The sequence below is a fragment of the Mauremys mutica genome, chromosome 1 (genome assembly GCF_020497125.1).
Source record: "Mauremys mutica isolate MM-2020 ecotype Southern chromosome 1, ASM2049712v1, whole genome shotgun sequence".
Lineage (NCBI taxonomy): Eukaryota > Metazoa > Chordata > Testudines > Geoemydidae > Mauremys > Mauremys mutica.
Window position 1 is genome coordinate 374,891,476 of NC_059072.1, and position 138,336 is coordinate 375,029,811.

General features: G+C 58.3%; 4 protein-coding genes and 1 pseudogene across 15 annotated transcripts in view; 2 read left to right on the top strand and 3 right to left on the bottom strand.

Moving 5' to 3' along the window:
* Positions 1-1,400: 1,400 nt before the first annotated feature.
* LOC123375187 (paired box protein Pax-8-like) lies at positions 1,401-43,619 on the top strand. 10 transcript variants are annotated; one of them, XM_045025915.1, is made up of 12 exons: positions 1,401-1,511; positions 1,808-1,980; positions 29,974-30,181; positions 31,401-31,601; positions 32,140-32,228; positions 33,554-33,679; positions 34,275-34,450; positions 35,494-35,614; positions 36,442-36,618; positions 40,112-40,213; positions 42,241-42,330; positions 42,806-43,619. In XM_045025915.1, exons 2-12 carry the CDS (start codon positions 1,956-1,958, stop codon positions 42,874-42,876), a joined length of 1,386 nt encoding a protein of 461 aa, XP_044881850.1. In that variant the 5' UTR covers positions 1,401-1,511; positions 1,808-1,955; the 3' UTR covers positions 42,877-43,619. The 10 variants fall into 10 exon arrangements, with proteins under 10 accessions (XP_044881850.1, XP_044881884.1, XP_044881868.1 ...); XM_045025949.1 differs by having other exon boundaries at positions 42,241-42,294; XM_045025933.1 differs by having other exon boundaries at positions 42,244-42,330.
* Positions 43,620-55,196: 11,577 nt separating this feature from the next.
* Positions 55,197-82,739, bottom strand: LOC123375261 (PH and SEC7 domain-containing protein 4-like). Of its 3 annotated transcripts, none has more exons than XM_045025978.1 (16): positions 82,277-82,739; positions 70,113-71,308; positions 66,319-66,397; positions 65,428-65,881; positions 64,114-64,293; positions 63,616-63,696; positions 63,011-63,123; positions 62,241-62,299; positions 60,454-60,543; positions 59,741-59,784; positions 59,010-59,176; positions 58,583-58,653; positions 58,043-58,188; positions 57,375-57,519; positions 56,763-56,906; positions 55,197-55,900 (listed from the first exon to the last, which is right to left on the bottom strand). In XM_045025978.1, the coding sequence occupies exons 2-16, from the start codon at positions 71,148-71,150 to the stop codon at positions 55,649-55,651; spliced, it is 3,063 nt and encodes a 1,020-aa protein (XP_044881913.1). In that variant the 5' UTR covers positions 71,151-71,308; positions 82,277-82,739; the 3' UTR covers positions 55,197-55,648. The 3 variants fall into 3 exon arrangements, with proteins under 3 accessions (XP_044881913.1, XP_044881925.1, XP_044881921.1); XM_045025990.1 differs by lacking the exon at positions 82,277-82,739 and adding an exon at positions 78,683-78,753; XM_045025986.1 differs by lacking the exon at positions 82,277-82,739 and adding an exon at positions 74,991-75,093.
* A 10,367-nt stretch (positions 82,740-93,106) lies between these two features.
* On the bottom strand, positions 93,107-96,427 carry LOC123363406 (interleukin-36 receptor antagonist protein-like). The gene is made up of 4 exons (XM_045004339.1): positions 96,358-96,427; positions 95,522-95,713; positions 93,906-94,030; positions 93,107-93,449 (listed from the first exon to the last, which is right to left on the bottom strand). Exons 1-4 carry the CDS (start codon positions 96,425-96,427, stop codon positions 93,240-93,242), a joined length of 597 nt encoding a protein of 198 aa, XP_044860274.1. The 3' UTR covers positions 93,107-93,239.
* A 5,725-nt stretch (positions 96,428-102,152) lies between these two features.
* Positions 102,153-106,112, bottom strand: LOC123351724 (annotated as a pseudogene).
* A 29,632-nt stretch (positions 106,113-135,744) lies between these two features.
* Positions 135,745-138,336, top strand: part of LOC123375276 (transmembrane emp24 domain-containing protein 4-like) — a 3,872-nt gene continuing 1,280 nt past the window's right edge. The window contains exons 1-5 of the mRNA XM_045026005.1: positions 135,745-135,989; positions 136,392-136,492; positions 136,792-136,917; positions 137,362-137,508; positions 138,230-138,336. The exon at positions 138,230-138,336 is cut by the window's right edge and continues 1,280 nt beyond it. Coding sequence (XP_044881940.1) covers positions 135,785-135,989; positions 136,392-136,492; positions 136,792-136,917; positions 137,362-137,508; positions 138,230-138,336 — 686 coding nt within the window. The 5' untranslated portion in view covers positions 135,745-135,784. The remainder of the gene's footprint in view (positions 135,990-136,391; positions 136,493-136,791; positions 136,918-137,361; positions 137,509-138,229) is intronic.

Sequence of the window (138,336 nt, forward strand, 5' to 3'; positions counted from 1 at the left end):
AAACACCAAGACAAAAGCCAGGAGGGAAACTGAACCATATCTCCGACTGGAGGCAGAGTGTCCTAGCGGGCAGAGCGCCAGGCTGGGAATTGGAACTGTTGAGTTTTGTGCCTGGCTGTGGCCCTGGGTGACTTTGGGCAAGTCCCTTCCCTGCTTTGTGAGCGTCGACTTCCCAGCAACTGAGACTCAGTGTAGGTGTATTGAAAACAGTATTAATGTTGTGATGTCTCACTTTAAATTCTCAGGTGTTTTCCTGGTCCTTCTTGCAGGTAGGGGGCTTTGCAGGGCAAGGTGAGATCAGAATCAATCCGCAGCGAGCCAGCTTGCTAGATCAAGGTGGGGTGTACTGCCTTTGGGAGCAGCCTGTTTTGTCTCTTTCTGTTTTATGGTTCTTGCATGTGCTTGATTGTAAGTGACAAAGTTATGTGTCATTGAGAGGATTTCTATTTTATAAAGCTGCTCTCTGGGGTGTGTGCCAGGAACATAACATAGAGGGGACACAGGCAGGGCAAGGAGCATGTGGAAAGAGTGGTGAAATGTTATCAATAATGACACTGTGCCCTTTTCTAGATCATCACCTCCACCCATCCTACCCTCACCATATATGTGTGCATGCTCCCACACTCATCCATACATGTGCATTTCCACACACTCATCATACATGTGCCCGCCCACCCACTCATCATGCATGTGTGTGCACACACACACATACACACACTCACAGATGTCTCAGGGCAAGTGATTCAAGGTCAAGCGGTTTGATCCTGATTCCTCACTCCCTGGTCAGGCAAAGCTGGCAGTTTGGAAAGCAGCCTGCATCTCCCGGAGGCTGTCGCTTTCCCACCATCACTGCACCTGAACACTGCTGGCATGACAGGAGAGCCCAATCCCGCACACACCTGCTCACCCAGGGCTGGTCTTGGCCTTTGCTCGCTGGGGCCAGGCCTGCCAGCTGGTTGCACCCTCCTGTGGGCTCTCCTCGGGCCCCACCTGCAGGGACTGGCACCTGGCACTGAGTGAAAGTGATTCTGGGCTTGGAACCTTTGCCGGGTCAGGAGCCTGCAAGGGGAACAGATCCCTGGGCTTGAGGGAAGGATGTGCTTGCACTAGACAATCTGGAGCTAACCACTCCAGATCTGCCCAGACCCGTGGCCCTAAGCCCTGGCCCAGGCGAGGGGGGGACAGTGTGAGGGGCTCCCCCCCCCCCAGTCCTCCCTAGTCTACAAACCCCGGCTCCTGTGTCTTTCTTTTTAACTCTTCAAGCCACTCAGCCATGACCCCCCTCCCCCTCCAAAACCCCAGCCAGCCAATCCCGCGCCTCTCCGCTCTGCCGGGCCGCTCTCGGGGGGACCCCGTGGGATAAAACCGGCTGGAAATGACTCTGATTGGAAAAAACTTCCCAAGCAATCAAAAGTCAAACGGAGATTTCTGGTGGTGCTGCCCCCGCCCCTCCCCCCGCCGAGCGGGTACTCGGAGACAGGCAGCTGGAGGCGGGTGCTGCAGCCGAACAGGTAACAGCAACACCGCCCCCCCTCATGAGTGCTCGGATTTCTGCTCCCCAGGGGCGGGGGGAGCCCAGATTTCGGGGTGTGTGTGTAAAATCGCTCTTCCAAGTGAAGGGGGCGACCCTTAGCGGAGGGGGGTTGGGCTGTGACCCCCATCTCCCAGAACTGGTTGGATTTTCACCCCTAAGCATCCCACAGCTGAGGCTGCCTCGGACTCCTGGGTCCCTCCTGGCTGCAGAAGGGGGCTGCCTGGGTTTCCTGGCCATTTCCAGCGTCTCATTTTCCCCTTCTCTCCTTTCCAGGCCTGCAAGACATTTGTGTGGGGGGTTGAGATCCAAAGGTGACCCCCCCTGCAGCGCCCAGCGCCTGCTTGGGAAGAAGAGATCTGCCGCCAGGAGCAGCTGCCCGCCTTCCTTCTGAGGGGCGATCTCCCCCGCCCCCTAACCAGCCATGCCCCATAACACCATCCGATCAGGTAAGATCTGCCCCGCCTGGGCCTCCTCCGTCCTCCAGCCGATCCCCGCGCTGGGCTGGATCGGAGCCTTCGCTGAGACCCCACTTGGCGATGGAAGACTCGGGGCTCGGGGGGTGTGAGAAATGCTGGCTCCAATGGGGGGGGATTCCGCCCGAGATGCGCCCCTCCAGCAGCTCACCTCCCGTCTCCTGTGGATGGGCCATTTCTTCCCCTGCCCGAGAGCCGGGCCAGCCCGATACTGGGTGTGTCTGTGGGTCGCTCTCCCCCCGGGCTCGTTTGCTTTGCGGTGACGCTACCTGGTACCTTCTATGGCTGATGGATCGCGGGTCCCTCGCTTTGGGAAATCGCCCAAAGGGGAGCGAGACCCCGGAGCAGAAGGAAATCTCCCCTTCGGGCGGCCAGGCTGAAACGGGCATTTTCAGTTGAAAATCGAATTGGAATAAAGTTTAAAGTCAAATTTGCCCCCTTCTGAGTGCTGAGCTTCCAGTCACTTCACCAAGGGTCTGGAGTGAACCCAGCCTCCATCCCGAGCGAACCCCCTTAGCAGGACGGAGGCTGCTATCGCGGGGCCTAGTACAGTTTATTTGAATGGGAGAGAATTGTGGGACTTTTTTCCTAAAGAAGGAGAAAAAACTCTCCGAGATTTAACTACCCCGCAGTTAATCCCGGGGTAATTGTGTCATTAAAATCTCCCCATTCAAATATAGACATGAACCCAGCCGGGCGCCCCGAAAGCAGGGGAACCACGGGCGTAGATCCTGCCATGTGGACGAGTCACTTGATTTGTGCAGAGCGCTGCAGGAGGCGGCCCGGGCTGAATATTGACTGGACAGTTGGCGGGGCGAATACATGCGGGGTTGGGGCAGCGGGGATCCGAGTGTGCCGGGAAATCGCCGCTCCCTCGCCCGGTGTGGGAATAAACACGAGCCGCCCGCGGGAAGCAGGGGGCTCTGGGCAGGGGCTGGCACGGATGGAGAAAAGCCCTTGGCAAACAAAAGCAACCCCCGCACGGGCTGCCAAAAGCCACGCCGGGCTCTGGTGGCCGGGCCGGGGACAAGGGGGGCTGAGCTGGGGAAGCGGGGAGTTTGCAGAACTTTTCCTTCGCTTCGGCCGGCTCCGCTTCGGGTCCTGCTGGCCCACGGAGGTGACAGGGAACGGGATGGAAGCCGGCTGCTTTGGGGACACGCGGCGGGGCCAGGGGGCTTCGGCTTGACACCTTTTCCGCGGCGGGGGGGGGGGGGATCCACGTGGTTATTTGCCCCACAAGCTCCTGTGTCTGTCCGAAGCTACTAGCCCAGGGAGGGGTGTGTGCGAGGCAGGCAGGGAGACAAACGGGGATTTACAGGGAGCGCTTCGCGTCTATTGATCCCGGAGATACAATCGATAGTTCCCATTAATTCCGGGCGAAGATAAAGTCCAGCCCCGTAAAGGACGCGTGAGATGTAATAGCGCGGGGTCGGAGCGGGGCACTGAGGGATCGGTGTATCTCTCTATTCAGGTTGTTGTGTAACACACGCCGGTGTCCCTCCGGTTCTTGTGTAAAGCCGGCGGGTCCAGGTAACTGGTGAGAATGTCAGTGGCTGAGCTGCCGCCCCGAGCAGTGTGTTTCCATGAAGCGGGGGCTCGTTGATCCGGATCGGGGCATGTTTTAGTTGTGTGGTTTCAGTAGCGAAGGGACTCGGATCTGCTCTGCCCCTTGGCACATCAGACCTGAGCCCGGCTTTGTGCTGATCGCGGGGCTCAGCTCGGGACCCGCTTTTTCTGCCAGCAGCCCCTGGCTGGGGGGGGGTCCAGGTTATTTTCTTTTCGTTAAAAATAAATGCACCGAACGTGTTTCTTCCCCCTCCACATTAAATCCCACATTTCTCTTCGCGACCTCGCTTCCCTTTTCCTTCTCCTGCCCTCCCGCCGGCCCGGTGTAAACCGGTACATAGCGGGGGCTGCACTGTGGAGCCTCAATTCGGACTCACGAGGCCGAATTGAGTTTAAACAAATCAGACCGATCCAGGGACTTTGCCATGGAACAAAGAAAAGCCGAGAGGAACTAAATCTATTTCTCCCACGCGAAATCGGTCCCTAAACTCCGAGCGGTCAATGGGGGGAGGGAGCGCTCAGTGGTCTGAGCGTTGGCCTGCTAAAGCCAGGGTTGTGAATTTAGGGATCTGGGGCAAAATTGTCTGGGCATCGGTCCTGCTTTGAGCAGGGGGTTGGACTAGATACCTCCTGAGCTCCCTTCCAACCCTGATAGTCTAGAATTCGTTTCTGCTTCGGGAGCTTCCTTGTTTAGAGAGAAACGAATCTCTCCGCAGGTCACCGCAATGCCATGTCCGCTGGCCTGGCCTGCGCCGGGGGGGAAAGCCAGACACGTTGTAAAACAACGAAGCCCCTTAACGACCCAGCCGCGCTGCCCTCTGCCACCCCCAGGTCCGTTTCCATCCCCAGCGCTATTCCAACCCAAGCGGCAGCAAACCCCGGGATCCTACAAAGCGCGGCCGGATTGTGGGAAGTGTCATTTTCTTAAAAAGAAAAATTGATTCCAGGCGATTCTGCGCCCAGCGTCTCCGGCACAAGTTGTCCGTGGTTCGGGGGGTTTGGCCAGTGCATTTTCCCCCTCGCCAGCTCCTTCACTCCCCGGCTAGCGGCTTTGGGGGTTAGTGTGACCGCCCCCGGCCCCGCTTCAGACATCGGACTGTGCTCGGACCTGTAATTCCCCGAGCGGCTGGTGCTTCTTTTCCGGCTGACTCCGCTGGGACAGGGGCAATGGAAATCCCAACTAAACAATGGACACTGGCACCAAAAGCCCTTTTCCAGGCAGGTTCGTGTTTTATGCAGGGCCAAAAATAGGGCGCAAGAATCTGAAAAAGGAAAGGAGAAGAAATCTGAGCTACAATACACGGGGCTTCCCCAGGCCCCGGCTTAGTTCAGCGGGGAGACACGGGGAATTGGGGGGCTGGTGTTAGACTGAAAAGACACCCGTGTAATCCGAGGCCCCCAGAGGCACAATCCCCGGCCATCCAGAGAGGGGGAGGTTCTAAGACCCAGCCTGATATTTTTATTTTTATTTATTTTTAGACGGTTCTCGTCCTCTTCCGCCCCCCCCCCCCCCAGCCCCGCAAGAAAAAGTCCTCAATGAAAGTTAATTAGGAGATAATTTAGCTACCCCCTGAATTAGTTTCAAGATAAGTATCTTTTCAGGCTTTGTCACTTTAATTGTCCCAATGATGGATGGGGAGTAATTGTTTTTGACTGACACTTTTTTTGAAGTCACATTCAGGAATTTATTCTGTTTTTCTTAGTTTACCCAGGGTTTTTCATTAGCTTGTCATAAATCTAGGGTTACGTTCGGGGGGAAAGGAGGGGGAAGGTTAATTAATTTTAAAGGGTCACCTTGCCACACGTCCGTCTGATTTTATTTTTTTAAATATGGCCTGAGACAATGGGGCAAAGAGGCTGCAAATGCATCCAAAGGAGTGTGTGTGATTGCCGAGGGAAGGGGTTAAATATGAAAAGGCATCCTGTGATCGCAGGACAGAGCGCGGTGGGTCCTTCATGTCTGGGCGCAGGGACAGCGACACCAGACAAACAAGTAAATACATCAAAGAAATGACCTGGGTGCTGCATAGCTGTGATTTCTTATCACTGGGTATTTCTCTATCTAGACACAAACATATGCACACCTGCCTAGATAGCGAGGTAGATGTGTGTTACTGTGTCTACATTAGAGCTCTGCTGTGTATGTTTTATGTCTAGAGGCCTACCAGTATCTATGCCAGGGGTAGGCAACCTATGGCACACGTGCCGAAGGCAGCACGCAAGCTGATTTTCAGTGGCACTCACACTGCCTGGGTCCTGGCCACCGGTCTGGGGGGCTCTGCATTTTAATTTAATGTTAAATGAAGCTTCTTAAACATTTTAAAAACCTTATTTACTTTACATACAACAATAGTTTAGTTCTATATTATAGACTTGTAGAAAGAGACCTTCTAAAAACATTAACATGTATTACCGGCACATGAAACCTTAAATTAGAGTGAATAAATGAAGATTCGGCACACCACTTCTGACAGGTTGCTGATCCCTGATCTATGCTATAGAGACCGGTGTAAGTGAGTTGGGATTCTCTTGTGTATCTGTGGGGTGTGTGTCTGTGTATTGCAAGCTATCTTGTGTTCTCCTGTGTTTGTAACTGTGTACATTTTATATGGAGCTGTGTAGCAAGCTGCAGTCTAGCAGTGGGTGTGTACCGCACACTAACACAAGGGCCTACATCTGAGCAGGAATAAGGAAGGACACCCAGATAGATCATGTAGCCACAAACCATGGATTGCAGAACGCTCACCCAGCTCTATGACATGGGCATAGCCAGGAGGTAGCTGCTCACTCTCGTATCTCCATCCCGGGTCTCAATCGCACACACGTGTACCGCGCCGCACGACTCGCATGTGAATCCCGTCCCAAGCGACTCCATTAAAAGACAAGAGAGGCCTTGTCTGCGGGGGGAGCGTAGCCAGCAGAGTTGTACCGACCTGGCTATGGCAGCCAATCCTCTCCTGGGGCTGGGACAGATCCCCAAGGCAAACAAGTGCGACCAGTATCACCAGCTGAGGCTGTTGCTGGCACAGCTCTGAGGCAGGGGTGCTGGAACTTGGGGGGCAGGGTTAGTTTGATCCAGTGGCTCTCAGCCCCCCCCCCTCCACTGTACAAACTGTTCCAATGCCCCGGGCCTGATCCTTCTCTCCCTTGTCATTTACATCAACCCAAGCAGCCCCCCTGCCTTTGAAGGAGCTGGGGAGCAGGGACAAGAACCAGGCCTCTTGTCCATGGGCCCGATCCTGTGGTGGCTGCGGTGAGCGTAGGTTTGGTTCTGGTGCCATGGGAGCAGGACTCGGCAGCCCGCCCTCGCCTTGCTGTAATTATTAATGGGTGCTGGTATGCAGGTGCAGGGGGAGCATAAGCCCAGGCCCAGGGTTTAATCATTCACGGCCCAGAGCCGGGGGTTGGGCACAGAGAAATGAGGGAGTTGTTTTTTAAAAGGCATAAAATGCTTTAAAAACCCAGTCTGAGCCCAGGGGAACAGGGAGCCATGGGGCCCAACTGGGGAAGGTAAGGCCACCCCCCACTGTGTTCCCCCAACCCGTGTGTCACACATGAAACACTGCACCGCCCCAGCCACCCCCATGCACCACTGTGACCTCCACCCCTCCACTGCACTCCCCATTGCACCCCCACCCTCATCAGTGCACCCCCACCCAGCCAACCCCATGTACCACTGCACCTCCCCACCCAGCCACCCCATGCACCACTGTGCCCCCCACCACTGTGCCCCCCCACCCAGACACTCCCACTGTGCCCCCACCCCCCTATTGCACCCCCCACCCAGCCACCTCCATGCACCACTCCCCCCCACCCCTCCCCACTTCCCCACTGCACGCCCCCAGTTGCTCACCCCATGGCCCATGCATGCACCACTGTGTCAACACGCCAACACATCCACACACACACACTCACTCCAGGATACTGACATGCATCATCACGCCAGTGTACAGGATACACTTGTCAACACACCAACAGTCACGGATCCTCATACTAAAGAATGCAATTGTACAGACACATTCATAGACTGGAACAGACAGACACAAAGCCATAGACATACACCGCCAACCTACACCCACCATCCATCCAGACAGACATGGACAAACCGACACAGCATCCACAACCCACTATGTGCACAGCCAACATACAGACAGCTGCAGCATCCACAGACCCCCATAATTCTGTATGAACGCCTTCCCACCCCCAGTGTGTCTAGATACACACAGTCAAATATACAGATATGCACCAACTCACAACATACACTCAGTCTAACATACACAAACACAGCCAACATCATGAACACACCCATATGTATAGATATCCCTATACTCCCCACCCCTCTGGGGAGAGAGAGTGGACACACAGCACGGTAATAAATAGGTTTCAGACCCGAAAATATATTTGAAAAATGCTGCACGTATTTTTGCCAGCTGGAGCAATGTGAGGGGGCGAGACGCCCAGCTGGTGCAAACTTGCGCACCGCTGGCTCCAGCAGATGCCCAGTGACTGACACCAGCTGAGGATCTGGCCCTGGTCTCTGGAACATCACTGTAGCATGTTTTCTCTGAGACAAGGCAGGAATTGGAACGAATCGAGGGAGAAATACATCTGCGTAAATCACCTTGTGGTGCAGCCGGTATCGTACAAAACAGACAGACGGGGCTTCAGCAGGCAGTGATGGAGCAATTGGGTGGCTGTAATGCATTGTCACTTATTATCTGGCTGTAATAATAGCGCCGAATATGGGGCAGATTTTCAGAGAGGAGCACAGGCCTGGGGGAAGTCAAAGGGCTCCATGCATCTCACCCCACCCTTGTGCTTTTTGAAAATCACCCCCCTATTTTTGAAATCCCGGGTGCAGTCAGGGAGAGTTGCTGATTTAAAGATCTGGCCCTCTAATCACAACGCCACACAAATCCCCCCCTCCTCCTCCCTGCCACGTTCAAAGGGAAGAGGGGAATGGAGATACCTGGGCCACCCCTGAAACACCCACCCCTGGGTGATCTGCAGCCTCTGGAGCCAGTGCCCTGTGGGGAGCAGCTGGGCTGGGCTGGGGCAGCTTTCTGCCATAAGGGGGTGCCCCTGGGATGCTGTGAGGTAATCTCCAGCCGAAAGTAGAGTAGAGGAGTGAACCCTGCAGCCCTTACTCCCCCAGGTAAGGATCAGGCAAGGAGCTGCGGAGTTGGTGTGATTCAGCAAGACTCCGCTCATTGCAGCGAGGGCCCGAGCCTGCCCAGGGTGATCCTACTGGCGTCAGGGGATGGAGCAGAGTCCCTCCCATGCACAAGTGTCAGAAGGCTCGGCCCTGGGGCTGGGGCTTCCCTGAGGTGGGGCCCACGTGTACGCAGGCTCTGGCACAGACCTGCAACAATCATTAGGCCTCAGACTAGGACGTGGCCCAAGGGGATGCTGGGATGACACATGGCCCATGCAGCGACGCGCTGCCACATGCTGTCCCGGGACGGGGTCATGTTGCACCACGGGGCCGTGATTGTGTGGCACGAAAACCCCCAGGACCAAGAGCAACGGACCAGGGAACTGCCTCACGTAGGTGCCTGGCGAGGCTAGCGGGCGGCTCTGCATCCACGCAGTGAAATGGAGCCAAGCGGGGTCGTGCGCCGGGGCGATGTCTAGGGCTGGGGTTCTCAGTCTGGGCTCCGCAGATCCCTGCGGGCTTAGGCTGAAAACTCACTGAACAGACTCTTAACGACAGCTGCAGACCAGAGCTTTCCAAAGGGGTCTGTGCCTCCCTTCGGAATTTGTTAGGGGTCCACAAATGAAAAAAGGTCGTGAACCACTGCTCTAGGGGCGGTCTGGGGAGCCTGTGGCCAGGGGGCATTGGGCGATGTACCACAGGGCTCTCGGGGGTTGTTCCTGAGTCCCTTTGACTGGCGTTAAATGTTCTCTGGGAAGGGAAAAGCCAGGCTCCTTCACGGCTGCTGGGCCCGAGAGCTGAGCTCATCAGTGTTAATGGTCCCCGGAGACCCGCTGGGGCCGATGCGCGCCGGCCGAGCGTCGAACGGGGCTGTGCAGCGCAACGCTCGTCGCTCCGGGGCTGTGGAGTCGCAGGCCGGATTCTGCTTCTAGGGACAGCACTGATTTCTATGGGGCTTCGCCTGATTTGCACCAGGGCATTGCCAGGGCTTTGCCTGGGGTTGTGGGGCAGCTGCCGTCTCGGGTAGGGGCGACAGGGTTTGTTCAAAACAGCCCAGAGCTCTGCTGGGACCCAATGGAATCTCCCTCCCCTGCCCATCCCCCATGGTACAGGTGGGGGAAACTGAGACACGGGGCGGGGGGGGGGGGCCTGACCCAGCTGGTCTGTGACAGAGCTGGGAGTGGGACACAAGTTTTGGCCTTGCTCTTGCTCCCCTTATTCAGCCAAGTCCAACTGGAGTTTCCAGATCGGATTCTTAGGGGCAAAGCTCCCTGCTCCCCCAGCTGGAGCTGTGCCCCCCGGGCCTCTGCTCCCTGCCCAGGGCAGCGCCACTCTGAGGGCCAGGTGTACGGCTGGGGGAAGGCAAAGGAGCTGGCAGGCACTGGAGCTGGGTCTGGGGCGAGTGGGGCAGCTTGGCCAGTGCTGGAGGTTGTCGCTGGGAATGGTGGGGGCTGGTGGATGCCGGGGCTGGGGTCAGTATTTGGGGTGGCGGGGCTGAGTGTGAGGTTGGGGTGGCCGCTGGCTGCGGACGGGGGGAGCCAGGCATCACAGCGGGGTCTGGGACGTTCAGCTATGGGGCTGGAGGAAAGCTTCAGCTTTTCATGTTAAAGGCATTTGAATGGCGCATGACGTCTTGCCTTCCCACTGGGAAGGGGGCCACACGCCTCTCTCCATCCGCCCCAGAGCAGACCCCTCCGCTGCTCCCTGTACTATGGAGGCCTCTCTAGCAGGGATAGGCCCTGCCAGGTGACCATGGGCAAGCCCCAGTCCCTCTCCCGTGCCTCGGTTTCCCCTCCCAGCCCTCATCAGTTCAGACTGCGAGCTGTTTGAAGCAGCCTCTCCCTATGTGTCTGGGCAGCACCTGGCACAGTGGGAACCCTGATCTCAGTGGAGGCCCATGCCCCCTGCTAAGGCCACGTCCTCCTGGCCATGCCAGCCTGCTGTGGCCTGCCCCCGACGCCACCACGCAGAGGTTCTGTGCCACTCTTGTCACAGCCAGCTCCTGGCTAGCAGCACGTCCTTACCTCTGGCAGCTATTGGCTCTGACCCAGCTCCGCTCCGGGCCCGGATGGCTTGGCCACCCCCCTGACATTTGGGCAGCACTAGACCTTACCAGCGGCTGCACCAGCCATGCTACTGCATTTGCCGAGGCAACAGTGGAAGCAGGGCTGGAGGTCCATGTGTCACCTCCGCAGTGCCTGATCCACAGCCCACCGAGCTCAGTGGATGGACTTGCAGTCCATGGGCTTGGATCAGGTCCTGCAGGGCAGAAAGCAAGACCCCTGAATTGTCCCCTGTAGCTTGACCTCCGCCCCTCCCTCCCCCCAGGGCTATCCCTGACCCCAACTGGCCCCCAACATAGACTGCGGATGAACCCACCCGCCAGCGACCTCCACTCCCCGTTTGAATGGGGTCACTTAGTGTCATGGAAGCAAAGTGCCGTGGAGTGTTTGGTTGGAGCAAAGCTGGGACAGAGCTCTTGGCGTCTCAGAGGCCGATGTGACAAGATAGCTGGATCTGTCCAACAGACTGCACTCTACAGCCAAGATGGCTCATGGCCTGGAAGGATGTCCGGGAATCCCCGAGCCCTGTCCTCTGAAAATCAGCCTTTTGCAATGTCTGTTGTCTCAGCTGGAGGGCTGAGAGGGAGAGGTGTTCTCTTACTGTGTGTCCCTGCAGCAGACTTTTCAATAAATATTTCTGTTGTGTATTTGGAAAAGAGCTGGATGAAGTATTCATATCATAAGATGATGAAATACTCTCCTCTCCAACAGTGGCTCAGGTGGATGTCAAACAGCAACTACTAAAGTCAAACCTCTTTAAATCAGCAGGGGCAGAGGACTTGCACCCAAGAGTTTCCAAAGAGCTGGCCAAGGCACTTCCTGGCCAATTGGTGCTGATTTTTGTTGTTAAGTCATGGAGCACTGGGGAAGTTCCAGAAGGCTGGAAGAAGGCTAATGTTGTGCCAATATTTAAAAAGGGGACAACTTAGGGAGTTACAGGCCTGTCAGCCTGACATCAGCAAAATAGTGTGGTGGCCAATCTGGTACTCCTTTAATAAAGATTAAAGGAAGGTAATGTAATTAATGCCAATCAGTGTGGGTTTATGGAAAACAGATCCTGTCAAATACACTTTGTATATTTAAAAAATGAAAATACAAGATCGAATGGTAACGTGAATAGTGGTGTTGTAATATACTTATACTCCTCTAAGACGTGTGACCTCGTGCTGACATTTTGATCAAGAATCTGGAACAATATAAAATCGAGGGGGCTCAGATTAAATGGCTTGATAAGTGGCTGACTGATACATGTTCAGACCAAATTGTAAAAAGGAAGAAGGAGGATCTGGGGAACTAGACCGCTCAGCCTCACCTCAGTCCCTGGAAAAATCATGGAGCAGGTCCTCAAGGAATCAATTCTGAAACACTTAAAGGAGAGGAAAGTGATCAGGAGCAGTCAGCATGGATTCACCAAGGGCAAGTCATGCCTGACCAACCTGATTGCCTTCTATGGTGAGATAACTGGGTCTGTGGATGAGGGGAAAGCAGTGGACGTTATATATCTTGACTTTAGCAAAGCTTTTGTTACGGTCTCCCACAGTATTCTTGCCAGGAAGTTAAAGGAGTATGGGCTGGATGAATCGACTATAAGGTGGATAGAAAGCTGGCTAGATCGTCGGGGTCAATGGGTAGTGATCAATGGCTCCATGTCTAGTTGGCAGTGGGTATCAAGCGGAGTGCCCCAAGGGTCGGTCCTGGGGCCGGTTTTGTTCAACATCTTCATTAATGATCTGGATCATGGGATGGACTGCACCCTCAGCAAGTACGCAGATGACACTAAGCTGAGGGGGAGATAGAAACATTGGAGGGTAGGGATAGGGTCCAGAGTGACCTAGCCAAATTGGAGGATTGGGCCAAAAGAAACCTGATGAGGTTCAACAAGGACAAGTGCAGAGTTTTGCACTTAGGATGGAAGAATGAATCCCTTGCACCCCGACTGGTTGGGGACCGACTGGCTATGCAGTAGTTCTGCAGAAAAGGACCTGGGAATTACAGTGGAAGAGAAGCTGGATATGAGTCAGCAGTGTGCCCTTGTTGCCAAGAAGGCTAGTGGCACATTGGGCTGCATTAGTAGGAGCATTGCCAGCAGATCGAGGATGTGGACAAATTGGAGAGAGTCCAGTGGAGGGCAACAAAAATGATCAGGGGGCTGGAGCACATAACTTATGAGGAGAGGCTGAGGGAACTGGGCTTATTTAGTCTGCAGAAGAGAAGGGTGAGGTGGAATTTGATAGCAGCCTTCAACTACCTGAAGGGGGGTTCCAAAGAGGATGGAGCTCAGCTGTTTTCAGTAGTAGCAGATGACAGAACAAGGAATAATGGTCTCAAGTTGCAGTGGGGGAGGTTTAGGCTGGGATTAGGAAACACTATTTCACTAGGAGGGTGGTGAAGCACTGGGATGGGTTACCTAGGGAGCTGGTGGAATCTCCTTCCTTAGAGGTTTTTATGGCCTGGCTTGACAAAGCCCTGGCTGGGACGATTTAGTTGGGGTTGGTCCTGCTTTGAGCAGGGGGTTGGACTAGATACCTCCTGAGGTCCCTTCCAACTCTGATGTTGTATGATTCTATTATGATGATGGCTGGACAGATGGGTAGATAGCCCTGTTGGTGTGATCATCAGGGGGAGCAATGAGGGTCCCCGTTGCTGGTCCCGGCTCTGTAGGGCGCAGCACCCCTTCCAGTGAGTGAGGGGAGCTGGCACCTCACAGGATCAGGCCCTAACAGACCCCCCCCTTCAGGGACAGATTCTGACAGGCCTTTTTGCCTTATGCCCACAGTGCTGTGGAGTGCCCCCTGCTCTGGGGCCACCCCGTATGGGGTCTCTGGGCCAGCCCAGGAGTTGGGTGGGGAATCATTGCAAGATATGGGCTCAGCTAAAAGATAGTGCAGTGCAGCGGCCAGCCGGGCAGTGCGCCTCCACCCTGCGCCCCGCACAGAGCCACCGGCCGGGCAGTGCACCCCAGCCCTGCGCCATTGCGTGGTGCCCTCCTCTCCATGCACACCCACTGCCTGGCCGCCAGCTGCCCCCCTCTTTCTCTTCCCCGCCCCGCTCTGCATCTCGCCTCCCCTGCATAATCGTTCTTGCCCGCATGAGTGCTCCAGCTCCGCAGCCTGGTGCCCCTCTGAGGCATTCTCCCCTCTCCTGTTATTCTTGTATTAGTGCCGAGCCCATTACAGCTAATTTGCTCACCCTAATCTCCATTTATTTCTCCCTCGTTGATATTAGATTTTACTTCTCTATTGCTCCGGCCTGATTTCCTCTTTGTCTCTCTAATGCGCCCCCCCCCCCCGTTTCTCTATTAATATGGTTTCCTCTCACCATTCGCCCCCCTCTCACCCCCACCACCCATCCCAAACTGAGTCCCCTTTAAATTAACTCCTGGCTGCCCTGGGGCTGGCGGGGTGGGAAAACAGTCTGGCTTTGCAGAGGAACAGGCCCCTGCTCAGAGCCTCCCCATGTGTTGGCTCTCACGCTGCACGGAACCCCCAGAAACAGGCTACATCCTCCCAGGCGCCCCCCTGAGTGCTGAGATCCCAGCTCCCCCACCCACCAGGGGCCTGCCCTACATCCTGACCCCCCCCAACACCATGGGGAGCCCTCCCTGACCCAGCCAGGCTCATCCTGCACAAGCCCAGCAGCCTCTGGGGGTTTGCCCCCCCTCTCTTTGGGGTGTTTCGTAAAGCCCCAGCTCCCGGAGCCAGGGGAGTCTCTGCTCCAGCGTGCCTGTTTGCAGAGGGCAGCTAGAATGTGGCCCCAGCCCCCGCCCCAAAAGCAAAGACAAAAGGACCCCCACCTTTGGCATTGCAAAAACCCTTGTGGTTTCTCATTTTGGGGAGTCTGGTTCATGGGTTTGACCACTAGGGGCTGGCCAGATGGAAAAAACTCTGCTCTGGAGAGTTAATGGCACTTCTCTGTACCACCCCCTCCATGGCTGGTATTCAAGCTCCCCTTCCCCACCCCTGTGTCCCCCATTCCCTGTATTCCATCCCTCGCTCCCCACCCCTGGACACCCTCCCAGAACCCCCCAGGCTCTGTCTCCCAATTCCACTTCCCCTCCCCAACCCCCTTCCCCACCTCCCTTCCCAAGCACTGTACCCCAACCTCCCCAGCCTCTGTGATCATCTCAGCCAGCCCCTGTATGTCACCCCCTTTCACGTCCCTCACTGAACACCTCTAAGCATTACTGGTGCCTCCAGCTCCCTACTCCCACCCAGCTGACCTTATGTTACTTGGAGCGGGGCTGGGGGGTGGTATATCGAGTCGGAGACTGTTAGGCCAGACAGAGCTATGGAACCAGCTAGTCCAACCGCCCGATCCCCGAGCTGATCCCTCTTTGAACTGGCGCAGAGCTGTTAGCAAAGGAGGGTGCTGGAGAACACGCCAGGCCCTTGGGATGTCGCTCCAATGGCTAGTGACCCTCACTGGTCACAATTTGCACTTTATTTCTAGTCTCAATGTGTCGAGCTTTGACCTGCAGCCAGCGGATCGTGTCAGGCCTTAGACTGAAGACCCCTCTGGTACCAATTTCTGTAGATACTGACAGATTGGGATCCAGGTCCCCCTTGACGGTCTCTTTGAGAAGCTCAATAGATGGAGCTCCTGGGGTCGATGGCAGGTTGTCCAAGCTTTTAACCATTCTTCTGGCTCTGCTGAAAACCCTCCCCCATTATCAACATCCTGCTTAAATTGTGGGCACCAGAACTGGGCAACGGATCCCAGCAGCGGTCGCACCAGTGCCAAACCCGGAGGCAAAATCACCGCTCTGCTCCTACTTGAGATTCCCTTGTTTACACATCCCAGGGTCACATCAGTCCTTTTGGCCCCAGCATCGCCCAGGGAGCTTGTGTTCAGCAGATTCTCCACCATGACACCCACATTTGTTTCAGAGTCCCTGCTTCCAGGATAGAGCCCCCCAGCCTGTCAGTATGACCCGCAATCTTTGTTCCTGGATGGACCACCTTGCATTTAGTTGTAGTGTTTGCTAGTGTCCAGCTTACCAGTGCCCCAGCTCGCTCTGTATCAGTGACCCCTCCTCGTCAGTATCTCCCACTCCCCCAAGCTTGGCGTCATCTGCAAACTTTCTGAGTGAGCATTTTATGTTGTCTTCTACGGCAACGGCAAACAAATTATGTGGAGAGCCACCAACCTATCCCTGTGGAACCCCCCTCGAAACACAACTGTTCATTGATGATTCCTGCCCCCCCCCATCACACTGGGCATGGCTCTTGGGTTCCAGGGAGACTTAGATTTTCCCTGCTCAACATGGCAGCTGCTTGGGACATGATCCCCCTCCCCCAAGAAAAATTTCACTGAAAAACCTTTTCTTTGACTTTTCCTGGGTTTTTTGGGCAGGGTCATTTGATTTTTTTTTTCCAATCCCCTGTTGTTGTTTAAACCAAACCATCTGCATTTAAACCATTTCGTTCAATCCCAAAAAACGCTGGTCTTTGGTTGACTTTTGGGGTTTGCTGAATGAACAAATTTTTTTTTTTGCCCCAAATGGGATTATTTGGGCAGATCACCCTTTTCCTGGGTCAGAAGGCCATTTTCAGATGTGTGTGTGTGTGTGTGTGTTGGGGGGGGAATGTAGGCAGAACAGTTGTGACCAGCTCTAAATCAGCACCCGCAGCTTTTCCAACGCTCCATGCCCAAGGTGCTGAGGTCATTGGAACAACCGGCCACTGGCTACTTGGGCCTGAGTTCTTGTGTCCCTACCACATGGATTCCCCCCCCACCCCCCATGTGTGTATGTACCACAGAAATCTGTCTACCAATGCTGCACCACGGCCAGGCTTCCCGCAGGAGTCTGACAAAATCCTTGCAATGATCTTCAAACCTTACGCTGGTGCTTATGCAGCGACTCAGGCCTCAGCCCGGCGGTGCCTAGAGGAACATAAGAACGTAAGAGCAGCCAGACCAAAGGTCCATCCAGCCCAGTGACCTGTCTGCAAACAGTGGCCAGTGCCAGGTGCCCCAGAGGGAATGAACAGAACAGGGAATCATCAAGTGATCCACCCCCTGTCGCCCATTCCCAGCTTCTGGCAAACCAGGACAATGGAGCGAACTTCCAGTTTTAAACCGTATAAAGGAAAAACCCAGAAATTTGGTGGAACAAGAACAGAAAATAAATAACATCTAGTGTCACCGAATGCTAGGTTAGGAAAATAAACTGTAAATTTACTCTGCATGTCTTGAAAGCTGGGCTCTCTCCCCGCCAGGAGCTGGGCCAATAGAAGATCTTTCTCCACCCACCTTGTCTCATGGCAGTACAAGACGTTTGTCAGCACTGCAACCCATCGCCCCAAGGGGACTCCACCCTCCCCCTGGCTGCAAAGTCCGGCTTTGCCTCACCTCTCTCTGGCGTGCGTCGCTCCTTTGCTTCCACACCCCCTTCCAACAGCTCCCCCTCCGGATGGCCACGCCTGGTCCCCAGGCGCCCGAACGGTACCCCTCTGTCAGGGTCCCAGGGATCAACCTCACCCGTCGTACGCTCCGTACTCCTCACCACCTGGCTCCTTGCGGGCAGCTTCCTCTCCCAGGGCCACATTCTCTGCTGCCGCATCACAGCTGCCCGCCCTAGCCTTACCCTCTCGGTTGAAAGTGCAGCTGGTGCCGGGGCCAGGATTACTACACTTCTCTGCCTAGCCATGCAAACCTACGCTGCACCCTATAGCTGCCCGTACATTGGCCTGTAACGACGCCAAGCCAAATATGGGCCTTCCCGCCCATTTCCTGGGCATCAGATGATATTTACGCCCATTTGCCTTTAGCATATTAAACTGGCCAAGGCAAGCCGGACAGTCCTGGAGAGAAGGGAGTGGGCACATGGTGGGAGCAGGCAGGGAGCACTGCTGGCAACTATCGGAGTGTATAGGGGCTGTGAGGGACAACGGCTGGGGGGCCAGGTGTGTGCGTGTAGGGCTGGATGTCTGTGTCGGGGGATGCAGAGATACGAGTGTGTAGCTCCCTGCTGTGCATGTAGGGGTGGGCAGGCATGTACATTCGGGTGCATACGTGCAGGTCTGGGTGCCTGCACATAGATCTGTGTGCATGTAGATCTGTGTATGCATGCAGGCCTGCATGCATGTAGAGCTGTGTGCGTGTCGCTCTGTGTGCAGATCCGTGTGCATGTAGGTCTGGGGGTCACTCACTCAGGGAGAATGCTGCCACATTGTACACAAACAGTCACAGCCCAGGGTCAGAGCATGGAGCTGGGAACCAGGAACTGCTGAGCTCCTCCCAGCTCTACCCTTGATTCGCTGCATGAAGTTGCACAAGTCCCTCCCCCCTCTGTGCCGCAGTTTCCCCATTTGCAAAATGGCAATCATCAGACTTATCATCCTGGCTAGGTACTCGCATTTTCCTCTCCAAACCAGAGTGGTATCTGGGCACCTCAAAGCTCTTAAAGAATTTACCCCACAACAACCCTGCAGGTTTCAGATGGAGAAACTGAGGTCCAGGGATAGGAAGGGACTTGCCTCAGGTTGCCCAGTGAGTCAGTGGCAGAGCTGGTATGTGTACCCAGGGCTCCTGGCTGTTAGTCCCATGCATTAACCACAGCCCCAATCTTCGCCTAGTGCACGAGGCCAACCCACTAGATCAGGGGTTGGCAGCCTTTCAGAAGTGCTGTGCCGAGTCTTCATTTATTTACTCTAATGTAAGGTTTCGCATGCCAGTAATACATTTGAATGCTTTTAGAAGGCCTCTTTCTTTAAGTCTATATTATAGAACTAAACTATTGTTGTATATAAAGTAAATAAGGTTTTAAAAATGTTTAAGAAGCTTCATTTAAAATTAAATTAAAATGCAGAGCCCCCCAGACCGGTGGCCAGGACCAGGTAGTGCGAGTGCCACTGAAAATCAGCTCGCGTGCCGCCTTCGGCACCTGTGCCATAGGTTGCTTACCCCTGCACTAGAGCATAAAGTTCTTTCCAAATGAACAGCCTGATTCTGATTTATCTCACGTTCCTGCGAACCCAGGGTAGCCCCTGTGACTTCACTGGGGTAAAACTGGCCTAGAGGAGATCTGAGTCTGCACAGACACATGCTGCTGAAGGAGCATGGGCTGCAGAATTGTTCCACTCCGCTCCATACGGGCGTGTAATGTATTTGGCATGGAAACGAGCGACTGACGCTTTCCTTGCTAGGCTCCGTGTCACTGTTAACTGCATGTGAGGTTGGCTACAGCCCAGTCTGGCCTGGGGGCAGCTTGGTCCAAGCTGTGATGGCTTCCCTATCGCGCAGGGCATCACACGTGCCAGCTCCTCCACCTCCCTCCCGCTCCAAGCAGCTGGCCAATCGCTGGCACCAGATGGCAGGAACAAAGAGATGCCCAAGCCCAAAGACCCGCAGACGTTATGTCCTCATGACAGAGTCACCTCCTCTGGAGCTAGCCTAGCTCAGGTGACAGCGACAGAGCAGGCTGTGTGGGCAGCGGGGGCTGGGGAGTTAAAAGCACCTCCATGCTCCAGGGACAGGGTTCTGTGTGTGGACAGGCAGGGCCAAAGCCACAGCTGCAGCTCAGTTAGTGCTGCGGTGAGCCCAAGCTGCCAGGCAGCACCGAGGAGCCCGTATGTAGCTGAAGGGGCACTGCTGAGTACAAAGGACGTGAGGAAAACGCAGGCAGCGAGCCTGGGCAGCCGTGTGCTTATGGCCCTGCAGCGCTCAGCTGGGGGGTTCAGCTCAACACCTTCCACCCGGCTCCCCCTGCATGGCGCCAAGTGGGAAACTGGCTGCAGAAGGAGACAGGGCAGGTGGGAAGAGGCTCTCCTGGAGGTTTTAAGGGTACGTCTACAGAGCAAAACCAACCCCACGGCAGCGAGTCTCCGAGCCCAGGTCAACTGACTGGGCTCATGGGGATCACCCAGTGCAGCTAAAAACTGCAGTGGAGACATCTGGGCTCGGGCTGGCTCCTGGCTCTGAGACCTGGTGAGGTAGAGGCCCTCAGGCTCCAGGTTCCAGCCCGAGTGGGTGCATCTACATGGCTATTTTTAGCCCCTAGCTCCATGGGGGCAGATGAAGCTTCCTCTGGGGGAGGATAGCTCCCTGTCCCACCTCGTCCGTCTGTGGCCCTGCCCACACGCCACCCCCGCTCTGCCCCAGGCCCCTCCCCCTCCCCCACATGGCCCCCTGCTCACACTGCCCCCCCGGCCACGTCCTTCCTCTCCTCCACCCTCATTGCAGGGGGGTCTCGCAGGGGACGGGGTGAAGGAGAGGAAGGACAGGCTCACCAAGCGGCGGTGGGGGCCTCGGGGAAGGGGCAGAGCAGGGAGGGGAAGAGGCAGGGCCACCATGGCCTAGGTGTCCGGCAACGGGGCTTAGCCTCCCCTGGCCTCTTACACCCACAGCCCATGCCCAGCACGATCCCCGCGATCCTCAGTCAGTTGTTCAGGCCCTGGACTTGCTGTCGCGGGGGTTTTGCTGCGTAGATGAACCCTGACTCGAGTGGGAAGCCAGGTTGCCGTGTCTTCATTGCTGTGTTAAGCCAGCCTAGCTGACCCATGCTCAGAATGCAGCATCGCCAGCGCCCGGGAGAGCACAAGTGTCCTCTGGCCAAGGCGCGTGGAAAGAAGCGGGCAGGGGACTGGCACCACCGTGGGATTGGAAGAGCCTGGCCTGGAGTTTGTGCTGACCAGCCCCCCGGCTGGTGTGCAGGGCCGCAGCCCCGCTATCTCCACTGTCGTTGCTGGAGCTTTCCCCGTCTACACCAGCGGCGGAGCTGGCCCATCGCGCGGACAGGATCGAACGTTAGCGGTGCTGATCGTCCTCCCACCTCCACTTGGGGTAGCCCTACGGACTGCCCTGGAGTCGCCATGGAAGAGCCAGGCCCACTGTCGCTCCTGGCGGGCTTAGCCGGTGGAACTGACTGCTACTGGCTATTGTGGAGGCCACGGACTAAGCGAGATTCGAAGAGAGACTGGACACGTCTACCAAGCAGATGCGGAGTTCTATGGATAACAGATCCGCGCCGGAGTTCTGACAAAGGAAGTGCTGGAATGCAGGGCAGTGGGAAGCCAGGAGGGAGCAGAGGGGGGAAGGGAAATTTGGGGTGTGTGTGTGGGGAGTGGGAGGAAATTAGGGCAGTGAGGGAGCTAGAGGAGGGGGAGCAGGGGTGATTCCACACAGAGCCCGTCCCATCCCTGCTTCCCCTCTGTTTGTGCTCCCCGTAGGGGGCTCCAATGTTGGGGTGTCCTTGCTGCTTAGCTCCTGGCATCTCCCGGCTCTGGCGCCCCAGGCTAGTCCGGGCTGCAGTGATTCAAACCACTGGGCGGAGAGCAGGGATCCTGCAAACCATCAATTTTAATCCACTTTTCTGATTGTTCTCATTGGCACTATAACCATTAAAACACAGGCTTTACCGTCACATGGAGCCTTGACAATAGGTTTGGCACCTGGCAGGGTCCCCGCTAACTACATACATTTATTTACGCAATTATATCTGGTAATATGCTCCGATTCTTATCAATTGTACATTTTTAGTCTGTTTGAAAATGGTGTCTGATCTGTTGCTTATTTCCTAGATAATTAACTTTTTGTTCGTGGTTTGTGTCAAGCAGCATTAGGATGGTAACTGGGAATTTAATTAAACACCCAAAACAGCATCTACAATTTATTTTTATTAAAGAAAACAACCTTAGATGTTTTGGATACATCAGCTTCGCTTATCAAACCGTATTTCACAGTTCCAGCTAAATGATTTGTTAAAGGAACAGAGGGATTAACTGTAGTTAGTGAATTAATCAGATTATTTCAGGTCAGCCTGGGAAAAATTTCAAGTCTACCTAAGTGAAAGTGACTGAAGCATAAGTTCCTACTCGCCTAACTGACGAAGTGGGAATTTTCGATAATATTTTTATGCAGCCTTGGTGTGCCTCAGTTTCCCTTTGCATGTTGCATTGCTACCCAGTGGATACATAAGGTTTAACACTGGAGTAGCGCAGGAGCAGGGCAGGGGGTTGTTACTTTGCTATCTGGGACAATTAAAGAGACGCCCCAAGGACAGAACAACTCCGGACGTGGAAGGGAGCTGGAGAACAAGGGGTCAGATGGCTGGAAGAAGGGACCTTTTGGAGGGGTGCAGGAGCCTGGACTGGGGGATCCAAGAGGGGGAGCCAGAGGTGGAGTCCATCACTGCTTGGCTGGCTCATCACGGCACTGGTTGGACCGGGGTGGACTATGGCGGAACCCTGCCCCTCTGTGCTGACCAAAGGATGTCCAGATTCTGTAGCCAGGTGACTAATCAATGGTGACCTTGTTTGGGAAAGGCTGCCTGTGTCACTGTGAATATCCCCTGAGAGCATCACACCCTGAGGGGCCTGGTCGGCTTGGCTGGATTCACTGCAGGGAGTGTTGGAGCGGTGGAGGCCACGGGCCTGCCCTGGTGGAACTGTGTGGGTCCTTGGGGCCCACTTCAGCGAAGGGGTCGTTCCCAGAAGACTAGGGACAGGCTGGGCAGAAACTAGACACTAGGACTCTGTGATGCTTGTCTCTTGAAATGAGACAACAGCCTCCTAAGTGACTTAGGCTGTCCTTCAAACTAGGAGATCTCATCTTTCCCTCCTCACGACACGTGCTCCGGCTTTTTCAACTCCCAGTCAACTTCTCAACCATGAATGAATTCGTCCGAATAAAGAACATGTTCTCTCTGCGCCTGCAGAAGAGGCGACTGCTGCAAAAACTGACTGCTGCAAAAACTGGTTCCAGGGGCTTCACCAGTGACTTCCACCCGTTCAGTGGTGGGTCTTTCCTTTAAAACACCAGCAGCCAATACGTGCTGCTTGCAGGGTTCATCTCCAGCCCGGAATTTTATGATGGTTGGCATAATTGATGGGTGATTCTTAGGCGCCACGTCAGAGCAGCATCTTCTTCTGCAGTTACGCATCTCCCCGGGTACGTTGGTTGAGAATATTGGCAAGAGCATGAATCGGAGTAAGTGCTTGATCCAGCCGCTTCTTTCCTGTCTGCAATTTACCTCTGTCAGTGGCTATTTCTTTCTTCAGCGTCTCTTGAAGTTCTTTCCATATTTCCACCCCAGCAGCAATGCAGCAGCATCCTGCTGCGGTTTGTCCGAGGCAGGTTTCAGGATATCCAGCATCTCTTCTCCATTTCTCTTGGCTACTTTGGCTGGGAGAGCTCCAGCTATTGTGTCACAATTTTCCTCACAAATGGCCATCAGAACAGGCCAGTTCTTAATAAACAGCTTCAAACAGTCAGCTGCTGAAAGCCCATTGTACACCTAGGGGGAGACTTCGTTTGGATCCTCCTGCTCTCTTCAGTGACGCTGAAGCAGAGTGGTTGTTCTGGAAATATTGTGCAATTTCAACATTTTCCTTGATTCCTGGAGTTGAACTTAAGTCTTTGGCTAAAAGATGCATCACATGCGCCCTGCATCCACAGGTTATAAGTGTCAGGTTCCCTTCGTTATCTTCTAGATGTCTTCTCATCTTTGCTCCTTTGGCAGCACTGTCTGGGACAAAGCTACACACCTGACACTTGATTTTTTGTTCATGGTTTGTTATCGCTCTTCCTGCTACTTCTTTTAAGTACTTTTCTGTATGGGCATTTCCTGATGTATCAGTTGTTTCTATAAGACAGCCAACCCCATCTTCTGTTGTCACATAATACCTATTATTGGATGATTGTGTACATCGCTTCACCCATCAAGACTCAGATTAACAAACTTCCCATCAATGGTTTTTGCGAACTGTTCAATTCCCTTCTCATGCACTGCAGCCAGCAACTGCTCTAGGTTTTTTGCCGCCCCAAGCAAAACATTTTTTGGCTGCCCCCACCCCAGTCCTGGTCTCCCCCACCCGCACTCTCCTGCTGCCCCAGCCCTGGGCTCTCCCCGCAACCTGCACCCACCTGCTGTCCCAGACCTGGGTCACTGGTAACTCGCTCCCAGGGCAGGTCATTCAGCAGGAATTTTGGATGTGCACAGAACACAGACAGGATTGGTTCCCATATGGTCACAGAACTGCAGTAAAGTGGAACAATTTTCAGCTTGTGTGATTGGAGGATATCAGGATGCATATGATAAGACTGACCTCCATAAATGAGGAAAAGTTGAGGTGCCTTTATTATTCTTTTGTTCCACTCTTTCTTTCTATGGGGAATTTGCCAATGCAATATCACTGTCTTCCTTTTAAACAAATACAACTAAAAAAAAAAAGCAAAAAAAAAAAGCAATGGCTGTTGAAAATAGCAATTCCAGTCCTAAAAACCACTGGGAAGCATTTCTTGCTTCTTCATTTCTTATCCTACGTTTTCTACAGCAAGTTACAGTGGATCAGTATATTTGATTTGGAAGAAATGAAGTAACAGCTGCCCGAATTGAGCTTGAGCACTCCTGAATTTTGAGGGTGTTTAAATCTGGAAGGCAGGTGCTAGATTCCCTTTCTGAATATTACCTAAATCTGGAAAGGAAAAGTCAATTTCTGCTTCCATGGCTCAGACATGGAAATCCTCCTACGTGCCTGTATCTAAAACTGCCGAAGTCCCCTAGCAGAGACTCCCCTCCCTTACTTTTCATTTTAAATTCTAGTGGGATCCACGTACCTCCCTTGCCAGGCTTCAGATAGAGAGGGGCACTGTCCATTTAGTCCACCCAATTCCTTCTTTGTGGGCTGCAAGGTGAGGTCACACCAGTATCCCTAATGCAGTCTGGGGAAGTCTTCTGAAGGGGACATCTGGGACAAAGTCTTCTACTCCTTTGGCACACTTGTTCCCCATTCACAGTGCCACCCCTTTAGACTCGCAGCATGGCCCAGCTACCTCACTCCCTACCCCTCCCTTTCCTGTTGATTGCGGCCAAGGGATTGCTGGGAAATGTAGTTCTTTCCCTGCTCCAGGGCTGGCTCTATAGGCAGGGAGCTAGGCAAGGAACTACAGCTCCCAGGGTCCCGTGGGTTCTCAGCTCCCATGCTGGATCCCCAGCTGCTCAGTGGCTCCGCTTCTGCAGGGTTGTGAGAGGGGAGGAAGTGAGTTAAAAAAAAAAAAAAAGGATGGCCAAAATGATGCCCCCTGGAAATGTGCCGCCCCAAGCACCTGCTTGTTTTGCTGGTGCCTAGAGCCGGCCCTGGGTGGAGTGCAGCCTGCTCAGATGATTGAACCATGTCAATCAAATGTTTGTCCTGAACAAGACGAAAGGGAGAATTTGTTGCACAAATGAACCGAGCAATCTTTGCATCTATGGAGTCTTGGTGGAATTTTCTGCTCCTGATTACAACTCATCCATAGCTTTACTGGACAATGAAGGAAAGTTTGGTTTGTTGGTTTTTTTAATCCAAGTAATTTACTGCCTGATGTACGTTTACTTGCAGCACTGCTGGTGGCACCAGCAGATGACTCTAAAGTTGTAGACATTGCAGATGATGGACGTTCACAACCATGTATGTCTACGCTGGACCCTGAAACAAAGCGGTAACAAAGTCACTCTCGCTCACAGAGTATTGCGCCTTGCACTGCTTTATAAAAAATGAGATTGCATGATAGATTCCTCCTCCCGCAGCTGTTTGTACCACTGTTTAAATGATATTTATTCCAAATCCAGTTTTATAGGGAAAATAATAAATCATAAGGAATATCTCAATCTATTTAAACCCTTATCTCTAGCAACACACCAAACAGCTTGGGAAAAAAATGTTAACATTCCTAGATGCCAAACAAACCTTTACTTTTAAATGGGAAATCGTCCCCCAGGATGTTTGATTATATTGAGCTATAAAAAAAATAAACCTCAGAAGTCCCGCAGTAATTGATAAATCCTCTCACACCAAACTAACATGCCAGTTCTATTCTGAACACCACATTTTGAAATTCCTAGGTAAGTAATGCCCTCAAAACACGGCTGTCTGACAATAATCCAAGGTGTCCCTTGCGAGCACAGTAAGGCATGGTAGCTAGTCTTTGAGAATGGTGCAAACGTAAGTTTACTAACCAATTGATCCAGACCAGACATGTTCACAAAGTTGTTCCCTTCTGAGGAGCATTTTTCATGGTGGTTCATTCTGCCAAGCAGACCTTGCATCTCTTTGTGGCATTGTTCACATTTGTTGCATCTTCCCCTTTTTACAGGGATTTCTTGAAAATATCCCCAAACAGGGGCTCTTTGACAACCTGCCGCCACTGCAGGTGTTTTTCTCCAGCTCCCAGGTGTTGGAATCGACCCTTCCTTGACAGCAGCGTGGCAGGTCCTGCTTCTTCTCCCTTGCTACCTAACCCCTCCCGCTCCTCCACCCCTGCCCCCAGAAACGCAAAAGAACGAACGTCACTCCAAGGCTCCTGCTGGTGTGACCCACGTGCCAGTGGCGCTGCAGTATCTGGAGTCAGAGAGGGAGACTGGCACGGAAATGAATGGATTTTGGTGTGTTTGCGTCTCTGTCTGTGTACGCTCACAAGGAGACGGAGCAAGGCTCTTTACGCAAAGGGCCCAGATCCACCCAGAAGCAAGAGCTGGCAGTTAGAGGTAGATCCGTGTTTTTCCATGAGCTGGAGAGCGCGTTTCCATGGTTGTCATAATGTGAGAACGGAGCTAGTCCAACCAGAATCTATAAACCAGGAGTTCGCCCAGGTAGGCTCAGAGGATGATCCCAATGACACCTGATGGTGGTCTGCTGGAGTCAGAGGCCAGGTCTCAACACCTGTGATGACTTTGCCAGTCTCTTGTGCCCACTCGCACAGTCCCAGGTCACCTTAATACTGCACAGGACCTAGTGTGCCACATTTACAAAGCTTGGCCTCCAAACGTAGGTGTCTCGCCCCTGATTCTTTTTTTCTACAGACAAGCAGCTGTTGGCACAGAGGTTTTGCTGGAGGCTCATGGATTCAGCCAGTTTATTTGTATTGAAATGTTTGAAGAGATTATAACGAGCGTTAGCCCTGAACATATTTCGTATGACATTTAGATTGCCTTTGAAACAGGTGTATTTTTAAAAAGAAAAACTTATTGTCATTTCAATAAAATCCAAAAATGTATTTAAATAAAAAAATCCGGCCCTCCCCCATCATCAATTTTCCCCACTCTGCCCAGCTGCGGTGTCCCCAGCTCCGTCTGCATTGACCCACCACTGAGCGCCCTGCCTGGGTGCCTGCTGGCTCAGAGGATGCTCTGTAGCTGGGGGTGGGGGGAAGGATCTTCCTGGCCCAGGCCCTGCAAAGGTACCGAAATGTCCCCCAGCTCCTAAAAAAGTGTCAGAACGGTGTTCTGGAGCATTCCAACGCTGTAACAAACGCTGGAGGGAGATTAAACCTCCCGCGTCAGGCTTAGGACAGCCTGGCTCTCAGTCCCCCATGCTGGGGAGGGCAGGCGGGCTTCCCCGTTGCTATTTTTAGCACACTGGTCTGGGCCCTGCTGGTCTGTCTACCTGTGCTTGAGGCTCACTCCCAGCTGCAGGGGAGCCAGGCCCAGAGGGGTGGTCTGTGCCAAAGCCCAGCCTCCGTGCAGAGCTGAGTGAGCGTGGTCAGCTGCGTCAGACACAAACTCCCGGAACACGGGGAAGGCAAACGAGGGTTCGCTGGGAGAGCGGCAGCACCAGGCACTTCAGAGAAAGGGCTAACTCCCCGGCAGTAGCAGCTGGGGGTAGCTGCCCCCAGGCAGGTCTTTTCCGGGCCTCAATGGGGACGTCTACACTGCAAAAATACACCCGTGGCAGTGAGCCTCAGACTCGGGCTCACGAGGCTTGTGCTACGGCGTTAAAAATCCCCTGCGATTAGTCCCCAAAGGGTGATTTATATCCTGCTTTATGCACCCTGGCTGAGCTGTCGCTCCTGTTAGCGCCAGCGTTGTTTCTTTCTTACAGCATTCAACATTGCTGCAACTCATACTCTCCCTTGCACCTGCCTGGATAGTGAATTAGTGAGGCCAGTGGGCTGCTGCAGCCGAGTGCGGAGTCTCATTCTGGTTGTGCACACGGCTCGCGCTGAGCTCGCCTGCATGTTTAACACACTGTAGTGCACAGTGGTGTAGCTGTGTCGGTCCCAGGATATTAGAGACAAGGTGGGTGAGGTCAGAGCTTTTAACGCCGTTACCTCCCCCACTTGTCTCCCTAATACCTTGTCTGCATTGTGTTACGGAAACCCAAACAGGTGCACGGGGGCATCGGGCAGCTTGATGACTCCAGGTGTAGGAGCCCTGGCTTAGAGAGCCGCAGATGAAGGATGCTAGATCCATAGGAAGAACTGTAATACAGTCCATGGAATCACCTGGCTTCCTGGAGTCCTGGTCCACCTATTCATCACTGGCTGTGGACTAGGGCACCTAAGCAAAGCAGATTTTTCGAAGACTGGCTCATGAGCCAGAGCTGAATGCAGGTTGCATGGGCAGCCTTCAAGCTGGCATCTCCTAACACTTGAGTGTTTTGACTTTGCAGCCTGAACATTCTGCTAATGTTAGATGTTGACAGGGTAATTTCTGTTGGTTTTTAAAACTGTAGCAACACCCAGCAGTTCATCCTGTGGAACTATATTGTCTCCCTACATGGGCCACCAGCAGGCCTGGGGTCATTATATCTACAGACCTCTGCCACCTGAGCTAACTGAGTAACTGGCAGGAGTAGTAGGCTGTTATCTTCTATGCGGGCTTGTCACTAGAGAGGGATAAGACATACACACTTTGCCGGGGGGCTTCATGGCTATTTCCTAGACAGCAGAGGAATGGGGAGACTCAGGACTCCTGGGTTCCATTCCAGGCTCTGCTGGGAAGTGTCTCTAGTGGGGACAGACTCTTCTGCTCCATCCAGCTCTAACCTCTCCTTGTCCTCTTCCTCTGCTGTCCTGCCCCATCCTACATCTCCTGTTCACCCTCCCCCATTCCTCCCCTTCGGCATTGTGGCCTGCAGGGGGAATTGCTGATTGCATGGGACAGACAGTCTCCCTGATCCCAGCACCAGAGCAGCCGCAGCCTCTAGGAGTTCTGCTCAGCCCCTGCAACCCTGGGATGGAGCATGCTCATTCGCACAGTGGGGATGGAGCAAGCAACATCTGGTCACATGTGAGGGAATGGAGCGCGCTCAGTGCAGATGGAATCTTTGGAGAATTTAGCTGCCAAACTCTAACGAGTCTCCATTGAGCATGTGCGAACTGAGATTTTAGGGGCTCATCAAATGGCCAACTTTAGGTGAATTTTCATGGGGATGGCAAATGGCACCTCACTGATCCTAGGGCAACCTCCCCCCTGCCAAATTTCAAGTTCTTCCTCCAAAGCATGGAGGTGTTAGAGCTTCTCAACAAAAGGGCTACAAGATATTTTTAACACATGCAAAGCCATGTATTTTCCCCCAGCCTCGGTCTTGGAAACAGAGGAACCATTTTAGCTGAAACTTTCCAAATCAGTTCAGCCTGTGGCAGACCCTGGCCTGGAAAATTTCATCCCTGAAAGTTTAAGTTTGCAAAGCTATATATAACTGAAAACAGGGGTTCATAATGGGAAGTATCAGACCACCTTAATAATAGGTATCGCTGCTTGTTCCACCTAAAAAAGCTCCAGTGGGAATTCCTACACATCACCCATTTTACACAAACCCTTGTCCCTTAGATCTGCTCTGTCCAAAAATCTCAGATAAAATCTATGTTTTATTTGCCTGTGCAGCACCTAGTCTTGGACCAGGGCTCCTAGGTGCTACCAGAATATATCTTTGGGTGAGGCTGGTGCGGGGAAAGCCAGTGCCTGTGCCATCCCTGGGGACAGAGGCTGTTAGCAGTGCCACCAATACCAAGGGAGCACAAATCCCGAGCCAGGCTAAACAAATCATGACATTTTTTTTATTTGCTTTCTGGGGTTTGAGCCATTGGGGTCATGTTGGGGGTCACATTATCTCCCCAACCACAAGAGACAGAAACTTATTTACTTTTCAATAAAATGCCAGCAGAGATCCTCTTGTCATCCCGCGACTCTGGGAGCTGGGGCTTGTAGGAAAACAGCCAATATCGCGAGCCCTGTGATGGAATCACAGGCATCGGTGACCCTAGTTTGGGCTCCAGGAATCTCACTTGTTAGCAGCCCAAAGTTTGCTAAAAATCTCATTGATCCCTGGAGTCTAAGGCCTGGAGATGGTGCGATGCGTCTGGTGCCTGCAGGACCCTGGCCAGAGAACATCCCCCGGGGGTCCTGCACACAGCCCGATCTCTCGGGGCTGAGCCAGTGCGTGTAACCAGCTGTGGTACATGGCCCCTAAGTAATACCAGGCCTCCCCTGGCCTGCCCGGGGCTGGCTTTGTCTCTCGGCAGGGCACGGCGGGTTGAACCAGCTGGGCGGGGCCTTCGTGAATGGCCGCCCGCTGCCGGAAGTGGTCAGGCAGCGCATTGTGGACCTGGCCCACCAGGGCGTGCGGCCCTGCGACATCTCCCGCCAGCTGCGAGTCAGCCACGGCTGCGTCAGCAAAATCCTGGGCAGGTAAGCGCAGAAGCGGGAGCCCTTTGCTGGCTGGCGGTGGAGCCGGGACGGGGCCTCACAGTCTCCCGGCCAGCCACAGCTGCCTTCCCAGCAGACCCCAGCGGAGCTCCCCCAGCTTGCCCTCCATGGGAGGAGCCAGGCCAGGAGCTGTTAAAGGCTGGCACAGCTTGCCGTCCAGTCTGGGAACGGTCCCCCTGCAGAGACCCCAGCCAGTCTGGGCAGAGCTAAGGGGACGGAAAGGCTGGTCTAGTGGCTAGCGCACTGTCTGGCACTCAAGAGCCTGGGGTTCAATTCCAGATCTTCTGTGACCTTGGGCCTCCCCCTGTATTTCTCCATGCCTCAGTTTCCCATCTGTTAATGAAGACAATGATCTCGGGCCCTGCGCTTGGCTGGGGTCCTCTCGGGCAGGCAGCTGTCAGCATGGCGGGACAGGACTCTCTGCTCAAATAGCTGCAGAAACTACAGTCCCTGGTGAATCTCCCTGGCAGCTCGGTGCCATCCCCACACCTGGCTCCCAGCAAGGCTAGTTGGCTGGTGCAGAGTGGCAGGGAAACCCTCACCCCACGCGGGAGCCAGCGGTTCCTGCTGCCAGTGGTGGGCTCTGGGTGGACGGTGCCAGGAGTTTGGTAGTATGGGTTCTTCACTCCAATATTCAGTGCATCCCCTGCCACTGGTTAGTCTCTGAAGTGCACGTGAGTTACTGTGCAGCATGCCCTAGGCTGGGGACAGTCCTGCAGGGCTTGGGAGAGGCTGTATGGGGAGGGTTATTTATCTGCAATAAGTAATTTGACCAGCCCAGGGTCCCAGAGTAGCACCAGACACCACTGTGACGGGCACAGTAGGAACGGATGGCTGGAGGAAGCGGGACATGCCTGACCAGGTAACAGCTTGATATAGTTCCCTGAGGCTGGACACCCCCTGACTATTTACAAAGACCCCATCTGAGACTGGGGTGATGCCCCGTTCCCCCTCTGTGCCTCGGTTTCCCCATCTGGGGCTAAAGTACTTTGCGATGCCCCACAGGCAACTCAGTGAGCTGGGAGGAATTAGCTGTTTATTTCACTCCGAGCGATCGCGGTGCTGTGCTGAAAGACGAGCCCCTGGCTCATGCCATAGGGAGGGTATCGCAGCATAGCCTCCCAAGCACTCATACCCCGGCTGTGCCCGCCATCCGCTTCCCTCGGTTTACCCGGTAACCCTCTTGCTTTCTCTATTGGAGTAGGTACTACGAGACCGGCAGCATCCGGCCCGGCGTGATTGGCGGCTCCAAGCCCAAGGTGGCCACCCCCAAGGTGGTGGAGAAGATCGGGGACTACAAGCGGCAGAACCCCACCATGTTCGCGTGGGAGATCCGTGACCGCCTGCTGGCCGAGGGCGTCTGCGACAACGACACCGTGCCCAGCGTCAGCTCCATTAACAGGTCGGAGCCGGGGGACCCCATCTCCCCTAGATGTAGCCAGTCCTGTCCCCTCCCATCTCCCAGGAACCCCTCCTGTCCATTGGGGATCCCCCACTCTCATTTAGCTGGGACCCTCATCCATTGGGAAGGGAAGGGAGGTGCCCAACATGGGTCTGGTGGGGTTATTAGGCCTTGGTACCACTTAAATCCCACAAGGCCTGGACACCATTTCAGTCCTGGTTCCTGTGAGATTCGGGGGACTCCCTTTCCCCTCTCTGTACCTCAGTTTCCCCATCTGGAACATGGGGCTAAAGTACTTTGCGATGCCCCTCAGGCAAAGCGGGACTGAAGTGGTACCTAGGACTTTGCCCAGGGATGAATCTCCCTTCAATCTGTACTAGAAACCACTCCCTGAAGTCCAGGGGACCTGCTTCCAGCTTCCTCCCAGACAGGAGTTGGTCCAGCCAGTCGGTGCTGGAGCAGCCCCGATTCTCACACTGAACACGCCCACGCCCAGGGCCTGCCACTTAATTTCTCTGATGCCCTTTCTCCCCGTCAGAATCATCCGGACCAAAGTCCAGCAGCCATTCAACCTCCCGATGGACAACTGCGTGGCCTCCAAAGCTCTGAGCCCTGGGCACAGCCTGAGTGAGTTCTGGGGCAGGGTCTCGTATAGGGGCTGGGTGTTATAGTGGCTAATTCCCGGGGCCGCACAAGGTCTGTCTCTAGAGCATTGTCCCTCACTCCAGTGGGGCGGGAACGGAGCCCACAGATCTCAAAAGCACCCGCCGCTCAGTCGGCCCCTCTGTTGGCTTCCAGGCAGTAACAGAGCTGGGCAAAGAGTGGAGTTTGTCAAAAATCTCTGGCCATTTGGAAAAGTTCAAAGAACCCGTCTGGGGTTTAACGAAACGTTTCGGTTTTGAGCCATTTTGAAGCAAAATGTCAGTTCAACCCCCACCTCCCCCCAAAACGGCTCTCCCCCCCCCAAATCTTGTTATTGCCCCCCCTCCAACAACCATTTCAATGGCAAAATGTTTCGGTGGCCCGGAATCTGCATTTGTCCTCCCCCCCCCCCCCCCAAAAGTGTTGTCCAAAATATTTCTCCCAGCTCTATTCATGTGCTCTGTGTGGCCCAGTCCCTAGATCAGCACAGCCGGCCGTGCTGGGTGGGCTACAGAAATATGGAACTAGCCCTCGTGCCCAGGCCTGGTGGGAAATTTTCCACCTAAACAATGGAAACTTGAGTTTTCAACAAAATGGAATTTTTTATGAAAAGTGTCAGTTTCCTGCAGAAAAATCTTGATTTTTTTTCCCCATAAAAAACCCCAAATGCTCCCAAACTGAAATGTTTCAACTCAGAAATGTTGCCATTGTGCCTCATGGGAATTGTAGTTCATTGCCCCATATCACTGTTCTCCTCTATGGACTGGGCTTCTTGGCTGGGGACATCTTCCATGATGCCCCATAGCCAGGGTCTCCCAGCAGCCACTCTTCCGTGGTGCATCATGGGAGATGTAGTCTCACTAGGGATCCTGGCCTATGTGTGGTGTGACACAAGGCACCCAAACTACAACTCTCAGAAGGCACTGCAGCGGCATTGCCAAATAGAAAATGTTCTTTTTCCTGAAATTTTTCAGTATTTAAATTTCCGCCAAAAAAATTGAAAATTTCTGTGGAAAACGCCCTCTATTTTTAACCACCCTATACCATTGCCCCAGGCAGGGAACCGGGCACAGAGAAGGGATGGGTCGCACAGCCAGCTGGCATCAGGCTTGGAGCTCCCAGAGTCCCCGGTGCGCCAGGGACATCCGCAAGGGATGATTCCTCTGGGTCGCCTGGGACACCAGCCTTGTCCCGTCCTCGGGGCGGGTGGCACGACCCAGCGCCATGGGCGAGGTGCCCCGGCGTCGCGCCCGCCCTGTCTCCTGGCGCTCGCTCCAAGGCTTGTTGACCGGGGGGGGGGGTGTTTTCAGTCCCCAGCTCGGCCGTGACCCCCCCAGAGTCACCCCAGTCGGACTCGCTGGGCTCCACCTATTCCATCAGCGGGCTCCTAGGCATCGCCCAGGCCAGCAGCGACAGCAAGAGGAAGATGGACGACAGTGAGTGGGGGTGGGACAGTGCCGGGGGCAGGGTTCTCTGGGACCGGCCTCCGATGCCAGGGGGGTGGGTGCGAACGCCCCGTGATGGCAATAGAGACCTAGCCCGGGGGAGGCGGCGCTGAGACTGGCTGGGCCCAGGGCGGCTCCCATGTGGCTCCAGAGCGGCTGCCTCAGTCCCACAGAGGCTGGTGTCACTGTCCCGTGCCCGGCCCAGGGGCCCAGCAGGCAGCAATGCCCTCTGCAGTGCCATCATGCTGCCGTATGGGGCCCGGGCATACCTGGGGCAGCTGGACCAGGCCTGGAAGAGCTATGGGCTGGCAGTGAAGGGCCGGTCAGGGATTGGGCTGTGCCCGTGGCTGGGGGTGTTGGTTGGGGATCGGGCCGTGCCCGTGACTGGTTGTGGGATTGGGCCATGCCCGTGGCTGGGGGGTCAGTTGGGGATCGGGCCATGCCAGTGGCCAGGAGGCTGGTCGGGGATTGGGCCATGCCCATGGCTGGGGGGTTGGTCGGGGATCGGGTCATGCCTGTGGCTGGTTGTGGGATCGGGCCATGCCCGTGCCTTGGATGGGGGTCTCATGGCTGCTCTGCCTGGCAGGCGACCCGGAGAGCTGCCGGCTCAGGATGGACACCCAGAGCAGCGCCAGCGCCGCCCGCAAGCACCTGCGCTCCGAAGCCTTTGGCCAGCCCCCCCTGGAGCCACTGGAGTGCCCCTTCGAGCGGCAGCACTACCCTGAGGCCTACACCTCCCCCAGCCATGCCAAGGGCGAGCAGGTCTGGGCCATGCCCACCGCTCTGGGGATGAGCAGTATTGGGAGGTCCCAGCAGGGTGGTGAGCAGTATTGGGGGCCCCCTGGGGTGAGCAGTACTGGGGGTTTTCCAGTGGGGGGGAGCAGTATTGGGGGTCCCAGTGGGGGGATGAGCAGTATTAGGGATCCCGGAGGGGGTGAGCAGTATTGGGGGCTTTCCCATTGGGGCTGAGCATATTGGGGGTATCCCAGCAAGGGGGGTGAGCAGTATTGGGGGCTTTCTCAGCAGGGGGGAGCAGTATTGGGGGTCCCAGTGTGGTGTGAGCGGTATTGGGGGTCCCAGCAAGGGGAGTGAGCAGTATTGGGGGCTTTCCCGGGGGAGGGAGCAGTATTGTGGGTCCCAGTGGGATGTGAGAAGTATTGGGAGGGTCCCAACGGGGGCGGGGTTGAGCAGTGTTGGGGGTCCCAGCGGAGGGCTGAGCAGTGTTGGGGGCTTTCCCATTGGGGGGAGCAGTATTGGGGGGTCCCAGTGGGGTGTGAGCAGTATTGGGGTCCCAGTGGGCGGCTGAGCAGTATTGAGGGTCCCAGTGGGGGGTGAGAATATTGGGGGTCCCCGTGGGTTGTGAGAAGTATTAGGAGGGTCCCAGCAGGGGGGGTGAGCAGCATTGGGGGGGTTCCCAGTGAGGGGGAGCGGTATGGGGGGTTTCAGCAGGGGGGTGATCAGTATTGGGGGGCCTCCTGGGGTCAGCAGTACTGGGGATCCCAGCAGGGGTGAGCAGTACTGGGGGGTCCCCTCAGGGGGTGAGTAGAACTGGGGGGTCCCAGTGGTGGGTGAGCAGTACTGGAGAGGTTTCCCAGCAGGGGGCTGAATAGTACTGGAGGTCCCAGTGGGGAGGTGAGAAGTATTGGGAGTTCTCATGGGGGCTGAGCAGTACTGGGAGTCCCAGCAGGGGGGATGACCAGTATTGGGGGGTCCCCTGGGGGGTGAGCAGTATGAGGGTCTTAGGAGAACTCAGGGGGCTGAGCCTTACCAGGGGTCACTGACCTTTCTGTTGCCCCCTCGCCCAGGGTCTCTACCCGCTGCCTCTGCTGAGCAGTTCGCTGGACGACGGCAAAGTCGCGCTGACCGCTTCCAACACGCCACTCGGCCGCGGCCTGGCCGCCCCCCAGCCGTATGCGGCCGTGACAGGTAAGGGCTGACCCTCAAGTCTTGCCCCCAACAGCCGGGGGAGTCTAGGGCCGACTGGGGCTGGCGTGGGCGTGAGGAGATGCCAGAGGGTCAGGGCCAGGGGCCACAGGGCCAGCACCTGCCAGGACCCTGCTGTCTGGGGGAGCCTGCAGGAGGTTTTCCCAACTCAGCCCCTCCCTACAGAGCCAGCCCCCAGCCCAGCACCTGCCAGGGAAATGAACCTCTGGGGAAGACAAATAGGAAGATGGAATTTCTGTTGGGACCCTACTCCTGCTCCCGACAGCACAACCCTGCCCCCACTGCACACACACGGTGACCCTCACTGCACAGCCCATCCCCACATTGCACAGCCCTGCCCCCACTGCACACACATGGTGACCCTCACTGCACAGCCCATCCCCCCACTGCACAGCTCTGCCCCCACTGCACAGCCCTGCCCCCCACTGCACAGCCCTGTGCACCCACCCGCCACTACATAGCACTGACACCTCCTCCTGCCCCAGCCCCAGTACAGCTCCCCCAGTGCCAGTACATGGCCACTGTGCAGCACTGCCAGCCCCAGTTCCCCTTCGCCTCCACTCCCTTTAACCAGCCCTCTGCTGCCCAGCCCCTCCTGCCCTGCCCCCGCGCTGCCAGCTGCCCCTGCCCCACCAGTGGGCTGGGGTTGGGTGGGGAGTGTGGGGAAGGGCAGGGGATCCAGTGCCCCCTTTGTGATCCCACCCCCTGGCTCCAGATCCCCAGACTGGGCGTCGGCGCCTACCCTGTGATCATTTCAGCCCATTTTCATTTCATCTCCTGTCTCTTTTTTTTTCCACCATCCCCCCCAGACCCCCACTCCCCCTTCCTTGTAAAGCAGGAGACCCCCGAGGCCTCCAGCCCGAGCGCCACCCCTTCCTCTTTATCTAGTGCCGCCTTTTCGGACCTGCAGCCCGGGCCGCCTTTCAGAGCCTTCCCCCACTGCTCCGCCATCTACGGCCAGTTCCCCGGCCAGGGCCTCGTCCCAGGTACGGCTCCGGTGCAGCGGGGGCTGTTGGCAGCGGCTGGCATCTAGCAATGCAGGGACAATCCCCGGGGTTCTAGACTGACAGCCCTCCCTCTGACCTGAGCTGCAAGACCATGGTCAAGACTCACTCTAGAGCCCAGCTGGCAAATCAGGTTCTGGAACCCCCCTCCAGACCCCAGTTTATAGGAGGACATTTCCTTCCAGCCGTTGGTTGGAGATTTGGGTTCCAGGCTCCTCCTTGCAGCTGTCTGTGGGCACAGGTTCTAGACTCACTTGGGGGTCAAGCGGGAGTTTGGGTCTGTGGGCTCCCCTTGGAGAAGGCAGCTCAAGTGGAGTGTTCTAGACCTGGGCAGAATTAATGCAATGCCAGGTTCTAGCCTCCCTCCAGAACCCAGCAGGCCAGTGTGTTCTGGGTTCCCTGGAGAGCCCAGGCAGGGGCAGGTTCTGGAGTCTGGCTCGCGCTGGGGTCTGGACCCAGGGATGACCAGGTTCTGGGCTCCCTGCAGGAGCCAGGCGGCAGCAGTTCTGGACCAGTGCCCCCCACAGAACCACTGAGGTTCTGCCTTAGCCCAGCCCACGGGCGTCCTGTTCACAGCCCAGGAACCCCTTAGCTGCCAGATCTGAACATGGGCGGGCCCTTCCTCCCTCCACCTTGGCTTGAGATCAAAGGCGCATTTCCCCTCCCTGCCCTCCTCAATTGTCCTTTTGTTGGGCTGCGGGCTCTGGCTGTGGGCCAGCTGGGCTGGAGTTCAAACACTGCAGCCGTGCCCTCCCCAGCCAGACCCTGGGGGAACCCTGCCCGGGCTCTCAGACCTCTCCCCACAATCTGTCCTCCCACAGCTTGTCTTTATCCCCCCGGCTAGCTAACAGGGCTCGCCGCTCAGCTGTGTGTCCCTGGCCCCGCACTGCTCTTGAAGAATGGGGATTCTCCAGCGACAGGGATTTGAGTGACCCAGCCGTCTGGCCCCAGGGTTAGAACGCCAGGTTCTGAGGCCTCCCAAGATTTGGGGCAGCTTGGGCCATTAGCTGGGAGCAGGGGCTGTGGCACCGGAGCAGAACCGGACCCACCCTCCTGTGGTTTTGTCTCGCATGAGGCCAGTCCCAGCTGCTCCAGAGGAAAGTGCCAGAGCGCCCCCGCAAAGTGGGCTGTTCAGGAATCACCTGACGGTGATGTTTCTCTCTGACACTGCCAGGGGCAGGAGGGGTTATAGGCCAGCTAATGAAGGTGGGCCTGTGCCCATTTATCCATCAGTGTCTCCTCTGCTTTGGACCCCTCCTGGCCCCAGTGCTCCCCAGTGGCAAGGAGTTCCACAGGCTAACTTCATTTGCCACATGCAGCTTTCAGGCTATGGATGGGATTGTGATACACCCCTTCTTCCCCCCTCCCACCGTGGGGGCTTGGTTCTGGGGTTCTGATCCAGTCCTCAGGGCGGAGGGTCGGGTCGGCGCAGGCCCCTGGAGAGCAGGGGGACCTGCAGAACCGGCTCCGGCCCAGGAGGCCTCCCGCCTTGTCCACAGGAGAGGAAATTGCTGGGTCTCAGCTCGCTGGAGGGTGACGTGAAGGAGGCCACCTGCCAGCTGTGCTGATACTGGGGTGGGGGGGCATTACGAGCAGGGGGGCACCCCAGGGATCCAGGAATTGGGGTGGGGGGAGGGTTACAGGGCTTGGCTAGCGACAGAGCAACAAACTGAGGACTGGATCCCCTGGCCTTCCCATGGCAGCTATGTCGCCATCTCAGAGCCAGCCCCCTCCTCGCGCCCTCCTGCCCCAACCACCCCGCCCCCTCGGCAGCCTGGTCCCAGAGGGCAGCAACACCATTGCCAGTGGGGCCACTGCCTGGTGGAGGCCAGGGCAGGTCGGGCACCCAAACCCTTAGGCCCTCTGTACTGGTAGCACAGGCAGCTCGTGGGGTGGGCATGGACACAGAGAGCGCCTGACCAACACAGCTGGGCAGTGCTGCCCAGAGCCCTACAGGCACTCACCTCAGCCTGGTGCTTAGGGCACTGAGCTTGGCCACAGGATATCTTGGTTCAAGGCCCAGCTCTGCCACCGACTCCCTGGGGAATGTTGGGTAAATCCCTGCCACGCGCTGTGCCTCAGTTTCCCCAGCTGTAGAAGGGGGATAATCATCCTTTGTAAGTTTGTTTAAACTGCTGGCTCTAGCACCAGGTCAGAGTGGCGCCCGGTGCAACGGGGCCCTGATCTCAGTCAGGATCTGGGCAGCACCTGGCACGACAAGGTCTGATCTTGGTTGAGGCTTCTAGGTACTACCATAATACAAATCATGGCGTAAAAACTTGTCCCTTGAGCTCTGGGCCTGGAGCATTTTGGCCGTGCTCATTAACCCCTTGTGTCTGCACCCATCCCAGCTGCCTTCTGCTGCTGCAGGTCACCGTGCACTCCATGTTTCCCATGCGTTCTTCACCGACGCTCAGGCTGGTGGGTTCATCCCCAGAGTGCAGGGCTGGGGGGGGCAGGGGGCTCAGACTGGGATTTAGGCCCCTGCCAGCGCCAGAGTAGAAGAGGGCTAGAAAGACAAGGGAGGGTCACCTGGTATAGGGGGTTAGCACTGTCCAGTTAAACCCTTAGCATCCGTCTGTCCTGGGGAACGTTCTGGGGTTCAGCGGGGCTGCCACCTGCTAGATGAGCTCCAGCGAAGCCCTCCCGTCTCTCTAGGGCAGACAAAGCTGCCTGGATCCATAAGGGAGGGGCAAGAGGCATGGGGAGCCAGGCCAGGGGGGCTGCCCAGAGATCAGATCAGCAGCTCCTGGGGCTGGAGAACAGCATCAGCATCCTGGACCCTAGAGACCTCCAGGGAGGGGAGCGAGATGGCCCACGGTCACCACCAGGCATCCGGGGCTGCAGGAAATTGAGAGGAGACAGAGAGGGGGCGATCCCCAGGTCAGTAAGGTACTAGATCCCCCAGGGAGATCCCTCCAGGTCCGTAAGGTCCTAGATCCCCCAGGGAGATTCCTCTCAGGTCAGTAAGGTCCTAGATTAGCCTGGGGAGATCACCAGGTCACTACAGTACTAGATCCCTCAGGGAGATCCCTCAGGCCAGTAAGGTGCTAGATCTCCCAGGGAGATCCCCCCAGGTTAGTAAGGTCCTAAATCCCCCTGGGAGATCCCTCCAGGTCAGTAAGGTCCTAGATCCCCCAGGGAGATCCCTCCAGGTCAGTAAGATGCTAGATCCCCCAGGGAGATCCTTCAGGGAGATCCTGCAGTTGGTAGAGCCCCAGATATAGCAGTTCTCCAGATAGGTAGGGAGATCCCATTGGGAGAGCCCTCCGGTAGGTAGAAGGATCACACCTGCAGATCCCTAGGCAGATCCCCAGCTAGGTAGCTGCATTCTGCCTGGCTCCCTGGCAGGCTGATCCCAGGCTCAGCCCCCTGGGCTGGGGTCCAGCTGGGCTGGGGGCTCATTTTGGGGCTGCCTCTTGCCCCCCTCGCATGTCCAGCCTTTCACCTGCTATCTATCCCTTCTCCCTTGCAGGGCGCGAGATGGTCGGCTCCACCCTGCCTGGCTACCCCCCGCACATCCCCACCGGCGGGCAGGGCAGCTACGCCTCCTCCGCCATCGCTGGCATGGTGGCAGGTAGGGCCGCGGGGGGCTAGGAGGTGCTGCAGGACCGGGGCAGCAGGGGGAGGGCGCAGCGGGCGCTGTGCCTCAGGGCAGCTGCGCTAGGGGAAGCCCTGGGGTAGTTAGCAGGGGGCCCCTCAGGTGCCATTTAGCTCCCAGGGGGAGGGCAGGCCTGCGGGACAGGATTGAGGAGCAGAGCTGGGGGTGGGAGAGCCTGGGCTCAGGGATACAGCGCATGGGGTGATTAGAACAGGTGGGGTGATTAGAAGGCAGAATTCCTGGGTTTCGTCCCAGCTCTTGGAGGGGAGGGGAGGGGATTGGAGGGGAGGGGATTGGGGTCTAGTGGTTAGAGCAGGGGGCTGGGAGCCTGGACGCCTGGTTTCTTTCTCCAGATCAGTTTTGCAGCTGACCGTATCTGTAATGGGCTGAACCAAAACTCAAGATCTCCCCGCCCCCCATCAGATCTAGCTGTGAGTTTTGGCTCCAGGGACCCGGGAGGAGTTGTGGCGGGGGGCGGTGGTGGGGGCTGTCTGTGTGTTCAGAGCAGGTGGAGGGGCCTGATGCTAAGAAATGGGGTGAGGGGGACAGGTGCTGGGAACCAACTGCACCCTAATCCCCCTCCCCCCCCCCCGGTGTTGCAGCTGGCTGTTCCCTGCGAAGGGTTAATCTCTGTGTGCCGTGGGCCGTGCCCCAGGTAGCTGCACGGCTCCCCTGGGCCGGGAACATGCTGAACTGGCTTGTTGCCGCGTTACCCTGGAGATGTGCTTAATGCAGCGTTGAGAATCCAGCGCTGCACCCGGGCCGCCCCAGCCCCTCTCCTCGAGCGTGAAATGAGATTGAAGAGCGCAGGGCGGGGGGACTCGGGACTGGGTTAGACAGTGTGTGCTGGGGACTCCGCCAACCGCCTGCGGCCTGCCCGGCCCCCGGCCTGCTGAGCAAGGCAAGAAACCCAACCGCCTCGCTCGCTGCTACCTCCATCCCCAGCCAGTGCCAGCTGGGCCGGCATGCCAGGGAAACACTGGGCATGGATCGACTGGTCACAGCAATTGGCAGGATCGATCTTTACGTCCATCCACATCTATCAATCTATCCCTATTCACCCCTCCCATCTATCTATCCTCATACACCCCCCCATCCTCATACACCGCATCATCTATCTATCTATCTATCTATCTTAGAATCATAGAATATCAGGGTTGGAAGGGACCTCAGGAGGTATCTAGTCCAACCCCCTGCTCAAAGCAGGACCAACACCAATTAAATCACCCCAGCCAGGGCTTTGTCAAGCCTGACCTTAAAAACCTCTAAGGAAGGAGATTCCACCACCTCCCTAGGTAACCCATTCCAGTGCTTCACCACCCTCCTAGTGAAATAGTGTTTCCTGATATCCAACCTAGACCTCCCCCACTGCAACTTGAGACCATTGCTCCTTGTTCTGTCATCTGCCACCACTGAGAACAGTCTAGATCCATCCTCTTTGGATCCCCCCTTCAGATAGTTGAAAGCAGCTATCAAATCCCCCCTCACTCTTCTCTTCTGCAGACTAAACAATCCCAGTTCCCTCAGCCTCTCCTCATAAGTCATGTGCTCCAGCCCCCTAATCATTTTTGTTGCCCTCCGCTGGATTCTCTTCAATTTCTCCACATCCCTTCTGTAGTGGGGGGACCAAAACTGGACACAATACTCCAGGTGTGGCCTCACCAATGCCAAATAGAGGGGAATAATCTATCTATCCCCATCCACCCTGTTTCTATCTATCTGTCACTGGCCCCTCACCATGGTAGCTGCACTGTCTGCAGCACTCATGGCTTAGCTGCATCCTCTCCAGGTGCCCCCGGACTTCGTGCCCTGTGCCCTGGTGCTCACTCCCGCGCTCTGTCTGTCCTGGAATGGCCCGTGAAGGAGCTCCCTTGTTCTCCAGAACCCTTGGCCATGCGGGCTGCCCAGCACCAGAAGCGGCTGCCCAGGGGTGATGGTACCCGCCCTGGGTATGCCATGCCCTAGTCCGCTCTCTGGGCACTAACTCCTCTTTCTGTCCCCAGCAGGCAGTGACTACTCTGCGAACGCCTACAGCCATTCCCCCTACTCCACCTACGGTGAGGCCTGGCGCTTCCCCAACTCCAGCCTGCTGAGTGAGTGCCTGGCACGGGATAGGGATGAGGGGACTCCACTGCATGGGGGGTGGAGGGAAGGGGCCTGCCCAGACCCCAGGTGAGATCAGGACCCCGTCGTGCTGGTGCCACACACACACACACACACACACCACAAGGGACGGTTCCTGCTCAGAGCTCCCAAGGTCCCCCAGTGGTAGAGGCAGGACTAGAACCCAGGTCCCCAGCATCCTCTCCCAGTGCCCTTCCCATTGGGCCCCACGGCTTTGCTGTGGGGGCACCGGCCACTGGCTGCTTCCTGCTCTTTGTAGCCACGGGGCCTGGGAGTTGGAGGGTGGGTGGAAGACGGGCATGGGCAGTGGGAACCGAGCGGGGTGTGGGGGCGGAGCTCCTGGTGTGGGTTAACCTGTGATGCTCAGTGTGAATGGTTAATTCTGGCGGGGGGGGGGGGCCAGGCTGGCGCTCCCCTCTAACAGGCACTGTTGGTCTTGCCCAGGTTCCCCATATTATTACAGCTCTGCCTCGAGGGCCCCTGCGCCCCCTGCCGCTGCCTACGACCACCTGTAGCTGCCATGGAAGCCGCAGCACAGGACCCCCGGACGGGCCCGGCGCAGCCAGCCAAAGGCATTGTTATTTATTACCTGGCGAGAGCGCACAGCCAGCCCCGACGCCCGCAGGGACGGGGTGACACGGCCACCTGCGGCACCGGCACAACTGCTTTGTGGGGACGTGGGGCGGAGGCATCTGGGCGACGCAGCTCCACTGGGGGCAGAACAATGCGGGGGCCCAGGATACCCAACAATGGACAGCACCTCTGTGCCCATCCTGCCCCTTGGCCAGAGACCCCCCAGACAAAGGGGGCTGGACAGGGACTTTTGATCATCACATGGCTTCTAGAGACCCAGATCACATCGATCTGTCTGTCCCCGCACACCCCGTCTGTCCATCCGTCCGCACCCCCCACCCCCGTCTGTCTGTCCCCACACCCCCCAGCCATCTGTCCCCATACACCCCTCTATGGATCTATCTGTTCCCATACACCCCATCTGTTTGTCCCCATACACTCCTCCTCTGTCTGTCTATCCCCATGCACCCCCTCTATCTATCTATCCCCATCCACCCCCTCTATCTATCTATCTATCTATCTATCTGGCGATCGCTCTCCCCAACAGCCCCATGACCTGAGGACTGGCTCTGGGACCCTGCTGATTTGCTCTCCTGTGTTTCTCACCAGCCCCATCCCCACCACGGGCTTTCTTCTCTCCTCCCCTCTCGCTGGCCGTCCAGCCACGCTGGGCTGGGCGCAGGACTCGGACGGCTGGGCCCCGTTGGGATTCAGGACCTGGAAAGCTCTGTTTGCTGAGGCTTGCCCTGCTGGGCCGGTGTTTGCCAGTGGCTGGGGAGAGGCAGTGCACCCAGGGGCAGCCCAGCTCCCTCCTGCCAGCCTGGCCCCTCCTCCATGGGCAGTGCCAGCTGCCCCCATGGCGCTGCATGACGGGCATTCCAGCCCCCCTCGGGACCACGCCCGTTGCTAGGTCTCCATCCCAGCCTCACCTTGCTTGTGTATAGACTGTACGTCACCCCCTCCCCTGGCGGGGCGTGGGACAGCCCCCTCAGTTCTCCTCTTTCGCTCTCTCCCCTTTGGATGCTCCTGCTTTTTATTAAAGGTTCAATAAACCCATTGTCCTGGCGTGCCAGGCATGCCAGCGTGAGCTGGCAGCGGTGTGTGTGGGTGTCCTCCCTGTCCAGCCCCTGCAGGGGGCTGTGTGGGGCGGTGCCTGGGGAGGGCGATTGGCAAGGCGTGGTATGGTACCCCCGGAGGAAGGGCAGGTGCAGGGACAGGATGGGATCCACATGCTGCCTGGCTGAGCTCCAGCAGAGGAACTCCCTGCTCAAGCTGGATTCGCACGGTGGGCTCCAGCTCCTGCATTGCACCAGTGGGAGTGACCCCTCCCCCATCTGCACCCACCCCAACTCAGTGCGGCTGCAGCAAGAGCTCTGCCAGCAGCACCGGAAAGCAAAGAACCTAGAGGAGAAAAGAGTCGCCGAAAGCTGGGCCCCAGGGCTGGGCTCCCCAGGGTGACTGGTTACGTACAGAGTGTGACCGCGTTTAGCGGCCAAACCGCGTTGGGCCCCATTGTGCCAGGCGTGTACGAGCCCCACGCTGTAAATCCCCAGCCCCAAGGAACTGGCAGTGCTGCTTTGCCTCCCCCCGCTTTGCCCCTCCTGCCCTGCTCCCCACAGCACCCCCTGCTGGGAGACACTGGGACTGGAGTAGCTGGGAGCCTCACCCCCAGCCAGTGATCATAAACCAGGGCTTTGGACTGAGCTATGGTTGTGCGTACTCTGCATAGGAGAAGGATCCACAGTCACCCCGGCTGTCCCAGGGTCACTACGCTGTGCCCTGAGACCTCTCAGAGCCACACGGCAGCAGGAAAGAGCCCAGATCTGCCTCCTGCTTGAGAAACCCAGGGATTGAGGCCCTGAGGTAACAGACAATCCCCCTCCACCGTCGGCAGGACAGGGCCAGTGACACACAGGTGTGCAGTTCTGGGTCCATCCTGCAGAGGGCAGTGGTGCTCACACCCAGTGCAGGACAATATTAACCATTTAGTGCCTGAGGCCAGCGCAGGCTGCCAGGGGCCAGGAAGTCTGCCATGGCCAGCTGCAGAGACGCCCACGGTCCAGGCCAGAGGGAGCCCCCGAGGGCTAGGACCTGGGGGACCCAAAGGAGCTCCAGGGTCTGGCTGAGCCCAGCAGCCTTGACAGAGAACGCCCCCCCCCCCCCGCCCTTTGCTTCACTAGGGTCCAGCCCTGAAACCGCCACCCCTGCTGAGCCAAGGCTGGGCTCCCAGGTCCCCCAGCTCCATCCAGCCCCTGGTCCCACGCAGGCAGCGACAGACACGTGGTGGCCATGGTCAGCAGCTCCAGCAGCGGGCGAGGCAGCCCCATTGTGCAGAGGTGGGCAGGGATTCCGGGCTCCAGGCTGCGGAGACGCCAGGGCAGCTTTTTCCCAAGCGCTCGACTCCAATTGACCATTTCGTTAGTGGTTTGTTTCTGGCCTTCATCCAACCCCAGGGTTTAATGGACCCCTGCCCTGCAGACTCCAGCCCGCAGGCTTGCCCGGCTGCTGGGCTCCAGTCCGCTGGGTCTGGTCCAGCCCATGGCAGTAATGAGCAGATGCTGGACCTGCTCACAGGTCACAGCCTGTGGCCACAAGGCAAAGCCATGGGCCCAGGTGGAGGGAGCCCTCTGCGCTGGACGCAGCTCCCCAGTTACGGGGGAATCCCGAAAGCGCACGGCTGGGACTCACCCCACACCTATTCTGTGGAGGGAGGCAGCGATGTCCAGGGCCCAAACAATGCTGCACCTTCGGCCAGCCCCAGATTTATGCACCAATGGAAGGCGAGGAGCAGTCGCCTGGTCTGAGCAGTGGGGAACCCATCCGGGCAGCGTAGGCACCAGGCCCTGCTGTTGCTGGCAATGCGCCCAGGGATGGCACACGGCGCACTGGCTCTGCCCTCAGTCTGGGCTGAGAATCTCAAGGCTGTCTGATGTAGATGTTCATAGTAACAAGAAGAGGCCAAAAATAGGCCACCAGGAGAGTGATTTTTGTTGTTGTTGTTGTTGACACTGTCCCTTTAAAAGTCCATGTATTGCTACAGCTGCCCTGGGTGCGTCCTGGCTGAGATCAGGGTGCCGGGGTGTCAGGTGCTGTACAAACATACACCAGCGTTCAAAAATCATGTCAGGTGCTCAAAAAAAAAATTTAAAAAAAAACAACCCAGGAGATTGGCTTAAAAATTACAGAATTTAAAACAATAATAAATGTGGGGCTGGAGCCTGGGGGGGGGTGTCACATTTTCAAGCTTTTTTGGGGAGACCACCAGGGTGAGAAACCTACATACCCCCGTGATTTGAAATCACATGAATGTGAGGCAAACCCCAAAACGGTGTGCGACAGGGGATAAAATTGCCAGAGTTGAGGAGACTCCACGGGGCAAGAGACAGTCCCAGACTGACTGAAATAGGCAAGGCAAAGGCAAGAATATTATCCCCATTGTACAGACTTGCATCCGAAGAAGTGGGTATTCACCGACGAAAGCTCATGCTGCAAAATGTCTGTTAGTCTATAAGGTGCCACAGGATTCTTTGCTGCTTCTACAGAACCAGACTAACACGGCTACCCCTCTGATAGATGGGAAACTGAGGCCCAGACAGACAAAGGTCCAGAGCCTCACAGGAATTTAGCCACCAAACAGCCAGTGAACTCAGTGGAAGTTTAGCTGGGCCAGGATCACACGAGGTGTCAATGGCAGAGCCAGGAACCGAACAAAGAGACGGTTAAGGGGGAACTTGATCAGTCTGTCGCCTAAACGGGGATTTCATAAGGGGCCTTTCAGTCATGTCCCACAAGCCAATGGCTGGTAGTTGAAATGAGACAAAGTCAGATGGGAGCTAAGATGTAAATAGAACAGGAGTACTTGTGGCACCTTAGAGACTAACAAATTTGTTAGTCTCTAAGGTGCCACAAGTACTCCTGTTCTTTTTGCGGCTATAGACTAACACGGCTGCTACTCTGGAACCTGTAAGATGTTTACCAGGGAGGGGAATTAACCATGAGGGCAACTTACTCAGGGCCATGGTGGCATCTCCATCAAGTGGGGCTGTTTTGCGCCAAGGAATGACTGTGGGGCAGGTCTCTGGCCTGTGCTATGCAGATGATCACAACGGGCCCGTCTGGCTCGGAATCGCTAACCATGAGCCCGTCCTTCCTCTGCAGAAGGCCCATTATCAGCTGCAGCCCAAGGAAGCCGTTTGCTGTGACTCTCTCTGGGTTTTGAGCACGCCCAGGCGCCTTTCCTTGGAACGCGCCCTGGATGGGAGCAAAGCCGCCGAACAGCTGGGCAGGGTGAACGCCTCCTGGCTGTTATTGGTTTATGCTCATCAGCTATAAAATATTACAGTTCTCTCTCCTAGCCCGTTACCTTTAGCGCAGATTTAGCCATTGCGCTGTGAAAACTGACAGCGCCCCACCAGCAGGGAAGGAGAGAGATTTATCCTGCTGCTGAGAGTGATGGAAAAGAATTGGGGGAGGGGGTGTTGTAGTGAGTGAGAACAACCCATTGGTGAAATAGGCTTTTCCAGAGAATGGGAATAGGCTAAGCTGGGCCTCAGAAGACCTGGGTTTTAGTCCCATTGGCCTGTTGGGTAACCTTGGGCAAGTCACAGCCCCCTTCCTGTGCCTCAGTTTCCCCATCAGCCAAATGGCGCTCATGAGACTGCCCTCCCTGGTGAAGAGCTTTGAGAGCAATGGATGGAAAGGGCTCGATGTGTGTGCAAGAAGGAAAGTTATTGTCACTTGTATTTATGGTAGGACCTACAGGCTCCAGCTGAGCGTGTGCTGGGAGCACAGGCTAACCAGACAGGAGAAGAAAGGAAAGGTTATTAGCCCCATTTTACATCTTGGTAAACTGAGCCCAGGACGGGTTAGTGACTGGCCCAGAGTCAAAGATTCTAAGGTCAGAGGGGCCCACTGCGATCATCTAGTCTGATCTGTTTAACCCAGGCCTGGGCCTTCCTTGAGTTAAAGCAGTCATACAGGGAGTCAGTGGTAGAGCTAGGAATTAACCCCAGATCTTCAGCGCCCTTAACCACAAGAAACATAAACAGCTGCCACATTCCTCCCCAGAGGCAGCTGCATCTCAGCACCAGGCGCAGGATCACAGCTGCATGCTCACTCCCTTTGCAGCCCTGAAAGAGCTTTTATTTTTACTCATTCTAAATACCCCTCCACCCCTTATGGATCCACACTCCTTTCCCCTGTCCCATAACCGCCATGAGAAATGCGGCTAAGTAAGCAATGACTTTGCTGTGCTGCACTAGCGATAAAATGCTTGAAAAACTTCTGGCAAATTCCAAGTCCTAAGGAAAATAACTTGATTCAAAATGTATTTACAGAATTAAAAACAAAATTCCAGCTCAGAACTAGCCGCACTTCAGGCAATTGCTGTGGGCGGCCAAGGGTTTTGGCGAAACGCTCGCAGAACGGCTTTGGCATGTCAGCTGCACTGTACAACAGGAGTGAGGTTTAGAAACACACTTTGCACCAATCCAGCGGGAAGCCAGACTAGCCAGGCCCAGGCCAGCCAAGTGCGGCAGCTGGTCCTGTTGCCCCACTAAATCCTGAGATGTTTAAAATAATAATTTGGGGAGGCACTTTGGCCTTTGTTTTCTGGGGGGTCCCTTTTTCCAACCCGTGTACAGCCCATTGTTTTTCTCCACAACCATGAAGGATGGACACTCTTCTTTTTAAGCAGAAGGTGAGAGTCTTTTATATTCACGTGACTCCGGGAGCTGGGGATTTAAAGCAGCACATGTGGGCAGACTTGCAATGACTTGGAAAGAGCTGGCAGGCCCCAAACTTCTGCCAGGCACCCAGGGTGTGCTCCTCTTTAGGACCCCCTGAACTGCCCCAGCTATGGGGGCTTGGCAGGAGAGCCCAGCCCCGATCCTGTAACTTCGTTTGAACCAGGTTCTGGAAGCGAAAGGCTTCAGTGCCCAGGGGAAGAGGGGGATTGTCTGTAGCATCTGGTGCCACCTCATCAGTCAACCTGGGCACCAGCCCGCTCCCTGGGGGCCTCTGGGCATCACCCCCCACTCGCAGCTGGCCCAGGCCAGAGTCTCTGTGCTGGGGGTGGGCAGCTCGTGTCCCCCCCCCGAGGGGGCTCCATGGGCAGAACAGCAGGAGTGGGGGAGCCCTGTCCTAGTGCTGTCCACGCTGCGAAGAGGGGTGTTGTTCTCTGCCAGTTGGGGGCCTCAACTGGGTGGGGCTTGTGAGCTCTGAGGGCCTTAACCCCTTTGCTCTGTCCCAACCCTGTTAGCCCCCGCAGGGGCAGGTTCCCGGATGGCTCCCACCCGTGCTCAGGCTCATGGGCTCAGTGTTGCAGCCCAGATGCCACGTGCTGGAGGGTTGGGGGAGGGATTCAGGCCCCCCCCTCCACCCCTCTCCCATCGATCTCGGGGTTGCGGGAGCCTTGTCCTGGCATCTGGCACCTGGTGGTGCCCACTAAGCAATTGCTGGAGACAGGGTTGGGGGAAGCTAGAACAGAGAACAGGAGGGCAGCTGAGGGGTACAAGGGGCTGGAGAGCGGGAGGAGGTATGGGGGTGGGCTGGGGAAGATGGGGGGCATGGGGGGCACAGGCCTCTTGGGGCAAGAGCTGGTCCTATTTTATGTGGGGTCCCAGAGTTTGGGGTCCTGGAAGGGCAGAGATCGGCCGTACCGTGGGTCCAGCCCCCCGCCCCTGCCCAGCCCCAGGGCTCATCCCCTCCTGCAGGGGGCGGCAGGGACACACACACAGCCCTCTCCCCCATCACTCTCACACTCCATGCAGTGCGGGGGTTGTGTGTGGGGAGGGGATGGACGAGCCAGCTGCCTCTCTAGGGTCCCTAGGGCTGGGGGGGAACCTCACAGATTCTCCACAATTGGTCTGTCTGCATATATTTCCCTCTGGAGTGGGGGATCCTCTTCAACTTTCCTGCCCCCCAGCCCTCTGTACCCCCAAACCCTCCATCCCCCAACTCCCCCAAATCCTCCAGCCCCCCAAACACCTGTACCCCCAAACCCTCGAGCCCCCAACTCCCCCAAACCCTCCAGCCCCCCAAACACCTGTACCCCCAAACCCTCCAGCCCCCAACTCCCCCAAACCCTCCAGCCCCCAAACACCTGTATCCCCAAACCCTCCATCTCTGCAAACTCCCCCTCCCTGGCCCAGCGCCTCCCTCCTTGTGTGGTTTGTTTTCACGCTCTGTTTTCCCCTCTCCCCGCGGGGGGCTGTTTATCATGGGGGCCCTGAGCCGTCGGCGGCTGCAGGTGCGGGGGGCTGCGGAGCGAAGCGCAAGGCAGTGAATCCTAACGAGAAGGGGGGGGGCGGGGAGGTGAATAAATAATAGGAAATAAAAGTTCATGATGCAGAAAATAAAAGGCAGATTATACAGATGTGGCAATTTGCAGGATCATTGCGCCTGTCCTCCTTTTAACTGCTGCATCTGGCTTTTCCACGGCCTGCACCCCCGCTCCGCTCCAGGGCACCAGCCGGGAGCCACCAGGCTGGGCCGGGCCCTGGCTGTGCTGTGGCCAGGGCAGGATAGAGGGGCCCCCTGTGATGACACCAGGGACAAGGGGCCCCAGGGTCTGCGGGAGTCCAGCAGCCGCGCTAGAGACCACCCTTTAGACAGCGCCAGCCCAGCCTCAGCTGCATGGAGCATCGCAGCCCCTGCACACCACACACCCCCATTTAGGCTCAGCTGGGGGTTGCCCATGTGCCCTGAGGTGCCGGGCTGGCATTAGGAAGTGCGGGGCCCAATTTGAACAGTTTCGACAGGGCCCCGGCCGTGATGACTTTAAAAAAACAACAAAACACGTGGGGCTTGTACTCACTGGGCGGTGCTCCGAGTCTTCAGGGGCACTTCGGCAGCAGGTCCTTCACTCACTCCAGGTCTTTGGTGGCACTAAAGGACCTGCCGCCGAAATGCCGCCGGGTGAGTAAAAATGAAAAAGTCGCCTCTAGCCAGGGAAGGGATTCTCACTGGGCGCGGGGCCCGATTTGGGGGAATTGGTGGAACAGGCCTAAAGCCGGCCCTGGTACCATGGCAGACAGACAACAGTGATGCTAAAGGAGCAGGAGGCACCTGCTGGCTGCCTGGCTGGGAAGATGGGGCTGGAACCTGCAGCCTCCCGCACTGGGAATGCAGCCCCCTGCCCACGCGCGGAGAGCTCCGCACAGATGGGCTCCATCTCCCCTAGGCCTGGAGGACCCGGAGGGTGAGGGTGCTGCTCTTTGGAGCTCACACGAAGCCCCCACTCCACCCACACTTGGGAATGGCATGTCCGGGTATTGAGGGACAGAGCTCTCTGGTGGCTGGAACCTTTATAGCTGTGTAAGGCCCGGTGCCGCGCAATATTGGACGAGTAACGCCGTGTGGGGGTGGAGCCCTGCTCAGCAGGGCAATCACAGGTCCTGCTGCTTTAACACCAGGGGAGGACTGGCCTCCTCCTTCTAACCACCGGGGTGTGGCCCAGCCCCCAGCACCGTGCCAGCAGCTGCAGACAGAAGGGGGCTTTGCTGGGAGGTGGGGAAGCCCAGCAGATGGAGCACAGGGCTGGGCCTCAAGACCCCTGGTTCTAGTCCCAGCTCAGCCGCTGACCTGCTGGGAGACCACAGCCCAGTCACCTCCCTCCCCGGCCTCAGTTTGCCCCCAGCTCTTGTCAAGTCTTTGGGGCAGTAACTGCTTCGTGTGTGAGCACACGGGGCCCTGAGCTCGGCTCAGACAACTAATGATCCCGACCTCACCTGCTCGCCAGCCCTGCTGCTGCCACGCCCTGAGCAGCAGAATAAGCCGCTTCTGCAGGAGGCTGGAACTGTCGTCCCCCCCCCCCCCGCCAGGCATGGCCTGCGCTGGCCTGGAGGGCGCCTGCCCCCCACAGCTCTTGGGGATGGGATGGGGGTGGGGCTGTGCTAAGAGACCCCTTGCTGAGGCCTGTGGGTCAGTTTGTGGCTGGAGTCTGCCACAGTCCGAGTCTGGGTCTCACCTGGAAATGGGGGGGGAATCCAACCCCTGACCCCTGTTACAAATGAGCTGTAAAGATCTCATGATTCGGGGGGCATCTGAGTCACAGGTTCTGGGCTGGGGAGGGGGATGATGCTGCAGCTGATGGGTTTGGGGGGGACAGGGCAACCTGGGTCTGCAGGGTTCGGGAGTGGAGTGGGGGAGGGGAGTGAGGGGGCCGACGGGGGAGGTGGGGATGAATGGCTCTTTCGGAAACTTCAAGAGCTGGTTTGCAGACTGGGCAGGTCGCAGAATCTGCCACCAGGAGGGTTTTACCCCAGCTCACCCCTTCCAGGAGCAGGAGGGAGGCAGCCCAGCCAGGGGACTGTGGGTCAGGAGTGAGGGGCACTGACAGACCTGGGTGGGGAGCCCAGGGCTGGGCTGGCAGGGGGCTGCAGGTTGGGAGTGAGGGGCACCGGCAGAGCTGCGGGGAGGGAGGTGCAGATCTGCCATAGTCGGGGGCTACAGATCAAATCCCATGAATATCGGCTGGGTGGCTCTGTCTGCCGGGGCCCATGCTCGGGGCCTGTCCCCACGGGGCACTGGGCACAAGGGGTACAGCCCAAAGCAGGCCCCTAGAGCTGTCCTGATTTATTCGGTTCTGCCGGGCAGGGCTTGGGGGGTTGGGGGAAGGGAAGCAGGTGTGACTGTGACACAATAGGGACACACTGGTCTCCCCCCAAGCCCTCCCGCCCCCGGCATTCCCGGCTCCATCCCCATGCACCAGGACAAGGTGCCACAGCCCCAATCCCAGCCCCGCTGCCCCCCCGGCCTGATTTCTCTGCTCCTTGTAACAATCCAGTCAGCAGTGGCTCCCCGCAGGGCAGGCGTGGAATGGATCAGCCGTGGCGCTTTGCTCCAGCTGGGGGCATGGCCCTGTCATGCTGCCAGTGGCGCTTCCTGGATGCCCTCCCGCCCCACTCAGGGTGTGTCTCACCCCACCCCATGGTCCCTCTGCAACGGCTTCCCCATGCACACAGGCCGTGCTCTGGGCGGGGGCCACCTGACACACCTGGGTCAAGTTTGCAGTGGAGCCTAGTTCCTATTTTGGTGCCTAAATCTAGGAGCTGGAGCAAAGACCCCGGCCCCTGTGCAGCCCCCAGCACGGCGGGACTGGGCAGGCCAGGGCCCGGGAAATCCGCCGCTGCCCCGGCCCCAAGGGAGCGTAAGGCGAGTGGCAGCTAGTGCCAAGGGACTGAGAGACCAGAGCTGCTCACTACTGCCCCCCGCTGGCCAGCCTTTGTCACTGCTCCCCCTGCAGGCTGCTCGCCTGTGCCCCCGGGGGAACGTGCTGCTCAGCAGGAGCCCGGCCAGTGGGTCTGAGCCCACAGGGTTTTCGGGGCGGGGAATCCAGGGATCCCCCAAATTCACACACCAGGCTGCCACCTAACTCCCTGGCGCTGCCCAATGGGCTGATCCCCACGGTTCCCGCTGCACAGGGCGCCGTCTGGCTGGGCACTCGCTGCCGGAATCCCGCTCAGGGTTTAGCTTTCCGAGGTGAAACTCTCCTGGCCGGGACCCTGAGTCCCAGGTTCGCACCCGGCCCCATAGCAGGGCGTCTCCCACAGCGTTTCAACCCACTCCACCCCCTGGCCGGGCCCGATTCGCCTGACTGCCCCCGAGCGCCCTGCACTGGGTTCCAGGCTCCAGACTCGCTCGGGACACCCGCGAGAACCAGAACCAGAACCAGGCTGGGGGGCTGCACGGACTCCTGCCATCCTGCCCCAGGCCCTCCTGGGTTCACAGCCCCTCGCTCTGCGCTGCACCCTGCTCCCCCTCCACCCACGTGCACAGCACCTGTGGCCGGGGCAGACTTTCCTGGACCGCCAGGCCTAGGCCACTCTTGCGCCCGCCAGTCCTGATCTACCCTGGCCCAGCAAGAGGAGGACGGTGCCCGCGGAGCCCCTGCCCGCCCCTGCCCGCCCCTGGTCCCAGCTCAGAACCGCCCCACGGATCAGCTGCAGCCAGCGCTCCTGTCACCTGAGCTGGCTTTAACCCTGCCTTCTCCAGCCCCGCAGCCTGGGCCGGGAGCTCCCTCTCCCGGGCCCCCGGCACCACGGGCTCGTTAGCGGGCTCTTTTCCCCACCAAGCCGAGCACCCCGGGCCCCTTGCAGAGACTCCGCCCACTGCCCAGTGCGGAATGAGTGACAGTGCACCCAGCCAATGGAACGCCAGCACAGCAGACTCCCATTGGGTGACCTATTAGTTCTGGGCGGAGCCAGCGGAGGGCCAGGTGGGTGGGGTTCGATGGGGCCGGGTGTGAGGGGAGGAGCGATGGGGCCGCAGTGCCCAGGGACAGGCCGGGAGTCCCAGCAGCCCCGCCCAGGACAGATTGGCTGCAGGATGTCAGAGCCAGGGAGCGAACCCAGGAGTCCTGGCCCCACACCACTGACTTCCTGGGGAACCAGAGAGCACCTCACTTGGGGCAGGGCAGCGGGTGCCTGTCTGTGGGCGAGGGAGTTCCTAGGCATGGGCAAAGCGCCCTGGCCCCCACGGAGCAACCTGAGACCCCCCACCCCACCAGGCACTGCCAGAGCCCAGGGGGCAGTCAGGGCTGGGGGAGGGGCCACAGAACCAGGGGAGCAGCTAGCTGGATAGGAAACCAGCACCATCTGCCCGGGAATGGGGGGCCAGGGCCGGGGGCTGCAGGTCCGGCGTGAGGGGCACCAGCAGAAGTGGGAGGAGCCCACGGCTGGGCTAGCAGGGGGCTGCAGGTCGGGCTTGAGGGGCACTGGCAGAGCTGGGAGCAGCTCATGGTGGGGTAGCTGGGGCCTTCTCTCCCTGGCTCCCAGCCCCTCCTGGCTGCAGCCTCCAGCTGGGCAGGGCCAGGCGGCTCCCTTGGGGCCGGTTCAGCCCAGGTGCCCAGGCACCTCCAAATTCCAGCAGTGCTCTTCATTCCCCCACCTCCTCCCCATCATGCTGCCCCTGCCCCCACAGCTCAGCTACGCCCTGGTGAACACTCGAGGGCTCTCCAGCTGGGGAGAGGCCTCAGTGCCCAGCTCTGGCCCAGTGGGGGCAGAGGGGGGTGAGGGGGGGGGATTCCGTATCCATCCGGCACCCATCACCAGGGCGTTGCAGCAGTGGTAGGGCCCATCACCCATCAGTGCGACATCCTGCCCAGCCCCAGCTGCAGGATTGGGCCCGAGGTGATGGGGCAGCACAGGGCTTTGCCAAGCCAGGCCCATGGGTTTGGCTGTCCCCTCTCTCCTCCTCTGCCCCGCTGCCCCCATGACAGCCCCATGTCCCCGCCCGTCCCCACGCAGCCTGGGCACGGTTCCACAGCTCACTCTGGTTTATTGCTCTGGCGGCTTCCAGTCTGTGAGAACAGGAATCAGGAGCCGGCATGGGGGGTGCGGCGCCCCGGGGGGCCCCCAGAGCCCAGCTCAGCCGGCAGGATGTACCGTCCTGTGTCAGGTGTCCCCCAGCCCAGCCCAGGTCCATCAAGGCAGCGCTGACTCCTGGGGGGGACACATGGGCAGGGCCCAGTGCTCCTCCCATTCCAAGGGCAGGGGGGGCTCAGAGTCCTGGGCTGGGACCCCCCGGGGGGCACCCACTCCTGGTGCCGCCATTGCCCCCCCCATTGCTGAGACGCTGGCGCCACCTGGGGGCTCCGTGCTGTCGGTGCCGTCGTGTATGAGCCTCAGGTTCCAGTCCGGGCGACGGCTCGTACCTTGTGCTGGGGCGAGTGCCTGGGGGGCGTCCCTGGGCGCCCCACGGGAAGGGGGGGGGTCACAGCAGCTGCTTGTTGCGCTTGGGGATGATCTTGCGGACCGTCCTGCGCTCAGAGATGTTGCGTTTGACCTTCACACCAGCGGGCGGTGGGTCCAGGTTGAGCGAGGGGCTGGAGTGCGACTTGGTGAGGCCGAGCCCCTCGTCGGCCGAGTCGGGACCCCCGAGCCGTGCTTCCCACTGCTCCAGCGCCTCGGAGCCCCCGCACAGACGCGCCTCCAGCAGCTTCACGTAGGTCTCGTAGCGGCGCTTCTGCAAGGGTAAGCACAGCATGAGCTCTGGCCGCGGCCAGCTCTGGGGGGCAACGCGCCAGACAGGGGAACGGCCGCACCTGGGGTGCCCTGTGATCTTCCCTTTAGTGTTAGGTCTCCTCCCTTCTCCCTGCAGTCCAGCACCCCCTGCTCAGGGGCGGCTCTAGGGATTTTGCTGCCCCAAGCACGGCAGGCAGGCTGCCTCACCGAAGCCGCGGGACCAGCGGACCCTCCGCAGGCAAACCGCCGGAGGGAGCCTGCCTGCCACCCTCGCAGTGCTGGCAGAGCGCCCCCCGCGGCTTGCTGCCCCAAGCACACGCTTGGCGTGCTGGGGCCTGGAGCCGCCCCTGCTCCTGCTGAGCCCCCACCCCCACCCATCCCCCGGCAGCCCAGCGCCCCCTGCTGAGCTCCCACCCCTCCCTTGGCAGCACAGCTCCCCCTGCTGACCCCACTCCCCCCTCCCCTGGCAGCACAGCTCCCCCTGCTGAGCTCCCGCCCCTCCCCTGGCAGCACAGCTCCCCCTGCTGAGCTCCCGCCCCTCCCCCTGCAGCCCAGTGCCCCCTGCTGAGCTCCCGCCCCTCCCCCGGCAGCCCTGCGCCCCCTGCTGTGCTCCTGCGTCTCGCCCCCCCCCCCCCCCCCGCAGCCCAGTGCCCCCTGCTGAGCCCCCGCCGCTCCCCCTGCAGCCCAGTGCCCCCTGCTGAGCTCCCACCCCTCCCCCGGCAGCCCAGCGCCCTCTGCTGAGCCCCCTCCCCCGGCAGCACGGCACCCCCTGCTGAGCCCCCTGGCTCTGAGCCGTCCCTACTGAGGACACGGCGACCTCCCGGCACGCCCCAGCCCTTGCCCGCCCCCAGGGCAGTAACCACCTCATAGAGCAGATACTCCTTCTTGAGCCGATACTCCTCCAGGTCGCGGCCCCGGCCCCGCTTGTCGGGCAGGTTCCGCTGGTGCTCGCCCAGCTCATCCGAGAACTTGTCCATGCACGCCTCATGGGCTTGGTGCTGCTCCTCCTGCCGGGACATGGGCTCAGTCCAGGAGCCCCCCCACACCCCAGGAGCCCACCCCCAGGAACCACAGCTACTGGGGACAGAGGGGATGGCCACGACAAGCAGCCAATCCATGGGGCACGGGGCCGCCATGGGTTACGCCAGGAAGCTGATCCAGTCACCAGCTACGGTGCTGATGGGCCCACAAATCCATGATGGGGCAGAGCCCATGGGAGGGCACTCAGGGGTGGCACCAGGGGGCAAAACTGAGCCAAGGAAGATGCCCCTGTCAGTGAGCCCCTCAGGCTGGGGAGAAAACCCCCAGGTGGTCTGGAGGTCCCGTTGCTGGGGAATCGCTGAGGGACCCTGGGGGTCCTGTGGCTGGGAGTCACTGAGGGCCCTGGGGGTCCCATCACTGGAGGATCCCATGGCTGGCAGTCGCTGGGGGCAGCTCTGCCCCATGCCTGAGGGTGGCAGCACTGGGGAACTCACCAGGGAGCTGCGGCACTGTGCTGTGGGCAGGATGGGCCGGATGAACTTGCGCTGGGAGCCCACAGCTGCCGGGAAGGGCGGGGATGAGAACATGGCGGCCACCAGGTTGATGCGGGAGATCCAGGAGCTCATCTCCTCGGCGCTTCTGGGGAGGAGAGAGGGAGAGACTGGGGGGTGGATTCTGGGAGGAGGCAGCGCCGCTGGGGCCTGCGCGGGAGCAGACATCCTCTGGGGTGAAGGCTCTGGCCGGCTGCCCCAGCTTGGTCCCAGTCTGTGTTCAGCTCCCAGGGTGGGTGTAGTGAGGGCTGCGGGTCGGGAGTGAGGGGCATGGGCAGAGCTCCAGCTATGAAGGCAGAGCCATGTAACATGCAGTGCCTCCGGGGTGGGATGGGCAGCAGGCCCCAGGACAGGGGGGACTGAGGTAAAGGAGTAGGGAGCGTGTGCCTTGGGGTGTGGGGGCGGGGGCAGAGTGCCCACGCAGGGCAGGGGAGGAGCATGCCCAGGGTGGGGTCAGCGTGTCCAGGACGGGTTGGGAGACAATGTGCCCTGGCCAGGGGAGAAGGGCAGGGTGGGGGGCTTTGTGCCTGGAGTGGGGGAATGTGGCAGCATGCCCATGATGGGGGCCGTGTACCCAGGGCAGGAGGTACCATGCCTGGGGGGCCACTCACAGCGCCTGGAAGAGGAAGATGCGCCAGTCGGCCGTCTGGAGGCGGAAGACATGCGGGCGCTTGTTGTACTTGGAGGCTCTCTCGGCCAGCGCATGGTGCACCCCGATCGGCTCCTCCATGCCTGGAGCCTCCGCCCGGGTCTCGTCCTGCAGGGGAGGGGCACACGGCACATGAGCCAAGAGGCGGGAGCAGACAGCCCTGTCCGGAGCCCTAGCCCCCACCCGGCACAGCCCGTCTGCCCCCCACTGCCTGCCCCTTGTGCCCCCACACCAGGGACCCACTCCCAGGGCGGCTCCTGCTCCGTGGGCTGGGCCAGGGGTGTTGGGCCTGGCTGGTGTCTGCCGGGGGCTCTCGCTGGCCATCAGGGAGACATGGATCCAAGCCACAAACAGCCTGCAAAGCCACTTTAGATATGGTGCCCCCCAGCCATGAGGTAGGGGCTGGGGATTAGACCCTGAAGGGCTGCTCTCCCCGTGCCCTCAGCCCCACGGCGCTGCCCACCCCTCCCTGCACTCACCCCCAGCAGGACCCCAGCATTACCTTGAGGAAGTAGAGCACCATCCCCTTGAGCACTGTGTAGAAGGTTTTCCAGCCTCGCTTCCCCCAGGGTGCTGGAAGGGCAAAGGTCATGCAGGGTGAGATCCCAGCCCCTCCCGCCCCAGGGAGGATGAGGGCTCCACCCGCCCCAGCCCATGATGGGTGTCACCCCCCCAATGCTTGTTTCCCAGAGTGACACCTCTCTCTCTCTCTCTCTCTCTCTCTCTCTCTCTCACACACACACACACACACACACACACAGGCTGGTTGCTAGGGCAACAGGCATCACACACCCTGCGCTGGTTGCCAGGTGACGGGTGTCACTCCCGCCCCCATACAGGTTGCCAAGTATCACTCCCCCCATGCCGACTGCCAGGCAACAGATGTCACTTCCCGCATGCTGGTTGCTGGGGAGACGGACAACACTCACTCTTCTTGCCGTCGGCTTCGGCGTGCACCTTGCGGGCGAGCTGCCCCTCCTTGTACGTGGTGGCCTTGGCGTCCTGGGTCAGCGTCAGGAAGGGGTTACTTTTCTTCCGGCTGGACGGGGTGCTGGGTGGCCGGGGCGTCAGGGCGCTGACCAGCTCCTCCTCGTCCCTGCAGGGGGAGCCACGGAGCCCAGCATCACAGGCTGGGCTGGCACAGTGCCCTCCCCCCGGTCAGAATGGAACAGGCCGGGGTTTGTCCCCACCCCTCATTCGCCTCCCCATGATCAGAAAGGAATGTACTATGGCTCCTGCAACACTCTCCCCCCCCCCATGGTTAGAATGGAACAGACATGGCTCTCCCTTACTCCCCATCATAATGGAACTGGCCACAGCTCTCCCTTACTCCCCTGTCATCAGAATGGAACAGGCTGTAGCTCCTGCCCACCCTCCCTATGGTCAGAATGAAACAGACCATGGCTCCCCCTTATCCCCGTGTCATAATGGCGTGACTCCTAACCTTCCCCCTCATGGTCGGAATGGAACAGGCTGTGGCTCCCACTTGTTCCCCCCATGCTCAGAAAGGAAGAGGTTGTGGCTCCCCCCCGCCATCAGAATGGAACATGCCATTGATCCATGGGGTGGAATGTGGGTTGGACCAGACTATGTGGCTCCCGGGAAAGACCATTGCAGGCAGCGGGGGCAGTGGGAGGCTGGCAGGGCCCCGAGTACTCACATGGCCCACTCCAGCTTCTCGTTGCGAATGGAGTAGTACAGGGCCTGCCAGGAGAGCAACAGGGTGTCAAAGGGGCCACGCCCACCCATGAGAGCCCCGCCCCCTGCCTGGGGCAGGCCCCACGCTGCCCCGTAGCAGCAAGACAGCTGGGGGGTCCCTGCCTCCCCGCAGCACTACCCCGGGCAGGGCTGTTCAGCTGCCAGACTGCCTGCTGCTGCAAATGCCGCCCTCTGCAGAGACAGCCCTAGCTGGGATGGCTGGGCACCCCCATCTGGGGGGGCATCACCCTCGCTGCAATCACTGCAACCCCACAGCCGTTCCCTGGGCTGTCTCCCCAATGGCACTCTAGGAATGGGCCTGGGCTCCGGGATTAGCCACATTCCTCCCCCACACACAGGGCCATGCGGAGCCCTGTTACCCTCCCCACCCCATGCAGCACTGAGACACTGGGGGCAGGGTGCCAGGGATAGGTAGAGATAGCTGGAGGGGGTGTATGGGGATAGATAGATAGAGTGTGTGGGGGGGTAGATAGATATGGGGGTGGATGGATAGATCTGTACAGGATGGACAGACAGACAGGTGACTGCATGGACGGTGCAATGGCTGGACACACAGCTGGGTAGGTATCGGGTGTGCCAGGCCCTCAGCTGGCAAGCAGGCCGGAAGCTCTCGACGCCAGTGGCGCCAGCTTGCCTGGCCGATGGGCTCGGTACCTTGAGCTGATCTTTGGGGAAGTTTTGCCCGTCTCTCATGCCATCCAGGTTGGTTACAAACTCGTGGCAGGTCATGCTGCGGCCGATGTTCTGCAGCCACAAGGGGGCGATGGTGCCACATGCACACCAGGGTGGGAGAAACACGGATCACAGTGAGAACAGGGCTGGGTTTGTGCCCGCGGGGCACTCAATGCTGCCCAGTACACATGGCCCCCACACATGGCCCCACCCTAGGCCAGGGCTGGCCCTAGGGGCAGGGGCACTGACCTCCCGCAGCCTGAATAATGGAGCAAATAATCTTTCAAGCACTCAGAGCCTGCTGCTCCCAGAGCCCTGGAGAGAAACTGCTCCGGGGCTATGACACACTGTTGCATCCAGCCAGCAGAGGGCAGCAGTGCCATGTCTGGCCCCCTCTAGTGCTGGCCAAGACCACAGACACAGGCTCATGGAGGAGGGGCCCACGGTTCCATCCCTCAGGCTGACAACTCAGCTGGGGGTAGGCCCTGCACCCCTCGCTCCGCTAGCCTGCCCGTGACAACGTGGCTATCCCAGTGACAGGCAGAGTCGCTCCTTGCCCCTAAGAGCACAAAGCGAGAGGGGGGTGGCAGGCAGGAGCAGAACCCAGGAGTCCGGAGGCCAGGTCTGTGCTGGAGCCTGCTTGGGCACACCCCTCCACGCCCGTGTTTCTGCACACAGGCACTCCCCTGTTCACACACATGCCTGCTCTTGGGCAAACAGCCCGTGTGGCGTGCACACCCAGGGCCTTGTGCCCACACTCACACAGCATTTCACCCTGGAGCTGCAGCATGGAGCCATGACGCATCTGGGTGGGGGGCACTGTTCTCAGGGGTGACCTTCCCCCTGACCCAGGGTGTGACTCACGGGCACAGCTCCTCCCGGATACAAGGCCTGGAGTCCCATGGAGAACAGCTGCCAGGGGCCCAGCTGGGTGCCACCAGGCACCAGGGGTGGCTCCCAGAGCAGCAGGAGAAGGGGAGTTTGCAGGGCCAGTCACCGCACTGCCCAACTCCCCAGATCAGCCAAAGACTAATGGGCCCCTTGAGCAGTGCTGGAATTGTGTGTGACCAGGGACAGCTGGGTGAGGGCCAAGGAGACTCGCCCAGCAAAGCGAAACGCCAGCCAAAACCAGCGGGCAGCCCCAGCTCCACGGATCTCCCTCCCCCCTGACATGGGCATACGCTAGCACAAGCTCATGAGCACATGCCTGGGCAAGCACCCAGATGGCCATGCACACGCAAGTATGTGCGAGATCACGGAGCCTGTGTCCACGCACGTGTGCGCTAACTGGAGGCCTGTCCCCCCCCAGACTGAGCCTGCCGATTTGCTAACGAGCTTTTTAGCCTTGTTTTTTCATGTGATTGGTTCCCTTAGTGACTGCGGCGCTGGCGAAAAGGGCCAGATGGACGGACCATCCCTCCCCCCCGCTGCAACCCAGAACGTGCACAGCCACCTGCCCCCAGTCCTCACCCTGCCCCTCGTGAGCCCTCCCTGCTGGAGATGGGCTCAGCCCCCCTAACTCATTGCACACTGGCACCAAAGCACCAGCCAATGGGAACCACCAGGGGGAGGGCACGTCCCGCTACCAACCCCGTTCCCCCACGAAACACCCAGCTCTGGGCACTGTCCTGGCATGGCCAGTCGGGCCATGCTCTGGGCTTGGTTGGTGAGATCCCCATTGAACCCGCCCTCCCTGCTGGGAGGGGCGCCCAGATCGCCACAGGCCAGATGCTGCCCCCCGGAGTCTCCCCCCATGCCCGTGGGCTCACCTGCCCGTGCAGGTCCGTGTTGAGCAGCATGAGGGCGCAGGTCAGGGTGTGCACAGCATCTAGGGGGCAGAGAGGGAGTGTGTGTTCGGCACGGAGCCGGCCTGGGGTCCGTGGCAGGAGAGATCTGCAGAGCCCGCTGCATGTGCACAGCGGGGGGCCCACGGCCCTCCAGGGCACAGATCGCCCCGCCCGGCACCTCTCCCATGCAGGCACCGTGGCAGCCCCCTGGCAAGCAATCCCAGATCTCCATGGCACGGCTCCTCCCCCGGCATCTACTGAGTGCTGGGGTGGGGGCAGGGGCAATCGTGGGCTTTCGCATGGGGGCAGTGGGGATCCCAAAACACCTCCATCCCGGGGCTCCGAAGTAAAACCTGGGCATCCCAGCCAAACTCCAGCTCCATTCATCGCCTCTGCCCCTAACCCTCACCCCACCCTCGCAGCTTCCTGTGGCACAGCACTCTTCACTTCCTGTCTTAAACTGGCCCACAGCCTTGTGGAGACATTAAACAGCTCCCTGGTTCCAGCCCAGAGGTGGCTGCCTTTCAGTGGCAGGCGCCATGAGCACTCTGAATGGCCCGGGGGCTGGGAGGGGTGTATCGCCGCTCTTTAGAAGCATGATGGTCCTGCCTGTGCTAGTGTGGGTAGTGAAACTGAGGCACAGAGCAGCACCGATCCGGTGGGGAGTAAGTGGCAGCATCAGGCCCAGGGTGCATCAGACCCTAGGGTGTCTGTAAGCCGGGGCGGGGATGTGGGGGCCCCAGGGAGCTCACCTGCTGAGGGGAAGGCGTCGGGGTTGCTGAGGTGGTAGCGCTTAGAGAAGTGTCCAAGGATCCGCTCCCGCTCCTGCGTCTCCCCAGTCAGCACGAAGGCCTTGAGGAAGGACCTGCCCGGTGCAGAGGAGACACCGCGCTGGGAGACTTGCAGCTGCACCTGGACTGGCTGGATCCTCTCCTCTCCCCACCCTGCGCACGCCACTCATCTGCTGCAGCTGCAGCCCCAGATGTGTTTGTACAGTCCCTGGCACCTTGTGGCCCCAGGCCCGTGCAACAGGGACTCTGCCTTCCCGGACCCAGGGCTGTGTGGCCTGGGGGCTTTCTCTGCCTGGAGCTGATCAGCCGTTTGCTCCAATCCCCGTCCCCCTCCCCACGTCTGCCCTATTTAGCTTGTCAGCTCTTCGGGGTGCAGACTGTCCAGTATGCTGTGTGTCCAGCACCTGGCACCTCGGGGCCCTCTCTGGCTGGCCTTAGCTCCGGCGCGAGATGAGGAATTCATAGCGCTGCTCCGAGCGCCCCCTCCCTCTGCCCCCCTCCCCACAAGCTTTCATCCTGCGCTGCTCCCCTGGGAAACGCTCTGGACGGATCTGTGGTGCCCTTACCTGAGCGCCCGGTCCAGAGTCTGCCCGCTGAACTGGAAGAAGGTGAGGTACTCCTCCGTCACCTGCCGGCTGAACTCGTTGCTGGGAACCAACACATGCAGATCAGAGCAGTGCAGAGCTGAGCTCCCAGCTACTCCAGGCCTGGCCTCTCCCAGCAGGGGGCGCTGTGGGGAGTGGGGCAGGGCACTGGCTGTGGGGGGAGCTCCCAGTGACTCCAGCCCTCCCAGTGGGAGGCACTGTGGGGAGTGGGGCAGGGCGTTGGCAGTGGGGGGAGCTCATGGCTACTCCAGCCCTCCCAGCGAGGGGCATTGTGGGGAGTGGGGCAGGGCGCTGGCTGTGGGGGGAACTCCTGACTACTCCAGCTCTCCCAGCGGGGGGCACTGTGGGGAGTGGGGCAGGGCGCTGGCAGTGGGGGGAGCTCCTGGCTACTCCAGCCCTCCCAGCGAGGGGCACTCCAGAACACCGTCCATCTTGCCCGAAATGTCACTTAAGTCCTACTTCTTCCTGAGGTAGGAGGCCACCTGCGACCTCTTGAAGCCGTCCAGGTGGTAGAGCCGCGCTGCCAGCCGCTGGGCGGCCCCCTGGTCCCCAGAGGCCCCGTTGGCAAGCAGGGGCCCGTCGGGCTGCGGCGCTTCCAGATCTCCTGGCTTCTCCCCTGCGTCCTCCTGCTTGGGACACCTGAGGGGGCGGATGGAGGTGTCAGAAGCAGGGGGGCCCCTCCCATTACTCCCCTCCCCATGGCTGAGTCCTGCCCTCTCCTGCACCAGCCTGCTGCCGGGGGCGGGGCGGGGGGGACTGGCTCCATGTGTCGGGCTGCAAGGCCCAGCTCTGCCCGCCACGCACCCGCAGAGCCTCAGGGGTCTAGCTCAGGCAGTGTAAGTGACGCATGGGGCCTTGTGATCTGCCCCTCTGTGCACAGCGCTCAGATACGAGTCTGTGGATAAGTAAGGATAAGAGTCCAACTGCTGCTGCTGCCTCTGAGTGCTCTTCGTTAGCTCATGGGGCAAAGGCCGCAGTTCGGAGAATGAACGAAGCTGGGTTCTCATTCTGCTTCCCCATTAGGAGTAAGCAAATCCTATATCAGCGCATGTGTGCGTCAAAGAGGGGGGTAAGGCTGGGGAGCAGCCCATGCCTGCAGTCATAGACTATCAGGGTTGGAAGGGAGCTCAGGAGGTATCTACTCCCACCCTCTGCTCAAAGCAGGACCAACCCCAACGAAATCATCCCAGCCAGGGTCTGGGGAGGGACGGATCGAGGGGGGCTAGGGACGGATCACACGGGGGGGTCGCGACAGGGATGGCTTGAGGGGGGTCTGGGGACGGACGGAGCGAGGGGAGGGAGGGGGGTTGGGTGAGGGATGGATCGAGGGGGAGTTTGGGGAGGGATGGATTGAGTGGGGTCTGGGGAGGGACGGATCGAGGGGAGGTGGGGGGGGGGGGGGGAGGGATGGAACGAGGGGGTCTGGGGAGGATGGATTGAGTGGGGTCTGGGGAGGGACGGATCGAGGGGAGGTCGGGGGGGTCGGGTGAGGGATGGATCGAGGAGGGGTCTGGGGAGGGACAGATCGAGGGGGAGTCTGAGGAGGGATGGATAGATGGACGGACGGACGGGTAGCAGTTTCCATTAGCTCTCAGCTATCTCTACCCTCTCGGAGTGCTCACCAAATGGCTGCCAGCTTTCATCTCAGGTGCCCTCACAGTGCAAAGCTCAGCTCAGCCCCGGCGCCTAACCACAGCTGGAGGATGTCGTGGCTGCCTGAGCCCCGTGACCTCCCGTCTGGTTCCCCATGGCCCCACTCGCGAGCTGGCTTACCCCGGGGTGGGCTCCGGCCTGCCCTCCTCCCCCAGCACAGGCTCATCTCCAGGCGTGGGGGGTAGTTCCTCCATGTCCTGCCCCTGCGCTGCGCTGCCCGGCTTCCCCTCCGCCGTGTCGAGCGACTCAGCCGGGGACTCGGCCGCAGTGACTTCCCCTCGCGGGCAGGAAGTGCTCTGGGACGCCTTTGCCACCAGACAGGGGGGCGCCAGGCTGTCATGGCCAGGAGCTGGCAGCTCCAAATCCGCCTCCTGGTGCTGAGCCGATTCCGTGGTGTGCTGCGGGGAGGCCTGGGGGCTCCAGCTGCCTCCACCCGGAGAGGGGCTTGGAGGCTGGAGCTCGCAGGGGCTGGGGTGGTCCCAGTCTTCGGCATGCAGCAGGGTCGATACCATGGAGGTGCTGGAAGCCGAAAACAGCAAGCCGCCCTCCTCCGGGTCTAGTGCATCACTGAGAGCTGTGGGGACAGTCCAGTTACCAATGGCCCCAGCACAGCTCCCCTCCCCCGCTGCTGTGGCCCCAGCCAGCCTCCTGCCCGCGATATGGGGCCAGACCCCTGCTGGCGTGACAGGACAGATGGGGTGGGGGCAGGACAGAGTGGGAGTAGGCAGATGTGATGTCCCTTTCTTTTCCATAGAATATGACAGGCCCCCAGCTTTAAGCATGGCACACAGGCCTGGCCCGACTGGCTCAGACCCAGGGCCCACCCAGCGCAGTGTCATCCGGGACAGCGGCAGCACGAGCTGCTGCAGAGAGGCACAGGAACCAGCAGCAGCAGGTGGGGTACGGTCTGCCCCCCACATTTGGTCTCACAGCCAGCCCCCCGCCTCCTATAGGCCAGGGAGGAGCGATCGCAGAAGAGCCGGCTCGTCCCCGAATGGTCCCAGGACTCACCTGACTCCGTGCTGCACAGGACAACCGGGGGGCGGCAGACGGCTCCATCTGCCAGCTGGTCGGGGGGGCGGCCCGGGGCCTGGAGAACAAGCAAAGACACATTAGAAAATCCACGGGAGCCCAAGAACTGCCGGGAACAGGAACAGCGCGGAGGCCAGGGAGTCGGTTGGTAAGGCCAGGCGGGGCTGCTCTGATCCAGCTTGGCCTCCTGCTCAACGCAGGTGGACAATCCAGCCCAGGACACCCAGATTGTAGAAAGAGATGCCCAATCTCCATTGGAAAACACCGAGTGAGGGAAAAACCACCCCATCCCCTGGTCTGCTTAATCCTCCTCCCTGGAAACGACATGCACTGGCCCTTCCAGCTAGAGTGACCAGAGAGCAAATGTGAAAAATCAGGACGGGGTGGGGGGTAATAGGAGCCTATATAAGAAAAAGACCCAAAAATCGGGACTGTCCCTATAAAATTGGGACATCTGGTCACCCTACTTCCAGCCCACGCTCCTGGCCCCGACCGTGGCTGGCACCAGCAACTGTCGCAGAAACAGCAAAACTTCCACAATAACCGACTCTGAAATTACCAACCCAGAAGGGAAGTTTCTGCTGGGCCCTGTTAATGAGAGGCTGGCTCACACCCTGATGCAGGAGGGTTTATAACACGACTGAAGGTAACCAAGCCTGATTTGCTGCTGAGCCTCTTTTGTTTCTGATCTCTTGTGGCAGGGAGTTCCACAGGTTAACTAGGCACTGTGTGTGTTTTTCATTCGCTGCCTTGAACATTCATCGATTGTCCCCTGGCAGGGGCATTACGCAATAGGGCAGGTCCTACTGTTCTCCCCATCTCTCTCTCACTCTATTTTACAGCTCTCTGCCATCTCCCTACTTCTTCTCCTCTCTAAACCAATGGCCCAGCCCTTGCCCGTCTCTGTTTCTGCTCTGGCCTTTTTGGTGACAGGCTGACCTGATCCCAGCTGACCCACAGGGCTGGATGGGAGCTGAGCAGAAATCACAGTATCCTGCTATTTCAACATCGGTTTTGCTCCTGAATCGGACGGAAGGCAAAAATACTGACTTTTTTTGCAGAATGAAAAGGGCAGAAAAAAAGTCAATTCAGAAGTGCAGAAACATTCAACCACATCTGTCTATGGAGCCATGGTGCCTCATGGGAATTATAGTTCTGGTACCTCTTATTCAATTGTGCTGGATGGGTGGGGCTCCCTGGTTGGACTACATTGCCCAGCATGCATCTGCACTCATATGATTCCTCTGCTACAGCATGTGGTTCAGAGGTGAGACATGATGCGTCATGGGAGATGTAGTTCATCCAGGGAATCTGGCACCTAGGGAGAAATGGGACATACAGCGCCTGGCAAAACAGGGGGCCATGTCTGTGACTGGGGCACCTAAGCACTACCGTAATACCTCTAATAGCAATAGAAAAGTACAGAGCCTAGCACAATGGGGTCCTGGTACATGGTTGGGGTGCCTAGGTGCTACCGCAATACCTCTAATAGCAATATATAAGTACAGTGCCTAGCACAGAGGGGTACTAGTCTGTGAGTGGGGCCCTGAAGGGTTATGGTAACACAAACACGACCAGTCCAGGTGGGAGTGGTGAGAACCGGCTCTGAGGAATTCCTCCCTCCGCTAGCAATCCGGGGTCAGTAACAGCTCGGGGGATGTGTCTGGTTTTGACACCCGTGAGTTTAACCCAGCAGCATCCTGTAGGCTGACAAACTCTGGGCAGCGTCATCTCAGCCTCACACTGGGGTCTGACCTCCAGAGGCGCTCAGTGCCTACTGCTCCCCTTGGCTGAGAACCAGGCCCCTGAACCAAGTGACCCCAAAAGCAGTGCTGGCCCTCACCCAAGGGCCCCCCCTCCCCAGTCCCACCCCATCGCCCCAGCCTCAGCACCCCAACTGTGGTTGTCACCCTCTCAGTTTCCTGCAATGGCAGGAAAGCCAACACAGGAGCTACCACAAGCTTCTCCTGTCACCCCCGGCAGCCCCCGAAGCCGGGAGCTGCTCCTGGGAAATATTCCAGAAATGTGTGTCACCCCACCCCCCACGGACTCCCCCATGCCCTGGTAGGATGGCTGATACCCTCCCCCCAGCAAAGCCTGACGCACCAGCCCAGCTGCCTCATCCCCAGCCCAGCCCTACCCTGGAGACTGGCCAGGTGCCAAGCCACCGCTGCAAACAATCCACAGGAAGGCGCATGCTGAGCAGTACCCTGTTGGAGCCAGGCTCCAGCCACGCCAGGCCAGTTTTAAAAATAGAGCCCTGGCCTGAGGGCTTAGGGCGGGGCAGGGCTCCCCGGCCCCTAGCATTTCCTGCCCTGCTCCTGGCCCGACGGGCCCAGCAATCAGGGCCATCGATGGAGCTGAGGTCAGAATTGAGCTCAGGCAAGCAGCGTGTCAGGGGCTGCCCCACGGTGCCAGTGCTGAGGGGTTGGCCCAAACCCCATTCCTTGTCTCGGTTTCCCCTCGCACTGGTTTGACACACTAAACAGGCCTTAGGGTAGGTGTGAATGGCCCCCTCGGGCTTCCGCCTCTGCAATGGCCTCCCCAGCTGGTGTGGAGCCCTGCCCCGAAGGCCGTAAGGGGCGGATTGGGGGCATGGCGGGGGCACCCTGCACTGTGGCTATTCCATGCCCCCCAGGGCACATAGGGGGAAGATCGGGGGCATGGCCAGGGCACCCTGCACTGTGGCTATTCCCTGCCCCCCAGGGCACATAGGGGGAAGATCGGGGGCATGGCCAGGGCACCCTGCACTGTGGCTATTCCCTGCCCCCCAGGGCACATAGGGGGTAGATCGAGGGCATGGCAAGGGCACCCTGCACTGTGGCTATTCCCTGCCCCCCGGGGCATATAGGGGGCAGATCGGGAGCATGGCCAGGGCACCCTGCACTGTGGCTATTCCCTGCCCCCCGGGGCATATGGGGGCAAATCGGGAGCATGGCCGGGGAGCCCTGCGCTGTGGCTGTTCCCTACCCCCAGGGCCATAGGGGGCAGATCAGGGGCATGGCTGGGGCACCCTGCACTGTGTCCGTTCTCTGCCCTCTAGAGCCCATGAGGGGGGGAATGGGGGCGTGCTGCACTGAGGCTGTTCTTTACCCCTAGGGCTCATTGGATGCTATGAAAAACAGATCATGAGTTGGAGCAGCCCGGAGGTAGCTCTAACTGACCCCAGGGGCTGGGCAAGTCCCTACATGGCCCCAGAACCTACCTGGGGAGTGGGGATTACACTGGACAAGAAGCTGGATATGAGTCAACAGTGTGCCCTGGAGCACTGCATCTTGGGACATGTAGTTCCTACGGGCCATGCCTCCAAATTACTGAGGCTGTCTACACCCAAGACGCGCTGCCTACGCCAAGGGGAGGGCTTTTCCCGCCACTGGAGGTAATTCACCTCCCACCAGGCCCCTGGCAGCCTGGTTTGCTAGGCTTATGCAGAGCAGGGAAAATAATTCCCTCTGGTGCCGTTCCCTGGCCAGGGTTATGCAGCGGGTCGGATTGGATGGGCTGAGGGGGGTCAATACTGCAGATCAGTACGGACCCAGGAGGGCACAGCCCCTTCGTGCCCCCCCATCTCACAGCTCCACAGTGCCGGGAGTGGATCCCCAGCACACCCTGGGCAGGCCGAGGGGGGCTTTTTCCAAATGGAGATCACTCAGGTTGGCCTGAGCGGGTGGGGTAAGGGGCGGAGACATGGGCTGTCCCTCCACTAAGCCCCTCCCTACAGCCTGGTCGCCAGAGGAGGTTGACAAAGGGCGAATGGGCTGCTCGCGACTTACCTCTGGCTCCTCGGCCATCGAGCAGGCCCCGTCGATGTCCCGTTCCGTGATCACCAAGGGGGCCCAGGTGCTGCAGTGCATTGTGTAGGCGGGGAAATCGCACGGTATCTCATCCTCGGCTCCCGGTTCGGTTGCCTCAGCGAAGGGGCACCACTCTTCCTCCTGCTGACTGCCTGACTCCGGCTCGCCCTGGGGAGCCCCATCAGCCTCATCGCTGGAACCAGCGCGGTCCCCCTCGGCAGCACTCCAAAAGGCAGGGCCGTCAGAGGGACTGGGCCCCGCGGGACCCGGGCTCTCCTGGAAGAGAGGGTTGTTGTAGAAGAGGCACTGCTCTTCCTCGCCCTCGGACGACCAGCTCTCCTCCTCCTGCCTCCCCGTGCCAGCCTCTTGCCCGTCATCACTGTCGCTGGCCGCGGTGGCTCTTTCATCCAGCGGCTCCTCGGAGATGGGCAAGCCCTGTGCAGCCGGGACGCGGCTCAGTGCATCCTCGGGGCCCTGGGACCAGCTGCTTAGCTCAGCGACAGGCTCTTCTTGCTTCTCCAGCTCCCCTTGCAGGTCCAGCACGCACAGCTGAGCTTGGAGGATCCCGGACCAGAACAGTGCTTGGGCAGCGTCATCCTTCCCCTCGTCCTGAGCATTCAGGTTCTCCGCTGGAGGGGGTGGAAATTCCACTGCAGGGATTTCCGAACCAAGTGATGTGATCTCCGCACAAGCTGAGTTCCCAGGGATTTCCGAATCAAGTGCATTCCCCACGGTGCACAGCATCTCTCCACCCCGCAGGCCAGCAAATTCTTCCAGAGATGTCTCGCAGTCCCCGGCAGCGACTTCTAAGGAGCAGCTGCCAACACCGTGGCCCTCCAGGCCCGAGGGGGACTGGGCGTACAAGGCACTGCCCGGGTCTGTGTAATTATCGGAGAACACAATCGCATCTTGAATCCTAAAGAGGCTTTCTCCAGGCCTACATCCTGGAGCTTCTGCGGCATAAGGAGCCAGGAGGTCCATGGGCTCCGTGTGGCTGGAAGGGCCGGCTGGATCCATGTCACCCTCCACCAGGAACCACGCCCCGGGGTTGCCGATGCACCTGACTTTGCTTTGAAAGGTACAGTTAAGCCAAGGTGGGCTCTTCTCCCAGCTTGTTTGCTAAGCAGTGAGCAGCCGGCTCTCTAGAGAGGCTCCCCATGGCACTCGGGTCTACCCTGGAGCAAAGGAGGGCAAACAAACAAAGCCACAAGTTAACGTTCAACGAAATGGGCTGGAAATGGGCACGTTAGACAACCCCGGAAAAGGCCAATGCGAGCCGCTGGGGGCGAGAGACGCTGCAACCCGGCCCAGCAGTGACGAGCGATACTGAAAGCAGGGAAATCCACCGGGAGGTCACAGGGTTTGTACAGTACACGGGGGTGACAATTTATTTATCACACCAGGCACCCAGACACATGGGGGGTGCAGCAGACAAACGCGAGCAGCACAGGGAGGGTTTTTTTCTGTTTGGTCAGCAGCGTCTGCAGATGTCAAGATCTGCATGAGAAATTCATTTTTAAAGGAAGTGGTTCAATTCCTAGCTGTGCCACTGGCCTGGGTGACCTTGGATAGGTCACGGCCCCGCCTCACGCCTCAGTTTCCCCATCTGGACATTGATACTGAGCTCCTTTGGAAAAGAGGAAAAGAGCTAGGAATTGGCGGCACTCAGAGTGTAGGCTAGTGACTAGGGCACACACTTGGGAGACTTGCGTTCTAATCCCAGCTCTGCAACTAACTCTCTGGGTGACCATGGCCCTGCTCCATGCCTCAGTTTTCCCATCTGTAAAATGGGGATAATGACACCAGACTGCATTGAAGTGCTCAGACGAGGAGTGTTATCTGTCACGCTTCCGGCCCCCACAGTGCGCTCAACACTGTACCACACAGGGAGAAAGGACAGCCCCCCAGAGCGTAGAAGCTACACAGAAATGTGCAGTACACTTGGAGGGGGAATGTCTGGCGTCTGGGCTAGGGATGGAGATCACACTTGTGCAGGACCGCACAAAGCCTAGATGCTACTTTGCAGGACTTCAGTCCCGCCAATCCTGGTTTAAAAATTGTCCATGATGGAGAATCCACCGTGACCCTGGGTAAATCGTTCCCACGGTTAATTACTCTCACCATTAAAAATTTACACCTGATTTCCAATCTGTATTTGTCTAGCTTCAACTTCTAGCCCTTGCATGATGTGAGACCTTCCTCTGCTAGACTGAAGAGCCCAGTATTAAATATTTGATCCCTGATAGACAGTGATCAAGTCCCCTTAACTTTCTGTTTGTTAAGCTAAATAGATGAAGCTCCGTGAGTCTCTCACTCTCAGGCACGTTTTCTAATCCTTTAATCATTCTCGTGGCTCTTCTCTGACCCCTCTCCAGTTTATCAACATCCTTCCTGAATCGGGGACACCAGAACTGAGCACATGATCCCAGCAGTGGTCAGTCGCACCAGGGCCGAATACAGAGGGAAAATAAGCGCTCTGCTCCTACCCGAGATTCCTGACACACCTGGGATCACATTTGCCCTTTTGGCCCCTGCGTCACACCTGCACGCCTGAGTCCCTGAAGTCCGCAGAGTTCTCCCATCTCTGAAGCTGGCCCTATGTGCCAGCCCGCAGACACACAGATACCTCCGACCTAGCGTCCGTGGGCTCCATTTCTGCTCGCCCCGTATCACTGAGAGCTAGCTAGAGAGCAGCCCACAGAGGGGCCCGAGCTGCAGGGCTGCACACACAGGCCTGCACGCGCACACTCAGATGCCGGGAGAGCGACCACAATTGCAGAGCCCAAGCCGGAAGAGTGTTACACTCAGCCACAGCATTTCCGGTGCCTGCTTGATGCATGTGAAGTCCCAGCTTACGCGGCTAAGCAGAGACATATGGGACTGACACAGTCACGTAGAAAAGATCCCCATAACTGAATGCTCCAGCTTGCTAATCTATAGCATTAAAAACCACTACCTCAGAGGAATTCTGCTATTAGCACTTGTGTCCTGGTCATCTGTATTAGGGCAGCGTCCGGAGCCCCCTCGTGGAACATGGTCCCGGTGTGCTGGGTGCTGTACAAACACAGCGCGCTTGGAGCCCCCAGCCGAGAGTGCAGCGCTGCCAATGCTTAAGCCAGGCTTGTGATTTTCAGAGTGTCTCTAACCTGCCTGGTGAGTGCCACAAGCACTGGGCTACTGGCTCTTCTGGGGTTTCACTCTGCTGTGACCTGACCAGAAATTCCATCCTGGGTCTGAGAAGCTGCATGGCCAAAGTTTAATCAAACCCGTTACGTTCCTGCGAAAAGGCTGGGTGCTGGCAAAGAGCCCGTTCTCCCGCAGGCTCGCTGCTCTGTAAAGCTCCAGCTCCTGGAGTCACGGGAGCACATCAGAATTGCAGCGTTTGTGAAACTAACACAGGTTGGGCAGGCCTAGCTGTGCAGCCAATGAGACAGAGCAGCACAGGGAAAGAGTCGCCTCTGGATGTCGGCACCTCACCTGGGGCCACTGCCCCCTACCCTGGCTCTGGAAGAGGAACAATGCCGTGGATTCAGCAAGGCTGAGGGTGGATGGGGATAGATAGATAGATTAGATAGATGGAGTGGATGGGGATAGATAGATAGATTAGATAGATGGAGTGGATGGGGATAGATAGATAGATTAGATAGATGGGGTGGATGGGGATGGATAGATGATCAATCTCCCAGAAGTGGTAAGTATGGGCTGTGGGGGCTGGATGATTAGATAAGAGGCAGTGTGGTCCAATAACTAGAGCACTGATTGGGGAGTCAGGACTCCTGGGATCCTTTCCTGGCTTTGTCACTGACTCCCTTTGTCACTTCGGTGCAGTCCTTGCCCCTCTCTTTGCCTCAGTTTCCCCATCAGCACAATGAGGGCACTGAGCATGAAGAGGTGTGAGGCTGAGTGGAAATCCAGAGTTCATGGTCACTGGAGGGAGCGAACCAACCCCCCCATGCAGCCAGACCAAACATGTGTCTGGCTTCCCTTCTCTGTGTCTGTCTGTCTGCTTCTGGGGGCTGCCTGTCCAGGTGCCCCTGGGTCCAATTTACAAGGTGCTGGCTCCTGCTAATGTACATGGGCGTCATGAGTGCCCAGCCTTGCTTGTGCATCCATGTCTGTCTGTGTGTCTGTCTGCGGAGGGTGTGTGTGTGTGTGTGTGTGTGTGTAAGTGTCTGTGTGTCTGGGTCTCTGTTTGCATGGCTGTGTCTGTGTGTCTGCACAGGTGCTGGGAGCAGCTAGCTCGGGCAGCATGGCCATGGCGGCAGGGGCGACAGCAGGGGCTAGCCACCTGAGCCCAGACCTGGGGGCAGGCGGCCTGGACCTTGAGTGGCTAACCCGAGCCTCCCCCTGCTATTGTTAGCTGGGCTAGCGTGTGGCTGGTTCCCCAGGCTGGGCAGCTCACTGCCAGCTGGACTGTGACAGCCCCGGCCAGCTGTGGGTCTGGGTATGTCTGGTGTGTGTGTGGGGGGGGTGTCTGTCTGTGTGTGCGTCTGTCTGTCCCTCTCTCTGCCCCTGTGTGAGTCTTGTCCTGCCCCACATCCGGCTGGGCAGGACCAGCGAAGGAACAGATGCCCCATTCATAGGCAGGGACACGGCTCCACCAGCCTCCTCCCATCCTTCCTGAGTCGTGTCACAGCCATAAGCGCCGGGGAGGGGGGGCAAGCAGTGCTGGGGGGAGCAGCCCCCTGGATCCCCTTCCCCCCACACACACACTCCCTGCTGGGGTCCCCACAACTCGCTCCGAGCTCCCCCCATGCTCCTGCCAGGACTTTCCCCTCCAAGCCAAGCGGCCCTGGCGCCTTCCCCAGCCAACTCCCACTGGCTCCCGGCCCAGCAGCCCCCACCAGAGGCACCTACCAGGGGCTTCTCTCTGCGCTGGGGAGCGGGCCAGCCCCTGCCCGGGGGCGGGGAGCCTGGGGAGACCTGCCCATCCTTGCTGGCTCCCGGCGGCTGGGGGAAGCGCCGGCTCTCTCCTCCTCTCCCCCCCCCCGCATTCGCTCTGCTGCTGTCACTTGCCTGCACACTTCCTGCCCACAGGGTTTAGAAATGGGGCGGGGAGGGGGGAGAGCTCTCCACCCCCCCGCAGCCAGGCCCAGGCCCTCCTGGCCTCCCACGGCTGGCTAAGCTAAGGGCATGCAAACAGCAGCACAGATGGGGGGGCATGACTCCCTCCCTGCCCCACCTCCCACAGCCAAGCCCGCAGCCCTGGGGCAGGCCATGGGGCTGGTTGGGGGGGAGTTCTGTGTTACCTCCCCCACGCTGCTGACACACTCTTCTTGGCAGCTTCCGGCACGTTTGGTTGCAACCCTGGAGCAGCAGGGCGCTGAGAGGTGCAGATGCGGTAGGGGGGCGTCCCTCTCCCAGCGCTGGCACTGGCCCCCACCTCCCCAGGGAGGCATCCCAAGGTGGGAGTGGGGCCTGCTGCTGAGTGGGGCCAGCCCTGGAAGTTCCAGCTGGGGCTCAGACCCCACCCCGGCAATCAGAAGATTCTACCCCCCCCACCCGCCTCCAAAAGATTGCAACATTAAAAAAAAAATCAAGTCATGGTTTGCGGCTGGGCTAAATCCCCCTCGCTCTGCGCATTGGCGTCACTTCTCACAGGTACCCAGCGGGCGAGGGGATTTCGGGTCCCACTGGGGCAGAATGGGGCAGAGCTGGGGGACCCATGGTGGCCAGGTGCTGTACAAACACCTAGTGAGTGCAGTCCCTGCCCAGAGAGTGCCCAGCCGAGCGCCATGCCAGGGGGTGAGTTTGGCACCTGGGCAGCTCATCTAGGGGCCATGGGGAGGGGGAATCATTAACCCCTGCTAAGCCTGGCTGCATTCAGCCAGTGACCTGCGGGTGAACGGCTCCAGCCCCCAGAACCGCTAATGCACCTTGGCTGCTCACTGAGGCGAGGCTGGTTAATGCCCCCAGGCAGGGTCTGCCCCCAGCTCTGGCTCCAACACGTCCTGCTATCCTGCGCCCCACCTGGCTCTGAAAGGGACAACTCCTGGCAATCAAATAGCAACAGCCGAACTGCAGCAGCCAAGCAAGCACTGAGCCGGGAGCCGAATTCTCCTCAAGCTGGTGCTGCGCAGCACAAAATCAGCCTTGCGATGGCGCTGTTTTTCCCGCGACCCTCCGACAGCCCGGACTTACTCCCTGTTTGAACTCGAGCAGATCTACTAGGAAAACATCCCAGCCTGGTTTGAAATGGTCAGTGATGGAGACTCTACTCTGATCCTTGAGCAGGTGCTCCCATGGTTAATTCCCCTCCCTGTTAAACATTTACACCTTACTCCCAGTTGGAATGTGTCTAGCTTTGACTTCCGGCCATTGGATCGTGTGAGACCTTTGCCTGCTAGACTGAACAGCCCTTTATTATCAACTTTCTGTTCCCCACACGTAGACACCGCGTCACCGTCTCTGTGCTAAGCTAAAGAGACTGAGCTCCTTGGGGCTGTCCACACAGCACCTAGACACCCATGGCTGGCCTGTGCCAGTCGACTCGGGCTATGGGGCTGGTTCACTGCTGTGTAGACCTGCTCTAGGACCTGCGAGGTGAGAGGGTCCCAGAGCTTGGGCGCAAGCCCGACCCTGAAGTGAACACAGCGATGAACCAGCCCGAGCCGGCTGGTTTCCCTTTGCTGTGCAGACACCCTCAGAGCCTAGCACCACAAGGCAGGTTTTCCAGCCTTTTAATCCTTCTCGTGGCACCGGAACGGGACGCAGGACTGCAGCCGTGCCGAAATCACCTCTCTGCTCCTACTCGAGACACCCCTTTCCTTTCCCCTCCATTAGCCCTTTGGCCACAGCATCGCACTGGGATCCCGTGGTACATTTGTGACTGATGCCAACCCGGGGGTTTATCAGTGCCCATCCACAAGGGCGCTGCCCAGCCACCTGCCACACGGGCTCAAACCCTTCTTCCCCCAGATCCCCCCCGGCTATAGTAAAAGGGAAAAACCTCCCATGGAGGGGAGTGGGGCAGCATGAGCAGCCACCACCTCCCCCCCCCCCCCAGGCAGGAGAGGAACAGCGGCACTGTGCCACCCTGCTGGGCACCCAGCGGCACCTCCAGAGGAATGAGTGTGGGGGTGGGGGTCTCCACTGTGGACATGCCAATTTCTAGGCTGAAATCTGCTGGAGGGCTGATCCCTGGCAGAGCTGACAGCTCCCGCAGGCAGAGCCCCCCACGGGAGGGATGAGGGTACGGGGTCTCCCGGCAGAGGGACTGATGACAGTTCCCTGCCGCCATTCCGTGCCCTGGGGATGCAGCCAGGTCTCACCACACAAGCACTCGTGCTTTGCCCCCCTCCCTCCTGCTTGGCTCCTTTGCCCCCCCCCCCCACGTGCTGTGACACCCCCCTCGCACTCTTGCTGGGGTTCGGGCCTGCATCCATTGGGGTTCCCAGGCACTGCCCTGCCCGACGCAGTCACAAGCAGCGCTCAAACTGCTCCCTCCCCAGGCCTCCCCAGGGATGACGATGGAGATGCCGCTGGGGCCCCTGAGGGAAACTCAGAGGGAAGCCAGAGGCAGCCTCAGGGCAGCCTGGGCCACGCTAGCCCCCAACATTTTCCCTCCAGGACCAGCTGCTCGGTTGTGTGTCCACAGCTCGGTGCTAATAGGCTGCCCTGCCCAGGGCGTCCACTCCCATCCCTGGCACCGTTCGGTGATGTGGAGGGAGCGGGGTGGCTGTGATCCCCTGGCCTGTGGCCAGGACCCTGCTTGGGGTCACCAGCCTGAGGCCGAGAGGCCAGGTTCTAGGCCATAGCCCGCCTGGGCTGCTTTACAGAGCGAGCGCCATTTTCAGCCCCCCCGGCTCGCTTCCCTCCATCGGTACCAGGCGGTCACCGCCTCTCCCTGCCACGGAGCGGGCCAGGCCGGCCCACTTGCCCTTCCACAGCCAGCCAGCCTGGGCCACCAGCCCATTGGCAGCACATGGCGCTGGGCCCCTGGATGCTGCGTGACCAACCCCACCTGGGCCAAAAGCGGGGGGGACGAACCTGGGACCACCTGCACCAAAAGCCTGAGCCTCTCCCACTGGAGCCAAAGGACTGGCTCCACTAGCTAGCGCTTATAGTAGACCCTTATCCTAGCCACTAGAGGGAGACAAAGCGCCCCGGCATAGGGGCGGTACGAAGAGCTGCCCGGAGAGCAGACACAGAACAATGCACACGCCTTGGGGGTCTAGAATCCCAGCCTGGGAGCGCTACAGAGAGGTGCTCCCCTGTCTGTAGCTAGCAGCAGGCCAGGCCACGAGCAGGCACCACCCTGCTTGGCTCACACCTGCTGAGCCAGCCCCTGGCCCGCAGCCCCGTGGCTGGGGTGGAGAGATCCCCGCAGCGGCTGGGCCGCTCACATCAGCCCTCCCTAGCCGGCAGCGCTCAGGGCGTGCAGACGCGGCCTACCCCCCGGAAGGCCTCCGCACCAGAGCTCAGCCATGGGTCCCGTCCAGCCCCAGCCCGCTGCCAGCGGCGGGCACAGGGGAGAGGAAGCGAACGTGCTGATGGAATCCCATCCGTGCCCCCGAGAGAACAGCTTGGGAAGTGTCACAACAACTCACCCAGTGCAGCCCTGCAGCCGCCCGGCCTTCACCTGCTTCCGGTGCCATGGGGCCAGCCAGTGGCTTCCTGTTTGCTGCACAGCACTAGCCGGCTCCTCCTGCGGTGGCAGGAAACGCTCAGGCAGGTGCAGCGGTTCCCCGGGGGCTGCAATCTCGGGGCACACAGCAAGGCCCCAGAGAACGGCCCTGACTGCTCCCAATGCTGGTGCGCTGCCACGGCTACCACCATGCGCCAGTGGGGACAGGAATCTGGTTGAGCTGCTGGGAGTGCAGCCGCAGGGCGGAGAAGAGGGGGAATTGCCTACAGGGGCAGGTCTCTGGCTTGCTGCCCCCTGCACACGTACAGACATGGATGCACACATGCTGGGCCGGGCACACACGGACGTACACACACAGACATGGATGCGCACACGCTGAGCCGGGTACACACGGACACACAAGCACAGACATGGACACGCACATGCTGAGCCGGGCACACATGGACAGACAAGTACAGACATGGACACGCACATGCTGAGCTGGGCACATGTGGACACACACGCATAGACATGGACACGCACATGCCGGGCCGTACACACACGGACACACACGCACAGACATGGACACACACACGCTGAGCCGGGCACACACGGACACACATGCACAGACATGGATGCGCACACGCTGAGCTGGGCACACACGGACACACACACAGAGACATGGACATGCACACGCCAAGCCGTGCCTGGATCCCACCCACCTGCGTTATTGCCCTGCTCCGACACATCCGTGCCGTCGTCCCGACACAGACAGGAACTGCCCTGACCGCTCTTCCCCGGCCCCAGAGCAGTTCTCCAGGGTCCCCTCCAGCCGCACGCCCACCTCTCCGCCCTGCCCCACCCTACAAGAGCCGGACCCCTGTTCCTGCACTAGGCTGGTCCTGGACTAGGGGTTCAGCCCCTGGCTCTGCCACTGAGCTTCTGTGTGACCTTGGGCAACTCCCTTGGTTGCTACTCCATGGGGCGGGGGATGAGGAGAGAGCTGTTCTTCACGGGGGAGCTGTGAGAACGAGTGATCCTGGAGAGGCAGAGGAAGCTCACAGCAACACTTCCCCCAGATGCCCCTGGTCACAGCCACCCCAATTTTCCCTCCAGCCCCACCCTGCCCCCGAGGTCCTGCCAGCTGAAGCTACAGCAGAGCGAGGCCAATCCTGCCTGCCCACTCCAGGTAGGGCAAGCACCCGCCCCACCAGCCTCCCAGCGTGAGCGCTAACCACTGGGCCACACAGCCTGGCTCACGAGGTGGGCCTGTGCCCAAGGGCTGCTGGCCCTGCTAACACCCTCCCTCTGCATTGGTTTATTCTGGTGCCATTTGCAGTTTGAAGGGTTCTGGGATCTCTCCCCGCCCTCCTGGGTTATCAACCTCTCCCCGCCCAGCATGCCTGGTTCCTCGGCGTCTCCGGCTGCGGCCCCCTGCAAACACCACCAGGAACCTATGGCCCCCCAGCAATGCCGAGGCTGCGTGCAGGGAGAGGTCTGGGGACCACCCGCATCACATGCCGCATCACCGACTTCTGGAGAGCAACCCTGCCGGCTGCTCTGGCCCTGAGCTGGCACGAGGCTACTGCTGCCCCCCCGCCACACACACACAAACGTGCCTAGATCCTGACTGTGAGCAGGGCCAGGGGGCACCTGGCTGGCTGCAGCCAGCCGGCCTTTGCCTCCCCAGCCAGCTGCTGGGCTGGTGTGGGTGGCAGCGAGGATCCGTGCCAACACTAACACACCCAGGGACGCCATGTGGCCAGGCTGGGCGGCCGCAGTCATTAGCAAGTCCAAGCACAAATAAAGAGACCCACAGAACCACCCTCGCCCAGCCCTCTGTGCCGCAAGCCAGCCGCCTGCCCGGCCTGCTGTGCCAACACCGTGGGCAGGGACCAGGGCTCCAGGCCAGGTCCCCCAGCCCCTCACTCCGCCATGACCCCAACTGCCATCCGTGGGAGTTTTTCATTGGTCCAGGCTCCGGCCCATGGATGGGGAACGCCCCAGCTGGGGCTGCGGCTGCCTGGGCCAGTCTAGTGCCAGGCACGGTGCCAGCGCTCAACATGGGCACTTGTCCCTAGCTCACCCCAGTCCCTCCTGAGACAGGCTCTGTGTGTCTCCAGCCCAGGATTTCACTCCCTGCTCTGAGGCGGGCTGGATCCTGCAGCCCCAGGCCAACAGGGCCCCACGCTGCGACAGGAAGAGCCCAGCCTAATGACTGGGGCCAGCTTAGTGCTTGGGACATCAGGGTTCCTGGCTCTGCTACAGACCCTGTGTGAGCACAGGCTGGTCTCATCCCCCCTCTGTGCCCGTCTGTAACAATCCTTCATCTGTACAGACTGGGAGATCCTTGGGCAGGGGCTGTCACGCAGTATGTCTGGGCAGCGACCGGCACGACGGGCCCTGATCTCAGGTGGGGTCTGGGCAGTGCCCGGCACGACGGGCCCTGATCTCAGTCAGGTCTGGACAGCGCCCGGCACAACAGGGCTCTGATCTCAGGCAGGGTCTGGGCAGCGCCCGGCTCGACGGGGCCCTGATCTCAGTTGGAGTCTGGGCAGTGCCTGGCACGACAAAGCTTGACCTTGGTCAGGGCTTCCCCAAGCCTTCCACCAAGAGCAGTTTCCCTCTGGTGCCTGTGAGCGTCTGGTCCCCTGTGGTCTGTGCACGGCCAAACACAAGGGGAAGTGATTCCTGGCTCTGCCAGCTCCTCACTGCTTGCTGCAGGACACTCCCCTCCAGGTGTGGGCGGCGCATCTTAGCCCCGGGGCCAGTGAGCAGAGGTGTCGCCCTGTTGTTCTGATCACAAACCTAATGTGCTATTAACACTCTTGCCCCATGGATGCCAGGGGCACGGGCTGCAGTTGGAACAGGCCTGGGCCAGCCTTGCCCCATGGGCACGGGGCTGGTATGGGCATGACAGAGCCAGGGCAGCCCCAACCACGCTCATCTAGGGACCCCGTCGCACTGATCCGTACGGGCATCACACACACACACACACACACACACCCAGACACGTCCTGCACCCACCCACCACGCAGCCCCCTGCAGGAGGAGAGGGGGCAGGGATTTCATGCTATTTCTAGATTTAAATTCTCAGCCGTTGCCAGATACCCCGGTGATGGGCGCTGGGCAAGCCCCTCACGCCCTCTAGCCTGGCCAGGACATCGGCTGGGGGCCTCATGTGCCGGCTGGGCTCGAGAGGGAGGATGTGTCGAGTGGGTCTTTCCCAGCTCTGAGCCCCGGGGTCCCCTAGGTCTGCAGAGTGGGGGGCCAACCAGGACCTCCCTCTCCACCCCCCCAATCCCTCCCACCACCTCCAGGATGGCTCCTCCCAGTGCACAGGGGACCCGGCTGCCTTCCCCCACCCCCATGCCAGGGCATGAGAGGCAGCAGGGGCTGGTGCTGTGGAAAGCCCCCTAAACCCTCCCTCCAAGGACCTAGGTGGGGGCAGGGGAGGGGGGCCTAGGCTGGAGTTGGGGACCACAGTGCATGCTGGGAGGTTGTCCCACAATCCCTTTCACCCCTGCCAACCAGCCTCGTCCCCTCCGTGCCGCGGGCAAGGCAGCTGTCTCCTTACCCATCTCGTGGGGGGGCTCGGTGCAGGGGCACAGGCCCAGGGCCACTCGGTTCTGCCTTCCCCGGCCCAGCAGGCTCATGGCTCCGTCTCCAAGGGCAGGGGGCCTCGGGGCTGCTCTCCCCCAGGCCCAGGGGCGCAGGGATGTGGGGGGCACGCCGGGACTCTGGAAACGTGGCTCGGCGGAGCGGAAGAGCCCGAGCCCGGCGCTGGGGCGAGGAGGAGCCGGCACGGGGCTGCCAGACAGGTTTGACAGCAGCAAGCCCGGACGGCCGCTGCCGGCACGGTGCCCACTCCGGAGCCCCGGCCGGGGCGTCCTGACTGTGTGCGGAGCCACTGACCTTTGGCCCCTGGGGCCTGAGAGCTGCGCTCCAGCCTGGGGAGGAGCGGGGGCAGGAGGGGCGCTAGAGACTGGGAGATTCGCGTCCCAGTCCCGACCCCTGCCCCTCCCCGCACCACCGGGGAAGGAGCTGCTGGGGTGGGCCCACAACTCAGCTCTCCCTGACCCCCCGGAACGGGGCTGGCGGCCCAGCTCAGCCAGCGGCTGCCGGGAGCTGAGCCCAGCTGGGGATGGGCGTGTCTGGGCCTGGGAACGCGCTGGGCCCGATCCTCCTCTGCGCCGGCTCTGTGGGCCCGATCTTCCCTTGTCCCAGCAACATGGGCCCGATCCTCCCCTATCAGGGCTCTGTGGGCCTGATCCTTCCCTGCCCTAGCACCACAGGCCCAATCCTCCCCTGTCCGGGCTCCGTGGTCCCGATTCTCCTCTGCCTGGGCTTTCTGGGCCCAATCCTCCCCTGCCCTGGCTCTGTGGGCCTGATCCTCCCCAGGACCATTGGCCCAATTCTCCGCTGTGCCGGTACTGTGGGCCCGATCCTCCTCTGCACCTGCACTGTGGGCCCGATCCTCCCCTGCCACGCCACTGAGGACCCTATTCTCCCAGGTCCCAGCGCCTGGTGTTGTCACTGACACCGCTGCCCTGCCAGGTTACATGCCACCAGCCTAGAAGAGGCAGCACCCTGCACTCACTTTGCCCTGGTGCAAGCACCAGCAGCGAGGTGCAGGGTGAGGGGCAGGCAGCCCACCCCACCCTGCAGCCAGTGACACTGGTGTAAATCAGGAGTGAGGCCATCACCCTCCCATGGTTCAGTAGGGCCTGTGCCTTGTTTACACGAGTTGGGTCAGGTGGAGGGCTGGGCTCCAGGCCTGACCCAGGAGAGCAGACGGTGCCAGGCTGCACGTGGGTGACTCCCCGGCTGGTGCTGCCTTCCCCTTTGCTCAGCCAGGTCAGAGCCAGCACATGCGTAGGCGGCCCTTGGGTCCAGAGCCTTAAAACTAGTTGGGTGCCTAACTCCCCTCAACCTCCATGTGCCCAAATATCTTTCACAAGCTGGGCTGGCATAGCTCAGCCTGGCTGGCCACTACACGTTCCTGGCACCCATGGGGTCCACAGCAGCCAGTCGTTCACTGGGCTGGTCAAGGCAGCTAGGCCGGCCCCATCTCTGCGCCTGGCAGTGCCGTCCTGCCGGGTTCCCTGGCCAGGGCTCAGGGTGTGGGGGGCTGCTCCAGGGGCTCCGTGGCCAGGGAGCAGCAATGACACATCCAAACCCACGACCCCTGGGACAGTGCCAGGACCCCACACAGTCTGGTGGGCTTTTAGGGTGCCTCTGCCCACTGCCTTGCCCCTTCTCTGACGGGCTCCGCGCGACCCCCGCCGCCTCGCCCCTTCCCCGACGGGCTCCGCGCGACCCCCGCCGCCTCGCCCCTTCCCCGACGGGCTCCGCGCGACACCCGCCGCCTCGCCCCTTCCCCGACGGGCTCCGCGCGACCCCCGCCGCCTCGCCCCTTCCCCGACGGGCTCCGCGCGACCCCCGCCGCCTCGCCCCATCCCCGACGGGCTCCGCGCGACCCCCGCCGCCTCGCCCCTTCCCCGACGGGCTCCGCGCGACCCCCGCCGCCTCGCCCCATCCCCGACGGGCTCCGCGCGACCCCCGCCGCCTTACCCATCCCTGATTGGCTCTAGCCAATCCCCTTGTTGCCTCTCTGGTCAATGAAGCTATGGCCCTGCCAGGGAGGCTGGGCGATTCTCCTGCACTTCCCCACACATTCAGCCTCTCTTCTAGCTGCGGCTCCCTACAGGGGCCCCTGCCCCCCCCGACTCTGTCCCCTTTGCTGTCCCCTGCTCAGCCCCAGGATCGCATGCCCCCTGACAAGGCCATGGCCTCACGGCTAGTGTGTGCACAGCCCTGTGCTCCTCATTCACAGCCAGGGACGGGCCCCGCGCTCCACTGGCCCTGCCCCCCAGTGCAGACAGCAGCTACATCAGCCTGACCCCACGCTCTGGCTCCTGCTGCCTACAGTGACCTGGGGTCTCTAGGTCTGCGTCCCTCCTGTGGCTGTGGGGCCCCATTTCCTGGGCGGGGCTGAGCCCCAGGAGCTGCAGTGCCCAGGCCAGCAAAGAGCAACCCTCCAGGCTCTGTCCCCCAGCCCTGGGTCAGGACAGCCGCAGCCCTGGGGTCTGGGTGGCAGGGTGCAGTGCTAGGCACTGGCCTGTAGATGACAGCACAAGCAAGCACATGGCATGCTGGCAGGGGCAAGGGAGCAGCGGGACAGAGGGATGTCAGCTGGACGGGCCATGGAGCGGGGAGGCAGATGGATGATGGGGCGGGGCACAGGGGGCATCCTGCAGCTCTGGGCCCAGTTACCCGCCCCCCCACAAGCTGAGGAGCTGGAGATGACCCAGACTCAGTCACCACAGAAGAGATGCTAATGATAAGGGAAGCTGACTTAGGCTGGGAGCCTAATTAGGCTTCACTTATGGTCTGGGTTTAAATAGCCGGCCCTGCCCCTGGCCCCTCAATCGCAAGCTCAGTTAGGTCCCACATGAGCCTCACGTTGTAATTTGCTTAGTGGATTCATTTTCATCCAGCGCCCGGATTCCAACACTCTGGGGGTGAACCCCAGAGCCCCTGCAGGCTGGCACCATCCCCACAGCTGGGGACCCCAGCCAGCCGGACCCCTGAGAGACCAGGCACCTCACCCCTGACCGCTACTGGGTGAAATTTGCCCCCGAGAGCCTGCCCGATGCCTGGGCGCCCCTGGACTCTTGCTTAGGGTGGAGAGTGTGGGCAGGGCAGGCGGTGTTGGAGGATGCTGGGGGGGGGGTAGTAGGATGGTGTTCAGGGGCATGCGACCCAGGGGATGGCGCAGCAAGGTGGGGGTGAGCTGGGGGTGAAACAGGGAGTGGGGGTCCAAGCAGTGGAGAGCTCCTCCCCGGGCTGACGCTATGTGTTGGAGGTGCTCTGGATCATAGAATCATTGACTCTTAGAAGATTAGGGTTGGAAGAGACCTCAGGAGGTATCTAGTCCAACCCAGGGCCGGCTCCAGGCACCAGTGCAGCAAGCAGGTGCTTGGGGTGGCCAAAGGAAAGGGGCAGCACATCTGGCTCTTCGGCGGCGGGTCCCTCAGTCCCTCTCGGAGGGAAGGACCTGCCACCGAAGTGCCACCGATCGTGCCTTCCCCGCCCCCCTCCCCGCTTGGGGTGGCAAAAACTCTGGAGCCGGCCCTGGTCCAACCCCCTGCTCAAAGCAGGACCAACCCCTGTGATTGGTTGGAGCCCCCGTCCATCCAGGATGTCACCTGATGTACTGGGATTTCACTGAGCCTCTCCTGCTCCACTAGCGTGGGTTCCCTCTCCCTGTTTTGCTGAATGAGTCTCTCTGGCCTCTTGCAGCACACACACAGGTAGGGCCACACCCCGCTGCAGACACAGACTGAAGTCAGCTCCGTGGGAGAGGACTCACACCCCTTTGGGGAGATAAACCCAAAATAATACTGTCTTGCACTGTATAGAAAAATCTGCACAGCGCAAACTCATAAAAACCCACCCTCTTCCTCAATGTGAAGAGAGAGATGTGCAGGACTTCTTACCCCCTCAGTTAGAAATTACATAATCTGGGTTTAATAACAAACAAAATACATTTATAAACTACAAAAGGTAAATTTTAAGTGGTTAAAGGAATAGCAAACAGAAGGAAGGAGACTACTAAGCAAATGAAACAAAACATGCAAACTGAGCTTGACACACTAGATAGGTAGGATACAAATTAGCAAATTCTCACCCTGAGTGACAAACAGGCTGGCAGATTCTTAAGGCACAAGCTGCCTTGGCTTTCCCAGGTTTTCATACACAGGCTAAAGATCTTAGCCTGGGACCATCACTTCTCCCAGTTCAGTCTTTGTTCCTCAGGTATTTTCCAGTGTGGTGTTGTCAGGAGAGTGAGGCCCCCTCAGGTTGTCAGGAATCCCTTGAGGGATTCCCTCCCTACAGATCAGTGTGTGGGGTGCCTGGAGACCCCCAGTTCTCTGCAGAATGCCAGGGACGCCAAGCCCAGAGCCACAGGCAGGGCCTATGGGGAAGGTCTCCTGGCCATGCCATGTGGAGACCCAAAGAAGAGGCAAGCTGACCCCAGCAGGCCATCAAAGCAATGGGCCAAGTCGAGGTTCGGAAGGACCCTGGGGCACCTGGAGCTGGGAAGGAGCTTGCTGGGAAGAGCATGAGAAGGAAGATGGCGCCAGGGGATCTGCAGGAGAGGGTGGAACGCTCCCAGGGATAGAGGCAGCGAACCCAGGGAAAAGTCAGGCTACCAGGCAGCCTGGGAGAGCACCACTGAGTGGGGCGGATGCTCCCTGACCTGAAGAGCTGGCGGCCCAGACCCTGGGCGAGGAAAGCCCATGTCTCGGTGCTCAGGAAATCAAAGCAGGAGGAGATGCCGCCTGGGGCGAAGGGACACAGGCGATGCCTCCAGCCAGAGCCACAGTCCGGCCCATTGATCCAGCCCCAGAGTCAGCTGAGTTTGCAGATGTGGGAAAACATCCAGCTGAGACAGAAATTGGCCCCCACGGGCCCCGCTCCCAGCCAGGCTCCTGGCACCATCCCCATGGCCTGCCAACGCCACACCTGGGCACCCAGAGCCCTGGTGCCTCCTGGTGACCCAGCACCGCTGTCTGCCCAGCCAGTGCATGCTGGGGAGGGACAGCTGCAGAGGGCGTGTCTGGGCACAGGGCACCCCAGGCCAGGGGCATGAGGGGCATCTAGCAGGGCATCAGCTGAGTGGCTCCTTTGGGGAGAACCAGTGTGACGAAGCAGGGCATTTCCTTAGTGTTTTGCATGAACACGGTGTGGGGCTGTTTCTCTGGGAGCTGCCAGTGTAATGAGGGGGTGGGAAAGGGTTTGTTGTTGCTAAGGACCAGGTTTGACCTCGCCTAGCAGCCGGGACCCCTGGACACCAGACAGCAGCCTGGTGATGGCAGACCCAGCGACGGGTGACCTGGTGACCGGGAGGCCCAGCCCAGTGTGGGATCCTCCGGTTCTGGCCAGTGGGAGGACAAGGGGCTGAGGAGAGAGGACTCTGGTGACCCAACCGGCTGGTTCCAGCCAAGGGGGGAACAAAGGAGAGAAGCAAGAGGGCCCAGGTGATCTCTTTGCCCAGGAATGAAGACAAAGGGTGGAGGGGATATAGGGTGGTCGGCTGGGAGGAGGGGGCTGCTAGACTGGGGACAAAGAGCAGTCATAATTGGGGACAGACCCAGCTGGACGGGGCTGAGACTGGCCAGGCCTGAGGCCCCTGAGAACTGCCCGTGCTGTGTCCAGACGTACAATGATACAATGAACCCACCTGTGTTATGCTGGCGGAGAGTCACGGCAGGCTAGAGATCGGGGGGGGGGGGGGGCATTGCTCCCCTAGGTGTGGTGACCCCAAGCGAATGGATTCCCTGAAGAAGTATCTGAAGAAGTGAGGTTTTTTACACACAAAAGCTGATGCCCAAATAAATCTGTTAGTCTTTAAGGTGCCACCGGACTCCTTGTTGTGTTTGTGGATTCCCTGAGGGGCCCACGGCAGAGCCAGGTGTGCTGATGGCTCAGAGAGGTGCGGGCCCAGGAAGCTGTGGAGCCTGGGGAGGGCTGTTAGACTGACGGGGCCGTATGGAGCCGAGAGACCAAAGGGCCTGGGAGTCTGGGACACCTGCCTTCCCGTCAGGAGCGCCCTCCGGCCCCTTCTCTCCGCCCAGCAACCTGAAGAGTGGCCCAGAAACAGCCAGGGAGCCTGGCTCATACAGCTGTGACTATGGAGCTGGGAGATCTGGCCCTCCGCCCCAGTCCTGCCGCACACCATTACCTCCTGCATCCTCTCCCCCTTCGGTTCCTGGGGTCCAGTTACCTCCCAGCTTCCCCCTGCCTGACCAGCCACCATCCTCCAGCCCACTGCCCGTCGGTTCCTCTCCACCATTTTCAAACGTCGACCACACACTCAGCCGAATGCCCCCGCACAGCACTCACATGTTCAGCAGCGATTCCCTGGGCATTTCGAGCTGTTTTATTTCTCAAAACAGCCTGTACAAAGAGAGGGAAAAGCCAGACCCGTGGCCGGGGGCCAGGGGCCGGTACGAAGCCAGATACCGAAATGAACCCCAAATGCTCCAGCTCCTCCAGGCCCTGCCACCCAGTCTCTCGTGCCTCGAATACGGCCCCCGAGGCCAGGCTGGACCCGCACGCCAGCCCCTTCTGGCCCTAGCATTTTTCGGGGCGGGAGGGGGGAGTCAACAAGGGTAATCCTGGGGGGCAGCTGCATCCAAAATCAGCCACACAAGAGTGACACTTCCTAGCACCGTGGCTGGTCCGGCACCAGACCAGTCCCCAATGGGTACAGGCTGTGGGACCCCCCGCACCGGAGGGTTAAGAACAGGCTGGAGAAACCCGTCAGACTCGATCCTGCCTCAGGAAAGCGGCTGGAGCAGACGACCCCCAAGGGTCCCTCCGGCTCTGCGGCCCTATGGCGTGACCCTGGTTCTCTGCTTGCTGGGTGCATGGATTCCCGGCTGGCTAGGCCAGTTAGACAGGCCTCAGTCTAAAATCCAAGATCTCTTCCCATCATCAGCAGTGTGGAGCGGTGCCTCCGTCAGCCCCTCTAACGGGCTGGGGAGGCCAGGCTTCGTGCGCACTGAGAAGTGGCTGTGCCACTCCCACATGGGATCCGGTACAAATTGGTCGCTTGGTTCTCACGCCGGCTAAGACTTAAACCCTGGCAAGACGCTGGGGCCAGGAGACAAACTGAGCCCCATCGCACGTATGGGTCAGTGATACGCCAGGGGCCCAGGTGCTGGCCAATCAAAGAGCTGACAGGCCCAAGGCAGACAGGGAAACTGAGGCTGCCACGTCCCCCTGGGGGTTCCCATTAGGGGTGGGTGTGACGATGTACCCCATAAGGCTTTATGGGAACATGCTTATAATAGAATCATAGAATGTCAGGGTTGGAAGGGAGCTCAGGAGGTATCTAGTCCAACCCCCTGCTCAAAGCAGGACCAATCCCAACTAAATCATCCCAGCCAGGGCTTTGTCAAGGCTGACCTTAAAAACCTCTAAGGAAGGAGATTCCACACCTCCCTAGGTAACCCATTCCAGTGCTTCACCACCCTCCTAGTGAAAAAGTTTTTCCTAATATCCAACCTAAACCTCCCCCACTGCAACTTGAGACCATTGCTCCTTGTTCTGTCATCTGCTACCACTGAGAACAGTCTCGATCCATCCTCTTCGGAACCCCCCTTAAGGTAGTTGAAAGCAGCTATCAAATCTCCCCTCATTCTTCTCTTCTGCAGACTAAACAATCCCAGTTCCCTCAGCCTCTCCTCATAAGTCATGTGCTCCAGGATCCTAATAATTTTCGTTGCCCTCCACTGGACTCTTTCCAATTTTTCCACATCCTTCTTGTAGTGTGGGGCCCAAAACTGGACACAGTACTCCAGATGTGGCCTCACCAACGTTGAATAGAGGGGAATGATCACTTCCCTTGATCTGCTGGCAATGCCCCTACTTATACAGCCCAAAATGCCATTAGCCTTCTTGGCGACAAGGGCACACTGCTGACTCATCTACAGCTTCTCGTCCACTATAACCCCTAGGTCCTTTTCTGCAGAACTGCTGCCTAGCCACTCAGTCCCTAGTCTGTAGCAGTGCATGGGATTCTTCCGTCCTAAGTGCAGGACTCTGCACTTGTCCTTGCTGAACCTCATCAAGTTTTTTTTGGCCCAATCCCCTAATTTATCTAGGTCCCTCTGTATCCCATGCCTACCCTCCAGCATATCTACCACTCCTCCCAGTTTAGTGTCATCTGCCAACTTGCTGAGGGTGCAGTCCACGCCATCCTCCAGATCATTAATGAAGTTATTGAACAAAACCAACCCCAGGTCTGACCCTTGGGGCACTCCGCTTGATACCAGCTGCCTAAACATGGAGCCATTGATCACTATCCGTTGAGCCCGACGATCTAGCCAGCTTTCTATCCACCTTATATTCCATTCATCTAGCCCATAAGCTTTGCTAAAGTCCAAGAATAACACGTCCACTGCTTTCCCCTCATTCACAGAGCCAGTTATCTCCTCATAGAAGGCAATTAGGTTAGTCAGGCATGACTTGCCCTTGGTGAATCCATGCTGACTGTTCCTGATCACTTTCCTCTCCTCTAAGTGCTTCAGAATTGATTCCTTGAGGATCTGCTCCATGATTTTTCCAGGGACTGAGGTGAGGCTGACTGGCCTGTAGTTCCCCGGATCCTCCTTCTTCCCTTTTTTAAAGATGGGCACTACATTAGCCTTTTTCCAGTCATCTGGGACCTCCCCCGATCACCAGGAGTTTTCAAAGATATATATCTATAGATAGATAGATAGATAGATATATCTATATAACTGGAATACGTTTTATGCTAAATATGTCATGTAACATTGTGATGATGCAGTTCTGGTGGGACCCAACTGAGAGTGCCAATTCAGGACAAATCGCTTAAAGCAGGGCAGTTACAGCCCAAGTCTGGGGTTTTTCCACCTCTAAGGCAAACCAAACCAGCCAGGCAAAGAGGACTTTGGTCTCACCCCACAAGTCACAGAAGCAATTCCCTTAGACACTCCAGTTTCCCTGTATCACCACCAGTGCCACTCGTCCTGGGGATGAATGGTTATGAAAACCAACACCCCAATAAAAGAAAAAGGTTCTCTCGATCCCAAAGAATCAAGCCCCAGACCCAGGTCAATATACAAATTAGATCTTACCCACAAATTGCGCTGTTGCCAATCCTTTAGAATCTAAAATCTAAAGGTTTATTCATAAAAGGAAAAAGATATAGATGAGAGTTAGAATTGGTTAAATGGAATCAATTACATACAGTAATGGCAAAGTTCTTGCTTCAGGCTTGTAACAGTCATGGAGTAAATTGCCGGTTTAGATCAAGTCTCTGGAGTACATCCCCTGCTGGGATGGGTCATCAGTCCTTTGTTCAGAGCTTCAGTTTGTAGCAAAGTCCCTCCAGAGGTAAGAAGCAGGATTGAAGACAAGATGGAGATGAGGCATCAGCCTTTTATAGTCTTTTCCAGGTGTAAGAACCTCTTTGTTCTTACTGTGGAAAATTACAGCAAAATGGAGTCTGGAGTCACATGAGCAAGTTCCTGCATACTTTGCTGAGTTACAAGGCATATCTGCCTTCTTTCAATGGGTCAGTTGTATAGCTGATGGTCCTTAATGGGCCATCAAGCAGGCTAGGCAGAGCTAACACCAACTTGTCTGGGATGTCACCCAGAAGCACAGCATAAGTTTGAAATACAGACAGGATAAAGCCAATATTCTTAACTTCAACTACAAAATGACACATGCATACAGACAGCATAATCATAACCAGCAACCCATAACCTGGTCTTAGACACCTTATATGACGCCCTTTACATAAGATTTGGTGCCACTAGAGGACCTTGGTTGCAACCGTGTTCTATATGGTCCCAGATTATATCAATAACGTCACAAACATATCTATCTACTGAATACATTCCTCCTATTTGTATGCATGTGTCATTTTTGTACTTGAAGTTAGGAATATTGGCTGTGTACTTGCTTGATTTCTATTGAGAAAGGAATGTGCAAATTAAACGTCCAGTCAAGAACCACTTAAGCCAACAATGAACTCGAAGATGCTAATCCATATCGGGGCTTTCCCAGGAATGTGTGGCTTGGCTGGTAAAAACTGAGTCATGCATGGACATGTGACTTGCACATGTGACTCCAAAACTCCATCTTGGAGCTGGACTTTGCATAGGAGAGAGGAAGAGGTCTCCACCCACAAGAGAAAATCTACTTAAACCCCTGGGAGACCCCTCCATCTTGTTTTCAGCTTGCTAAAGAGATAGCCTCTCCACCTCCAAGGACACATGAAAGAAACTGGAACAAAGGACAGTAACTACAGGGGGTGTGAGTGATTGCTGGACCCGGACTAGCAGGAGACTAGTCTGTAAAAGGAAGCTTACTGGAACTGGTGAGGTTTTATTTGTATTCAGTTTCTTAGACATAAAATAGAACACGCAAGTCTATTTTATTTGGTAATTCACTTTGTTCTGTCTGGTACTACTTGGAACCACTTAAGTCCTACTTTCTGTATTTAAGAAAATCACTTTTTACTTATTAATTAACCCAGAGTATGTATTAATACCTGGGGGGGGGGGGGGGAAACAGCTGTGCATATCTCTCTATCAGTGTTATAGAGGGCGAACAGTTTATGAGTTTACCCTGTATAAAGCTTAAAACTGATTTATTTGGGTTTAGACCCCATTGGGAGTTGGGCAACTGAATGTCAAAGACAGGAACACTTCTGTGAGCTGTTTTCAGTTAAGTCTGCAGCTTTGGGGCAAGTAATTCAGACCCTGGGTCTTTGTTGGAGCAGACGGGAGTGTTTGGCTCAACAAGACAGGGTGCTGGAGTCCTAAGCTTCCAGGCCAGGAAAGCAGGGGCAGGAGTAGTCTTGGCACATCAGTTGGCAGTTCCCAAGGGGGTTTCTGTGATCCAACCCATCACAGTGGGTAGCTCTAACCTCTCCACCATGGCTAGCCACTGGGAGGGCAGGGCTGAAGCAGCATCTGGCTCCCGCCCCGTGGCTATTTGGGCTGGAAATAGAAGTCGGTGATGTCGGCTTCCCCCGGGCGAGTGGTGAGACTGATGGGCTCGTTGGCCTGGGTTGAGGTGCAGAGGAACCAGCCCGGGTAGGCAGCTGACTCGAAGCGGTGCATGCTGCCGTTATAGGTCTTGAAGAAAGTGAAGCGCTTGGCCTCCTCATCCTTGTAGAAGAGCTCGATGAGGTGCATGTCCTGCAGGCGAGGGATGAGGGTAGGTTAGAACCAGCAACGCCTCGAGACAGCTGGACACAATGGAGTGTGGGGCTGGGAGGCGGATCTGGGCCCCAGGTGCAACTGTCTGTATTGACTAGGGAGGGGGATTGGGGCCTACTGGCCAAAACCCAGCCAGGCGCATTGAGAGGCCAGGGCCAGTCCCTCTTCTCTGACCTGTGGGCTCAGGCTCTCTGCAAACTCAGGCATTGTCTCTGCTCCAGTCCCATTCTGCACAGCCAGGACAGCTGGAGATGAACCTTTTCTTTGATGAATGCTGAGCGTGTGGGACACTCTCATGACCCCAGGAGGTGAGCTCCACACGCTGGCTGGTAGGGCCTACGCCCTGGTCCAGCTCTGGCTCTGAGCAGGGCTTTGAGAACCCCGCAGCAGAGACTCAGGGAGGGGCTGGCAGGGGGCCCCTGGCATCGCACTCACCTCCAGCTGCAGCCGGGGCTGCTCGGCTGTTCCACAAGACAGGCCCTGGCTTCCGCCTTTGATGCCCAGGATCAGGGGACACCTCTTGCGCTCCAGGCTTCTGTTAGGGACCACGCTGACCGTCTCTGCAGAGGGAGATCGAGAGGGGAAAATGTGATCAAAGCACAGTCAGGGCCTCCCCCAGGGCAGGTCACTGACCTCCCAGCATGGGCTGCTCCTAGTCCCCCTTCACTGCCTTGTGGCCCCACTGTCCTCCATGGCCAGGCTCCCTGGCTGGACTATATCTCCCAGGATGCACTGTGGTAGAATCATGGGTCTTGCATGGCAGTGCATCCTGGGAGCTGTAGTCCAGCTGGGGCGCCTGGCCCAGGGCGGAGAAGAGGAGAATGAGGCGAGTGAACTACAGCCCCCACGAGGCCTTGCAGTGGCTGGGGCGACCGCGATTCACTCCCTCCCGACAAAGTGACATGGAACCTCTCCCCCTTCCCAACCCGCCCCTCCCTGCTGGGCGAGATTTGGACTGCTCACCCCAACTCGGGGTGGAAACTAAATTCGAACGGTGGGAATTTCCCCAGGCTGGGACCTGATTTTCCACTGGCCCTAGTGTGACGAACTGGGAATGTTCTTAATGTTTTCTCTGAATACTGGGGGGGGTGGGGGGGGGGCTCAGTTCCTGGCCGACCCTCTGTCGCCTAGCAACTAATGGCCAGGCCCTTCCTCCCCTGCAAGAGGATGCTAAAGATGTTGGAGACAAAGAGGTCAGGTCACCTGGCCCGGGGAAAGGAACTCAGCAGAGAAGGAGGGGCTGGAGGGGTTTTCAGTCTGGAGCTGGCTAGGGATGGGAAGTGAGGGCAGACATGGGTGTCTGCCTCACTGGGCCCCAGAATGGACCCGGCTGAGGGGTCCGGTTCGCAGTACCTACAAGCTCTGTTTTAGACGTGTTCCTGTCATGGAATAAACCTCTGTTTTACTGGATGGCTGAGAGTCACGTCTGACTGTCTGACTGCAAAGTGGGGGTGCAGGACCCTCTGGCTTCCCCAGGACCCCGCCTGGGCGGACTCGCTGTGGGAAGCGCACAGAGGAGCATATGCTGAATGCTCCTAGGAGAGATCCAGGAAGTGAAGCCGTGTGATCTTCTTGCCCTGAAAAAGTCTGCTCCAAGGGAGAGGAGGTTCCCCAAAGTCCTGACTGGCTTTTTGGGGAGCAGTTCCAGAGCATTGCCCAGGAACAGTGGAGGGGCTGGGTGGGGGCTCAGGACCATGCTCTGCCCTTCCTGGGGTTGCAGGACCAATAACGCTTGTTGCAAAGGGCTCCCCGAGCAGCCGTTCCATTAGTGTGCAACGTGCCGGCCGCTGGAATGAGACCAGGAGACCAGCAGAGCAAGTGGGGCAGGGGACGCTTGGCTCTGCTGTCATTTCAGCCCCTTGGGGTGGGCATTGCTGGCTGCAAACTCCCAGGAGCGTTGTGTGGGGACAGAGCCCCACCTGGCGTCTCCCAGCGCCTGGGAGCCAAATGGACCAAGGAAGCTGGAGCCAGGCGTGTAGGGGGCTCTGGGAAGGGGGTGGCGTGAGGTCACCAGCCGTGAAACCCCAGCAGGGACCCTGGAGGCAACCAACCTTCCTGGCTGGCGTTTTCGCCCTGCAGGTTCGCGGCCACCAGGCTGTTGTCCCGCAGGTAGAAGGCCTTGTGGCTGGTGTCGCGGATCTGATAGTGGAACGGCTGTTTGGGCGGCCGCAAGCCAGGAATCAACGCCTCTTCATGAATGTTAAATCCGCTCCCGTGCCCATGCCCGCTCCCGACCAAATCCTCTGGGAACCAAACCAACAAGCCCATTACCCAGGTGCTGCTGTGTGACCACCCCTTCCCTAAATCCGCCACTGGGATCCCCCTCCCTGCCTCGCACCTCCATCACTGGGGTCCCCCTCCCTGCCCCTGCACTCCCATGGTTGGGGTTCAGCCCCCTACCTGCCACTGCACCACCGATGACAGGGTCCCCTTCCCCAACCCTGCTACTAGAACTCCCCTGCCAACCCCCCCATGCAGGGACCCTATCCCCACCCCTCCACTGCTACCACCAGGGTCCCCCTCCCTGCTCCTGCACTCCCACAACTGGGGTCCCCATCCCCCTGACACCAGGGTCCCCAACATGACAGGGCCCTGATCTCGGGTACCGTCTGGGCAGCGCCCGGCACGACGGGGCCCTGATCACAGCCAGCTTCTCTAGCTGTGGCTACACAGTTGCTAATACCAGACTCCCTCATGGGGCCTCCAGCTGCTGGTCTCTTGGGTCATTTGACCACCAGGGGCCTGTAGGGACCCCAGCCTCTGCCTCCCCAGATGGGCTGCGATGGGCGCTGAGGGCATGGGGGGCACAGGGCACTGCAGACAAGTTGCTAAGCAGCGTCCATGTCTCCCACTCTGGCACAGCCACCCCAAGCCCCTGGGTCGCTACCTTCATCCAAGAAAATTTTGAACAGCTTCTCTATGTTGGGGTCCACGACCGAGTACGAATCCGGCTCCATCCTCAGCCTGTCCCGTGAGCCCAGCCTACTGCGGTGTTCCTGCAGTGCTCTCCAGCGGGAGAGGGGAGACTGGGGTCAGTGATCTCAGTGTCGTACCCCCCGTGCACAGAGCAGGGGTCTCAGAGCTAGATCCCGCTGTGGGCGACCCTGCCCCAAGGAGTCACTTCCCCACATTTGACTCACAGACCTGGCAGGGAGGCATTCTCACCCCCTTCTCTGCACCCCTACCCCCAATCACAGCCTCCTGGGAAAAACATCAACCCCAATGTGCCCCTGGAAGGGCTGGCCATGGGGGCAGATACGGGCCGTAGCACACAGGGGGCACCTGGCTGATTCAGGGGGCGGGGTGTGTCTTAGCTGGCGTCCAGTAGCGGGGCGGTTCCACAAGCCATCTGGAAGGCTGCATAGTGGCTGTCGGCACCATTGCGTTCTCAGCCCCAGCTGAGGGGGAGGCAGAGCTCCTTGGGGGGAGATGGCAGCTGGGATGGGGCAGAAAGCGCTGAGTTCCCCACATCCCCACCCCAGCACGGTGGATCCACCGAAGGGAGACCCCAGCCCAGCCTCAGCTCTTACCCCACACACTGTCTCCAGCTGGCTCTCCTCCTCCGGCGGCTTTGCTGTCAATAAAGGGAGATGGTGACCAGCGACAGCAGCACCCACAGCCAGACCTTTGCCCCCAGCTGCTGACCTCTCAGGAAACCCTGGGATGCCCTGGGCTCCCTGCACCAACCCTGGCGGTGCCCCTCACTCCCGACCCACAGTCCCCTGCTAGCTGAGCCCTGGGCTCCCCCCAGCTCTGCCTGCGCCCTTCCCTCCCAACCCGCAGCCCCCTGCTAGCTGAGCCCTGGGCTCCCCCCAGCTCTGCCAGTGCCCCTCACTCCTGATCCGCAGCCCCCTGCTAGCCTAGCCCTGCCCCCCCAGCTCTCTCGAGGCCCCTCACGCCTGAACCGCAGACCCCTGCTAGCTCAGGCCTGCTCCCCCCTAGGTCTGCCGGTGCCCCTCACTCCTGACCTGTAGACCCCTGCTACCCCAGCCCTGGGCTCCCCACGCAGCAGTGGAGCGACACCAATTGACACCAGCAGAGGATCTGGCCCATTGATGCCCATGGAGCCACTGCTGAGCGCCAGCAGTGTGAGCTGGGCACAGCAGTAGGGCCTGTCGGTGCCATCCCGTGGCATTAGCCCGCGTCAGAGGGCTCCAAAGGCTGTTCCAAGCCCAGGGGCGGGTAGGCCCAGCTTACAGCTCCAGCCAGACTGGCTCTCCTGGGGTGCGTGGGTGGAGGGTGTAGACACGGCTCATGAGCTGTGCTCACAGCCACCCACCCATGCCCCATGGAGCCTGGCAAGGCAGGGACCCACAGATGGCCAGCCTCCATGGTACAGCCTGGGGGCTAGGACTCATCTGTGGGGTATCCCCCAACCCACGTGTGACTCTGGAGTGCTGGACATGGCTGGGCCTGGGGGAGAGAGAGGCCGGCACCTGGCATCAGTCAGGAATGAGCAGGATTCCTGGCTATCACGAAGGCCTGACCCTGCCTGCGGCTGGGACCGAGCCCCAGCAGTGGGGCTTTGATACAGGCCGCATCAGTGTGTCTTTAACCAGGGAGCCGGGATTCAGATTGGGGCATCCTTCTCCAACACAGCCTATAGCGCCAGGATCTGCCCACAGTCCCAGGACGGCCGCATGTGCAACAGCAGAGACATTAGTCCACAATGGCAACATGCCTGAGGCCATCACTAGGTTTCAGAGTGAACACCTGGCTGTGTGAGATGGTGGCAGCTCATAGGCCTCCTAGGCATTCTTTCTGACCAGGCGGGGCCTGAGCCCAGGGGAGTCAGTGGAGCTCTGCTGCTTTACGGCAGCTGAGGTGCCAACCCAAGGGGAGACCTGCCGGCGATGCCAAAGGCTTTGGGCTCGGGCCCAGGTCAGCCCTGGCAGGCACCTGTGCCCAGGTAACTCCCAGCCATGAAGGCTGCAAAGGGCTGTCTGTTCAGCCAGCAGCTGGTAATCCTAGCTGAACCCAGCCCCAGTGCCCACCCGGTGGGGCACTGGATTCCTGCCCCTCCCTGTTGACCCCGGGTATGTGCCCATCCCCCATCCCAGCCAGAAGAGAGAGCAGAGGACACACCGGGCGCCAGGGCAGCGAGCTGGCAGAGGAGGCCCATGGCACCGAGCACCCGGGGGAGAGCGGTACCTGCAGTCGACAAGTTCCTGTGAGCTCTGGAATGTGCCGTCGCACCCGCCCAGCAGCTCCACAGCTTCTTATGGGCCCTGCTGCGCAGGGAGTGACGGTTACACCTGGGATAATGGGCCTGGGAGAGGACAGCGCTGATGTAACATGCAAATTCGGCTGACACATGGCGGCTTCCAGGAAGGGGCAACACCCAGTCCCGGACCAGAGGGCTGGGGAGAGCTCATGAACTGAGTGATGTATGGGCAGGAATTGGGTCAGTCAGGAAACCCCAAGGCAGGAATCCTCAGGCAGAGACCTGAGACCCCATCATGCCGCATGCTGCCCAAACCCTGCCCGAGATCAGGGCCCCATTGTGCCGGGTGCTGCCCAGACCCCTCCCCTGAGATCAGGGCCCCGTCGAGCTGGGGGCTGTGCAGACCCCAACTGAGATGAGGAAACTGAGGCCCAGACAGATTGACACAGAACCCAGGTCAGCTCAGCTGCAGCCCAGCGCCTGCGTCATGATCCCAGCCGTCCCCAGCCAGCTGCCCCCCGTTGCGGCTGGTGCTATCGCTGATCCGTGGGGAGGGGTACTTGGGGTGTCAGAAGCATGCAAAGCCAGGGAGTCCAGTGCGGAGCCCCAGGCATGGCGAGGGACCCTGCATGTGCAGCTGGCTCATGCTGGGCCGGTCTCCACCTCAGGCCAGGAGGAGGCAGCTGCGGAAGCTGGGGGATGTTGAAATCTTGCTGCTCCCACGTCAGTGGGTGGAATTAAGGGAACCTGCCAAGCAGGCTGCGGGTGCAGCTTGGTCCTGGTGTGATGCCAGAGCCGTGGGCGGCATTGCCTCAGGGGGATCAGGGTGCAATGATGGGTGAAATGCCCCAGCCGCTGTGGGGCTGGCCCTCCACGCACAGCGCGAGCAGAGGCCCCTCCTCAAATGGACTGGTTCTCCCACCTCCAGTCGGGTGCATCGAGTGTCCCCAGCCCCCTCTGGATTTCAGCTGCACCCTGGTTCCCAGGATGGGCGCCCGGGCCGTGAGCAGAGCTGGCTGGGAAAGGCTCCTGGTTTTCCCTGAGCCGTTGGTCTTTCGTTCCAAAGGCTGGGGCAGGCTCGCTGGTTCCCCGCTGATGGGGGGCTGGAGCAGCAGCCACGAGGGGAATAAACCCACAAGGAAGGACGTGTGTGTCCTGGGAGGCCCAGCAGCAGGGGTCCGTTTGCAACCTCGGGCGCCCAGCTCCCCAGGCGGTCCCCACGGCTCACTGGGGGTGCTACCCCCCATGTTCCTCATGTGCCCAGCGCTCCCACTGAAGCCAGGGGGCTGCCTGGGGCTGGGTGCAGCACACACGCTCCCCTCTCTTGCCCCAGTCCCTTGCCTGCAAACTGGCCTGACTGGTTTATCGGCAGTGGCGTCTGTGCCATGCGCCTTCCCAGACTCCATCCCCAATGGGCACGGACGTTGCACCCATGCCCAGCCCACCCCGTGGCCTGTCTGCCATGGGGCCGCTCCCAGCTGCTCCAGAGAGCCCCTGCGAGGGGCCATTCCAGACCCACCCGCCCCGGGAGCTGTTTCTCCCCGACCCTGTCAGAGCCAGGGCCAAGGGGCTCAGCTCCCAGCTGCTGCATTACCCCCTCTCCTGTAGCTCTGGACGGCCTCACTCGGGAGAAACGGGTCCTTGGTGGAACCTCACTAAGCTCTTGGCCTCCATGACACCATGCGGCGGTGAGTTCCCCAGGCTGGAGGGACATTGTATAAAATCCCTTCCCCTGGTTTTGGTACCTGGCCAGTCCCGTTCCCTGGGGCAGCTCCTCTGCCTCCCCCTCCCCCCCGCGCACTAGCCCCCATGTTCACCAGGCTTATTCCATACTGCTCCCATGCCCGCCTGTAACGCTGGGAGGGGAGAGTGCCCGGGGCACTTTCCCCGCATGGGCCCAGGGAGCGAGGAGAGCTGGAACATGCAATCCCCCGGGAGGGCGGTAACACAGAGCGAGCACTGTATGCGTGGGAGTTGTGACTGGTGCCGCCCTCTTGACTCCGATGGAGCGGCACCCATTGACACCAGCTGAGGGCCTGGCCATAGACCTGGAGCACTAGTCTCATGTGACTGGTGGGGAAACTGAGGCACAGAGTGGGGAAGCCTGTGGGTGGCTGAGCAGGGAATGGAACCCAGGAGTCCTGCTTGCAGGGAATGGAACCCAGGTTGGCTCTTTCGTTCCTTACTCCAGCTAAGCCCTGCGGGGAGCCAGCCTCGTGTTTATCCAGCCTGGAAGCCGTGGGGAGCAGGCTGGCATGGGTGGCAAGTTTGTAGAAATTTTGGTGGTGCCCAGAACCCGCCCCCCCAACTCCGCCCCCTCAAACTCCGCCCCCACCTGCCTAAGGCTCTGGGAGGGGGTTCGGGGGGGGGAGGTCTGGGGTGAAGATCCTCGGCTGGGGATTAAGGTGCAGAAGAGGTGCAGGGTGCAGGCTTTGGGATGGAGTTTTGGTGCTGGGTGCAGGCTCTGGGCTGGGGCAGGGGGTGGGTGTGCAGGACGGGGTGAAGGGTGCAGGCTTTGGGACGGAGTTTGGAGGTGGGAAGGGGTGTGTGGGAAGGGGGAGGGGGTGCACCTTCTGGGGAGGGAGTTTGGGGATAGGAGGGAGTGCAGGGGTGATGGCTGTGGGGCTGAGGATGAGGGATTCATGATGCAGGAGGGGGCTCAGGGCTGGGGCAGAGGATTAGGGTGCAGGGGGTTGAGGGCTCTGGCTAGTGCTGAGGGGTTCATGATGCAGGAGGGGGCTCAGGGCAGAGGGTTGGGGTGTGGGGTGAGGGCTGTGGGGCTGAGGATTAGGGTGCGAGGGGATGAGGGTTCTGGCTGGGGATGAGGGGGTTCATGATGCGGGGGTGCTCAGGGCTGGGGCTGAGGATTAGGGTGCGAGGGGATGAGGGTTCTGGCTGGGGCATGAAGGGTTCATGATACGGGGGAGGCTCAGGGCTGGGGCTGAGGATTAGGGTGCGGAGGGATGAGGGCTCTGGCTGGGGATGAGGGTTTGGGGCGTTGGAGAGGCTCAGGGCTAGGGCCGAAGGGCAGCCTGCCTTGCCATTAGTGGAGGGCAGGCACTAGTACCCTGGGGCAGCAGACAGCCGTTCTGCCCGGAGCCGCTCTACTCCGGCAGCAGAGGAAGAGGCTCCCGCTGCTTTCTCTCAGGCAGGGACACGGCGGGGTGGGGTGGCAGGCGGGAGCTCGGACCTGCTCCAGGCAGGGATGCGGCGGGGGGGGGAAGACCCGCAGGGGCTGGGGCCCGATCCAGGCAGGGCCGGGGGAGAGACCCAGCTCCAAATATTGCTGGAGCAGAGCACCCGGCCCTGAATATTGCTGGAGCCCGGGCACCGCAGATGTATATAACCTGCCGCCCATGCAGGCTGGGGGAGGGGGGTGGCAGCCCCGGGCTCTGGGGAATGGGGAGCCTGGTGTTACGGCTCCAGCATGGCCCAGCCGGGGCGTTTGATAGGAATTGGGCCCAGAGCGGGGCGGGTGCATCTCAACTCAACAGTGTCGCTCAGGCATGGGTAGCTAATTTCCACGTTTATTCAAAGCCAGGCTGGGGCTGAGGGGGTCCAGAGCTCTCTGGTGGGACAAGCTATTCACACAGCAAGGGGGTGCACCCAGATCCCCGCCTGGGGCACCCGGCCCTTTCGTAGCCGTGCAGAGCAGAACCGCCGGGAGACACCAAGCCCAGCCAGAATGGTGCTGACGTGGCACGTGGGCAGACACCCGCACACTCTGGGATTCGTCCATGGGCAGGTGGCTAATGGATTTACCCTCACACGCCCCGGGATACAGGGCCGGGCTGCTGGCCCCATTGTACAGAGGGGGAAACTGAGGCACGGAGCGGCTCCGGGACTTGCCCAAGGGAGTCTGGCAGAGCAGGGTTTCCCAAGTCCCCGGCTAGTGCTCTAACTGCAGGGCCATTCTGCCGCTGGATGCCCACAGGCCCCTTTGGAAAAGGCTGGGTGTCCTGGACAGCCATGCCAGGCCCCACGGCACTGGAGATCGGCCCCCAGGATTGGGGCCTTCTTTGGGGCACGTTGGCTGAAGTGCACGGCCTGGCTCTACAAGGGGCTGGGTGCCCTGAAACGCTCCCACCGGGCGGGCGCTCAGTTCCCCGGCAGGATCAGGCCCCGGGGCCCTCCTGCTGGGACCCAGGAATCCTAGGAACACAACCCTGGCTGGTTGTGGCTGGGTCAGAGGAGAGGTCGTGCAGCCCTTCCCAACCCAGCTGGTCTCCTACACAGCCAGGGGCGAGGCTGGGCTGGCAGCAGCCAGGGGCCGGGACACCCCCCCCGGGCGGCTGGGCTCAGAACAGCTGGAAGTAGAAGTCGACGATGTGGGCTGCGTCCGGGTGGCGGGTGAGGCCCAGGGGCTCATTGGACTGGGCCGAGGTGCAGAGCAGCCAGCCCGGGTTGGCAGCCGACTCGAAGCGCCACATGCCGTCCTTGTAGGAGCGGAAGAAGGTGAAGCGGGAGGTTTCGTTGCCGCCCCGGGACACCTCCGTGATGTTCACGTCCTGTGCAGGAGGAGAGAGGCTGGTGAGGGATGGAGACTCTCCCGCGGGGGCCAGCCAGGGTCTGGGGCTGGTCTGTACTGAGCGGGGGGGGAGGGGCTCGGACTGGTGACGGGCAGAGATCTGGACTCCAGTGGAGCAGGGAGGTCTGGGAGCACCCACAACCAGCCTGCGCTGCAGCTAGGCCTGGGCCGGGGGAATGGAGCCCCAGGGAGGGGGGAAGGGGACGTAGGACACAGAGATCTGAGGTGGGTCCCCACTCACCTCCAGTTGCAGCACGGGCAGGGCGCCCGTCCCACACGCCAGGCTGCGGTGCCCCTCCTGGATGCCCAGGATGATGGGGAACTTCTCCGGCTCGTAGAAGCGGTTGGTGACACAGTAAATCTTCTCTGTGAGGAGAAAGAGGGGGTGAGCCCTAGGACAGATCCACCTGTCCCCAAAGCAGGGCCAGGGCCGAGCCGCCCCCTCGCCCATCAGCTGAAAATACCACCCTGGCAGAGTCCCCAGCGAGTCCCAGGGTGGGAGAGCCCGGCTGGCTCTCAGACCACCCACGTGACCTAGAGGCCAGAGCCCCCAGCATTGGGCCCACTGGGAATAAAAACAGACTGGCCTGATTAGCGCTTAGCAGAACAAGCGGGGGGGGGGGGTCCGCGCTGCTGGCCCTGGAGCCACGGGGTGTCCGTGCTACTGGCCCTGGGGCCACGGGGGGGTCCACACTGCGGCCCTTGGTCCCTGGAGGGTCCATGCTGCCAGCCCTGGGGTCCCGGGGGGCTGGCGTTCCAGCAGGGGGTGCGGCCCAGAGCTCTAGCATCGCTGCTCAATGGCTGCAAGCTGTGTGGCGCTCAGGGGAGCCAAGCGAAAGCGCCAGGGAGATAGAGCTGTGCTGAGGCACCCAGGGCAGGGCGGGCACAGCCGGAGGCTCTGGCTGCCAGGTGAGGGTGGTGGCACGGTGCCCAGCACAGGATCTGCCCGGGAGGCTCCCAGGCCCTGGCCTGCCCAGGGCAGGGGCGGCAGGTGGGCAGCAAGTGCGACTCACCTTCCAGCGCAGAGTTGGGGCCTTGCAAATAGCCGGCGACCAGCTGATTGTTCCGCAGGTAGAGAGACTTCTGGGCCACGTCCCAAAGGCTGAAAGGTAGCGAGTGTGAGCCAATGAGCCGCAAACAGATCCAGCCCCAGCACTGAACCCCAGTGCCCCACCCCTCCCACCCCCCCCAGTGCCCCACCCCTCCAACCCCCCCAGAGCCCCACCTCCAGCACTGAGCCCCTCAACACCCCGCCCCTCACCTCCGACGCCCAGCACCCTGGCCTGCCTCTCCAAACCCCCACCGCCCCTCCAACCCTCCCAGCGCCCCACCCCTCCAAACCCCAGTACCCCGCCCCTAGCACTGAACCCCCCAGCATCCTGCCCCTCCCCTCCAATGCCCAGCCCCCTGCCCTGCCCCTCCAAACCCCCACCGCCCCACCCCTCCAACACCCCGCCCCTCACCTCCGATGCCCAGCACCCTGCCCTACCTCTCCAAACCCCCACCGCCCCTCCAGCTCTCCCAGTGCCCCGCCCCTCCAACCCTCCCAGCGCCGATTCCCAACTGATCTAAACTAAACAGACATAACCAGCTCCAAGCTCAAATGGAAGCATCCATGCAGGGCCATGCCAGCTTCTCTCCACACAGCCCTCAGTGCCCCTGGACTCAGCAGTGCCACAAGACACCACGGGCTGACAGCCCCACGGACCCACCAGCCCCAGCCCCAGCCATGTGCCTCCTGCAGGCCTCGCTCTGCTGGCAGTGAGCTCAGGGATCCTACTCCCGGATTGCAGAGGAGCTGATGGGTGCTGGGTGCCTGGTCCCACCGAACATCCCCTTTGCCACGCCCAACCCACTCCGCCTTGGGCTGGAGTCTGCTCTCGCGGTTGCCCCGTCGCTGCTGCCAGCGCCTCGCACAACACGGCCCTGCTCCATGACTGGGGCTCCGAGGCCCTACCACGATACAGAGAACAACAAACACCACAGGGAGCCAGGCCCGCCTTGTGAAAATCCTCGCAATCGCTCGGCCATGGATCTGAACTCTGCAGCCCTGCGCTGCCAGGACACAGAAATCACTTACCGGTACTTGGGGACTTTCAGCTGGGTGGCTGGCTTTTCATGAATGTTGGACGGACGGGCCTCTGAACAGTAAAAGAGGAAAAGTACTATCAGGTAACTGAGCCAACACACCAGGCAACCCATCCTGCACCCGCTGACCCTGCTCTGTGGATCTACTCTGCCATTGGGCCAGCATGGGTCTCTTTATAGAGGCCGTCACATGCTCCTGCATGCCCGTAATGTACATCATTGCTCTAAAGTGTAACTCATTCTGTGGCATCAAAATTTCCACCAGCGTAATTTTCAACCTGCACGCGCCTTGCAGCCTGTGTCGTAACCAGTGCTGCAACTTCCGCACTGCGGTGACCTTTGGCTTCCTGTGTGTCACCTCGGAGGGAATGGAAACGACAGCCAGAGAAACGCAGCTGAAGTTACAGCCAGAGGGGGATTTGTTTAGAAATGAGCTGGGGTTTCACCTTGTTACAACTAAACTGTCACTTATTCAAAGAAAATCAAAATGGCCCTGTATCAGAGGGGTAGCATGTTAGTCTGGATCTGTAAAAGCAGCAAAGAGTCCTGTGGCACCGTATAGACTAACAGACGTATCGGAGCATGAGCTTTCGTGGGTAGGCGAATACCCACTTCGTCGGATGCATGACCCTGATCAGCCGGGCTGGCTCTGTGGAGTGCTGCTAGCTTGCTCCCCACCGAGATCTCTATACATCAGCCCATTTTCTGGCTTTAAAATACGGTCGTTGTGCTGCAAACGTCTGTCCTGTCTCGGAGCTGCGTCTCAGCCTATGCCGGCGGGGTGGCCTGCCTCCCAGCTCCAGCTACAAGGAGATCAAGTGCACTCTCGGCAAAAGAGGAAGGAAAAAAGCCCCATAGAGCCGCAAGACCCAGCAGAGCAGTCGCAGAAGAGAGAACCCTTCGCAGCTGTCGCTTGCTGATGGCAATACAGTACCCAGGCCCGCCTGCGGCTCCGGGTCGCCCATTCTTCGCCTGCCTCCTGTCTGATTTCTAGCTAAGCATCGCCCGGCTATTTATGCTGCTTGCAGCGAGGGGAGGTGTGGTCACACCTGGGAGGGCTGGCTTGGCAGGGAGCTGTTGTTGCACAATGCTGCGCCAGGCGGGAGGAACTGCCTGGTATTCGAGCACACTCAGCTCCACATGCAAACCGTGCTGGGCGGGAAGCTAGAGCTGCCAACTCAGGGAAAAGTCATTGGCAGAATCTCCCAGGCCGGCACACTGGGGCCGGCTGTCAGGGCGCTGGGGCCGGAAGGCAATGCACGCAGCACTCCGGCACGGACCCCCACCCGGCACGGCCCTGATCGCCCATGACGGGGCTCACAAAGCCCAGGTGGAGCCCAGGGAGAGAGGCACCAGGCTGACAGTCACAGAGGCCCGCAGGCAGCCACAGCTACAAAGGAGGGAGGACCGAGCGAGATTGAGAGGCAGGAAGGCCTGGGATAGTGGAGGGCAACAACCGGGCCAGGCTGCCTCTAAGGAACTGATGGGGAGATAACAGACGCCCTGGAGTTTAAGGGCCGATTGACTCATTTTAGGGCTGGGCCAGTTGGAGGTGGCTAGAGGGAGATAGTTAGGAGCCGGCCCCAAGAGCAGCTGACGAGGCAGTCCCAGAAGTGGGGTGGTTGTAACCGTCGCTGCAGTGCAAAAAGCGATGGGTGAACTGGCCAGGGGCGGCTCTAGGGATTTTGCCACCCCAAGCATGGCAGGCAGGCTGCCTTCGGCGGCTTGTCTGCGGAGGGTCCGCTGGTCCCGCAGCCTGCAGGAGGTCCGCCGAAGCCACGGGACTAGCGGACCCTCCGCAGGAAGCCGCCGAAGGCAGCCTGCCTGCCGCCCTCGCGGCGACCGGCAGAGCACCCCCCGCATCTTGCCCCAAGCACGCGCTTGGCGCGCTGGGGCCTGGAGCTGCCCTGGAACTGGCTCCTGCACCAGCCAGCTGACTCACCAGCACAACAGGCGCAGCAACAACCGCTTGCACAGATGGCATTGAACCAGCAACAGTCGTCCCAATGGCTGGTGGGCCTGGGACAACCCGCTACTGCTTGCGGACCCGCCGCTATGCAGAGCGTGTCCCCGGCATGTCTGGGCACCACCCCAACCCTGACGACAGACAACAGAGTCATTCCTGGTAACTCCCGAAAGGGAGGCCACAGCCTCTCGATGGCCCCAGCCCCGTGGGCAGTCCGGCTGGCCCCACTCCTCGCTGGGGAAGCCCAGGCAGCATGCCGGGGACGTGACGAGGTGAAGGTTGCCATATTGGGCTGGCCGGCTAGGTCTACATGAAGAAATCTACCGTTGGCGTGGGCGATCGCCCAAAGGCTAAAGGACGTCTGCTGGTGGTGGTTAAAGCCAGCCTCTCAGACGGGATCCCAGAGAGCAGGACTCCCAGCTAAGGAGCAGTCTGTCTGGATTCTCCCACCGGCGGGCCAAAGCTGGGTTTGCAGATCCACGGAGGGCTACGTGGCCGCTCAAGCTGTCTGGGGGCCCTGTGCTGCCGAAGTGTTCACGCCCTACACACTAGAGAAGGAAAGAGACTGAGTGGCCCATCTTGGGCAAACCCCAAGAAACCCCAGACACCTGACTGGTCGTTGGGCAGGGTAGGTGACAGGTGCCCCTCTCAGGGTCCATGGTTCAGACTCCCAACTTTACCCGGCCCGCGCCAGCCCCCTGCCCCATGCTTGCACAGGAAGAAGGGCCCAGCGGAGCTTGGAAAGAGGACGACAAGGCTGCAGACTTGATAGTCTGTTATTCTCGCTGACAACGAGGACGCTGGCCCTCGTAGACTCGAGGCGTGACCAGACATTTTGTCCGGGAGCAGATACTGGGAAGAGCAGGGAAGCGAGGGGGGAATCCCCATTAAATGCACCCATGGCGATATTCTACGGTATCCCAGAACGACAGTAATGGTGACTGCTGACGGGAACCAAGACGGGTGAAAGCACGTGCGTCTCCAGATCTCCCTCCAGCGAGACAGGCCGAGACTGGACAAACTCTTACAGAAACTTTCTGTAGCGCAGGAGCCCAAGGAAGACTCCTTGGACAGGAACAGGGCCCCTAACATTTCTTCCAACCTACTCACCTCCTGGCCTAGAAGGAAAGAGTGGAGAGAGGCCGCCCGCTCCGTAGCCATTGTCACGGAGTCCCCGGGCGATGCTCTGGAACTGCTCCCCACCAAGCCAGTCAGGACTTTGGGGAGCCTCCTCTCCCTTGGAGCAGAATGTCTCCAAGGCAAGAAGCTCACACGGCTTCACTTCCTGGGTCTCTCCTGGGATCATTCAGCATATGCCCCTCCGTGCGCTTCCCACAGCAAGTCCGCCCAGGCGGGGTCCTGGGGAAGCCAGAGGGTCCTACACCCCCACTTCACAGTCAGACGTGACTCTCAGCCAGCCAGTAAAACAGAGGTTTATTTAGATGACAGGAACACAGTCTAAAACAGGTCTTGCAGGCACAGACAGCAGGACCCCCTTTAGTTAGGTCCATCTGGGGCCCCCAGGGAGGCCACAGCCCCGTTGGGAAGCCCAAGCCCCATTGGGGCATCCCTCTCCATTTCCCAGCCAGCTTCAAAACTGAAAACCCCCTCCAGCCCTCCCTCTCTGGGCTTTGTCTCTGGGGCCAGGAGGTCACCTGACCTCTTTGTCTCCAACACCTTCAACTGGCACCTTTGCAGAGGAGGGGCCCAGGTCATCAATTGCTAAGAGACAGAGCGTCAGGCATTTCGGTGCACTGGCCCTTTGCTCTGCAGCAACCATAACCCCTTATCACACCACCCAGACACTCGAGAACTGCTTGGGGGAACCTGAGGCACTGTGATGACACGGTTCTGGCGGGACCCGACTGAGAGTGCCAATTCAGGACAAGCAACAAAGAATCCTGTGGCACCTTATAGACTAACAGACGTTTTGCAGCATGAGCTTTCGTGGGTGAATACCCACTTCTTCAGATGCAAGTGGTGGAAATTTCCAGGGGCAGGTTTATATATGCAAGCAAGAAGCAAGCTAGAGATAACGAGGTTAGATCAATCAGGGAGGATGGGGCCCTGTTCTAGCAGTTGAGGTGTGAAAACCAAGGGAGGAGAAACTGGTTCTGTAATTGGCAAGCCATTCACAGTCTTTGTTTAATCCTGAGCTGATGGTGTCAAATTTGCAGATGAACTGGAGCTCAGCAGTTTCTCTTTGAAGTCTGGTCCTGAAGTTTTTTTGCTGCAGGATGGCCACCTTAAGATCTGCTATTGTGTGGCCAGGGAGGTTGAAGTGTTCTCCTACAGGTTTTTGTATATTGCCATTCCTAATATCTGATTTGTGTCCATTTATCCTTTTCCTTAGAGACTGTCCAGTTTGGCCGATGTACATAGCAGAGGGGCACTGCTGGCATATGATGGCATATATTACATTGGTGGACGTGCAGGTGAATGAACCAGTGATGGTGTGGCTGATCTGGTTAGGTCCTGTGATGGTGTTGCTGGTGTAGATATGTGGGCAGAGTTGGCATCGAGGTTTGTTGCATGGGTTGGTTCCTGAGCTAGAGTTACTATGGTGCGGTGTGCAGTTACTGGTGAGAATATGCTTCAGGTTGGCAGGTTGTCTGTGGGCGAGGACTGGCCTGCCACCCAAGGCCTGTGAAAGTGTGGGATCATTCTCCAGGATGGGTTGTAGATCCCTGATGATGCGCTGGAGGGGTTTGAGCTGGGGACTGTATGTGATGGCCAGTGGAGTCCTGTTGGTTTCTTTCTTGGGTTTGTCTTGCAGTAGGAGGCTTCTGGGTACACGTCTGGCTCTGTTGATCTGTCTCCTTATTTCCTCGTGCGGGTACTGTAGTTTTGAGAATGCTTGGTGGAGATTTTGTAGGTGTTGGTCTCTGTCTGTGGGGTTAGAGCAGATGCGGTTGTACCTCAGTGCTTGGCTGTAGACAATGGATCTTGTGGTGTGCCCGGGATGGAAGCTGGAGGCATGAAGGTAGGCATAGCGGTCGGTAGGTTTTCGGTATAGGGTGGTGTTAATGTGACCATCAATTATTTGCACCGTAGTGTCTAGGAAGTGGACCTCCCGTGTAGATTGGTCCAGGCTGAGGTTGATGGTGGGGTGGAAGCTGTTGAAATCGTGGTGGAATTTTTCCAGAGTCTCCTTCCCATGGGTCCAGATGATGAAGATGTCATCAATGTAGCGTAGGTAGAGAAGGGGCGTGAGTGGACGGGAGCTGAGGAAGCGTTGTTCCAGGTCAGCCATAAAAATATTGGCATATTGTGGGGCCATGCGGGTGCCCATAGCGGTGCCACTGATCTGGAGATATATATTGTCATCAAATTTGAAATAGTTGTGTCTGAGGATAAAGGCACAGAGCTCAGCAACCAGTTGTGCTGTGGCATCATCAGGGATACTGTTCCTGACAGCTTGTATTCCATCAGCGTGTGGGATGTTGGTGTAGAGAGCCTCTACATCCATGGTGGACAAATCGCTTAAAGCAGGGCAGTTACAGCCCAAGGCTGGGGTTTTTCCACCTCTAAGGCAAACCAAAACAGCCAGACAAAGAGGACTTTGGTCTCACCCCACTGACTAACCACAAGTCACACAAGCAATTCCCTTAGACACTCCAGTCTCCCAGTATCACCACCAGTGCCACTCGTCCTGGGGAGGAATGGTTATGAAAACCAATGCCCCAATAAAAGAAAAAGGTTCTCTCGATCCCAAAGAATCAAGCCCCAGACCCAGGTCAATATACACATCAGATCTTACCCACAAATCACACTATTGCCAATCCTTTAGAATCTAAAATCTAAAGGTTTATTCATAAAAGAAAGAAATATAGATGAGAGCTAGAATTGGTTAAATGGAATCAATTCCATACAGTGATGGCAAAGTTCTTGCTTCAGGCTTGTAGCAGTGATGAAATAAACTGCAGGTTCGAATCAAGTCTCTGGAACATCCCCAGCTGGGATGGGTCATTCAGTCCTTTGTTCAGAGCTTCAGTTCATAGCAAAGTTCCTCCAGAGGTAAGAAGCAGGATTGAAGACAAGATGGAGATGAGCATCAGCCTTTTATAGGCTTTTCCAGGTGTAAGAACACTTTGTTCTTACTGTGGAAAATTACAGCAAAATGGAGTCTGGAGTCACATGAGCAAGTTCCTGCATACTTTGCTGAGTTACAAGGCATATCTGCCTTCTCTCCATGGGTCAATTGTGTAGCTGATGGTCCTTAATGGGCCATCAAGCAGGCTAGGCAGAGCTAACACCAACTTGTCTGGGATGTTTCCCAGAAACACAGCACAAATTTGAAATACAGACAGTATAGAGCCAATACTCATAACTTTAAATACAAAATGATACATACATATAGACACCATAATCAACCAGTAACCCATAACCTGGTCTTAGACACCTTATATGACCCCCTTCACATAAGATTTGGTGCCACTACAGGACCTTGGTTGCAACCATGTTCTATATGGTCCCAGATTATATCAATAACGTCACAGGCACTAACACAGTATTAAGAGAAAACATTAAGAACATTCCTAGTTCATCACAGGCGTCATGGAGAACACTGACTCTAGTCAATGTGGACGAGGCCGAAGACATCGGGGAAGGGCCTTCCATGGACCCAGCCTAGACCTGGAGAGTCTAACAGGCCTCTTGGATTTATGCCTGGAGCAAAGAAAGGACATGACTTTGAGCCGGGCCTTCAAAGAAGGAGCAGTGACAGATGAGGAGGAGGGGGCACCCTGGAGGGCACGGCAGTCCCCTCCTTTTGCCCTTACAACGGACTTGTATTGCACAGACCAGGACAAGCAGATGCAGGAGATACGGACACAATTACTAGTGCCCTGGGAGTACTGTCACAAGCTCCTACACGCAGCACATGTGCAGGACACCTCGGGAAGGATACGACACAGTCGAGGATCCTGGCCAGATACTTTTAGCCAGTGTCCTTAAAGTAGCTGAGAATTTCTGTGCATCATACCACACATACCAACCAGTGGCCCCTAAGGGGGTCCCACAGGCTCTCCGAGTACCCCTCCCCTTGGTGGACATCCCCTTTGCATTGATCTTATAGCTCCTCTACAGAAGAGCGCCCCCAGACACCAGCCTATACTTGTTATTGTGGACTATGCCACCCGATACCCGGAGTCCATACCATCCCAGTCTGCCAAAGCCAAAATGTAGAAAAATCTCTGCATTAAACATCTTCACCTAACTTTCATATGACTTAGTATTATGCCTCTGTTTTCATACAACTTTGTATCAGATCCTTATATAGAAAACTTTGTACTGAGCCTTGGTGTAATGTTAAAAAAATGTCTTTTTGCTAGGAGTAGAATAAGATCTCCCCTGCTCTTTTAATCAATTGCCCCGCTGAATGAACGAGGTGTGAATGAGCAAGGCGGGGAAGGCAGCACCTCCAGACAGCTGCAACGGTTGGAGAGGAGATGGAAGCCAGACCCCAAAACAATAAAACTTGTCAAGTGGGCCCACTAAAGAAGAGCAGACATATTGACGGCCTTGGGGGTTAGAAGTGAGCACCTTCTTTTGAAAACGCCCTCTTTGAGCAGCATTGGGACAGCACCCAGAAGGAAGCAGGACAAAGGACCAATGGACACAGATACAGATTTGCATGAGAGGGAAGCTGCTATAGATGTGAGGTGTCTTGCAGAGGACCCTGTGTCTCGTCTTGTCAACATGGGAGCATCAATACAGATCATAGAAGATTAGGATAGGAAGGGACCTCAGGAGGTATCTAGTCCAACCGCCTGCTCAAAGCAGGACCAATCCCCAGACAGATTTTTACCCCAGTTCCCTAAATGACCCCCTCAAGGATTGAACTCACAACCCTGGGTTTAGCAGGCCAATGCTCAAACCACTGAACTATCCCAGAAACCCAGCTCCACCCCTCCCCCAGCCAACTCACTTGGCCAGTGAAGTTAAGGGGAGCAACTAATTGGTAACAACAACAAGACGGAGTGTGCTTGTGTGTGTGAGTAAGTGCGTGAGTGTAATACATATATCATATGCAAATGATACAGTGTTGATTGATACATGTATTACCAATAAATGTGGCGCTTTGCCTTATTCCCCCTGTAAAGATCCTGTGCAGTACTCTAAGTACAATAAAGACCATTGCTGAGCTGCTGAAGACCTTCACATGGGATCCTGAATGAGACAAGTTTCACGCCCTGGCTGATGAGCGAGGTCTGTGGCCTATCGAAAAGCATTACCACCCACAGACGTATGGCCTAGTGGAAAGATTTAATCAGACAGCAAAGAGAACGCTCAAGAAATTAATCACCCATGACCCTGGACACTGGGACCAACTATCCCCGGCCCTGCTCTTCACCCCTAGGGAAGCACTGCAAGCTTCCACAAGGTTTTCACTGCCATATGGGTGACATAGCAGACCTGGTGTGGGAGACATGGGAAAGCCAGGCTCCAAGAGCTGAAAACCTTGTACAATCCGTCTCAAAGTCACGCAAGAGACGGGAGGCGATGGGGGCCTACACTAGAAGAGAAAACCTCAAAGAAGCTGAAGAATGACTATGTGCCTTTCAGCCAAGTTCTGCTGCTTCTTCCAAGCTCTGAATCAAAGATAATGGCCAAGTGGCAAGGTCGTTCTGAGGTAGTGAAGAAGGTAGGAACCAGGAACTATTTAATCAAACCACCAGGGGAAAAAAGGAACAACAACTTTACCACATACATTTGCTGAAGTCCTGAAAAGCTAGGGAATGCGTCTTCATCCTGCCGCATCCTGAGGAACTGGAACTCCAAATTAACAGCTGCCCGCAAGGAAGCTCAGAGCCCCTCAGAGAGAAGCAAAAGGAACAGGCGCTTCAGCTGGTGGCCGCTTTTCCAAAGGTATTCTCAGCTTGTCCATGGCCCAGCATCACATTAATACAGAACCTGGTAAAGTAATACAGGGCGGGCTCTGACCAATCCCCGACAAATTGAGAGGGACTGTCAAGACCATGTTAGAACTTGGGGTAACAGAGGAATCCCTGAGCAAGTGGAGGAGTCTTATTGTGCTGGTTGCAAAGCCGGACGGCACCCTGTGTTTCTGGGTGGACTTTGTTCCTACTCCATGCTGTGGATGGATGAACTCTTAGGCCAGCTGGGAGAAGCCCAGTGCATCACCACTCTGGATTTTACAAAGGGATACTGGCACATTCACTTATCACCAGACTCTTGGAGGAAGACGGCTTCCCCTACACCGCTCGGCCTAATTCATTTTAAGACGATGCTTTTCGGGTTACACAGGGCAGTGGCCCCCTTTTCAATGTTTGATGGACCAATTACTCCAACTGCATAATCAACATGCAGCCGCACACTTGGACGATGTAGTCATCTCCAGCAAGGATTGTGATTCCCGTCTTGACAAATAGCTGCCGTTAAAATAGAATATCAGGGTTGGAAGGGACCTCAGGAGGTATCTAGTCCAACCCCCTGCTCAAAGCAGGACCAATTCCCATCTAAATCATCCCAGCCAGGGCTTTGTCAAGCATGACCTTAAAAACCTCTAAGGAAGGAGATTCCTCCATCTCCCTAGGTAACTCATTCCAGTGCTTCACCTCCTTCCTAGTGAAAAAGTTTTTCCTAATATCCAACCTAAACCTCCCCCACTGCAACTTGAGACCATTGCTCCTTGTTCTGTCATCTGCTACCACTGAGAACAGTCTAGATCCATCCTCTTTGGAACCCCCCTTCAGGTAGTTGAAAGCAACTATCAAATCCCCCCTCATTCTTCTCTTCTGCAGATTAAACAGTCCCAGTTCCCTCAGCCTCTCCTTGTAAGTCATGTGCTCCAGCCCCCTAATCATTTTTGTTGCCCTCCGCTGGACTCTTTCCAATTTTTCCACATCCTTCTTGTAGTGTGGGGCCCAAAACTGGACACAGTACTCCAGATGAGGCCTCACCAATGTTGAATAGTTCCCTGATCACTGAGTTCCCCTGCGAGTTTGTGATAGGGAAAACAGGAATCCCATTATCTGGGATACATGGTCAGTGGACGGCACAGAAGTTTGGGTCTTCCTAGGCCTACCTGGCTACTATGACTGGTTCATACCACATTTACCACTGTAGCAACCCTGCTGACAAACTAACCAAGGACACTGCCACAAGGCAGGTCTCATGGACGCTGGACGCCCACCCGTGACGGGACCTTTCAAGAGCTCAAGGACATAAGCTGCAGACCCCCAGCGTGGTGCAGTCTGAACTTGGAGAGGGAATTCGTATTGCAGACAGGTACCGCGGTGGTAGGGATGGTCCTTTCCCAAAAGCTAGATGGAGAATAACGCCCAGTTGTGTACATCGGCAGGGCACTCCTTCCTCGTGAGAGGGCGCACTCAGTGATGGGGAAGGAATGCTTGGCTGCTGGGTGGCCCTAGAGAGCCTACAGTACTACCTCCTGGGGAACGAAGTCACAGTTGTCACCGATCACACCCCTTTGCGCTGGCTGAATGTGATGAAAGAGACAAACTCGAGGATCATGACCTGTGGTTGCAACTATCTGCCCTGCAGACACACGGCCATTCCTATTATATTAGTGCCAGCTGAAATCAGGGCCCTGCTGCACTGGGCAGTGCACAGAGAGCGAGCAAGAGACAGGCCCTGCCCCAGAAAGCTTCCAGGTAAACAGGGGGTGGGGGGACAGTGGCTGGCCCAAGGTCCCCCAGCAAGCCAGAGCCAGGAATAGAACCCAGGGCTCCTGAGTCCCCAGCTGGTGCTTTATCCATTAGGGAACGCTGCCTCTGGGAGCGTGAGAGTAAAGCAGGGTAAGGGGTGAGGGCTGGGGCTCTTCATCACAAGGCAGAAGGAACATGTGTCTGCTTAGATTGTAAACCTTCGGGGTGTAGGGACCATCTCTGCGTTCAGCATCTGTGCAGCACCTGGCACCTGGGGGCCTGGTCCGTGACTGGGGCACCTAGGCACTAATGTAATATACCTAATAATGTCTAGTTACAAGGACACCATCAAAGCCAATCTGCAGTGCAGCAGTATCAAACCCAGGGACCTTGAGGACGCCGCCAGCGACAGAACACAGTGGCATGCAACAGTCAGAAATACCTGCATCGCCTTTGAGGAAGACCGCTGCCAGCGTCTACAAGAGGCACACGAACGACGTCACAGAGCACCAGCAGCGCACAACCCACTGGCTGCAAACTTCCCATGCACCATCTGCAGCCAAATGTGCACCTCTAGAACTGGCTTGTGTAGCCATCAGAGGGCACACCGTGAGACCAACAATAGATGGTTTGCTCAGATTTGTCATCATCGGATCGATGGGCTACCAAGAATGTACAGTGCCAGGCACGTGGGGGCCTGGTCCGTGACTCGGTGCTACCCCAGTCCAGATAATAGTGGTCATATCAGCAAAGCTAGATGTCCTCCAGATGAACACAGCCGTGATTCTGTCTGATGCCCATCTGCCAGAGGGGCAAGGGGCACAAGGGGCCTGGGAATTTCAGAGCACCAACTTGTCAGCGTCAAAGCTCCCACTGAGATCCATGAGCGCAAGATCGGGCCCTCCATGGCACGTCTGTTCTTCCTCTCCGCCTGAGCAATCTCCTTCCGGGCAGGCGGAAGACTCCTTTGGACAGGAGTGGCCCCCCGCCACAAGCAGGGGCGGGGGCTGTGAATCAGACCTGGGCAGGGGCACAGCTGCGTCTGGACACAGAGGAAGGAAATGGGATTGAGGCCATGATTCAAGGCAGGGCTGAAAAGAGACTGTGGGGGATGAATCAAAAGCAGCCGGGGCGGGGGGGGGGGAGGAAGGGGGGAAGGGGGAGATGAGCCAGTCCAAAACTCTGTCTCGATTTCAGAACGGCGCCTTGACTCATGAATAAATCACCCGAGATCTAGAAATGTGCCATGTTCCCAGGAGAGCGGCAGGGAAACTGCCGGCCGCCCCTCGGTTCCCCAGCGACGCAGATGCAAAAGGAACGTCCCATTTACGCAGAGCCGTGTCTGCTGCTCCTGCCCAAAGGGGAAGAGCTGGCCTGGTCCGACAGGAACTGAAATTGCCACAGCAGTCACTGCTGCGTCTGCCGCTCACTTTCTATGAGAAGTGTCTCGCCAGGCCCTGCACGAGGCCTGGGGGCGTGACTGTCACTGTGCCCCAGACATCGGAGGCCTGGGGAACGTTGCTGATTTCCAGGCAGAAAGGACTGAGGTTTTATTGTGTTGCAAAGCACAGCATCACCCGTGAAGCTTGCCGACTGTCCGGACTATAGCGTGGGTGCAAATCAACTTCTCCCCCAGGAGACTGCCCTCAGGCTGTTTCCTGAGTGAAGCCATTCTGGGGCGAAACAGTTTTCGGTTTCTTAAACAACTCTCCGGGCAGTAGGAGCAATATCCGATTTCGCTGCTGGTCGGAGGTTATTTCCAGCTAGGTTGAAGTGTAAGAGGCAGGGTGAGCTAGTAAAGACTAGGAAACACCAGATCGGGATCCAGACTTTGTGTTGCAGGTCCAAACGGGGCATTCCCAGCCCGCCCTGGATTTGGGGGTTGCGTAACTAGGAACCTTAATGTCAGTTTTCTAGACCTGCAAAGTTTTAGCTTTCATTTTACACAGCCCCCATCTCAGTCCCCTCGCTCCAGATGACGACTAGCTCTGGCCAGTCATAACGCAGGAGGAGTGGAGTTGTGGGCCAGGGAATTCCCTTCATTTCTAATAAATGTTTCAGGCTCATTCCATGACAGAGCCCGGTCCTGGTGTGCTGCATGGTGACCTGCCCGGCAGCAACCTCAGTGAGTCTTGCAAACCACCCTGGGGCGCGGGTGGATCACGCAAGCTGTGAGGGCCCAGTTGACATTGCGACAGGGTGGAGCAGGCACTGGCTAGCCCCCGCGGGAGGCCCTGCGGCTTTGGCACCCCCTGCCCTAAGGAGATGTCCTTTGGACGGAAAAGAGCAGTGAATGTAGTCCTCCAAGATCTGCCTAGAAAGGACACCTGGCATCAGCTCTGAGTAGGGTTGCCAACTTTCTACTTGCACAAAATCGAACACCCTTGCCCAGCCCCTGAAGCCCCACCCCGCCCTACCCCTTCTCCAAGGCCCCGCCCCCGCTCACTCCATCCCCACTTTCCTCTGTCGCTTGCTCTCCCCACTCTCACTCACTCGCTCATTTTCACCAGGCTGGCTCAGGGGGTTGGGGTGCAGGAAGGGTGAGGGCTCCGGCTGAGGGTGCGGGCTCCGGGGTGGGGCCAGAAATAAGGAGTTCAGAATGCAAGAGGGGGCTCTGGGCTGAGGCAGTGGGTTGAGGTGTGAGAGGGGGTGCGGGCCCTAGCGTGAGGTCAGGGATGAGGGGTTTGAGGTACAGGAGGGGGCTCCGGGCTGGAGGGTGGAGATGAGGGGTTTGGAGTATGGGAGGGGGCTCTGGGCTGATGCAGGGGGTTGGAGTATGGGAGGGGATATGGGCTCTAGGCTGGGGGTGCGGGTTCCAGGATGGGACCAGAAATGAGGGGTTATGGGTGTGGGAAGAGGCAGGGGGTTGAGGTGTGTGTGGTGGTGTGAGGGCTCTGCCTGGGGGTGCAGACTCTGGGGATGAGGGATTTGGGGTGCAGGAGGGTGCTCCGGGCTGGGATCAAGGGATTCAGAGGGTGGGAGAGGGATCAGGGCTGGTGCACAGGGTTGGGGCGTTAGGGGGGAGTGAGGGCTCCAGATGGGCATGTGGATTCTGGTATGGGGACAGGGATGAAGGATTTGGGGTGCAGGAGGGTGCTCTGGGCTGGCACCAAGGGGTTCGGCGGGCAGGAGGGGGATCAGGGCTGGGGCAGGAGATGGGGCCTGGGTGCGGGGGGCTCAGGGGTGCAGGCTCCGGGCGGCGCTTACCTCAAGCAGCTCCTGGAAGCAGCCGCACGTTTCCCTCCATCTCCTACGCAGAGGTGTGGCCGGGCAGCTCTGCGTGCTGCCCCGTCCACAGGCACTGTCCCCGCAGCTCCCATTGGCTGTGGTTCCCAATGGGAACTGCAGGGAACGGCGCTTGGGGCTGTGTGGAGCCCCCTGGCTGCCCCTACGTGCAGGAGACGGAGCATTAGGTTCAGTTCCGCCCGCACACCTAACGCCCAAATGAACAGAGCAGAAAAACAACAGTAACCGGTTAAACAGAACAGAACCAGAACCAGATAGTGTTTCCTTATCCTATTAGGGCTCACCTTATCGGAGCACGAACCCCAGGGGCCACGGTGAAGCAGAGAAAGAGGGGCTAAACACCCCGTTGGCGCCGTTCCCAGTTCGCCGCAGCCATCTGGAGTCTAATGTCCGAGCTAGGAGAGTCCCGTCTGGGGGTGCCAGAAACTGTTACCGAAATATCGGGTCCGTTTAGCTGAGAGCCAATAACAGCCTGACAGGGATAAGGAAAGATTGCTTTGTTCTACAGAAAAAAGGAGAGCCTTGTACTCAGGTACAAAGAACTTTGCTGCACACAAGTTTCACAAACTTTTTATACACTTTCAGACAAAGATCATGCCGTGTTAACACTTCATTGGTGGGTGTCAAACCCCGTGCTTCTGTTATTTGGTTAGTAAAAACTGGTTTGGAGCAAGATTTTTTTGCTTTGAGGCAGAAGAGAGAAGATGGTTTAAAAGTTCAAGCTACTGTGTACGTGAGGCTTCTGCTTTCCTTTACTGGCTGCCTGCTAGTTGTTAAGGGGGGTCACTAGTAACTTTCACATAGGTACAGAGAACCGGACCCCTCACCCAGATTCATTCTGGGGCCCCGTGAGGCAGACACCCACGTCTGCCCTCACTCCCCGTCCCAAGCCACCTCCAAATTCAAACCCCTCCAGCCCCTCCTTTCTGGCCTTTGTCTCTTTCCCCGGGCCAGGAGGTCACCTGATCTCTTTGTTCACTTTTAGCTATTCCCTTGCAGGGGGGAAGGGCCCCAGTCATTTGTTGCCAGGATACAAAGTGTTAGCCATTTATGCACACTGGAGACTTAAGAAATGCATAGGGGAAACTGAGGCACCCACACAGTATTCAGAGGAAACATTAAGAACAGTCCCACTTTGTCACATCTCTCCTCACTTCAAGACTGAACTGAGCGAGGTCACTTTAGCCGGTGACCTGGGGAAGTTCGAACCCACCAATGTTCCCATGGGGGCCCCAGCACCTCTCCCATTCCTGGTGGGAGTTACACCAGGCCCTTCCAGTTTCACACCCTCCTGTGGGTCTGTTGTGCTTGATGGCGCTTGCAGGCTGCATGTGGGAAGGTTTATGCAGCCCAGGCCCTTTTGCCACCCCAATACCCCTGGGGTTTAAACTGGGATTGGGTCTTTTCCCAGGGCTCCAGTTTGGAGGGCTGCAATTCGGGCTCTCTGGGTTAAAAGCCCCCATCTGGACCTTGGCCACCCTCTGAACAGGTATCTCTGTCCCCAGCCTCAGCCCATTGCCACCACGTCGGCAGAGAGTGGTCAGTATACGCAGTAAAGCCCTGCCCAAAATGATACAGCTGCAGCTTTCTAAGGGCCTGCACCATGGCCAGACATTTCTTCTCTGGGGCAGCAGTTTCTTGCTCAAGTACCCGATGAGGTGTCTCCTCCCCTCAGCATTGGCTTGCATCAGCATCGTGCCCAGCCTTGCGTCTGAGACATCAGTGAACACTGCAAAAGGCTTGGCAAAGTCTGGGTTTACCAGATTTACCAGGCCCTGGATTAGAGACTCCTTAAATATAGAGAGAGCCCTCTGGCACTGCTCGGTCCAGACCACCTCGTCTGGCTTATCCCTCTCACATAGCTCAGGGATGGGGGCAGCTAGGGGGATAACGTGAGGTACAAACCTCCGGTAGCCCCCCACCATCCTGATAAAGGCCTGGACTTGTTTCTTGGTCTGAGGAATGGGCCAATTTCTGATCTTCTCCACCTTGCACTTTTCGGCTTTTACCGTCAGTCCTGCCTCCTTGAGGCAGCCCAGCACCCTCTTTACCTGGGACACCTGTTCCTCCCAGGTCTGGCTAAAGACACACCTGTCATCGATGAACGCCAGGGCCAAGTTCCCCATCCCCCTCAGCTTGTCTAGAATCTCCCCAGGCCTAGGCATGGGGTAGGCATCAGACACGGTGATGGCTTTAAGCTTCCGATAGTCCCCACAAAACTAGATCATCCTGTCTTCCTTGGGGACCAGCCCCACGAGTGAGGCCCGTTGAACGGCTGGATCACATCTAAAGCCAGCATGTCCTTGACCTCTCTCTCCAGGGTTTGGGAGGCTTTCCCAGTAACTCTAAATGGTGAACACCTGATGGGGAGATTGGCTCCCACCTCAAGGAAAAGATCCACCAGGGGGTCTTCCCCCTTCTCCTCCAAATCCTCCCTTTCCAGGTCCAGGGGTCCCCTCACTCTCCTCTCATACAGCAGCTCGAATGGGAAGAACCCTGTGGATTCCTGGGGCACCACCAGCTGCCTCCCGATTCCCCCCAGTTTTACTTCCATTCCCGGTACAGGAATCCCTTCTCCCGCAGGACTCTGTCCCTGCAGCCTTCCCCAAGGGGGTTTGCAGCGCTGTGGCCAGCAAGTTCCCTCAGCTTTTCCAAGGAGGGATCCTTCCGCAGCTCAGTCTGGAATTCAGCTGCTGGGGCAGGGAGTAGGACCTGCTCCCCCTCGCTGGCTGGACCTGGGGTCACAGCCCCCCTAAGCCCTGTCCCTGGTAGCTCCCTCCCTGCTGTGTAATCACTTCCCAGCAGCACGTCTGGACCAGGCAAACCTGGTTGGCAGCCGACCTGCTCTGACTGGTTGTCCCCCCACTCAGCTGGGGTCTCAGCTCCTCCCGTGCTCAGCGCTGCTGTGGCTGTCCCAGTGGGGGCAGGCAGCGAGCTCTCTGCTCTGGTCACAGCATCAGAGCCAGCGTGAGCCCCCTCTCTGGTGTGCAGGAGTGCAGGGGGGTGGGGAGCATCTCTCAGTCCCACTCAGCCCCAGGGGTCTGGTTATAGTTAGGCAGGTATCCTGAGCCCAGCAGCCCCTCCTTCCTGCCAGCCAGGTCATTTGCATTTTCACTGACCATTTCTATCTTAGCCAATTGGTTCCCTGGCTTCAAATTCAAATCCTCGGCCGTTACAGGTGTAGTAAGATGAGGCCCTGAAACATAACCTCTTGTGTCAGAGGCCCAGTCTGAGGCCTGAAGCCTGAACCAAAGTACTTCCAGGCATTGCTAAGCAAAAGCTGGGCTGTGAGCCAGAGGCAGGCCCCACTCACAGAAGTTGGCAAGAAGAGAGCTGCTAGAAGCAGGTGCATCTTAAAGACAGGGTCAAAAGGACAGCGTGATGGATAGAAACAACATGATCAAAGGGGGAAACAGCCCCCAATGAATCAAGGGGCTGTACCTCAATATGTCAGTAGGGATTAGTAATCTGTCCTGTAACTGTATAAAAGTAAGTCCCGGAGTGCGTATCTTTGTCTGGCTTAGGGGGCAGTGGAAAGTCCCGCCACTGACTGAGCTGTGTCCATTGCCAGGGGGCACAAATTCATAGTATGTCCCGTAGAGTCTATAGGAAACTATTACTGTGCTTCGTTTGACAATAAACCTGGCTCAGGTTCCTTCGTACCTTACTAGAGTCTGTGGTCTTTGGGGGTTCTCTCGGGGTCTGCAGTGTCAGCTATGTGCACAGAGCCAGGACAGCACACAGAGGGAACACGCACGCAGCTGACTGTTATCATCATCGAACAAAAGCAAAGCACCACACCGGTAGCTACTGACAACAACAGGAGCGGGGCCTGGATCCTGTCCCAAAGAGACACAGTCACCCCCCAACAGGGCCTCACAGCCGATATCCTTGAGAACCCCAACTACCAGCCAGCCTGACCCCTCCTGTGTCTGCACAGGAATCTGGGCCATAGGCAGGGCGAAGAGCTTCATCCTGGGGACTTTCACCCAGGTCCAGGGCCGCCCAGAGGGGGGGGCAAAGGGGGTAATTTGCCCCGGGCCCCGGGCTCCGCAGGGGCCCCCAAGAGAAGAGCGGAGGCTCCCGCCTCCGTCCCTCTCCTGGAGCCTCAGCGTCTTCGGCGGGGCCCCTGAGCCCCGCCCCGCTCAGAGACGGTCCCGCCCCGGCCCTGGCCCCAGCCCCAGCCTCTTACCGAGCACGTCTCTGGCGGGGCCTGAGCTCCGTCCCGCTCAGAGCCGCGTGGTGAGCGGGGCGGGGCTGGGAGCTCCAACGGGGCCTGAGCCCCGCCCCGCTCAGAGCGCCGTGGGGAGGGGGCGGGGCAGCTCCCTCCGCTCGGCGTAGAGCTCACAGCCCCGCCCCCGCACCACGCGGCTCTGAGCGGGACGGGGCTCAGGGGCTCGGCCGGAGACGTGCTCGGTAAGAGGCTGGGGCCGGGGCCGGGGCCGGGACCGGGGCGGGGGGGGAGGAGCGGGACCGTCGGGGCCGGGGGCGGGACCGGGACCTGCCGCCGCCGAAGCGCAGCCCGGTCTTCGGCGGCGGGGGGCCCTTCTGTTCCGGGACCCGCCGCCTAAGTGCCCGGAAGGCCCGCGGCGGGGACCCCCCCCCCGCCACCGAATTACCGCCGAAGACCGGGCTGCGCTTCGGTGGCGGTCCCGCTTCGGCGGTAATTCGGCGGCGGGGGGCTCTCGCCGCGGGTCTTCGGGGCACTTTGGCGGCGGGTCCCGGAACGGAAGGGCCCCCCCGCCGCCGAAGACCCCGGGCCCCCGGAATCCTCTGGGCGGCCCTGCCCAGGTCATGCAGCCCCTCAGCATCTGCAGCTGCACCACCCGGGGCCTGACACCAGTTCTCTCTGTCCCAGGGTCTTGCCACCCCAGGCAGGTCTCCCCATTGACCCCCACCTTCCACTCCCACTGGGGGTCCGAGGGGCCTGAGACTCCACGCAGACATACAGGCCCGGGCCAGGAGTGGGAGCCTGTCCACCATCCCACCCATCTGGCTGACAGCGTCTATGGCCTTGGGACCCAGCAAGGGAGCTAGATACTGGGGCTTTTCCGCAGGGTCCCCCTGGTTCAAATCACCAGCCTGCTCGAAGGCCGTGTGGTGGGCATCCACATCCCCTCCCTCCTTAACCAGGGGCAGCAATTTAGTTTCGAGGTTCCCTGCGGAACTGGCAGCCCGGGGTCTAACCCCACTCACCCCTGGGAAGTCCCCTATACCTTTCCACTCCACCATCGCCAGTCCATGCTGCTGCTGCTTCTCCTACAGCTCTTTCTCGGGCTCTTGCTCTCTCTCACGGTCCTCTCACTCTCTCGGACTCAGCTCCAGTCCCATCTGTGTCTGACCCCCTGATGGGGAACCCGATTGTGAAGACCCCCATTTGGTTGGGGACCAGACTCTTGGGGATGCCTGGCTACTGCTCCTGCTGCTTCCAAATCCTCTTGTAGTCCCATCTGGGTCAGGAATCTGCTCCTTAGAACGGTCCTCATCCTCCAGCTGCACGATTAACTGGGCCTTGGTGAACTTCCCAATGCGTAACCCTCCCTCTTTGCACAGGATTACAATGTCCTTCTTAAGGAGATGGTGATAGGCCATCACTCCGCTATTCCCAAGTTGCTCTGGACTCACAGGCCTGTGTGCTCTTGGTTCCCCCATGGTTTCCAGGAAGAACCCCTGGTGTGCCAGCCCTTCTCGTGGTCGGTCACCAGCTCTTTGCTAGGGTCGAGCTGCAGACTCCTCTGTCCCTGGGACTGCTCCTGCAATCCCCAGGGGAACCCTGTCACTGCAAAAGTCCTTCTCTCTCCCAGGGTCGAGCGGCAGGCTCCTCCGCCCCGAGACTGCTCGCTGCAGTCCTCAGGGGGACCCCGTTACTCCAACAGTCCTTCTCGCTGGTCACACACTCCCAGAGGTCACCCGTCCCCTGCAACCGTCCCTCTCTGAGCCTTCAGCACGCCTGGTCCTCGTTATCCCCTCTTTGTTTTACTGCTCCCCAGTCACTTACTGCAAGCAGCGCCATTCACAGGGTGCAGTACATCCCACCTCTGCCACCAGTTGTCACGGAGTCCCCGGGCGATGCTCTGGAACTGCTCCTCACAAAGCCAGTCAGGACTTTGGGGAGCCTCCTCTCCCTCGGAGCAGACTGTCTTCAGGGCAAGAAGCTCAGATGGCTTCACCTCCTGGGTCTGCCCTTGCAACATTCAGCATATGCCCCTCTGTGCGCTTCCCACAGTGAGTCTACCCAGGCGGGGTCCTGGGGAAGCCAGAGGGTCCTGCACCCCCAACTTCGCAGTCAGCTGTGACTCTCAGCCAGCAAGTAAAACAGAGGTTTATTAGATGACAGGAACACGGTCTAAAACAGAGCTTGTAGGTACAGAGAACGGGACCCCTCAGCCAGGTCCATTCTGGGCCCCCGCGAGGCAGACACCCACGTCTGCACTCACTCCCCATCCAGCTCCAAACTCAAACCCCCTCCAGCCCCTCCTTTCTGGCCTTTGTCTCTTTCCCGGGCCAGGAGGTCACCTGATCTCTTTGTTTAGCTATTCCCTTGCAGGGGGGAAGGGCCCCAGCCATTTGTTGCCAGGATACAAAGTGTCAGCCATTTATGCACACTGGAGACTTATGAAATGCATAGGGGAAACTGAGGCACCCACACAGTATTCAGAGGAAACATTAAGAACAGACCCACTTTGTCACACAAGGTTCCTCCAGAGGCAAGAAGCAGGATTAAAGACAAGATGGAGGGGTTTCCAAAGCCTTTTATATCCCCTGAAATGTGGAAGGACACCCCTTAATTTTTACTGTGGAAATTACAGCAGCAAGATGGAGTTTGGAGTCACATGGGCAAGTCACATGTCCATGCATGACTCAGTTCTTTACAGGCTGACGCCATTGTTTACATGTTAGTTTGAACGTTCCCAGGAAAGCTCAGATGTGGGTTGGCGTCTCCCAAAGTCCATTGTCAGTTCAGTGTTTCTTGACTGGGCACTTACTGAGAATAGTCCTTTCTCAAGAGCTGACCAAATGCTTCACTGAGGCTACTTAGAATCAAAACACATTGAGATACAAGTACATAGCCAATATTCATAACGTCAACTACAAACATGATACACGCATACAGACAGCATAATCATAATCAGCAAATCATAACCTTTCCATAGACACCTCACACGACAACCTTTGTACAATATTTGCTACAAATATATAACAGTGGTTGCAACAATGATCTATACGGTCATAGCTTATGTCAATAATGTCACACACTCCCCTTAATACGGAGCACCTCCATATCGTAATCCTGCAGGAGCAGACTCCACCTCAGGAGTTTGGCATTGGCTCCTTTCATCTGGTGTAGCCAGGTCAGGGGAGAGTGGTCAGTGTACATAGTGAAGTGTCACCAAAATAGACATGGCAGTAGTTTCTTAAAGGCCCACATCATAGCCAGGCATTCCTTCTCCATGGCTGCATAGTTTTGCTCCCGAGGTAACAACTTCTTGCTCAAGTACATGATGGAGTGTCTTTCCCCTTTTTCATCAACCTGCATTAACACCGCTGTCACAGAGTGTGGGGAAGTCAGGGCCCTGCACCCCTCTTCCTGAGATTCACCGTGACTCTCAGCCACCCAGTAAAACAGAAGGTTTAATAGATGACAGGAATACAGTCCCAAGCAGAGCGTGTAGGTACAACCATAACCCCTCAATCAAGTCCTTCTGGGGGGTTCAGGGAGCTTAGACCCCAGCTTGGGGTTCTCTGCGTTGCACCACCCAGGCCAAAGACTGAAAACAAAACTCCTCCAGCACCTTTCTTCCCCCTCCCCCAGCTCGTCCTCTCCTTTGTTCACTTTCCTAGGCAGAAGGTGTCACTTCTCCCAACCCCACTCCTGGCTCAGGTTACAGCTCAGGTAGCTTCCTTCAAGGGAAGTCCCCCATCCCCAATGTAACTCTCCTGCAACATTCCCAGGTCAAATCCGCCCTGCTTCCTGCTCCGTCACAACTGCCCCCAGCGACGGTGAACACCATAAAGGGCTTATCAAAGTCTGGGTTTACCAGAACTGGGCCACTGACCAGAGCCTCCTTCAGTGCACACAGAGCCCTCTGGCACTGCTCGGTCCAGACCACCTTGTCTGGCTTTCCCTTCTTGCACAGCTCAGTGATGGGGGTGGCTATGGAGCTAAAGCATGGCACAAATATTTGATAATACTCCGCCATCCCAATAAGGGCTTGGACCTGCTTTTTGGTTTGGGGAGTGGGCCAGTCTCTGATCGCCTCTATGTTGGCTGGTTCTGGCTTTAGGCACCTGCGCCTCACCCAGTGGCCCAGGTAAGATACTTCAGCCATCCTCACCCTGCACTTCTCACCTTTTATGGTCAGCCCAGCCTCCTGGAGTCCGTCCAGCACTGTTTAACCTGGGACACATGGTCCTCCCAGGTCTGGCTAAAGACACAGATGTCATCAATGTACACCAAAGCAAAACTCTCCACCCCCCTCAGTAGCTGATCCAGCAGGCACTGGAAGGTAGCAGGCGCCCCCTTGAGGCCGAAAGGCAGGGCCAGAAACTCAGAGCCCCAGAGTGGTGATAAAGGCAGACTTCAGCCTGGCATCTGCATCCAGTGGCACTTACCGGTAGCCCTTTGTAAGATCCATGGTGGTAAGGTAGCAAGCTCCTCCCAGCTTCTCTAGGAGCTCGTCAGGCCTGGGCATGGAGTAGGCATCAGACACGGTGATGGCATTAAGCTTCTGATAGTCCACACAGAACCGGATCGACCCGTCCCTTTTGGGGACCAGCACCACAGACAAGGTCCCAGGGCTGGAAGACGGCTGAATCACCCCCAACCTCTCTCCCTGACCTCTCTTTCCAGGTCCTGAGCAGTTTGGGGAGCATCTTATAGGAGGATGTGATCCTGTCTCTACCCGGTGGACAGTCAGATTAGTGCATCCAGGCTGGCTGGAAAACAGCTGTTGGTACAAATGTAGCACCCCTCTGATCTCAGCTTGCTGGGCAGGGGTTAGCTGATCAGAGAGGGGAATTGTTTCCAGGGAGGAGCCAGCTCCTGTCTCAGGGAATAGATCTACTAAAGGGTCACCTCCCTGCTCCTCCCAGTGTCCACACACGGCCAACACCACATTCCCCCTGTCATAATATGGCTTCATCATATTAACATAGTACACCCGGCGGTGATGTGCCTGGTTAGACAGCTCCACCACATAGTTTACCTCATTTAGTTGCTTGACAACCTTGAAAGGACCTTCCCAGGTGGCCTGTAGTTTGTTTTTTCTCACGGGGATGAGAACCATCACCTGGTCTCCGGTGGCGTAGGCACGGGCCCGCGCTGTGCGGTCATACCAGACCTTCTGCTTCCTCTGAGCTCTGGCCAGATTCTCCTTGGCCAAGCCCATGAGCTCAGCAAGTCTTTCTCGGAAGGTCAAGACATACTCCACCACAGACTCTCCATCGGGAATGGCCTTCCCCTCCCATTCGTCTTTCATCAGGTCCAGGGGCCCCCTTATCCTTCTTCCATATAACAGTTCAAAAGGCGAAAACCCAGTAGACTCCTGGGGCACTTCCCTGTACGCGAACAGCAGGTGAGGTAAGTACTTGTCCCAGTCCTGCGGGTGCTGGTTCCTAAAGCTTTTCAGCATCATCTTTAGAGTTCCACTGAACCTCTCCACCAGCCAATTGGACTGGGGGTGATATGCTGAGACCCAGTTGTGCTGGACCCCACATTTCTCCCACAAGCACCGGAGCAGGGCTGACATGAAGTTGGATCCTTGGTCTGTCAAGACTTCCTTGGGGAACCCCACTTGGCTGAAAATGGTCAGCAGTGCATCCGCCACAGTGTCTGCTTCAATGGAAGCTAAGAGCACTGCCTCGGGGTAACAGGTTGCAAAATCTACCACCACCAGAATATATTTCTTTCCTGACCGGGTTGTCTTGCTGTGAGGCCCCACTATGTCCACAGCCACCTTCTGAAAAGGCTCCTCTATGATGGGCAAAGGTCTCAGAGCTGCTTTCCCCTTTGTCCCTGGTCTTTCCCACCCTCTGACAGGGGTCACAGGATCGGCAATACTGATGGACAGTATTAAAGACTCCAGGCCAGTAAAAGTTCTGTAGGAGCCTCTGCCTGGTACCCCAGATTCCCTGGTGTCCTGAGAGAAGGATGTCATGGGCCAGGTACAGTAGCTTGCAGCGATATTTCTGGGGGACCACCAGCTGCCTCCAGATCTCCCATGACTCCACTTCCCCTGGGGGAGCCCATTCTCGGTACAGGAACCCCTTCTCCCACAGGAACCTCTCCTGGCAGCCTCTCCCCATGGTATGTACTGCACTGAAGCCAGCCAGGTTCTTAGCTTCTGCAAGGAGGGATCTTTCTGCAACTCAGCCTGGAACTCAGAGACTGGGGAAAGGATGGAGACCTGCTCCCTCTCGCTGGCTGGGTCTGAAGCCGCAGCTTCTCTGAGCCTTGTCCCTGGGTGCTCCCTCCCCACCAGCGTAGGGTCCTGTGCCTCAGGATACGGTTGATGGACAAAAAGGCAAAGGACCTGCAGACTGCAGGGCAGCTGGCCGACAAGTTTGTGGACAGCCGGTCAGGGGGTGGAACGGAGGAGTCCCAAAAGAATAAGCCCACCACAGTGCAGAGAGTGTGTCACCCTGGGATCCCCCAAAGGGGGAATGTGGAGAACCCCATCTCAAGGGGAACAATCAGCACCAGGATCAACCGACTGGCTCGAGGGGACCAATGGAACGTGACTTGTTATTACCGTGGCCAGAGAGGCCACATACGGACCCAGTGCCCCAAGCTCAAGGACAGACTGAGCAAACCAAACCCTCACAGGGTTAACTGGGTAGGAACCCAGCCAGAGGAGGGGCGGGCTTCCCAGGTGTGTGTGGGGGAGGGGGGGCTGGCAGCTTACCCACTGCTCAGGAGGGAGGACTTTCCCAGACCAGCTCCCCTGGCTGGCTGGATGCCCCAGACTCAAGGTTCTCAGTTTGGAGGGTGGGCGCAGGGTTGTCCCTGCCGAGGAAGTGCCTTGTTCCCCTGGAAGTGGATGGGAGAAAGGTCAATGGATACTGGGATACAGGTGCTGAGGTGATGCTGGTCCTCCCAGCCCAAGATGGTGGCCCCAGATCGGGTGGTGCCCGATGCCTACCTGACCCTGATGGGTGTGAGCGGGACCCAATTCAAGATGCCCGTGGTGAGGATACATCTGAAATGGGGGGCCAAGGAGGGCTCCAAAGACGTGGGGGCGCACCACCATTTGCCCACCGAGGTGTTGATGGGGGTGACCTAGAGGATTGGCCAAGCAACTCCCAGAACGCCCTAGTCATGATCCGTAGCCAGAGCCGGCGAGGGGCACTATGCCCTGACCTCGGGGAGGGTACCTCGCTGGAGGCACAGGACCCTACCCTGGAGGGGAGGGAGCGCCCAGGGACAAGGCTCAGAGGGGCTGCGGCTTCAGACCCAGCCGGCGAGAGGGAGCAGGTCCTCATCCCTTCCCCAGCTGCTGAGTTCCAGGCCAAGTTGCAGAAAGATCCCTCCTTGCAGATGCTAAGAACCTGGCTGGCCTCTGTGAGGTACAGACCATGGGGAGAGGCTGCCAGGAGAGGTTCCTGTGGGAGAAGGGGTTCCTATACTGAGAATGGGCTCCCCTGGGGAAGTGGAGTCATGGGGGATCCAGAGGCAGCTAGTGGGCCCCCAGAAGTATCGCTGCAAGCTACTGTACCTGGCCCATGACATCCCTCTCTCAGGACACCAGGGAATCCGGCGCACCAGGCAGAGGCTGCTACAGAGCTTTTACTGGCCTGGAGTCTTTACTACTGTCCATCAGTACTGCAGATCCTGTGACCCCTGTCAGAAGGTGGGGAAGGCCCAGGACAAGGGGAAAGCGGCTCTGAGACCTTTGCCCATCATAGAGGAGTCTTTTTGAACAGTTCATAGTCTCCTGCCTCCACCCCTTCCATTTGGCTGTACATCCACCCCTTCCATTTGGGGTCCAGTAAGGGGGTGAGAAACCGGAGCCTGTCTGCAGGGTCAACCCTGTGCAGCTTGCAGGCCTTCTCAAAGGCAATCAGGAATTCATCTGTGTCCTCCCCTTCCTTAAACTGGGACAGGATGCGCTTATCAAAGCTCCATGTAATCCTGGGTTCCCCCTCACTCACTGCAGCTGGGGGCTCTCTGCTCCTCAGCCTTGCCAACTCCAGTTCATGCTGCCGCTGTTTCTCCCAATCCCCCAGCTCCAGCTCTTTCAGTTTTATCTCCCTCTCCCATTCCAGCCGCCTCCGCTCCAGCAATGGGGAGCTCCACCGTGAGGATCCTCAGCTGGCTGCGGGGGTCACGGTGCACCCAGGGTTCGCCAGGCTCCTTCCAGCCCCTCCCATAGCCATAGGTAGGAGGGGCCTCAAAGTGCCCTCGGCAGCAGTCTGACCACTCCCAGCCGGGACAGACACTGGTGCCCACGCTGCATGTGCCGGGCTGCTTCCCTCAGGGACAGGGATCAGTTCCTCCGAGCAATCCTCTTCCTCCAGCTGGGCCATCAGCTGTGCTTTAGTGAGCTTTCCAGTGCGCAGCCCCCTCTGCTTGCACGGCTCTACAAGGTCCATCTTAAGATGGTTATACATCTTCCTGCTGTTTCCTAGTGGCTGTGGACTCACAGGCCTGTCTGCTCTCAGCTCCCCATGGTTTCCAGGAAGAACCCCTACTGTGCCAGCCCTTTTCCAGGTCGCCATCTCTCTTCCAGAATCAAGCCGCAGACTTCTCCACCCCTGGAACCACTCACCAGGGGGACCTCGTTCCTGCAACAGTTCTTCTTCCAGGTCACACACTCCGAGGGGTTAAGTGTAGCTCCTTCGCCTCCTGAAACCACTCCTCTCTGAGCCTTCAGCACGCCTGGTCCTCGTTAATCCCCCTTCGTTTTACTGCTCCCCAGTCACTCACTGCAGGAAGCGCCATCCACGGGGTGCAGTACATCCCACCACTGCCACCAGTTGTCGTGGAGCGTGGGGAAGTCAAGGCCCTGCATGCCCCACTTCCTGCAATTCACAGTGACTCTCAGCCAGCTAGTAAAACAGAAGGGTTATTAGATGACAGGAACACAGTCTAAAACTGAGCTGGTAGGTACAGAGAACAGGACCCCCCAGTCAGATCCATCTTGGGGGTAGGGAGCCCAGACCCTGGTTCTGGGCCTCCCTCCATTTCCCCAGCTAGCTCCAAACTGAACCCCTCTGCAGCAGTCTCACCCAGCCACACCCCCAGCTCCTCCTCCAGCCTTTGTCCAGTTTCCTGGGCAGAAGGTGTCACCGGGCCCCAACCCCCTCCTGGGCTTAGGTTACGTGCTCAAGTACCATCCCTCACATGAAGTTACACTCTTATATCCCACCACTATCTAGTATCAATGCATACAGTAAACTAGTAAAACTCCCATGCAACATTACCAGGTTAAAACTCCCTACACCCTACTCTGTCACAGCCCAGTAGTCACAGAGCCTGGAAAGTGGCCCCATTAAAATTCTTTGCATGTCTTTGAAATGCCTTTTCCCGATTGCCCACCATGGCAAGCAAACCCAGCCCACCTACCACTTCACCTTTCGGGGTGCATCTGACCACGCCAGCCCCCGCCCCACACAGAGAGTTTGCAGACACGCTTCTGCCCAGAGCAGGATCTCCTCCAGCTTTGTGGGGAAGAGGCAGTGCAAGCACAGCTCCGGACAGGCTGTAGAAATATCGCCATCTGCGTGCAGATTGCACAGGGGATGCTGCAACAGGACCATGGCAGGGCCGTGTGTGAGCAAATGAGCTTCGCCAGGCACACCACGAGGGAGGACAAGAATTCAGGTGCTGCCCTGCAGCCATGCCGTTTTTGCATGCTGGCCCTGTGCCCCCCCGCAGACCACGAGGGACACTTCAGAGGAGCCAGAGGCAGAGACCCTGCCATGAACAGTGAGGAGAAAGGGTGGAGAACGATGTGGTGGGGACTCAAACACACCATGAGCCAGGAACTGTCTGAAACTCCACCAGAGTCAAGCCATGAAGCCAGTCGTACCAGGTGAGTGCAGCTGAGCCCGCTGCTGAAGGGGAATGTTGCTTGGTAACTGCATCCGTGCCTCATTCCTTACAGTGGCTTATTTACCTTCTGCTTCCCTGAAACCTCATCTCCCTCCCTCCCGGCCTCCCCATTTAAAAATGATGCCCATCCCAGCCGCAAGTTTAGAGAACGAGGTTACCAGGGTTGATCCCCAACTCTGTCACTCCAAGTGCAGGAAGTGGGGGCCCGCAAGGATTCTAAAAATTAATACTGGCCACTCCAGCCTTGTATTAAACTCCCAAGGTTACAGCTCTTCTCTGACCTTGGATTGGTAGATGCTGCCAGCACCCAAGTGCAGAACCCCTTTGAGAGCCCAGGAAGGAGCACTTGGGAATTCCTTCCTGTGGGGTCCCCTCAAACCCTTTCAGGGAAGAGCTGAGAAAGAAAAAAAAAAGGAAATCAGCTGTTGCCACCAGCTAATTAAACCACATGTGCACAAACCTCTTAAGACACAAAAATCCAATTCTGTTCTAAAAAAAAGTAAATGTTATTAATAAAAAAAAAAGAAAATACATCTGGGAACTCAGGCTATTGCTAGATTTTAAAAGAGCAACTACAAGGATTAAGCATCAAGAATAGCTCTCTGGAGGTCCAGCTTAAAGGTTACAAGCAAAACAAAGGCACCTGGGGTTAGCACAGAGGAATTCACACGCCATAACAAAATAAAGGTAATAAACCTAACTGCGTCTTCCAAGACATTTCCTGATCTACTTACATATTTGGGGGTTTAAATGAGTAGTTTCTAGTTACGATACTGATGATTTTTTCATACCTGGCCCAAGTTTGTTACAGCAAGGCTCTGCCCTGGCTGCCTCTCCCTGGGAAAACAACAACAGACAGACCAAAGGGGAGTCTTGTTTCAATTTTAAAAAGTTCTAGCCTTCCTATTGGCTCTTCCTTTTACCAATGCAGAGCAGTGAGACTTTTTAACCCTTTAGAGGTAAAGCAATTAGAGAACAGCTACTAAAAGGGATTTTATAGCTACTGGCTGGCTGGGTCCATAAAAGGGGGCTCCCCGCCCTTTTCATTTATCACAGAGGTGTTGAGTTTGGATTGCTTTATGGGTCTCATGTTACCCCTGAAATGCTACGGAATACATTCAGAAAGGGCAGGATGGCAACCCGATTATACAGCCCACATCAGCACAGGAGCTGGGGGGAGGGATAGCTCAGTGGTTTGAGCATTATCCTGCTAAACCCAGGGTTGTGAGCCCAATCCTTATGGGGGCCATTTAGGGATCTGGGGCAAAAATCTGTCTGGGGATTGGTCCTGCTTTGAGAAGGAGGCTGGATTGATACTGCCTAACCTGTCCCAGCATCACCCAGAACAAGCCTGATTGACTTGTCCCTGTGTGACAGAGATGGGAATTTTCTGTAAGATTTTTATGAGCTATTTGTGTGACTGTGCCTGTCATCTTGGCCTCATCATCCACTGACAGGGAGAATTAATTTGCTCCCTAGGACATGGGAGATCCAGTGTTTGAGACATGTAGCCACATTTGTGTCCACGTATCTAAAACCTATGACAACAGCACCTTGTGGTCATCTGGAATTGAACATTCATTTGAGTGTTATAAGGTCAGGCACTGGACACCCCACTGCCTCCCATGAACTACATCTTCCAGCTCACTCAGGGATCCTAGTGGACTGTTAGCCATGCAGGACCCATGCTGGATTGAACCCATTCCTTTCCAGAAATCCCCCAACCTCCATGTGACAATTTCCTGCCTGTACAGTTCCAACCCTGCGCCTCCTATGAGCTAGTTTTCTTCTGGTTCCTTCCAGGCTGGTCCTGTGTTAATTCCACCCATCTGCATTTGGGCCATGCAGAATTTATAGCAGAGCCTCTCCTGGGCCACGTGTACTTCAAAAAGTCTGCACCAGCCCCTGTGGACTTTAACTGGGCCACACACCCTCCCCTGGTCCTGGTCAATGTCCCTCCCCAGGAAGATCAAAATCAGAGTTTCTCAGCCAAGCAGCTTTGCCTGAGTCAAGAAAACTTTGGGAAGAACTTCCAAAATGGAGCCCCCACCCCCTTCTCCTTCGGCTCCAAGTGCTCAGGAATATTGGTTGGACTCTGGCAGGATATGAAAACAGCAGGGAAATCAGTGAACAACAAGCACCTCTCCAGAATAGAAACACCTTAACTCTGCCCTCCCCACAAGCCACCCCTCTGATAGCAGGCTACAGAGCAATAGCAGAGACTGGATGGGACCTAGGAGCCCTGTCCCAGTTGCAAACAGGACCCAGCCGTCCTGGCCGATAGCACCAGCCTCGAACCTCTAGCTCCCCATTGTAAGCAGTGGGCTATAGCCACTGAATCAATCCGCCAAGCAGCGTGGCTACGGAGCGCATGCTCATTACACTCAGGCGCTAACAGATGCTACGCATGCGCGATCTCCTCCTGCAACAGGTTTAGGGGCGGGGCTGGAGGACCCTCCGCATCCCAGCGCGCACCCGTACCTGAGGCGTGTGGCTGCGTGAGTGGTGGTTGTACGCTGCGCATGCTCAGAGCCCGTCTCCCAGGTATGGCGCGTGCGCAGTTCTCCTCCAGGGCCAGGCGTCCGAGTGGTCGCGCATGCGCGTCGTCCTCAATCCCCGGGGAGCCGTGGCAAGGCATGCGCGGTAGGCCGGGAGAGGGAGCGGGGCTGTCCATGGCCGGCGGCGGTGCGGAGCGGCTGCCCGGGATGCTGCGGACAGTGGCGGCCTTGGTGCTGCTGGCGCAGCTGGCGGGCCGGGGGGCGCATGCGCTCTACTTTCACATCGGGGAGACCGAGAAGCGCTGCTTCATCGAGGAGATCCCAGACGAGACCATGGTGATCGGTGAGGGGGGGCGAGACCAACCGGAGCGGGGGGGGGGGGGAGATGGGAGAGACCAACCAGCGCAGGGGGGCTGACACGAGGGGTGTGGTGGGAGCTGACAGGAGGAAGCGGACATGGGGTAAAGGGTGCGGGGGGCTGACAGGAGGGGGTGGGTGGCTGACACGAGGGGAGTGGCGTGGGAATGGGGGCGAGCGGGCTGGGTTTGATGTGGGGCAGGGTGTTTGGGGTGATGGGCAGCAGGGGTGGGGGTGTTGGGGTGACAGGTCAGTGGGGGCAGCGGGAAGTGACGTCGGGGGTGGAGTAGTACAGGGCAGTGGAGGGTAATGGAGTAGGGGGCGGGGGGCAGGGCCAGCTGGTGGTATGAGGGGAGGCCCTGCCCTGATCCCCGTCTCTGTCATGCAGGGAATTACCGCACCCAGCTGTGGGACAAGCAGTCAGAGTCGTTCCTGCCCTCCACGCCGGGGCTGGGCATGCATGTGGAAGTGAAGGACCCTGATGGAAAGGTAACGCTGGGGGTGGCTGTGCGCCTCCTGCCCGGACTTGCCCTGCTGCTTCAGGCAGAGCCCAGTTATCCTGCACAGGGGCACCTTCATGTGCCCTCTTCCTTCCTGCTGCCCAGATCCTGGTGCCTCCCTTTGGTAAGGCCTCTGCTGCCCTTTGGGGTCAGATCTCAGGGGCTGCGGGCTTCGCTGGCCCAAGGCTTCCCTTGCCCTAGGAAAGTACCATCAGCAGCACGCTGGCACTGTGGGGTAGGATGGCGGGGCTTGCTCGGCACTCACGATTCTGTTGCTGGTGGTTCCAGGTGGTTCTGTCCCGGCAGTATGGCTCAGAGGGCCGCTTCACCTTCACCTCGCACACCCCGGGCGAGCACCAGATCTGCCTGCACTCCAACTCTACGCGCATGGCGCTCTTCGCAGGCGGCAAGCTGGTAAGAGAATCCCATCAGTGCTTCGCCCTGGCTCTGCCTCTGAACCCGGCGAGGCAGAGGGCTCAGGGTGCAGGTTGTCCGTTTCTTGAGGGAGAGCAGTTGAAACACTGCCTGTTGGCTATGGGGAAGGGCTGTCAGCCTAACGTGCCTGACTGGGCACCAGTCCTGGCTCTGCCACTCTCTCCCAGGATGATCACCATGGGCCATTGCCTGCCTTCTCTGTGCCTCAGTTTCTCCAGCCGTAGCACAGGGGTAATACCTACTGCTTGTGGGAAGGGGAAGTGGGTCTCTCTTATATGTGTAAAGTGCTCTCAGATGCTGGAGGGAGGGGACCAGAGAGTGTGTGGAAGCTGAAGGACAGATTCCCTGGGGCCTTAACCTGTAACTGCATGTGCCATGTTGCTGGAAGCCCTGTGCCTCTGACCCCACATGTGCCATGTGCAGCGCGTGCACCTGGACATCCAGGTCGGAGAGCACACCAACAACTACCCCGAGATTGCAGCCAAGGACAAGCTGACAGAGCTGCAGCTCCGAGCCCGGCAGCTGCTAGACCAAGTGGAGCAGATCCAGAAGGAGCAGAACTACCAAAGGGTAAGGGGCCCCGGGGTATGTGGGTGTGGGGCTCTTGAGGGTTACTGAGGTGACTGTCCAACCCCCCCGCCCCCGCCACACACACACAACTCGCCCCAGAGAGTTCAGGGTTGTAACATCTGCTCACACAGTGCTGGTTGGCGTTCTTGGAATCTGCATAGGGCTGGGACAGGGAACCGTGGCAGGAAAGCCAGCCCAGTGGCCATGGCAGAGAGGGCTCATTAGGGGGCCGTACAGGCTGAAAACACACACTTGGCCTCATGTTCTGACAAAGGGGCCCGTGCGAGATGTGCTTCGGCTTGTGGCTGGGTGAGGTGGGATTCATGAGGAGTGAGGGTGACATGAGGCAGCTGGGCATAGGATGGCAGTGCCCACCCCCTCTGCTTCACCTGATCCTGGTCTGTGTCACACCTGGGACCATTGGGGACTGAGTGGGTTGGTGCCTGCCTAATCTGGAAGCTGTTGGCAAGGGATGTAAGTGTGCATGTGGGAGACCTGCCCGGTTTGGAAGCCATTGGTGGGGGCAGTAAGTGTGGGGGTGCCTGCTTGTGCACATGAAGAGGGCGCCATATGCTGGCTGCACGGTAGCATGGGCAGTGATCCCCTTGGGGCGAGATGGAGAGGGGCCTACCGAGGGGGGGTGGCGTTGCGCCTGGGGGGCAGGGATTGGGGAGGGTTCCCCACCCATTCTGACTCCTCTTCCCATGTGCTCCCCCCACAGTACCGGGAGGAGCGGTTCCGCATGACCAGCGAGAGCACCAACCAGCGGGTGCTGTGGTGGTCCATTGCCCAGACCATCATCCTCATCCTCACCGGCATCTGGCAGAT

What these genes read in the sequence shown, in the direction of transcription:
- LOC123375187 (XM_045025915.1), top strand. Translation starts at nt 1,956, where the DNA reads ATGCCCCATAACACCATCCGATCAG. An exon ending in GTCAGCAAAATCCTGGGCAG is followed by an intron (nt 30,182 to 31,400) that starts GTAAGCGCAGAA and finishes TCTCTATTGGAG; the next exon opens with TAGGTACTACGAGACCGGCA. An exon ending in CATCGCTGGCATGGTGGCAG is followed by an intron (nt 40,214 to 42,240) that starts GTAGGGCCGCGG and finishes TTCTGTCCCCAG; the next exon opens with CAGGCAGTGACTACTCTGCG.
- LOC123375261 (XM_045025978.1), bottom strand. Translation starts at nt 71,150, where the DNA reads ATGGATCCAGCCGGCCCTTCCAGCCACACGGAGCCCATGGACCTCCTG. An exon ending in TGGTGCTCTACTTCCTCAAG is followed by an intron (nt 58,189 to 58,582) that starts GTAATGCTGGGG and finishes CCTCCCCTGCAG; the next exon opens with GACGAGACCCGGGCGGAGGC. An exon ending in ATCTTCCTCTTCCAGGCGCT is followed by an intron (nt 57,520 to 58,042) that starts GTGAGTGGCCCC and finishes TCTCCTCCCCAG; the next exon opens with AAGCGCCGAGGAGATGAGCT.
- LOC123363406 (XM_045004339.1), bottom strand. Translation starts at nt 96,427, where the DNA reads ATGGAGCCGGATTCGTACTCGGTCGTGGACCCCAACATAGAGAAGCTG. An exon ending in CAAAATTTTCTTGGATGAAG is followed by an intron (nt 95,714 to 96,357) that starts GTAGCGACCCAG and finishes TTTGGTTCCCAG; the next exon opens with AGGATTTGGTCGGGAGCGGG. An exon ending in CGAAAACGCCAGCCAGGAAG is followed by an intron (nt 94,031 to 95,521) that starts GTTGGTTGCCTC and finishes CTCCCTCTGCAG; the next exon opens with AGACGGTCAGCGTGGTCCCT.